The 140368-nt window shown below is 48.9% G+C and overlaps 7 protein-coding genes and 1 pseudogene across 14 annotated transcripts in view; 5 read left to right on the forward strand and 3 right to left on the reverse strand.

Annotated features, from left to right (window-relative positions):
- Window positions 1-2454: 2454 nt before the first annotated feature.
- LOC121165946 (vomeronasal type-1 receptor 90-like) lies at window positions 2455-3381 on the forward strand. Its single transcript, XM_040994966.1, has one exon. The coding sequence runs from the start codon at window positions 2455-2457 to the stop codon at window positions 3379-3381; it is 927 nt and encodes a 308-aa protein (XP_040850900.1).
- A 12969-nt stretch (window positions 3382-16350) lies between these two features.
- Window positions 16351-39829, forward strand: TCAIM (T cell activation inhibitor, mitochondrial). The gene is made up of 10 exons (XM_040995273.1): window positions 16351-16417; window positions 18119-18254; window positions 21969-22122; window positions 26282-26534; window positions 29500-29622; window positions 31584-31681; window positions 31905-31996; window positions 34443-34675; window positions 35104-35235; window positions 38785-39829. The coding sequence occupies exons 1-10, from the start codon at window positions 16389-16391 to the stop codon at window positions 39023-39025; spliced, it is 1491 nt and encodes a 496-aa protein (XP_040851207.1). The 5' UTR covers window positions 16351-16388; the 3' UTR covers window positions 39026-39829.
- A 4167-nt stretch (window positions 39830-43996) lies between these two features.
- Window positions 43997-49698, reverse strand: CUNH3orf86 (chromosome unknown C3orf86 homolog). The gene is made up of 3 exons (XM_040995274.1): window positions 49576-49698; window positions 47386-47547; window positions 43997-44893 (listed from the first exon to the last, which is right to left on the reverse strand). Exon 3 carries the CDS (start codon window positions 44677-44679, stop codon window positions 44149-44151), a length of 531 nt encoding a protein of 176 aa, XP_040851208.1. The 5' UTR covers window positions 44680-44893; window positions 47386-47547; window positions 49576-49698; the 3' UTR covers window positions 43997-44148.
- On the reverse strand, window positions 49187-50472 carry LOC121166141 (annotated as a pseudogene).
- A 2060-nt stretch (window positions 50473-52532) lies between these two features.
- ZNF445 (zinc finger protein 445) lies at window positions 52533-80389 on the reverse strand. 5 transcript variants are annotated; one of them, XM_040995275.1, is made up of 7 exons: window positions 80353-80389; window positions 63849-64434; window positions 61607-61775; window positions 61168-61262; window positions 60755-60881; window positions 60182-60292; window positions 52533-59365 (listed from the first exon to the last, which is right to left on the reverse strand). In XM_040995275.1, the coding sequence occupies exons 2-7, from the start codon at window positions 64275-64277 to the stop codon at window positions 57195-57197; spliced, it is 3102 nt and encodes a 1033-aa protein (XP_040851209.1). In that variant the 5' UTR covers window positions 64278-64434; window positions 80353-80389; the 3' UTR covers window positions 52533-57194. The 5 variants fall into 5 exon arrangements, with proteins under 5 accessions (XP_040851209.1, XP_040851210.1, XP_040851212.1 ...); XM_040995276.1 differs by lacking the exon at window positions 80353-80389 and adding an exon at window positions 67847-67872; XM_040995278.1 differs by lacking the exon at window positions 80353-80389 and having other exon boundaries at window positions 52533-58806; window positions 58879-59365; window positions 63849-64883.
- Window positions 80390-96305: 15916 nt separating this feature from the next.
- On the forward strand, window positions 96306-119971 carry KIF9 (kinesin family member 9). 3 transcript variants are annotated; one of them, XM_040994909.1, is made up of 21 exons: window positions 96306-96532; window positions 98777-98874; window positions 100026-100191; window positions 100972-101078; window positions 102485-102709; window positions 105827-105910; window positions 106013-106105; window positions 106765-106912; window positions 107421-107485; window positions 107736-107813; window positions 109796-109864; window positions 110300-110404; window positions 111396-111451; window positions 112033-112123; window positions 112564-112697; window positions 113596-113778; window positions 115020-115234; window positions 116828-117004; window positions 117269-117384; window positions 117663-117767; window positions 119653-119971. In XM_040994909.1, the coding sequence occupies exons 1-21, from the start codon at window positions 96343-96345 to the stop codon at window positions 119701-119703; spliced, it is 2556 nt and encodes an 851-aa protein (XP_040850843.1). In that variant the 5' UTR covers window positions 96306-96342; the 3' UTR covers window positions 119704-119971. The 3 variants fall into 3 exon arrangements, with proteins under 3 accessions (XP_040850843.1, XP_040850844.1, XP_040850846.1); XM_040994910.1 differs by lacking the exons at window positions 96306-96532; window positions 102485-102709 and having other exon boundaries at window positions 98782-98874; XM_040994912.1 differs by lacking the exons at window positions 96306-96532; window positions 102485-102709; window positions 113596-113778 and having other exon boundaries at window positions 98782-98874.
- Window positions 119972-124261: 4290 nt separating this feature from the next.
- ZNF660 (zinc finger protein 660) lies at window positions 124262-131682 on the forward strand. Of its 2 annotated transcripts, XM_040995283.1 has the most exons (3): window positions 124262-124303; window positions 129375-130541; window positions 130727-131682. In XM_040995283.1, exon 2 carries the CDS (start codon window positions 129541-129543, stop codon window positions 130534-130536), a length of 996 nt encoding a protein of 331 aa, XP_040851217.1. In that variant the 5' UTR covers window positions 124262-124303; window positions 129375-129540; the 3' UTR covers window positions 130537-130541; window positions 130727-131682. The 2 variants fall into 2 exon arrangements, with proteins under 2 accessions (XP_040851217.1, XP_040851216.1); XM_040995282.1 differs by lacking the exon at window positions 130727-131682 and having other exon boundaries at window positions 129375-130604.
- A 7403-nt stretch (window positions 131683-139085) lies between these two features.
- The window catches only part of ZNF197 (zinc finger protein 197), a 9055-nt gene continuing 7772 nt past the window's right edge, over window positions 139086-140368 (forward strand). Inside the window, exons 1-2 of the mRNA XM_040994968.1 lie at window positions 139086-139481; window positions 140366-140368. The exon at window positions 140366-140368 is cut by the window's right edge and continues 112 nt beyond it. Of these exons, the coding sequence (XP_040850902.1) occupies window positions 139086-139481; window positions 140366-140368 (399 nt within the window). The remainder of the gene's footprint in view (window positions 139482-140365) is intronic.

Consider the following 140368-nt stretch of genomic DNA (forward strand, 5'->3'; position numbering starts at 1 on the left):
GGGTCACCTACAAGGCTGGGCCCCTTCTGTAGCTCACCATCTGTGTCAGAGAACTCAGAGGAACGTTTTGAGCACAGCTGTCCCCCAGATTGGTATCACCTAGGAGACAATAAAGGAAATGAAGAGAAGGGTGACATGTTGCCCTGGGGACTCCACACTCTGCTGTTAATTGGCATCTTGTCTGCTTCTTGTAGACATTAAAATGAGGCCTGCAGAGAGATGAGCTAAGGAATGCTTTCCTTAAAGCTCTGCAGGCTCATTCTGGTGCACAGAATCCTCACGCCTGTCTGGTAAGTGATTATTTTTCTCCACATATGGTAAACTGGGGGACGAGGTAGTGGGGGACTTCAGGGCAGGGACCAGAAGTGGCATTTTGACCAAGAGTGAGGATTTTGGAAGACTGGGAGGCATCAGCTGCAACTGCCTTGTGAAGTTCAGAAATGTTTTCTGCAAAATGGAAAAGTGTCTCTTAATTATTAGACTTGTAAGTCAATTTGATCAAGGAAACAATTTAAGGATTCCATTTATTTTTCTGAGAAAAATGACACTGTTGACCTGCTCTATCAATACCCAAGTGTGTACTGTCATTCTTGCTAATGATTGCAAAATTGAAACAGAATAATTTTAAATGTATTCAGGGAAGTTCTGAGTTTTAATTTCAGTTATTTGCTTTTTAAAAATGCTGCTTGGATTCATCCTCACAAATCAAATAGACTTACCATTTGTATAACTGACTGATACGCTTAAAGCACCTAATAATTTCAGAGTCTTTGTGTATCAATGAACTTAGTCCTTCAAAAATTCCTGTCCTAAATGGAACTTAGCCTGTCTCTGTCTCTCTCAGTGTCTGTTTACCAAATAACTAGTCACTAAATGGTTGGCAAGCTTTTAGCACAACGGTTCAGATGCCAACTGAGTGCCCAAATCCCAGTATCAGAGTCTCTGGGTTCAAGCTCCTGGCTTCAGCTTCTGACTCAAGCTTCCTGCCAGAGCAGTGATGCTAGCAGCCATTGGTGTCCTATCATCCATGGATTAAAGCTATGGCCCAACATATCCTAGAAAGTAAATGACTCAATAAAGAAATAAATAAAATAATGAAAAATGATATTCCACCCATGGATTCACTCCCTGAGTGATTACAACAGCCAGTGCTGGACCAGGTTGAAGCCAGGAGTGTCTTCTGGGTTTCCTAGCTGGGTGGCAGGGGCCCAAACACGTGGCTCATCCTCCCCTGCCCTTCTAAGCACACCAACAGGGAGCCAGATCAGAAGTAAACCAGGCTGGGTAATGATGTATGGTTGAGTGGACGGAAATCACGCCATGTCCTCAGCATCTCCACCCTGCTGCAGCACAGGATGGCACTCAGGCCGCAGAGAAAAAGAAAGATGTGCTCTCTCTCCCCTCACCCACCCTGTCTCGGTCCAGCCTCAAGGTCATAGGTCATCTTATTTTTTAGTTTATACACTTTATTATTTTTATTTTATAATGCTTAATTTTTAAATTTAACTTGTCAGATAAACAAGCAGAGCATACCTATCAAATACTAGCAGAAATAGTTGGAGGTATTAATAAAAATAAAATTCCATCAGAGTTCTCTCTGTATAGTATTTAACTACTTTTGTAATTCTTTATCCTTTTTTAGGCAAGCATAAAGATGACACATTACTGGAAGATCTGCATTAAGTCAGGTTTGAGAACTGACTTAATTCAGATACTGACATTTCCCAGCAATTGTTACGAGCAAGAACCATTTCCATATCTGGTATACACTTCATCTTTTTTCATATGTAATATTCATGAAACCCTGGCTAAATGACTAACCATGTTTCATCAGTGAGCTGGTCAGACAGCCTCATAAGCTACTCATAGTCATACTAAATGGATATTGGAGACATAAATTCAAGTAGTCTGACATGAAAGTCCTCGTGTATGGATATTTGCTAACATATTAAGATTACTTGGCCTGACAATAAACAAATCACAATCAACAAATCAATGAAACAACATGATATCAAACACGGATAACACAGAGACTCGGCTTGAGAGGGTTTTATTACGTTTATGCCTCTTTCCAAATTCAGCATCATTAACACCTGCACGGCTCTCAGTCAATGGCTCTTGTTACTGAAAAGCTGAACACTGAGGCAACAAAAGGAACAATTTTCACAATGTGTGATGACTTCCACTATAGAGAAAAACAGATTATTCTTGGAGCACAGCAAGGATATGTATAATGCAAATGTGACTGGGAGTGGATGGAGATGGTTCCCAGAAGCTGGAGGAGGTGAGTCCTAAATGGGTAAAGGCATTTAGATCTGGTGACAGACCTATAAATTGTGAAGATGGTGATTGTGTTGGCAGAGACTAAGGAAGCTGTTGATTTTTCTAAGAAAGCACTGTTTTTGGTTTTCTTCTCTGATATATGCTACTTGCTGCATTTCTCCCCCCAATAATATGAAAAACAGCGAATTTTATAATATTGACCTAAGGAACATATTTTTCTGTGAAATTGGCATTGGAATTTCAACCAACGCATTCATACTTCTCTCCCACATCCCCTCATTCTTTTTCCAACACAAGCCCAAGCCCATCGACCTGACCATTGCTCTCTTGACTCTGACTCACTTACTGATGTTGATCACCATTAGTTTCATTGCTAGGGACACATTTGGGTCCCAAGATTTCTGGGATGATGTCATATGCAAATCAACTTTCTACATTTACCGGGTGCTGCGAGGTCTGTCCATGTGCACCACCTGCCTGCTGAGTGTCCAACAGGCCATCATCCTCAGCCACAATAACTCCTGTCTAGCAAAATTCAAACGGATACCCTCCCATCAGAGCCTGGGCTCCCTCCTTCTCCTGTGGGCTTGCTATTGCACTATCAGCACTCACCTGGTATTTACCATCATTGCCACCCCCAATTTGACATCAAGCAGCCTACTGTACATCACTGAATCCTGTTCCTTTTCGCCTTTGAGTTACTCCTTCAGTCAGCTGTTTCCCACACTGGTGACTTTCCGGGATGTCTCCCTTATAGGGCTCATGGCCCTCTCGAGTGGCTATATGGTGACCCTCCTGTGCAGGCACAAGAGGCAGTCCCAGCACCTTCATGACACTAGCCTTTCTCTACGAGCCTCCCCAGAGCTGAGGGCCACAAGGGTCATTCTGTTGTTTCTGTGGTCTTTTGTGGTATTGTTCAGTTTGGACTGCACTATCTCCTCTTTCAGATTTATGAGGAACAGTGACCCAAACATCTACTGCATCCAGATTCTTGTGGCCAATGGCTATGCCATCATCAGCCCTTTCGTTTTCCTCATTACCAAAAAACAAATAATTCTCTGTTGGAAGTCCTTGTGGCAGAGGGCAGTTAATGTTTAATTAATCAGTGATGGATAAATCAGCCAATGCCCTGGCCTCAGAACAATTAATGGTGGCACCCAATGTGGGCTCACTGAGTTATATGAGATGTAGAGTTATGCTGATCTCTCAAAACTGTTTTCTTTCACCGATGCGCATTAAAAATATGAGGCAGATCATTGAATTCACAGATCTTTGTAAGATCACACAAGGGTTTCATGTTTCTGGAAACTTTTGGAAGGGAAACCCATGAGGTATAGCCTGGGATTTCCTCCAAACACTTACTTGTATGCGATAGTTCACAAACTTCTCAGTGAGTTAATAATCTCAGAGGTATAATGTTTTGCCTAACCAGCTATGTAAGTTATTATTAACATAAGCTAAGTACCATTTGACCCAATATTCTACTCTGTGTGCATATCAAACATATTTAGATGGTTACCTTCTTAGAATTTTATCTATGAAATACATCAAATCTATTATTTTACATTAACACCTTTTAAAAAATTGAATGGGGAGAGAACTTCCAGCAGCCTGGCAGCTGCTGGGAGTACCCAAGTCAGGTCATACTCAATGCTTAGGGCCCTGGCCACAGTCACCGCTGCCATGTGGTGAGTAAGTCCTGGACTTGTCTGGGCAGCCCAAGAGGTTTCTCTCTTCATGGTGAGTACACTGGGAGCGGATCTCTTGGGAGCAAAGGCAGGCCCTGCTTCCACCTGCTGCCACCATAGTGCAGCAGGAAGGACCTAGGGGAATTTGACCTCTGGGCCTGGGTGGAGAGAACTTCCTGCAACCTGGCGGCTGCTTGGAATGCCCAAGCAAGGTTGGACTCAATGACCATTACCACACAATGAGCAAGTCCTATGTTTTGGGTGGCGAGCGCATTATTGGCGCCAGGCTCCATGCCTGGTGGCAAGCTCTGGGGTCTTGCGGGTGTGGAATTGCTGCCTAGGTACGTCCATGAATGAGGCTACTGTGCGTTGTCAGTGAAGAATCAATACGAGGGACTCCCAACAACAGGGTCACTTTACTTGAAGGTAAGCAAGGGCACTGAGACCTGGTGGTTTGGAGGGGAGAAGCCAGATGATTTGTATGGGTCAGACTGATACACCAGCCTATAGGTGAGTCCTGTGTAGGACTTACTACCACCAAGCAATGCTGACTTCAACACACCAGTCCATGTGAAAGCTAGGGCTGGGGGCCTGTCTAGCATGATTAGATCCTAGTACCTGACAGAATGCCAGAACAGGAGATGATTCACATTAACAGGGCCATGACACTAACCAGCATATGAGAGAACCAGGTCCAGGGATAGATTCTGTGCAGATTCTGTGAGGGATGTGTGGACCCAATCCTGTGGAAGTACAAGTCCCGCTGGTTAGCTCAAGAGTTGGGGTAGTGATGGGCTGAGTTAGGTGTGACCATGGAACCTGGGTACACACATGGGTACAGGGACTGATAACAGTCTAGGCAGATCCAAGCTGCAGCACCCAAATGTGCATTCTAAAATGGCAGGGGTGGGGGAGGAGGCCATGCTGCAACATTCACCAGCTCATACAAGGCCAAGATGGAAGGGCAGACTATGCTGGGTACTAACCTAACACCCACCAGCATGTTAGAAATCTGAGTCTGGGAATTGGTCAAGTGGGAGAACTTGGGAAACTGCCCTAGTGGGTCCTAACTCTCACTGATGAGCACATGGTCTAAGCCTGGGGGTTGGGCAAGCTGGGCAAAGTAGTTCAAATGGCTGGCTATTGTGTGGGTTGGTAATGGAAGGGGGCAGATTGGGCAGGGCTGAGCAAACCTTAGCTCATCAGCAAGAACAGAAATCAAGCTGGAGCATAGGTCATGATGAGCTAGGCTCTTACACCTACTGGTTTGCATGAGTCAGGGATGCCAGGCTATAGCATCTAAGGCCAAAGCCAAGACAGGTGAGGGGTTATGCCAACTGGGTCAGAGCATGCCCCGGCCCGCGGGGTCTTCAACGGAGACCTGGGGAGAGAACCGACGATTGGGGGGGACAGGAGACACGAAGAATGGGAGCAAGACAGGAGGTCTGATCAAGCTCCGAAAACTTTATTTTCTCAGGCAGTATTTAAGCAGCAGGTAAAGGCTGGGTGGGGGGAGTTTTACAGCGGAATGTGGGCCAGATAGGGCAGAGGTCACCAGGACAACCGTTATCTTGGGTGAACAATTACAGGTGAAAGATTACGAGGAATCCGGGTAAAAGATAACTGGATCTAGCATTCCAAGACCATTACAAAGTGAGGAAATAACAAAATGGAGTCACTCCTGCTGTTCGGCAGTTCTCTGGTCCCCGGCAAGAGCAACCACTTGGCACATGCATAATCAATGGCTGGGAACAGGCCTGGTTTGGGAGATAAGGAGACACCCTGCCTGGGTTAGATTTCCCACTGGTGAATGCGGGGGCTAGAGTGGGAGCTGCGGTCTGGTCTGGATAAGGGTGCAGTGTCCCTCACATAAGTGTGGACTAGGGCTGGGCACACCAAACTGGGCTAGACTCCAGCATCCACTAGTACTCTGGAGGATCAGGGTAAGTATAGGACAGCCTAGGGTAGGTTTAGGACAGGCTAGGCTAGGTCTCTGCCACCTACTGAGCCCTGTGTGAGCTGCATTCAGGTGTGGACCAGCCTTGGCTAGGTTGAAACGCCCAACGTAAGAACCAGAATGGGCTGAAGGCCAGTTAGGAAAGGCCACTGTTCCTGCTAGGATAGGAGGTGAACTAAGTAGGACTGGACCACTGGTGGACTCACCTGTGTGCTCAAGATCTGACACTGGGAGAGGTTTTGACAGAGGAACTTGGCAAACTCCTGTCAGAGCACAGTCCCTACAGGTGAGTGCAAGAACCATGATAGGAAGCATCCCAGACTAGGCCAGGGAACACTACCCACCAGCATACATTTGGCACAGGTCAGGGGAGGACCAGGCTGAACCAGTTCACATCTCACACTGGTGAATCTGAGCATCTGAATAGAGTGTGGGTCTGGCCGGGTTCAGTCGCAAAACATATCAGTACACATTATGGCTGGGACTGAGTGCAAATTGGACTAGGCTGTAACCCCCACCAGCATGAGCTGGAATTGGGAGTGGGCCAGGCCAGGCCAGGCCAGACTAAAACACCCACTGGCAAATGCTGAGGCGAGGCGGGTCATGCCAGACTGAGCCACAGCACCCAACCAGCACATGTGAGAACCAGGGGGCAGGGGACAAAGCTGGTAGGGGGAATGTGGAAGGCTCCTCTTGGACCACCACTCCCATTGGAGAGCGTAAATTGGGATGGGGCAGACTAGATCAGGCAGGGCTACAACAACTATGGCCCTCAAGTGAGCTAGATCAGGGAAAAGCTAGGCTGGGTTGACTGTTCCTACTGGTGTAAGCATAAATCAGAGTGGGTGAGGGTTGCTTGGGCTTTGCCGCAGCATCAGCTGGCAGAGGCTGGCATAGGGGCTAATTCTGTTAAGTTAAATTGCAGAGCCACCTTGAGAATGCAAAATCTGTGAGTGAGAGTGGGCCCATTAGGGAAATAGTGGGCACCTCCCTCTTGGGTTATCACACCCACTGGAGAGCATGAAAACCAGGACTAGTGGTGGCTAGACAGAGTGGCACCCACAAGCATGTGTGTGAGCTGGATGGGGTGGGCAATTGGGTTGAACTAGGCTTCAATGCCCACTGACATGCATGAGAGCTGAATGAGAATATGGAACAGACTGGACCAGTATGCCATATATTCTGGCAAGCACAGGAACCAGGGCAGAGGGAGGGCCTGGTGGGGGTTATTGCGGGTCATTCTGACTAGGCTGCAGACCCACTGGTTTGTGTGAAGGCCGAGTGAGTGGTGGGCAGGATCAGGCTGGACTGCAACATCCATTGGTTCACGTGGAAGACGAGGCTAGAAAAAGAACTGACCCAGCAAATGCAACCACCAGCATATGCATAAACTGATTGGGGCAAGGACTGTGCTGGACCCTGTACTGGCAAGCACACACAAGAATCAGGTCTGGGATTACCTCAGATGAAGTTTCTTTGGGGATCCCTCCAACTGAATTGCTGGACTCAGAACCTCAACCATGAAGAGAAGACAGAGACTCTAAGGTGGACTATGTTAGCCAGTGGATTCTGGAGAGATTTCATCATGCTTGGAATGGCGAGAATGGCAGCAATTCAAAACCACTTGAGCAGGACCGTCGGAGCATGCTCCACATTGGGGACCTGGGATGGTTGGGAGACTGGTGGGGCTTCTCCCTTCACCTGCCCTCTTACCCCAGACACAGAAAAAGAGAGAGAATATGGAAACAATGGTCTTACTCACTTTCCTATAGCCCTTGACTCTGTGCTCTGATCAACTACGTAAAGATTATCAAAATAAAATAATTAAAAGAAAAAAATTAGATGGAGGGACTCAAACTCTTTTTGTGTACCCCATTGTTTACAGTAGCATGATTTCCAACAGTTAATGGTAGAAGCAAGCCAGTGACGGTAGCCAAACAGTGTGTGAACAGAATATATCCATCCACATAGCAGATTCGTATTCAGCCTTTAACAGGAAGAGCATTGTGAGAACAGCAGTCCAGGTGCTCAGAAAAGGGTGGAAGAGGGAGATACTGGTTAACGGACATGGAAGATCCGTTCAGGAAGAAAAAGGCATTTTGGTTTGGGTGGTGTGATGGTTACACAACAGGGTGAATAAATTCAATGCCACTCATTATACAGTGAAAATTGCTGAATGGAAAATTTTGTGTTTGTACTTACCATCATGAAAGATGCATGAAATCTCCTTACAGGCAACTGTAACAATGATTCTCTCTGAAATTTAAAAAAAAAATGACAATTTTCTATATATGGCCACATAATTTACTATAGTTTAAAGTATCATAGAAAATTTCTGCCAGACAGTGATTTTAAGACTGCTTCCTAAAGTGCCCAATCCTGTATCTGTAAATTTCTCTAATGGCAAAAAATAAGCTGTTGGCAAAGATTCTGTTTAGGACCCACTGTGCTGTTTGGTCTCATAACTCCTATGACTGTAACGGTTCAGGAGAAGTCAACATACATATGTCAAATATTAGATAAATACAAGGAAATTTATGTAGGCTTTACATCAACTCAGGCCATGAATATCAGGGACTATCTTAGTATTTTTAAGTTAGGAATACAAACAGTCATAGAAAATATTGGGTATGTTTTTGTACATAAGCAATACTAGTACAATATTCACTATTTCCAAAATGCAATGCAAAAAGTTATAAAATTCAATGCCACTTATATTCTGTTATCTGGTCATATCATCATTTCTGCTTAGTTCAGACTGTTTTGCCTGTAGGATTATGACTTAAACAGTTGAAAATTGAGATGGAATCTAGTAACTTTTCTAAACATTATGTTATATACTTTTAAAATTTATTACAATATGTAATAGCATAAGTGATTTCTATCTATTATTTAACATGATAGATACTACAGCACTAATAAAAATTTTAATTGTGGGAGAAATGGAAATAAATTATCTAGTTGAAACTTTAGAGAACCCATACAGTTCCCCAAATCAGACCTCTAGAAGGCAAACAAACGCCTGGAGAGTGCTTAGCAGCTAACCTCTCCTCTCATGGCACCTTGCCACCCAAACCCAAGGTGAGAAGCTTGCCAGGGACAGGCACCCTCCCAGATGGAAAACAGCAACACCATGTGGCACAGCCGTTTGGGAAACATGGTGGCCTCTCCCGTCCTTTAAGAGAAACTTGCCATACAATCCAGTAATCTCACTGTTGACCATCTGAAAACCTAGGTCCACACAAACTTTGTATGCAAGTACTTAGCGCAGCTGTGTTCAGAATCGCTGCAGAATGGAAGGAATAAGTACATCCTTCAACCGGAGAATGGACAAGCCAAGACCAGCTTCCTTACCATGAAGATTGCCTGGCAATACCTGTGCTAGGATGGCAACGAAGACAAAGTTCCTTTTTAAAAGTCTTTGTTACATATTTTTACATGAAAGGCAGAGTTAGAGAGTAAAGGACAGACAGATAGAACTTTCATCCACTGGTTCAGTTCCCAAAAGGTTGCAATAGCCAGAGCTAACCCAATCTGAAACCCGGAGCTAAGTGCCTCCTCCAGCTCTCCCATGTGGGTGCAGGGTCCCGTGGCTTTGGGCTGTCCTCGACTGCTTTCCCAGGCCACAAGCAGGGAGCTGGAAGGGAAGTGGAGCAGTCAGGACAGGAACTGGTGCCCATATGGGTTCCCAGCAGATGCAAAGCAAGGATTTAGCCACTCCACTATCGCACCAGGTCCATAAGGTTTGTGTTTTTAAATGCTCGATGCAGTTTTAAAAATATGGATCAAAAATATGGATTAAAAAAATGTGGATATAGGCATTGTATCCACAACCAGCACCATCTCACTAAAGAGCAATATGAAACATAGAGGACACACAGGGAGTGACCTGAGACCCAAGGCTCCCAGAACAGGTGGCCTGCAGCATCCTATGAATGCTCATGGAAGGCGGACGGGAACACACTGGGGCTATAGGGACAGGCACTCATCCAGCCACTGTGTGTCCACAGTGTGTCTGCAAATTGGGCAACTGATGCTTGGGAACACGTAAGAGGGAGTTTATTCCTGTGTTCACATGAACAGCATGTAATCGAACCCGGAGCTGGATGGCTGGACTGGAGGCGTGACTCTCGGCAGACTGAAACACCAGCATTCCACAGCTTCACTGTGACCTCAACCCCCGCACTCCTGACTGTGCACTGGTGAGCAACACCTGACCTAGTCAGAGACCAAGAGGCAGCCACTGGCCCAACGATCTTCACTGCTTTCCTAAGCCATCAGTAAGAAGCTAGATTGGAAGTGAAGCAGCTGGGATTCTGGTGCTACAGCTGGCAGCTTACCCTGTGCCACAGCCCTGACCTCAAATAAACAAATCTTACAAAGAAAAAAAAAATCAGCTGCATTCTGAATGCAGTCATGGCTCCTGATATCTACCCTGGGATATAAATATCTATGCATTTATATACTTCTTTTTAAAACCTTTATGTGTTGTGTGTATGCTGTAAACTTTGGTAACATTTACATTAATATTTCCACTTACTTGAGATTTAAAACCAAACAAGTTGTCTACATTCAATCAACACTTTAGCGACTGCACGCATGTTTTCTTTTAGTACTAACCTTTGTTGGGTTTAGAAATGAGTACTTAAAACGTCTTTATCTTCGGTCCTTCCCAAAGATCTAAGGACCATATCTGGAGGAGAAATATGAGTTTACTGGATTCCGTCAAGAATATTGCTCAAAATACAATTAGCAGTCTAGCTTCTCTACTCTAAAATACTGGCAGAAGTGCATAAATATTGGATAAGAATGATACATATGGACCATTCTTTGCAAGCCAACTTGGGAAGTTTAAACTGCTTTTCTGAAGTCATCATCAGGAGCCTCAAGACGCTCTCCAAGCGGGTAAGCCTCACTCTTTTTCACGTTTTAGACACCACTCTGTGATTTTTAAGTCAGAATTCAAAAACACGAAGAAAAACAAACAAACAAACAAAATGTGGAGAAGAGTAACACCAAGCTGTGAGAACTCAAAACTATTTCTTAGCGTCTCCAAAATACAGGAACGGAACCCCGCTGGTCTCAGCCTGCAACCTCCCGAGGCGAGGAGAGCCGCTGTCGGACCCGGAGACCCCCGCCGCCCCGGTCTGAGGGAACGCCGGGGTGACGACCACCGCCAGGACCGGGCGCCCGGGGAAAGCCGACAGAGCAGAGCTAACCTAGTCGTCTCTCCAAGGGCGAGAACCTGAGGGAGACCTGAGGGACGGGACGCCCGAGAACCGACGAGGGCGCGGGTGCCACACGCCAGGCTTTCAGGAGAAGCGCGCGGGACGGCCTGGCTCTCCTCCCCGCAAGGGCGGCCACAGGCGGGCGGGCGGCCACAGGACACAGCGGCCCCGGGGCCCGGGCTTCGGGAACGCCGCGGCCTCGCCCCCTCCCGGGCCGGGGGCTGGGGGCCGGCCGGGGACGGCGCATGCGCACGTCCGCCAGGCTCCGGCGCCTGCTCGGTCGTCCTACGTCCCCGACCGTCCCGGCGACCCTCGGGCCGGGCCTCCCCATCAACTCGCCATTGCGCGTCTCTCGGAGCGCTCCTCCGCGCCTCCGCAAGCCTCAGCACGGAGCCTCTCCGGGCGGCCGGTGAGAGGGCGGAGGAGGCAGGGCGGTGGGGGAGCGGGGGGCGCCGACGCCTGCGCGGGGCCGGGTGTCGCGGGCGGTTGAACCCGCGCCTCGGCCCGCGCGCAGGCGCCCTGGGAGGAGGCCGGGCACGCGCCGACCAATGAGCGCGCGGCCTGCGGCCCGCCCCTTGTCCGGGCTGCCCTCGGGCGAACTCCGCGCGGGGTCCCGGGGCCGGTGGGCGCCGGCAGGTGCAACGAGGGGGTCCCCGGTGCGCACGCGCCTGCTCAGCCCAGCGGGGGCGGCCGGGGCAGCCGGGGCGGCCGGGACAGCCGAAGGGCAGCCGGGGTTGCCCGGGCAGCCCAGCAGCGTGGGCGGCGGAACTGGCTGGACGCCCCGCCGGCCCGGTCCGAAGCGGGCGGGGATGGCGGGAAGAGGGTCGGCGTGTGCCCGAGCCTGGGTGTCTGCGTGGCATCTGTTGTTAACTCGCTGCGGAGTGAAACTTATCATCTTTTTTTTTTTTCCTGAAACCTGTTAGGATTTCAATCTCAGAGTCAGAAAAGGGAGCGACAGCGTTGGCGCTGATGGGCCTCCTTTCGCGGGTCCTGCCCTTTTTCCGACCCTGAGAAGTACCTGATTACAAAAGAAGGGAAAGTCGCCTGCCGTGAGCCCACGTGGGCGGAGTGGACCCTTCAGAACCCCCTTGTGAGAGTGATTAGAGCAAGTGAGGCTAAGCCTGCACCAACTGTGCCAAGTGGCCAGAGCTCAGGCCCTGACCCCTCTGCTTGGCACGAGCTGTTGGTGGTGGTGGCCGTGTCTGTCTGGCCAGTAGCTGAAGCAAAACAAGCCGGCTTTCCTCGTTCGAGTCCCCGTTGTTCCGGTTTCTCCCTGTTGTCAATGGCTGTCTCAGTTTGGTTGCAAACTGTACGAAAGAAGAAATGCCTCTTCTAGCACTGAGTTTCAGGTGAAATGTTTTGCCTTCTGAGGCAGAAGCTGGTGTGGTATATGAAGTTATTTCCAGTGAGTTGTGAATTGTGCCCGCCGCCTGCCATCCCCACATTCCAGGTGTGCCATCTGGGAGTTTCCCATCATGCTCCTGTGTGTCTGTATCCTTTCCTCCATCGTTTGTAGTAATCCGTCCCGTCTCCATTTCCGCTTCTCCTTCCCTCTCCTGGACTGTCAGCTCTTGGAGGGCCGGGCTGATGGGGTTCGCTTGCCGGTGCTTTGAGCTGGAATCTGAAGGTGTCCTGATGAGTGAGTGGGTCAACCTGGGATGACCGCCTGCCCAGTTACTTGGTAGCAGGTTTGAGGCCTTTTCCACATGGCGGATGGACCCAGTGGGGTGAAGAAAGGAGCCACTCACCTGAGAATTTAAAGATGGGGTGTTGTGGATGCCCCAGGCCTTGGCAGCCCTTGGCAGCAGCAGGGGCGCTCCCGCTGGGAAGCTGTCTCGGTCTGTTCGTTGTGATACCCAGTCCTGAAAGAGGAACACAGAAGCTCTGAGTCTCTGTTCTTCATGACAGCTGTATTTCCCGCAGTAAATTAAAGAGTTGATAACATTGTTACAGCCAGGCCATTTCTGACTTAATTTCCCCAGAACCTGCTCCTCCTATGATAACATTGGTGATGAAAACTTGACCTTACACTGCTTGTTGGTGGAGAAGTGAGCATCTGAGTACAGGGAGCAGATTGCCCAGCCTCCTTCCCTAACTAGTGTAAAAATTGCCGACTCTGAGTTTCAGGTTATCTTAAAACCCAGCCTCCTTTGAGGCGGGCACAGTGGCATCCTAAAACTGTCACTTCCAATCCAGCGTCCTGCTAATGCTTCTAGGAGAGTCCTGGAGGATGGCCCAGCTCTTTGGGCCCCTGCACCTTAAAAAAAACAATTCTTTTCCTCACAAGTGTGTAAATTGCCAGCGCTGAGTGCCGTGTTAAAATCATTTTTTGTTTTGCATCAGTTTAAATTAGCAGAGTCAAGTAGAAATGTAAGCCTCCAACACAGTTTTAACTTTTATAATAATTGTAAAAGACAGTTAAAACTAGGTTGCTTTAATTTTGGAAAAAGTAAACGAAATTGCTTTTAATCAACTACTCAATAAGACCAATATAAAAAATGATTAACGTGCTTGTCTGGTCTGGTCTGGTTTGATCTGGTCTGGACTGGTTTGATGTGGTCTGTCCTGGTCTGATCTGGTTTAAATCACCTCTGAAGTGCAGTGCCTGATGCAGTGAGAATGCTCGGGAAGTGGTTGCTAAGTGCCTTGCTTGGGGATCCATGTGTTCAGGACAGTGTTCTCCTTGGACATTTTCAGTCCCCGGCTGGTCGAAGGTAGCACTCACAGATACAGAGGCGCGTGTGCTTGACATCTTTACGTGGTGTTAAATCACTAAACTCCAGCAAATCCTTGGCACAGTTGAGTCTGAACTAGCTACATTTCCCCACAGCAACCCCGTGCAGCTGGCACGTAGCTGCCTTTTTAGACAGCACAGACCTGGATGTCAGATTCTCTTACTCTACTGAAATGCAAAGCAGTCTACTCACACAGCCGGCGATTTCAGCCTGTTTGTGCTTGTTGTGGGGAAATGGGGTGTGGGGTGCTATGTGTGGAATGTTGTGATTAGAACATGACTTGGCTCCCAAACTCAGACAAGACTTTAGAACCCAAAGTCCTAAGTGAAGGTGCTAACTTCCTGACCCGCTCTGTGACCCACACACTCCTCCACTACCATCTGCCCACCTCTTAGGCCAGCCTGAGAGACTAGAACCTCCAGAATTATTCTAAGTTAAATAAACCTGCTTCTTTCATAAGTAGCCAAATCTAGAAGCCATGATTCAATGTTCAGAGTTGCATTTGAGGATCATGTGTAGGAAAATTTATTCTCACATTTCCAAATACTAATTTATTTATTTGTTTGTTTTTCAATGTATTTACTTATTTATTTGCAAATCAGAAAGAGAGGCCCGGCCTGGTACCCTAGTGGCTAAAGTCCTCACCTTGCTTGCACTGAGAATCCCATACAGGCACGGGTTGATATTCCCAGCTGCTCCACTTCCCTTCCAGCTCCCTGCTTGTGGCCTGGGAAAGCCATAGAAGACAACTCAAAGCCTTGGGACCCTACATCCACATGGGAGACCTGAAAGAGGCTCCTGGCTCCTGGCTTCAGATTGGCTCAGCCCTGGTTGTTGCAGCCACTTGGGGAGTGAACCAGCAGATGGAAGATCTTTCACTCTGTATCTGTTTCTCTATGTAAGTATGCCTTTCCAAAAAAAATTAATGTCTTAAAAAAAAGAAAATCAGAAAGCAAGACAGACCCTCCATCCAGTGGTTCCCTCCTCGGATGGCTGCAACGGCCGGGGGGTGGGGGAGGCCAGGCGGACGGCAGCAGTCAAAAGCTTCATATGGGTCTCTTGTGTCAGTGGCTGTGACCCAAACAGTAAATCATCTGCTTTTCCCAGGCCTTCAGCAAGGAGCAGGACCACAGGTGGAGCAGACAGGACTCAGACTCAGATTTAAATAAATACCTGTAAGCACGTGCAGAAACCAGGAAGCTCTTGCCATCCCAGTCAACCAGAAAATAAATTCAAGTATCCACTGTTGTTTGTTTGAAAATGCAGTTTTTAAAACTCTAAGCCTTGGTTTTTGTTTAAAATAGCATTTCTGTTGTTAATGACAGTAATGCTTCATCATATTCCTTTGGCTCAGATGTAGCCATCTCATATTGAAAACATCAGTTACTTATTATTTCATGGATGATGCCCTTGATTTTTAAAGCATGCCCAAAGACTCTAGATTTTCTCCTTTGTTATCTTTTATGAGTTTGCTATTTAAGTCTGTACCCCATTTTCAGTTGGTTTTCGTGAAGGGTGCAAGGGATGTGTTTAATTTATTTTGCATGTGGATGACCAGTGGGTCAATGTCATTGAGTGAATGCTTGTCTTTGCTCTATTATATTGCCTTTGTTCAGAAATCTATTAACTACATGTGTGCGGGCCTCTTTCTGGATTGTTAGTTCTGTATTATTGCCAATATCTTACTGTCTGGACTATGGTAGGTTTAGGATGACTTTAGGCAAATCTGGAAGTTGGGTAGGCTCAGTGTTCCAACCTTGTGTTCATGATTGAATCGGTTGATCTTGTTCTTTTGTCTCTGTATGTGAACTTTAAAACTTGTTTGTTACTGTCCACAAAATAATTTGCTGGGATTTTAATTGGGAAGAAAACCAAATTGGGAAGAACTGACATCTTTGTTGTTGCTTATTTGTTTGTTTGAAGATTTATTTTGAAAGACAGATGTGCAGAGGGAGAGAGGGAGGGAGAGCAAGAGCTCTCCCATCCACATCTTCATTCCTCAAATGGCCACATGGCCACAGTTGGGCAGGTCGGAAGCCAAGATCTGTGTCTTCATATCTCCATGTAGGTGTGGGACCCAAGTACTTGGTCCATCCTCCGCAGCTCCCAGCAAGAAGTTGGGTTGGAAGTGAAACAGCCTGGAGTAAAATCCATGCCCATATAGAAGGCTGGTGCCACAAATGGCAGCTTTACCTGCTGTGCCACACAACCAGCCCAGGACTGACATCTTGACAGTATTGGGTATTCTTAGTCATAAACATAGAATACCTCTTCTTTTATTCTGACCTTTGACTATTTCATTAGAGTTTCATGGTTTTTCCTATATGTTTTTATACATATTTTATGAGATTAATTCCCAGGCATTCCATTTTGGGAGGTGATACTATAAATGATAATGTGTTTGCAGTTTCAGAATCAGCTTGTTCACTTGTGGTATCTGCTTAACTTTTCAGCAATTAATGGGTGCCCAGAAGTTGGCCTACATACATATTCAGAAATGTTTCACCACCTGAGACCTTTGAAGAGGTGAGATTCATGGTCCTAAAGTATGATGGGGAACAAGAACAAACAAGGAAGGAAAGAAATAAGGAAATGTGCATGAACAGCCAGCTGGTTCTCCCAGAGTCCATTCTGAGCAGCTGGGAAAAGCAGCCTGATTTTTCCCAGAGTTCCATGTGGAAGACTTCAGAGAAAAAAAAGATCACGTTCCAAGTTACCCCTCAGCACAGTTCTGTTTATGATATGATGTCCCAGACGTGTAGGGCACACACAGTTAGGAAGATTCTTTGTAATGAGAACGCCTGAAGGAAGGTTCTTAGGGAAGAGGGTGCGTGCCCTTGGCACATCACGGGGTACAGTTGTTCAGTGAGTAAATGCAGTTTGGATCTTGGAAGAGAGAGGCAGGGAGGGAGTGTTAGGGCTCAGCAATCATGTAGAACAAAATGATTTTTATAACGTGTGATTGGCGGTCAAGTTGGTCCTCAGATATAAAGCGCATGTGGAATGGCAAGGGACAGACAGGAGAGCCAAGCAGGGAGGGGCTGTGCGGTGCAGGTTTGCCATGCTAATGGATGCCAACAGAGAACATGGAAGAAGGACAGATTTCTCCCAGGCCCTGGAGAGGGAGAAGTTGCAAGAAAACAGATAGAGCAGGGGAGCCAACTTGCGTTTTGAACTTAGCAGCACCAGGAAAAGTGGCTACACAGTGACCCAAGTAAGAAGGTGACCCTGAACCAACTGACTGAGCCTGTGAGCAGGCTGTGCCCTGTGACCAGGCTGAGTTTAGAAGGAAAATATTGGCCCCTGCAACTTTTCCAGATGTGTGAAATACAGGTGGCCAGGAACAGAGCTCGCTTACGTGTCACGCCTGGAGACATATCGGAAATTCAGACGGGGCTTGGCAGAGCCAGCGCTGCCATTCAGCTGGGCGAGCTCTGAATGTGGACTGACATGCTGCATCAGCCGCTTCCTCTGCCCTTCAGCTCCTGCGAACACTCTGCCCGCAGCAGCGCGCATCAAACACAGGCGAGTGGCCAGAAAAGCCTTGGCAGTAGATCTCCAGAAGTGATTATTATGGTCTGCACCATTTTAAAAATGTGAAGACTTGGCCAAAGTCTCCCACACCTGATGTAGGAGAATAAAAATGCCGTGTTTGGAGATTCCTTATGTGTCCAGTAGAAATGATCAACTATTAAAACAGCCAGAAGTCAAGATGACTCCGTTCAAGCTTGGAAACAGTGCTGCTTAAACATTCAGAGCGGGTCATGCCAGAATTAACGCACGTGTCAGGTTATCCCAACAAGCACAATGTTAGCATGCTTGCATGAGGAAATGAACTGGAAGACATCTCATCTCCTTTTAAATATAATTCTCAGTATTTTCCACTACAAATTAAAAGATGCTGTGAGACACTGTTTTTTTTTTCCTTAATATAAAGAAAATTGCCATCGTTTTCAGTGAGAACAGTTAATATTCCAAAGATCTTTGAGGTTCAATTTTGTTGTTTCCCGTTTCTCATAGAGGAGCAGCAGCCCAAGTCCCCATTTTAGAAACCATGTAGCATGTTCTGCCTGTTGAAAATGTTGTGTGTCACAAAACCACCCAGTGTCTGCCTTGTTTCCGTGGTACTTGCCCCGCCTGTCCCCGCGTCGCTGTCATACACAGGACAAGGCTGTGTCAGCGCGTGCGTGTGCCCCGGCCAGTAATCACACCGCGTCTCTCCAAAAGGTTGTGTCTCCGAAGAATGTGTCCGCACTCCTTCCTGTGCTCCAGAGCGCTGTCCGGGGCAGAAGCCCTCAACGCCCTCAGGCCGTTCTACTTCGCCGTGCACCCGGACTTCTTCGGGCGACACCCCAGGGAAAGGGTAAACACCAGCTCATTTTCCGACTTTTAGCCCGCGTTGCCGCTTGTTTCTTTAACCTTTGAGACGGTATAGTACAGTTGTAAAACTGCAATATTCTGTCACAGTGATATAAACAATGCTTTTAACTAGTGTGAAATATTAAAAAATACTTCCATAAAAATGAGTAGATCTTCAAATTAATACAGTTAGCAAAAAAAAAAAAAAAGAAATACTGAACATTGACAATGTATTGCTTTTTGTGAAAGCTGTGATCATTTGAACTTAGGATGGTTGATAGAGCAGTATATACTATGGGGTTATTTCATTGGCCCCTTTATCTTCATCAGCAATGACACATAATTTAATGTGAAAAGAAACTCTTGAAAATTAGGACACTGGGGCCTAATGCAATAGCCTAATGGCTAAAGTCCTCACTTTGCATGTGCCAGGACCCCATAAGAGCACCGGTTTGTGTCCGGATGCTCCACTTCCTTTCTGGCTCCCTGCTTGTGGCCTGGGAAAGCAGTCGAGGACAGCCCAAAGCCTTGGGACCTTGTACCCGCATGGGAGACCTGGAAGAGGATTCCTACTCCTGGCTTCAGCTCAGCTCAGCTCCAGCCATTGCGGCCACTGGAGTGAACCAGCAGGTGGCAAATATTTCTGTCTCTCCCTCTCTCTGTAAATCTGCCTTTCCAATAAAAATAAGTGAATCTTTTAAAAAGGGGAAAAGAAAATTGTAACAGTTATTTTATTTCCATTTGCAACAACAACAAAAAAATAGTTTTGCTTCTTTGCCCTGGGGAAATATTCTGATGATTATTTTGCTTTATACACGTTGGCTATTCAAAGTCAGAACCTTCCTAAGTAATCACTAAATTAAATAAACAATGCATTTCTTGGAAATGTATTGAGAATTTAAAGCTTTTATATTCACATGATTGGAAAAATCAGTCCAAGCAACAGTTACCTCTTTTTCTTCCTCTGCTAATTTTTATTTATTTATTTAAAGAGTAACAGAAAGACCTGCTTTCCATTGGTTCATCTCAACAGCAGGGACTGTGCCAGGCCAAAGCTGAGAGCCAAGAACTCCATCCTGGTGTCCCACGTGGGTAACAGGGACCCGAGAACTGGCCCATCGCCTGCCGCCCTCCAGGTGCATTCAATGCAGGAAGCTGGAACGGAGGCAGAGGTGCAGCTTGATGCAGGGCCCTCTGATGTGGGATGCGTGTGTCCCAAGCAGTGGCGTAGCACATTGCAGCACAAACTATCTTTAAATTGAAAGTTCTTGGGTTGGTGCAGTGACTCAACCCAAGTCCTCTACTAGTCTCTACTTGCAAGTGACTGCATCCCATCTGGGCACCAGTTCATGTCCCAGCTGCTCCACTTCCAGTCCAATCCCTGTTAATGGGCTCGGAAAGCAATAGAGGATGGCCCAAGGCCGTGGGACCAGGGGAGACCTCGAAGAGGCTCTTGGCCTCCTATCAGCTCAGCTGCGGCCCTTGTGGCCATTTGGGGAATGAACCAACAAATGGAAGATCGTTTTCTCTGTCTCTTCTTCTCTCTGTAAATCTGCCTTTTTAATAAGAATATATTTTTAAAAAATCTTTAAAAAGAAAAAAGAAAGTTCCTTGCACTAGGAAGGAGCAAGCTTGTCCTGTGTGTTCCCACAGCCTGACTTCAGTACTGGCCTGTGACAGGCTTCTAGGAGGTAAGTTCTCGGCCCTTGGGACATACTGCCCGATGAGAATGCTCCTGAGGGCCTGATGGTGTGTGCCGGGCATGTGACTTGGGACAGACACTCATTTTTGTTCACTGGGGCTGTATCGGTTTGACCTCGGACAGGACACTGTCTGTGGTCAGTGCACAGGCAGAGTGACTCCCAGCTGCAACCCGCACGTGCAGGTTTGGGTGAGCTTTCCTGCTTACACCACACTTCTCACATCCTGTCCCACCTCCTTGCCGGGGACACAGGTCTCCACTGGGAAGTGGCACCTGGTTTACCCTGGGGTCTCTGGGGACCTTTTCCCCTTGCTGAGTTCAGCCTGCAACCTTCTGCTATTCTAAGCCACACCATGAGTGTAACAATTTTCCAAATTCTATGGATCTTTCTAGCAAATCCTTAAACCTGAATGTGGCTCAACAGAGCGCCTAGAATTTCATTGGTCTGGGAAACCCACATATTTGTTTGCTCTTTCAACCTGGCACACTGGGTACCTCCTGTGTGCCAGCCTTTGCACCCACCTGATAGCCGACACATGGACTTTGTCATGGAAGTGGCATGTGCAGTGGGGCTCTCCCAGACTGCCCTATATAGATGCCAGTTAGTGTCCCAGCTGCTCTACTTGCCATCCAGCTCCCTGCTTGTTACCTAGGGAAGCAGTAGAGGACGGCCTAAAGCCGTGGGATCCTGCGCCTGCATGGGAGACCTGGAAGAAGCTCCTGGCTCCTGGCTTTGGACTAGCTCAGTTCTAGTTGTGGCCACCTAGAGAGTGAATCAGCAGATGGAAGATTTTTCTTTCTGTCTTCTCTCTGTGGATCTCATTTCCCTGTCCCTGTACCAACTTCAATGATTAGATTGATTGTTTCTTTGCTTCCCTCACTAAAATGCAGGTTCTGTGACTTCTTGTCGTCCCACTTAAAAGTCCTGTTCTGGACGCAGAATCAGGCTCACTGTCCAGGATCTCAGAACAGTATACAGTTTCGGGGTTTTTTTAATTTTCTTAAATTTAGTATTAATTTTAAAATTTGCAGAACATTTGGTAAGTTTAAAAACTCAATGCAAAGTTTACTGAGAAGTTTCTGCCAGCTCCCTGCTCCTTTGCCCTGTTCCTGTTCACTTCCTGTAAGTAATGGTGTTTATTAGTCCCTGGGTTGTCTTGCCTATGTGTCCTTCTGAACAAAACACAAACATATATCACAAAATAATTACAAAGAAATAGTCTTACTAGGTGAAAATGGCCCTCACTTGGTAACAGGTCTCTCTCATGGCCAAGAATATTACATTATAATAAATTCAGCCAGCAAAAATAAACGAGCATTTCTCATTTCAAATGATACTGCGTACTTGAGAAGAGATGGAGAAACAATTATTTAGTCCTTTCTGTAGAGCTGTTCCTGAACTCCCCCTGGAGAGCTGGAGACCGCGCTGCAGCAGCTTAGCTGCTCCACACACACCCATATCCCATATCAGAGTGCTGTCTGCCTCACATCTGTCCCTACTGCCTCCTCTTTCAGTCCAGCTTCCTGCTGACGTAGCTGGGAGGCTGCATATGATTACGGCCCAAGTCCTTGGGCCTCTGCTGCCCATACAGCACGATCAGATAAGAGCTCTTGGCTTCTGACTTTGGCTGTGCCTACCCCTGACTGGAGCAGCCACTGTATCCTATCTGTAAAGATGGGATGCCATTGGCTGTAATAAGCCTAGCTATGAAATTGAGTTCATCAGTCATGTGTTACCCTGGGATATTTCATCACTTATGCTTTCTCCATCATTGGATTATAAGGGTACCTAGTGGTGGTTCCTTCCAGCACTGAGGTGATGGGAACCCACACATCATCACCAGGGATCTCATCCTGTGACACATTGTAAGATATGGATCTAGTTTTCTCTTTTACCAAAGAGAATGCCAGCACTTCATAATACTAAATTACTTAATATTCTCAGTAATGTGTTAAAAAGGTCTTCTAATAACTTTCCTCTTTTCTGTGTGTAAATTCTCTTCTTTTTTATTCCAGGAAGTCAATGAAAATTCTCTTAAGAGATTAAGTGCCTACTTGGAAAACCTCCAGAAACCAGGCTTCAAGTCCTTGAAACCCACCCAGCTTACGTTTTATATAAGAGAAACAGACCAGAATCTCTCCGAGGGCCAGGAGCCCCTTAGTACTTCTGGTATGTGGTTCTACTCCCTGTGTGTCCCTTGAAAGTTTTGTGTTAAATGTACTTATTAATTTGGACACTGCTTGAGTATCTTTGGGTTGAAGCTTTGGGCAAAGAAAAAGTACATCAGTTAGTTGATAGTTTGGCCAAAGTTAGATGCTATTGCAGGCTCTGTGTTTAAACTTTTTTCTTTGAAAAACTGAAGTGTTCTTATATAAATGTAAGGGATCTGTCGCCCCGTGGATCACCAGGGTAAATAACCATTAATGGTGTGAGCCACTAGAGCCTCAGGAGTCGCTGAGACACGTTATTTGCTGGCTTAAGCCCAGGCTCCTGGAGATGCAGGCTCCTGCACACAGCGGCAGGGTTAGGAGTTAAGGACTTGTTCTTAGCCATTAGGATCTAAGTTTCCAGGTTTGATTGGTACACGACCAAAAGAAATTGATGTTTTTGTTTCTTTAACATTGTATTACTTATAAAATGTTTTGTAGTTTTTGTCTTCAACATTAATGCTCAGCCTTTCACTGATAATCAGGAAGGCAGTAAAATAGTTGCTCGTGATTATTTCAAATATTGATTTTTTTTAAAAGCTAAAGAAATCTAAAGAGAGAGAGATTTCCCACAAACTGCTCTTCAAATGCCTGCGACAGTCGGGCCAGGCTGAAGAGCCGAGAGTTCAACCCAGGTCTCCCTTTGGGGTAAGCACCAGGACTCTCCCCAGGTGTGCATTAGCAGGGAGCCAGGATGGAGAGTGGTCCCCGGGGGTCAGACCCAGCCCCCTCTCTGAGGATGGAGAGTGGTCCCTCTCCCCAAGGATGGAGAGTGGTCCCAGGGCTCAAACCCAGGCCCTCTCCCCAAGGAAGCAGACATCCCAAGCCACAGCCCAACCACCATCACGTGCCTTCCCCGGACTTTTTATTACCAGAATATGATGAGCAACATCTTTGGACTATTTATATTCAAGGCATAAGCTGTTAGCTCCACATCTTTTGGGTGATCCATAGAAAATAAGCCTTATTTTTAGAATATATTTTAAAACAAGGATTTACTAAGCATTCTTTGTGAATTAATAGTAAAAGAAATAGCTATAGCAAGCTCTGGCTAAATAAAGACAAATATCTTCTCATTTTAGTTGGTAATTAGTTTTTAAATCACTTACAAAGTAAAAACAGGTCACAGAAAAAAATGAAATTAGAAGGACCAACACCAGCATCATGGTATAGTAGAGTAAGCCTCTGTCTTCAGCACCAGCATCCTATATGGACACTGGTTGAAATCCAATTGCCCCGCTTCCAGTCCAGATCCCTGCTAACATGCTTCGGGAGGCAGCAGAGGACAGCCCATGTTCTTGGCCCTCTGTACTCACGTGGAAGACCTGGGAGAAGTTCCAGACTACTGGCTTTGGACCCAGCCAGCTGTGACCATTGCAGCCATTTGAGCAGTGAGCCAGCACATAGAAGATCTCTCTCTTTCTCTCTGTAACGTTACCATCCAAATAAAAATTTTAAAAATAAATTTTTAAATGAAATTACAAATAACAGGAAACATGCAACATGTATGACATGAAGATAATGTTAACATATGATAAGTTCTTAAAAACGAAAAAGAAAGTATAATCTCTGTTAGATGAAAATGAATAAGGGCAAAGAGCAGAAGCCAGAAAATAAGTAGCTACCAAGTGTGTTAGCCTCAGTATTACAACGCAAACTGGAATAATCAGGTACTTTTTTTCACGAGTTGATTTTTTTGAATTGATAATACATGTAGTGAGAGTGTATTTTTATTTGTTGTTGGTGCGGGTGTAAATTCTGTTAAACTTTCTAGAATGCAGTTAAAAGTTATCTCTGGTATTCCACAGAATTCCTCCTTTCCGAAGGTCTCTTAAGATTACGTGCAGGCAGCACGTATATATCCCGGTAGCTCAGACCCCTGCAGCGCACAGCTGAGCACCTGAGTTCAGCGCCTGGTTCCAGCTCCTGACTGCAGCTCCCTGCTGGGGCAGTCCCTGGGAGGCAGGAATGATGGCTCAGGGAACTGAGTTCTTTGCCACCTCTGTGGGAGACCTGAATTCCTACTTCTAGGCTCAGCCTGTACCCAGCAGTGGCCATTGCAGGCATTTGAAGTGAATCACAGATGGGAGCTCTCTCTCTCATCTTTAAAAAAAAAATTATATGTGTGTGTGTATATATATATAATTATTATATTATTATATAATCATATTATGTAATTATATATTTTATATATATATATTAGTTTAAGAATGAGGACATCCTTCAGTGTAGAGCCACATTCATATTACATTAATGGTTTCAATAAACTAAGCGGGGGCAGTGTTGTCACACAGCAGATTTAAACCATTGTTTACAATGTCAGCATCCACACTGGTGTGCTGGGTTGAGTCCTTTCCAGGAAGACAATAGAAAATGGCCCAGGTTCTTGCGGCCCTGTCATGCATGTTACATACACAGATGGCCCAGGTTCTTGGGGCCCTGTCATGCATGTTACACACACAGATGGCCCAGGTTCTTGCGGCCCTGTCATGCATGTTACACACAGATGGAATTTCTGGCTCCAGAATTTAGCTTGGCCCAGTCCTGGTTTTGGTGGCCACTTGGAAAGTGGACCAATAGAAGATTTCTTTCTTTCCCCTTCCCTTCCTTTCTGCCTCCCTCTTGCTCTTATTTTCTGTCCAGTAAATACATCTTTTTAAAAAATCACTTAAGTCTTTTTTGAAAACAAAATGGGATTTAAATTATACTACCATCAAAGACAAAAAAAAAAAAATCTCACCCTTGTGTGGGATGAGGAAAACCTGAAAATAGCTTATATGCCCAACACCATTGAAAATGTTGAATAAATAATACTATAGTTGTCACATGGACTAGACAATAGCTGCTAAAAACAATAAGGTGAATTTACCCGTCCAATGTTGAAAGTCACCAATATTGAGTTCCAAATAACTCATTCAAAATCTATACAAAATCGAGTTTAAAACAACCTGTTGAAACAGATCAGGTGTGTGACAGTGTGGATGTGCATGTATATAGTGCACATAGCATAGGTCCTCAGCAGTGCTGCCCAGGACAACTTAGCAGTGAAGATATATCCTCCGTCACTCCCATCCAGCACAGCAGGCACTAACCCCAGGGGGCTGTGCGCCACGTGACATGTGGCCAGGAAGTCCAAGGAACTGAAGCTGAGATTCTTTTTAATTTTAATAAATTCAATTTGAAATGGTCACTTATGTCTAGTCGCTACTGTTTTAGTGCAGGTCTGAAAACATATGTACCTGTTAATAGTGGTTGTATCTGGTAAAAGCTTAATGTTACAAGTAATGTATATACATATGTACATACTATATGTTACTATATGTCTCTAATTTGACAATAAGTATGTACTTACATAATGCTTATATACTTTTCAGAGCTAATTAGAATTACTTTTCAAAAAGAAAAAAAAAAGTCCATACTGTAGAGGAAAGAGATATTTGGTTTGATGTCAATTCTCACTGTTAGTGAGAATATTGCTTTAAAAAGATCTTGCCTAATACCACTTAAAGGGGGAAAAAATAAACCAGACCAGTGGGTTTCTTATCAGTGACTTCATTGAGATGATAAAATGTAACCCAACATCAAAATCAGATTGTGAAGCACTAAATTTCAAAAGGAATTTTTAAGCATTCTGAAGTGATTCCTGGATTGCTAGCTGGTTGGCGGGCCTCTGTGAGGAAGATCTCCTGTAATGAGAGGAAATTCAAGATGGGTGTCTGTGACCTCCGAGTCAGGTGGCGCAGCTGTCACATCTGACCTGTCACAGTCACTCCTCCGCCTCTCTCTCTGTGTGTGAGTACTTGAATGCTGTCTTCGCTGGACACTTGTTCCCGTCTCTCCGAGACCACCCTTATGGGCAGGACTGAAAATCCTCTGAATCCCCTCGAGCTGGGACGGGTTTGGGCCCTGACGCCAGACTGGGACAGGTTGATGACAAGGAAGAAATTAAGGAAGGTAGAAATCACACAGTATCATTTTAAAAAGAAAAGTAGTTCTCCACTGAATTTCAGTCAGTGATGGAATGTTCTGAATATTTTGATTTAATCAATGTATGAAAAATGTGTTTAAGGTAAGGTGAGTGATCATCTGTATTAATTGTTTGGGGGAATTATATTCTCTAGGATTTCGAGCAGTCAAATTTACTTTGCACACCAGAGATCTGCTAAGCACAGTATTGTATATTCTCAACTCCTGCAGTTTATCTGTTGAACATGTCCAAAGCTTGAACACTCATGTGCGCTCGCAGCCTCTCAAAGAAGCCAAGAGGACACCTGACAGGCCCATCAAGTGGGACAAGTCCTACTACTCCTTCACTGGATTCAAGGACCCTGAGCAAGACCTCGAGCAAGCCTCGAGAGTGGAAACAACCCTAACGTATGTGACAAAACAGGCTGTGTGGTCTTGTTTAAAACTAACGTCTGACTTTCCGCCATGTCTCTTATCTGCATAGCTAATCCAGTGACCTTTAGGGAAAAAATGGGTTCATGTCTGTTATTTAAAGTTGCCAGAATACTTCCAACCACCTTTTCTTGTTCAGTCATCTTCTACTACCAAAAAACAGACAAGAGAGATTATTTTAAGGTTTTAAAATGCTACTTTAAAAAATAAGTTTAAATTTTTTTACATGTTAGGGATTTCCCCTTTTTAGTGCAACTGTCCCTCAGTCATCCCCCTGCATTCTAGTTGCTGGAACTCAGGCATTCCTTGCCTCGTGCCCGGTAGGGCCCAGTCAGCACGGACAGCGTGGAGAGGTACAGGTCGTGGCATGTGTGACAGCCCGTCTGGGGTGCCATTCTGTGTGCACAGCTGACATGCACATCCCTGTCCTCACCCTGAGTCCAGGACTTAACTGTCCACTGTGAGCCAACACACCAACATGAAGACAGGTTTGGGAGCGTTTTCAAGAGACCAGAAATAATGAGCCGGTGTAAGAAATAAGAGTACAGGTGAACAATAATGACAATGGAATAGAAGTGGATAGCTTTAGGTTGTGGTTTAGGGAGGCAGAGATGCCTGAGCGTCAGCTGTGTGGAGGCTGCAGCAGGCACTGAGCTAGTCTGGTGAGCATAATCTGAGCACGGTGCTGAGCCTCACACCTGCTGGAACCCAGCATCACTTATGGTATTCCAGCCCCTGGGCCTGGGAGCACATGGCCTGGAGGTTACAGACAGAAAGTCCAGGCAGAAAAGAAAAAAGGAAAGTTGTCAGACCTTTGTTCAAGCTTAGGGGCTTAAGAATCAAGCCTTTAAGAGCCAAGAATCCTCTAGCCTGTGGCTCAGCGGAACAGTCCAGAAGTCACAGTTTGGGTCTGGAGCTGGTGCAGCTGAGGTGCAAAGTTTGTTCTGTGGACCCAGAAGTAAGAGCTGGCCGCTGGCAAAGTCACAGACGGTAGGAGAGGCCAGTTCAGCAAAGCTAAGTGCTGTCCAGCCAGGTCCCTTCTCTCAGCTAAGTATTTGTGATTTATTTATTTGTATGTGAATTATTTATTTGTAGTGATTTGTAGTGAATTCCCAGGTCTTTAATAAGACTTTCTTGCACTTTATTACACTATACTAGAGTTCTGATGAATAATCATCCTGTTGGTTAGTCTCCCTCCTAGATTCATTATTGACCTGAATTAAAGACCCGTGGGATGAGCGTGAATGTAACCCACTGCAGGCTCAGTTAGAACAGGCTTTACTCTGGAAGTGGGAAGTAGCTTAATACAGGTGCGGGCAGTAAGCATGACTCAGCACTGAACGTAGAAGCCAGTTTGTTCTTAGAATGCCTCTGTTCATTGCATTAGCATTTACTCAAAGATGTCGGCTGGCTTCAGCAAGGATGCATTTATCTCTTAAAAGAACTTTTCTGTTTAGCAGGGCTTTTTTTAGTCTTGATTTCTTGATTTACTTTAAGGTATGCTGCTTTAAATTTACATTCTCATGTGTGTGTGTGTGTGTGTGTATATATAATACATATATATTTATTTACTTTAAAGACAAAGTGATTGGAAAAGACAGGAGAGAGATCTTCCATCAGCTGGTTTACTCCCCAGATACAAAGTCGAGTCTAGGTTGAGCCAGGATTAAGCCACGAGCTGGGAATGGCAGCCAGATCTCCCACTTGGCGGCAGGAACCCCAGTACTTGGGCCATTACTGCCTTTCCAGGGGCAGGAGACTGACCTGGGAGCAGAGGCGCCGGGACCTGAAGCAGCACTGCAGTGTAGGACGCTGGCCTCCTTAGTAGCAGCTTCACCCTCCACACCCCTTCCCTCTCAAGCTCTCGTCTTGACAGGTACCAGGACAGGCTCAAAAAATGCTTGACTTTCCTCGCCGGCTTGGCCTCAGGCCTGCCTCACCATTCCATCTCAGACTCAGAGAGAATCCCCCCACAGCCAGAGTCACTTGGTGGTTCCATCCTGCCTGCTCCTGCAGTGGCTCATACGTCTTCAGGCCTGCAGCCAGGTCCCCAAGTTCTCCAGGCCTCCTGACAGTGGCCAGCACACCTCGAGTCATGGTGACCACAGCGCAGGTCAGGAGGTTTCCAGGGGCAGAGCTGCAGGCTAGGGGGCCGCATGGCTGCCTCTCGGCTCTTCCCCAAGAGCTGTTACTTCGCAATCCTTAAAGCTTCATTTTGTATTTATTTTCTCTAGTAAGGCTATTGAAACAAATATTTTGAGAAATGCAGTGTTAGCATCCTCCAGCAGAGTCTGTTACTCCGCAGTTGTTGACATAGGATCTGGTCATGTGGTTGGATGGGAAGGAATGAGTGTCCTGACAGGGTCTGACCGTGGGGGAGCTCGGGAAGCAAACATTACATACAAGAGTAAAACAAAGGGAGAGGCTGGAGTCTCCCCAGCCAGAATCCCACAAAATAATCTTTCTTGTCCCTTCACCAGCCGTGTTGCCCCTTCCTTGTCTCCAGTCCCCCAGGGGAATCTTTTAAGGTCGCCTTTTATACCTTGGCAGCTGGCACTTGCTGTATCGTTATCATGGGTTCTGACCTCCATGAACCTACTGAGAGTGGCAGCAAACATGAAAGGGCTTGAAGGCTCTATCCGTTGTCTTAAATTAGCCCATCTCTGAAAAGCTAATGACAGTGGTGGTGTTACTCAGTATGGGGAGGAAGTTGAGGTTAGGGCTAGGGTTAGGGGTTAGGGGTTAGGATTAGGGTGGGATTGGACTGGGGCTGGCTGTTGTCCCAGCAGCCAGTTGCGGGGTGTTTGTCTAGAAGGGCAGACGGGCCCAGCAGCTTATGATTGAAACCACGACACTAGGGATGCTTGAACACACTGCCTGTAGAAATGTTTACACTGTCACTGGTCTTTGCATAGTGTCCATCTCCATTTTTCCTTTCCAGGTCCTGGTTAGATAACAATGGCAAATACGCGGTTAAAAAGCTGAAGAAAAGTTTGCCTCTAAGGAAAGAACTGGATCGTCTCAAAGAGGAACTCTCTCACCAGTTACAACTCTCTGATATCAGGTACTGTGGCAGAGGGCGCTGAACTTACAGACCAAAAGATATCTCTTTATCTCTTATGATAACTAAATATTCTCTTCTCTTTCATGGATATAATCCAGCGTTCCTCTAAGTAAAAAATCAAAAACAAAAAAAAAAACCTTATTAACTCCTTATTTAACAATTTGGAAATTAGAGCTGGTATTATAGCACAGTGGGTTAAACTGCCACCTGGAACGCTAGCATCCCCTCTGGGCTTTGGTTTGAGCCCGGCTGCTCCACTTCTAGTCCGGCTCCCTGCTAGAGCACCTGGGCGAGCAGCGGAAGACGGCCCGCATGCTTGGGCCTCTGCACCTGCATGAACACCTAGAATAAACTCTGCTCCTGCTTCAGACGAGCCCAGCTCTGGCCACTGCAGCCATCTGAGGAGTGAACCAGCAGATGAAGATTTCTGTCTCTCCTCACTCTGTAAAATCTGCCTTTCAAATAAAAATAAATAAGTCTTTAAAAAATTCCAAAAATTGTAGTGTAGTTTCTCAGTTGTGGTTTAATGGAAGTTTTTTTTTTTTTTTTTTTTGTTAAGAAATGGTTTTCTTTTGATCTAGATATGGGCCTTTGAAGCACGGTTGGGAGGACACAGTGCAGAGAACCTGTTAGGGTGCCTCGTTCTGTCATACATGTCAGCTCATTAGCTGTACCCTGCCGGGAAGCAACAAGAGTACAGGGGTAACAGTGGCAGCCTGTTCCCCGCCATGGAGCCAGGATATTGCAGAGTCAGAACTCAGACGTGGGCTTCTGGATGCCACTCGGGACTGGGGAGTGCGTTCCACAGTGGTGCTCTGCGATGTCACAGCAGTGCTCTGCGACGTCACAGCAGGGTCAGCTTGCAGTCTTTCACCAGGATTAACTGTTGGCATGTAACACGGGCAGATGACATGTTGGCAAAAAGACTCAAATGCTCTTTTGTGAACTCTTTTTTTTTAAGATTTGTTTATTCTAACTGTAAAGGCAGATTTGCAGAGAAGAAAGACAGAAAAAGATCTTCCATCCACTGGTTCACTCCCCAAGTGGTTGCAGTAGCCAGAGCTGAGCCGACCCACAACCAGGAACCAGGAGCTTCTTCCTGGTCTCCCATGTGAGTTCAGGGTCCCGAGCACTTGAACCATTCTCCGGTGATTTCCAAGACCATATAAGCAGGGAGCTAGATGGGAAATAGAGCAGCAAGGACACAGACTGGCACCCATATGGGATGCTGCACTACAAAGTGGGGGATTAGCCAGTTGAGCCATTGTGCCAGCCCAAGAACTGGACACTTCTAACTAGAATGCCAAACTGGAAAACAAATCTGAAACAAAGTGTCCTCAGTATCCATTGTGAAGGAGAAAAAGATGTTTTCAAAGTTTTTCCCATTTCATCTTCAATTGTTAAAAAATATATATTCCATTGTATTTAAAAGATAGAAAAACAGGAAGAAATAGAAGAGAGTTTGTCTACTCACTGGTTCACTCTCCAAATGCCTGAAAAAGCCAGGGTCAGTCCTCCCCCTCCTCCTATTAAAATAGAAACAACAATTTAAAAAATAGATAATAGTGTGTTTCTTCTTATTTTAAATCTTTGTATTTTTAAATGTAATATATAAGGCATCTTCAGAAATTGCATGAAAAATGTGTATCATGAGAAAATTATGCATGGGTTTAAAAAAAAACTATGCATGGGTTTTACCAAAGTAAATTTTTCATTCCATTTTTCTTCAAACATTTTGAAGTTGCCCTGTATATAATTTCACCCTCTAGTGAACAGTTCATTTCCACTGGGTCGTGTTTCTGTTTTCGTAAAGTTGGCTGGTGTGGAACCTAAACTGTGTTAACACAGGCTGTGTACAGCTTGACAAAGGAGCACCATGGCTGCCTAGAGCCAGGCAGGTGGGGTGGGCCTGCAGGGTGCCAGTCATGGTCACTGACAAGCTCTGTGCTCTGTTGGCCCAGGTGGCAGAGGAGCTGGGGCATTGCCCACCGCTGTGGCCAACTGCACAGTCTGGGCCGCCTGGCACAGCAGAATTTGGAAACACTCAAAAAAGCAAAAGGTAAGTGTTTTGCACTTTTCTTTGACAGTATCACTTGGCTGCTGTGTAACCTGTAGTGGAAAAGCAGGTGAAGAGCTGGGTGGAACAGTGTTCCTTTAAGTAATGCCACAGCACCAGACTCCCACTGGCCCTAACCCTGAGTTGATCCACTGAGTGTAACTGCACAGTGCTAGAGGGTGAAGCGCCTTTGCACACGACCAAAGGGCTTGTGTTTCGTCGCCAGGCTGCACCGTCGTATTCACTGACCGCTCCGGCATGAGCGCAGTGGGCCACGTGATGCTAGGAACCATGGATGTCCACCACCACTGGACGAAGGTGAGCCAGCAGGCGGGACTTCCCTCCTTTACTGCCCTGTGCTTGCATTTCCGAGTGCTGCTATGAACAGTGAACTAAAAGTTAAATTATGGCTTCCACTGTTTTCACATAAGATGCTTAAGTGAAAATAGTTAAAAGATTGAATTTTTTAAGATTTTTTTTTTTTAATTTAACAGGCCCTGTGTGATGATTCGGTAGCTAAATCTTCCCTTTCATTCACCAGGATCCCATATTGGTCCCGATCCATATGCTGGCTGCTCCATTTCCCATCCAGCTCCCTGCTTGTGGCCTGGGAAAGCAGCTGAGAATGGCCCAAAGCCTTAGGAGCCTGCACCATGTGGGAGACCCAGAAGACACTCCTGGCTTCAGATCGGCTCAGCCCTGGCTGTTGCAGCCACTTGGGCAGTGAACCAGCAGATGGAAGATCTTTCTGTCTCTCCTTCTCCCTGTGAATTTGCCTTCCCAGTAATACTTAAAGATTTAAAGATTTATTTAAAGATTTATTTTTGTTTATTGGAAAGGCAGAGTGATATGGCGAGATGGGAAGAGAAAATCTTCCAACCTCTAATTCACTCTCCCATTACTTACAATGGTTGGGTTGGGGCTAGCGCTGAGCCAGGATAAAACACCTGGAGTCGAAAAACTCCACCCAGTCTCCATGTGAGCAGCAGGAGCCCAGGCTCTTAGGCCATCCTCCACTGCCTTCCCGCATGTGCAGGGACCTGGCTCGGAAGTCCAACAGCTGGCACTCCCGTGTTCCCTAGCCAGGAATGCATGTGGCTGCTTGACCCACTCCACCAGAAGTCCAGGCCAAGAAGAATGGTTTTTAAGGCTGTTTCCCTCTGGTCATGTTACAGTCTTTTCTGAAGCACAGCCTGCATTCTGCTGTGTTATATTATTTGTTTCTAACAATTTATTGAGAAATAGATGACATTAGTGTGTATCATGTTGATAAGTGTTACTGCATCAATACAAGTACTTCAGAATGTTCTGGGAAAGTGGTGTTAAAAGACGAGTCTATTTTGATGCAGAAGCTTCTTCATAATATGCATGTTTTTGAATTTTTTGAAAACCCCTTGTCTATACAGATTTCAATATTTGTGCCAAACTCCAATAGTCTCAGAAAACTCCACATGCACTTGCCATGTGGCCCAGCAATAAGAAGATGAAAATCAGGTTCTCTCTAAAGGATTATGCGTATCTAGTTCATAAATATGTATTGTAACAGCCCAAAACTAGAAGACAGGCCTCATGTCCTTCCCTGTGGAACTGGTTCACCAGCAGCGCATTCACACTGCAGCAGCCTCCCGAGCAGCGAGGACAGCGTGGACGGATGTCGTAGGCTTCGCTCTGCGTAACCAGAGCCAGCCTCATAGCACGCCCGCCGTGTGACTGCATTCACAGAACAGCTGGAACGCACCACAGTGTAGGAAGCGGGCACACACGGAGGCTGCCGAGGGTTGAGGACCAGGAGCAGAGCTGCACGTGGCTCTGCGCAGGCAGCAAGGGAACTGTGATGGGACACCTCCTGTCCTGCAGGTCGCCATGTGTGATAAAGTAGCAAAGTGTTAAATACACACCCCAGGAGTGCAGGCTGATGAGACCTGAGTGTACCAACCCCAACTTCCTGATTGTGACACAGCACTGTAGCTTTTGCAAGATGTTACTGTTGCGGAAACTGGGAGAGAGGAGTGTGAATCTGCAGTTAGCTCCAGATAAAAAGATGTTGAAATATGGTCACCCGATATACATAAGCAGTCCTCGCAAGAAAAAAATGGGGGGTAAAACTTTTTTTTTTTGGCCAGATATTAGGAATAGATTGTAAACAACCTATGTAGCTCGTCGTGTTACTGTTGCTTTTATTTTAGCAGAGTGTTTGCTCCACTTAAGGTTGTGCAGACCCCAGCATTGCATGGAAAAGCTCAGCCCCTACCTGCCCTAATGGACGCCCTTGCTTCTCTCTGCACCTACACCGCATGCAGGCTACACGCAGCCACGCCCAGCTGCTGGCCTCCCTTGCAGGCTATGCTCCTTTTATCTCCCCACCAACATCCCACCTGCATCCACCTGCATATGCCTACCCCTGTCTGCCTTGTAAAGATGGGTCCAACCTAGTGCCATCAGAACCCTCAGGGGAACACCCTTTCTGGGTCCACCATCCCCAATAGACATTTTGTGCTCTGGATTCAGGGCCACCTGAAACACAGGGACAGATTCGTCGTCTGTAACTCTACTGCCCAGTTCATTAGTCACAGTGGCTTATGTTAGATATCACTGTTTCCAGCATTACATTAAATCTTTTTTCTTTAACTTGAACTTTCTTCCTAGCAAAATGATTTTTTTTATTGTTGTTAAAAATTCTCAATATCATTTGTTGGCATGCTAAAATCAAATTACCCGCATAACATCGCACTTGGTATTTCTTTCCTTCTTTTTAACTTCACAGCTCTTTGAAAGACTGCCAAGCTATTTTGACCTTCAGAGGCGGCTGATGCTTCTAGAAGACCAAATAAGCTACCTTTTAGGTGGCATTCAAGTCGTCTGCACTGAAGAGCTTCAGCCGGTGCTGACACTGGAGGAATACTACTCCGTTCTCGACGTGTTCTATAACAGATTACTGAAAAGCAGAGTTCCCTTCCACCCGCGCAGCCTCCGAGGGCTGCAGATGATCCTCAGCAGGTGAGCGGTGTGGCTGCCTTCCTCTAGGGCATGGAGTGTGCGTGGGCGCGAGCTCACTCCACACGTCCCAGTGTGGCTCATAGAAACCACAGGAAGGAATGTCCCGGCCTGCGTCAGCGTGTGAGGAAAAATGCCAGCACGGAAAGCTAAAGGGCTGAACCTCAGCACACGCTCTGGAGAGACTGCCATTCACTGGGCCAAGTCGGCCCGTGAAATGCTGACATTAAATACACAGCCAGCATGCTGTTTGCCAGGCACCATGCGGGCCGCCTCGGGCCCTCCCGTCTGCGGGCTTGGCTCGCACGGCCTCCGCAGGAAGGAGCCTGGAGCCTGCTACCCGCAACGGGAGGCTCACGGCCGGGCAGCAGTCGTGCTGAGGCAACGTTGCTGTGCCTCTCAGGGGAATGCTCACGTGTGTTTCATTTCAGTGACAGATATGCTCCAAGCCTGCATGAACTTGGACATTTTAACATCCCGATACTCTGCGACCCAGCCAATCTCCAGTGGTTCATCCTCACCAAAGCCCAGCAGGCAAGAGAGAACATGAAAAGAAAGGAAGAGTAAGTACTGCGGGCCCTCTGGGAAGTCAGTGTTGAGCCGAGCTTTTCAGGACTCACAAGCATGGGACTTGAACTCTGTGTTAGGGCGGGCTGGGGGCCTAGCCCTTCAGGCACCAGGAGGGACACCCAGCTCCAAACAGGAATTTCTGAGTTCAAGTCTCACTTCTGCTGCCAATTTGATCTCTCTGCTAATGCTTGCCCTAGGGGTGGGGGGTCATCTGGTAATAGCTCAAGTAGTTGGGTCCCTGCCCCCCATTAGGGGCCCACATGGCGCTCACAGCCCTGGCTGTTGTGGCCATCTAGGCACAAGGGGGGGAAGTTACTTCTTTCTTTCTCTACCTTTCAAATAAATATCTTAGTTTTTTTTATTATTTTTTATAAAGTTGGGAAACTAATTTGTACATATTCTGTATTTATTTATTCCCCACCTAGAAAAAAACTTGATGTGGCTATTTTTTAAGTCTAAGTTTTACCAAACTAAATTGTATCTCTGCCATCTACCTCCATTTGAGAAGTAGGATTTGTTCATAACAAAATTCAAACCCAGGAATAGAATGAAAATGAAATACCAGAAAGAAATCCTCTGGGTGAAAAACAGTAGCAACAACAACAAAAATCAGTTAGTACTTGATGAATAATAATCTATCATGTAATGTTTTACACCCATGATTAAGAAAAACTTCCATCTGGGCTTTAATTAAATGGAGAAGAAATCTTAAAGCACGACACTGTCTCTGGCACTTTGCTGTTTGCATCGTCGAGGCAGTCACGGCCATCCGCAGTGCCCCGTGCGGGCCATGGGATGCTGCGTGTGCACCTGCTACAGAGAAGGGGCCACGTCAGTGTCAAAGCACTGTCGCTCACTCGCTCTCTTTTTTTTTTTTTTAAGATTTATTTTTAGGGCCCGGCACGATGGCGCAGTGGTTGGGGTCCTCGCCTTGCACACCCGGGATCCCATATGGGCACCGGTTCTGGTCCCAGCGGCCCTGCTTCCCATCCAGCTCCCTGTCTGTGGCCCAGGAAGGCAGTGGAGGATGGCCCAAAGCTATGGGACCCTGCATCCGCGTGGGAGACCGGGAAGAGGCTCCTGGCTTTGGATCGGCATAGCATTGGCCGTTGTGCTCACTTGGGGAGTGAATCATCAGACAGAGGATCTTCCTCTCTGTCTCTCCTCTCTGTATATCTGCCTTTCAATAAAAATAAAATAAATCTTTAAAAAAAAAAAAGATTTATTTTTATTGGAAAGACAGATTCACAGACCGGACAGACAGAAGGATCTTCCATCTGCTGGCTCACTCCCCAATTGGCCACAGTGGCTGCAGCTGAGCCAGAAACCAGGCGCTTCTTTCTGGGTCTCCCACATGGGCATGGCATGAACCAGCGCCCATATGGGATCCTGGCTCACACAAAATGAGGATTTAGCCACTAGGCTATTGTGCCTTGACCAGGACTGTTGTTCTAAAGAAATTTCCCAAGGAGGCTTGCTCATCCCACACTGATTGTTTCATTTTTTAATAATCTGTCAGGCCCAACATGGTGGCCTAGTGGCTAAAATCCTCACCTTGCATGCACTGGGATCTCATATGAGTACCAGTACGTGTCCCAGCTACTCCAGTTCCCTTCTAGCTCCTTGCCTGTGGCTTGGGAAAGCACGGGAGGACACCCCAAAGCCGTGGGACCCTGCACTTTGCATAGGTGACCTGGAATAAGCTCCTAGCCGGCTCCTGGATTCAGATCGGCTCAGCTCTGGCCATTGCAGCCACTTGGGGAGTGAACCAGCAGAAAGAAAATATTTCAGTTTGTTTCTGCTTCTCTCTGCAAATCTAACTTTCTAAAAAAAATAAATAAATCTTTAAAAACAATAAAAAATTTTAAAAGAAGCTGTCATTTCCTGTGACTGAGGTGTGCCCAGGGCTGTGACAGGAGCCATTGGTAGAAAAGGGAAGGCCTGGTCCCTGACCTCTGACCCCTGGCCCCAGGGACATGTCTGCTAAAGCAGTGAGTGTCAGAGGGAGCCAGGCCACAGAGGTGGGTTGCACAGGAGTCAAGGGAAGGCTGTGGCTGGGGGGCTGGGACCGAGCTACGGACAGGACAAGAGGATCTGTGATGGCTGCCAGTAGGGATCTGGGGGAAGCAGTTTCCTGTCTCCGTGCCATTCCCCACTCACCCGTGGAGCTCACTCACTGGAGGGCCAGGGAGGGCAGGCTTTGGCCTAGTGGTCAAGATACCTGCAACCCACGTAAGTCTGCCTGAGCCTGAGCCTCAGCTCAGATCCTGACTCCAGCTTCCCACCTGGCTCCTGGCCCAGTCCCAGCCACCGTGAGTGAACCAGCAGATGGACGTCTGCCCAGGCCTGCTTGCTCTTCTCAGATTAGCGAAGGCAAGGCCAGGGATAGGAAACAGAGAGAGGAGGGAGGGTGATTAAGAACCAGGGAGACTGGCGGCACTGAAGGAACTGCATCGTTCTGTCCTGCCTGTGGAACAGGTGAACACTGCTGGCCAGTCTCACTGTATCCTACTTCCTGATTGGTTGCAGAGCATTTCAGTTTATACTACCAGTTTTCTTAAAAAAGACACTTGAAAAAGTTCACAGGAAAATAAAAAGTGAAGTTTGGATAGATACAAAAGATTTTGGGGGTTGGTGTCGTGGCACAGTGGAGTAAGCTGTCACAACTCCAGCATCCCCTCTTCTGCTTGCCGCTCTTCTGATCAGCTCCCTGCTCAAGCCCTGGGCATTGTGGCCAACTGTGGACTGAACCAGCAGATGGAACATCTCTCTAGCTCTGCCTTTTTTTTTTAAGATTTATTTATTTTTATTAGAAAGTCAGATATACAGAGAGGAGGAGAGACAGAGAGCAAGATCGTCCATCTGATGATTCACTCCCCAAGTGACTGCAACAGCTGGAGCTGAGCCAATCCGAAGCCAGGGGTCAGGAGCTCTTCTGGGTCTCCCATGCATGTGTGCAGGGTCCCAAAACTTTGGGCCCTTCTCTACTGCTTTCCCAGGCCACAAGCAGGGAGCTGGATGGGATTAGAACCTGCACCCATATGGGATCCCGGGCATGCAAGGCGAGTACCTTAACCACTACGCTATTTGGGGGTGTGGGAAGTGGACCATCAGACAGAAGATCTTCCTCTGCTTCTCCTCTTCTCTGTATATCTGCCTTTCCAATAAAAATAAATCTTTAAAAAAATACGTTTTTTTTAAATAACATTTTTTTTATAAAATTGGCAGTGCCCAAGGGCTTGGCTTGAGGTGGCACCTAGAATTCTGCTTGTTTCAGTCGCTGCCAGCTGCTAGTGAGGCAGGACAGGAGTTTGTGGAATTAGGTACTGATGACATTTGCCCATTACTGCTACAAAGATCGAACCACATGGAAACCCCTCCTGGGAAGCTGCGTGGCTGACTCAGCAGGTCTGCTGAGCCTCTCAGCCGGCCCAGTGAAGGCCACTGTTCTGCAGGGCTCTGTGTGGGGAGCTGCAGCCCCAGGACCTAAGATGACAGCGGTATCCCTGGCTGACAGCCGTGTGTGTGTTCTGACGTGACAGGCTGAAGAGCGCTGAACGTGAGCTGGTGGAGGCTTTGACCAGGAAGTTTGCCCTGGAGAAGGTGTACAAGGAGCCCAGCATCTCGAGCGCGCAGATGGTGGACTGCTGCAGGAGGCTGCTGCGCCAGTCGCTGCCTGGCCTGCACGGGATGCACCTGTGCGTCTCTCACTTCTACTCGGTCATGCAAGACGGAGACCTCTGTATCCCTTGGAACTGGAAGGACGGAGAAGCCATTGAGTAACACAGGAGGCTGTTTTGTTATTTTTTTTTTTAAGCCATAAGAAACTGTACCATCAAGCCTATTTAAATCCAGTTTGATACAGCAGTATTATTGACGTATTACAAAAATGAAGTTTCTAGCTGCTGCTTTGAAGATAGACCTTTTTTTTTAAATTAATTTCTGCTAAAAAAAAGCCTGTTTTGAAAAGATTTTATCTTGTAGTTTTATAAGGATTGACAAAACCTGTGTGAAAAGAGGGTAGGAGTGGAAGAGCATATTTTTAGAGATATGTAAATGAAGAGTCCTACAATAGTCTATTTTTATAAGTGAGGCTGGACGTGTGTGTGTGAGAGAGAGCGAGCATGGAAGAACGACTCTTACCCAGCTCTGAAGCAGGGGCCGCCTTCGCTGTGTGTGCGAGTCAGCACTCCCCTCTGGAGGCACATCTCAGCTGCAGGTGCACGCACGTGCTTCACGGCCAGCGGGGGGCAGCGCATGTCCAGAAACAGTGGTCCTAAGTTCCAAAACTCAGACAGCCGGATTCTGCCTCAGAGAAAAAGGAAAGCGGTCAGTGGAGTATCTGGTACCGACATTGCAGTGTGATGCCAGTGTGTTCAGTGACCTTGGGGGCTGGGACTGTAGTTTCCCAGGGCAGGCAGAGCCAAGGGTGCAGCGGTTGGCACTGGTCAGGGTTTATGTTACCCTCCCAGTCTTCCTGTCCCTCCCTCCATTTGAGGTCCCTCGTTGGCTACAGCCCCCTCACGTCTCCCCTCACCCCATCACTGGCTTGCGGTGTCCACAGCAGAGCTGTGAGGCCAGATGTCTGTCCAGGGTGACTCTACAGTTCCGGCCACATCCAAGTCGTTTCTCAAGGGGACAAGACGAAGCCCTGTGCAGGCTCTGGCTGCTCAAGCAGTCAGGGTGCTTTTCTTCCTCAGTGCATTAGAAAGTCAAGTTGATGAAGTCAGCCCTGAGGTGTGTTTTCATCTGAACTCCTGGCTGGTGAAGTCATTCGAGCCCACATGTGTGCTCAGACGTGTTGACTGATCCCAGTTTGTGCCTCGGCGTCCCCAGTCTGAAACGTCCCGGGATCCAAGGCTCCTGGGGCATCGACACGATGCCACAGTGGAAAACCCCTCAACATGAACTTTGTGTACAATTCCCTTCAGTCTGTGTGTGTGAAGGAGTATAAAAGGTGTATCTGAAACAAATGAATTCCATGTTTAGATACTGGCCCCATCCCCCAACGTAGTTCCAATCATCCAAAACCCTTCTGGGCCCAAGCATTTTGGACAAGGGAATATTCTGTCTGTACTTAAATTCTTAAAATTTGTTTTCTAGTGTAACAAACGTTGCCTGTAAAGACTTTTCCACAACTCAATAATGTGAAAAATTAAAAGGTTACATAAGTATCAGAAAATGAAATTTGATTTGTGCCATTGTTAAAATCAACTAAAGTAGATGTCTCTGAAATGTTTTGAATTGGGTTTTTGTCTCACAACTAATTGTTACATAATAAATAATTCCTGTATCCTCCAGCTAACTGTCCTGTCCTGGCGCCTGACTACTCCAGAGCCGCAGGAAGCTACATGTCGGGGTGACCTGCAGGTGCCTGTCCAGCCTCCCCCCCAGGGTGAACACGGAAAGGAAGTTTCTCCCCTGCCACCTCTCCTTGTTTCTACAAAGCCCCAGGGAGCACCAGAACCTGGCTAGGGCTCTCCCCACAGAGAGCCAGGCCCTGGGCTGCTAGGCACCAGCTGCCCAGCCAGGAAGGTGTGTGGCCAGAGCCTCATCCGTGCCCAGGACGCATCTGCCGGGGCCCTACTTTCTCCTTGCTCCTCCAGAGGCCTCTACCTCCTGAGAGGGTACTGGGTTTCGAGGAGTTGGCAGGGTAAGAGGGCCGATTCAGGAGTGGGTGCACAGCTCAGGCACGAGTCCCTGAAGCAAGTGGTTCTCCTCTCCCATGCTGAGTAGGCCCCTTTCACAGAGGCCTCTGCCTAGGCCCCTGTTACCCTGGAGGGAAGGTTCTGTCCAGGCCTCCCTGAGCATGTCCACTTGACCACAGCAGTCCCATGGAGACAACAGACCTGGTGCTCCACACTCCTGTGGGGCAAGTTGCAGTCCTGGCCCCTCCCAGCCACAGAGCAGGGTTCCAAAGCCTGGTTCCCCTTGCTGGTTTACTCCCCACATGACTGCAACATCCAGGGTTGGACCAGGCTGTGAAGCTAGCAACCATGTCTCACATGGGTGACAGGGGCCCAGGTTCTTGGGCCATCTTCTGCTTTGCCCGGCACCTTAGCAGCACCGGACTGGAAGCAGGGCAGCCAGGACTTGAACTGGATTCGATATTGCAGAAGGCAGCTTAACCTACTGACCTTCCATGCTGCCCCTCTCCCTGCCCCCAGCTTGGTTTTCATTCTGTCTTGCCAGCTGTGGGCATCATGCAAGTTCCCCTGGGACCCTGGCAGGGCACCCATTCTTGACTTGGTATTTCTGCACATCTGCCTACATCCCAATCTCAAAGGTTCCATCCTCCACTTGGCCTATTTGTTGGGTGGCTGCCTCTTGCTCTCCTGAGTAGCCAGCTGTGAACTCTCCTGGACACAGTGCTCTTTGGAGCCTGGCCTCTGGGTTTCAGAACACGGTAGTGTTGCAGGCCTTGTATGCCAGCTGATCCACCCTCCAGTTCCTGCCCTGCCAGAACCCTTCAGGTTTGTGCACCTGAGTGTGCAATGGTGAGCTTTGTCGGTAGAGGGCGAAGGAGGCACATGGCAGAAGGGGCTAGCCAATGCATCCTGGGCTCCCCACCTTCTGACCCACCCCACCCCAGCTTCCCTTCCTCCCCCCTCCTCCTTGGCCTACTAAGATCAGGCAGCCCTGGAACAAGTAGAAGTCCTTCCTGAATGGAGCCAAAGCTGCTCCTGGGACTGCAGGACAGCTCCTGGCAACCCAGTGGGCTTCCTCCAGGCACCTCAGGGCATGACCCGCAGACAGCCCAGCCCTCCCCCAGGCCTGCCCCAGACAGGCCACACACACACACACAGTGAAGTTGGTGGAGCGGTTGGCTGGCTTTCCAGACAGAAGACCCTGAGAGCTCAAAGTGACCGCTGTCTTACAATAGGCAATCGGCGCAACCTTGAAAGGAAATTTCTGCCCGGCTTTTATTATACCATTGGCAGCAGAAATGAATGTGCTGGGTGCCAAGGTAGAGCGCTGAGGCGTGCTGACTCAAAAGGACTTGGCTTGTTCACATGTTTGTCTGAGGCCCTTGCTGCCCTGGGACTTCCACTGATGTCACTAAACACTGGTCCCCATGCCACCCTGAACCCCGATCCCCGTTGAAGGCTGAGCTTCTATCTCTCTGAGAGTCTCTGACACCCTTGTTGGGACATTGGCAGGCTAACAGCCCATGTCAGTCAGGGTGTGTGCTGGGGAGAAGGGCCTACAGACTCAGCACCATTCCCTGCCCAGAGGTCCTGAGACCCCTCCCAGGCCTCTCTGCCTTCCAGCCTCACCTGTTCACCCTCATCTGAAGACCCTGGGTGTCCCGGAGCAGCTCAGGGCTGCTCACCAGCAATGGCACCAGGCAGACACCCTGCCAAGGTCCCAGGAACAGCGCACCTGTCCACCCATCGTTCCCTGAATCAGGAAGCCCCTCCCCTTAACCACACTCAGAAGCAGCCAGGCCCCGAGATCTGCTGGCCCCATCCCAGCATTTCACCCAGCCCATTCCCAGAACATGGCCACAGCCCAGGAGGTTAGGCCAGTCCGGTGGACAGGCCTCCTCCCTTGCACGCTGTGCACAGAGGAAAACTGAGGCCTAAGGAGAAGGGTCCTGCCTGGGTCACAGCACATGCTGGCCTGCACTTCCCCAGGTTCACAGGGTCCTCAACCCTGGCCAGCTTGCTGCAGAGCCCACCGGCTGCCCCATCACCTGTGGGCTGGCAGGAGGCAGGCAGAATTATCCAGAGAGCCGCAATCCTCCACGGGCTCACTTCCTGTGCTACTCCGGAAGCTCCAGTCAGGAAGGAGGGGAAGCCAAGCTTACCTTGGACCTCTGAGCTGCCACACCCAGACACAGGGCCTTGGACAAGAACCAGAAGAGAGCAGGTGGCTGCCTGTGTGGGATGACTCCAGCCAAGGGGGAAGGCAAGGGTGGGGATCCCCGCTTGAGTAGGCATGCATGAGCAGGAGGCACCAGGGCCTCCCCACTGCAGAACCCTCCTCTTTCCCGCCCCAAAGTCAGCTTCCTCAATATGCATAGCAAGTCCAGTTCCAAGTGGCCCAATGCCAGGGCAGGGGCGAGGCACCCCAGGGCTAAGGTGACAGCAGGGACGGCATGGGTACAGCTAAGCTCCCTGTAGTGTTCCTGACACACTGAGCACCCCACCGCCCAGCAGACAATCCGAGTGGGAGTCACGGAGTCTGTGCAGGGATGCCAGTGGCTTCTCCACTAGCTCCTCCCCAAAGCAACCGCTCCGGGTGTCCAGGCCAAGTCACAGCTGCCCTCCTCCCGCCACCCACTCCTGTTCCCCAGGGCTTCCCACAGTCCTGGGTCAGCCTGCCAAAGGGGCTAGGGTGGAGGGGAACAGCAAAGCTGTCATGAGTGTCGCTTCCCACTGCCTGCCACTCCATTTCTGGGGGGCTGAGAGAAGCAGCCAGGGGCAGAGCACAAGTTGCCCATTTTTCTCATCCGAGCCTGTTCCACCAGCAGCTCAGGGAGAGCACAGAGCTGGGGACGAGGGTCACTTTGCCCAAAAGGCCATGTCTGACCCCCTCCAGCTTTGGCTGCACCCCCTCACTGCCCTGAGCCTCAGGGATGCTGGGCCTGTGGGTTCCCCTCTGCCTTCTTCTCCCCACTCACTGCAGTCTCCTTTGCCTTGGCTGGGACATCAGCGTCAGAACTAGGGCTTACTGAATTCCACAGAGCTAATGCTGAAAACCAAAGACAGCTTCTCCTGGGCGGCAAAGGAAGTTCTAGAAAGATGGTTGTTTTAATCTAGGCAAGATTTATATCGGTGTTGCAAGCATTTGGCAAGGTCTTCCGCAAAGCATAAATGTGGCTGGGGGTCAGTGTGGCTGCTCCAGCCCTGATGGCTCAGAAGGGCACCTAAGGACACAGCCACCCGAGTACCTCCCAGACCTCAAAAAGAAAATGGGTCATTTCTGTTAGCATTTTTCACCTCGCAGGTGAAGGCCCAGGGGGCAGAAGGATGGGGAGAAGAGGTGGCCTGATGGCCCAGGCACAGAGGGCTGAGTGTTGGCGGAGCGCCCTCTGGTGGTGGCATGGTGATAGCGAACTCTGGGTACCGCGAGGTGCTCCTGGCCCCAGGGGTGGCCTGGCCCTGGGTGGGTGCCCAGGGTGAGGGGTATCTTGAGCTCTTGTCTTTCAGTGAGGCCTTGGGAGAAGGCACAGGGGTAGGCCTCTGCGCAGGAGTGGCGGGTGGGCGCTGGGGAAGGGGAGGAGTCCCCTGCATGTCCTCATGCTGAGGGCGGGACTCCTCAGGCACGCCTTCCATGGGGGCCTCCCATGGGCAGTAGGTGATTTCTCCAGTTATCTCGTTTTCCCAGAAAATCGTATCTAGAGGCTTCTTCCCCGGTGCCAACTGACTTCCGGACATCTCTGAGAAGGAGAAAAGCAAGTCAACAGGCCTATCCTGCAGGCTCCCTCCCATGGGGCAGGGTCTTGAAGGTCAGTCCACACAGTATCACCAACCCCCTTCTCCCCCGCCCCCAGCACTAATCTTTGGAACCTGGAAACACACAGACGTGTCTGGCCACAGAGACGTTGTGCGATCTACGGCCCTTAAACGAGGGGTGTCATCCTGGGGGTCCGGGTCTCGCTGTCCGGTCACTTGAGTTTTTCTCAGACAGGGACCAGGGAAGATGCTGCGGGGGAGAAGTGAGGTTCAATGTGTGAGAAGAACTGTCCCGCCAGCACTGCCTTGATGTTGGAAGTGGCTGAGGAAGAGCCAAGAGAAAGAAATCCTCGGGTGGCTGTCAGCTTGAGTGGCAAGAAAGCCAGCGTCTTTTGGGACCCGAGTTGTGCACAACGGGTGAAGGTAAGCCAGCATCCCACGAGTGCTGCTCCTTCCTGCCCCAGCTGACTGTTCCCTAATGCGTCGGGAAGCAGACCAGAGGGCCCCTGCCGCTCATGTGGGAGATTGAGAGCTGGCCCAACCCAGTCAGTGGGTAAACCAGCAGGTGAAGGCTCCCTTCCCCTGCAACACACTCCCTCCTAAATAAAGGGATGGGAGGAGCAAACTCAACAGAGCGAGTGAGGTTCTCCAAAGGCCCCTGTAAAAACACTGAGTACTAACTTCCCAACTCTGAGGGGCACTGCTCCTAGCAGTGACATCTGTGGCTCTTAGGTGGCAACAGGACACATACATACCATGTGGGCACTGACCCACGTGGGTCAGCACAGAACAGGTGCTGCAAGTCTGGGCAACTCTGCCTCCAGCTTGCTCCCCTGCTTCACCCTCCTGAGAATGGACGCAGTGACGCTGCCCCTGAGGAAGGCCAAGGTCGGCCACATGAGACGCCAGACAGCAGGAGTCAGCATCCTGCGGGAGACTCTGGTTTGCTCTCTGGCTAGAGGCCGTTTCACCACCACCACACCCCACCCGGGTGTGTAAGGCGATGGGGATCCGCAAGGCCTTGGGGGGGGGGGGTGGTCAGCACAGCCTACAGGGATTCCCTACACCACAGCGGATGGAGTGCTGGCCAGGAACTATGGGGCTACACAGGTCTGAGCAGTTCAAAGCTCACCTTCTGGAAGCTTCTGGCTGGGGTGGAGGAGTCTGTGGAGAGTTCTGGAGGGCAAGAGGAGTGATGGAAGCCTTGAGGAGGCTCCTAGCAACCTGGGCATTGTTGTGTAAGGCCCCTCCCACCCTCCCCCAAAGGCTGGACTCCGCCTGGACAGGTCAGAACTCTCCAGAGCGGCAGCACATCTCCCTGCTTCAACACTCTAAGTCACAGTGCCCAAACCCACAACCCAGGGCCATTTCCGGCATCCCTGTGCCTTCCCTTCCCACTGGTATGGCCGCTGAAATAGCTCAACACCTAACACTGTTATCAGTTCCCATTCATGTATCTATAATCCTTTCTAGTAATTTTTTTTTTTTAATCTAGAATTGGATGTTGTGGTACACTGCTTGGGATTCTTGCATCTGTATCAGAGGTTGGAGGGTTGGGGTCCCTACTCATTCAGGCAAGGGTGATGATGGCTCGGGTCCAGAGGTCCCTGGCTCCCACACCTGCCTGCGGCAGCCAACTGGAGAGTGAACCAGCAAACTGAACGTGTGTCTCCGCATCCACCTACCTACTGCTATCCCTGTCTTCTCTCAGGACTGCTTTTTAAAATAAATACATCTTTTATATTTAAAAAAAGAGATGTATTTATTTTAATTGGAAAGGCAGATATACAGAGAGAAATAGAAAGATCTTCTATCCGCTGATTCACTCCCCAAGAAGCCACAATAGCTGCAGCTGAGCCAATCCAAAACCAGGAGCCAGGAGCCTCTTCCAGGTCTCCCACGCGGTGCAGGGTCCCAAGGCTTTGGGCCGTCCTCAACTGCTTTCCCAGGCCACAAGCAGAGCTGGATGGGAAGTGGTCATGTGGGACACGAACTGACACCCATATGAGATCCCGGCACATTCAATGAGAGGATTTAGCCACTAGGCTGTTGTGCCAAGCCCACAAATACAGGCATCTTAAAAAACCTTAAAAAAACAACTGGGCAGGGCAGACATTTGGCCCTGACACTGGTGAGGATGCTCACAGCCGACACCTGAGCTCTGGGTTCAAGTCCCGCTCCTACCTCCAGCCCGCTGCGGATGAAGCCTCTGGCGAGCAGCAGTGGGATGACTCATGCAGCTGGATCCCTGTCACTAACGGGAAGACCTGGATGGAGTTCCCAGCTCCTTAGTCGTTGCAGTCATTTCAGGAATACATAAAAGCTCTTTCTCATGAGGCCGGCATGGTGGTATAGCACGCAAATCCTCCACCTGTGGTGCTGGCATCTCTGGCCCTGGCTGCTCCATGTACACTGCAATGCCCTACTTACAACCTGGCTAAAGCAGCAGCAGATGGCCCGAGTCCTTAGGTCCCTACACCCATATGGGAGAGCCGGAAGAAGCTCCTGGCCCCTGGCTTTGGATTCTCCCAGCTCCAGCTGTTGCAGGGGAGTGAACATTAGATGGAAGATCTGTCTCTTTCTCTCACTGAAACTGCCTTTCAAATAATTTTTTTTTAAGTCCTCTGTTTCTATTTGCCTGTAGAATTTAAAATCTTAACAAGAAAGTAGGGGAAAAGGAATGGACACTTGGCTTAGTGTTTAAGACGCCGGTGAAGATGTCCGATTCTTGTTTCATAGTACCTGACTCTAGCTCCAGCTGCAGACTCTGGCTTCCTGCTTGAAGTGAACTCTGGGAGGTAAGAGGTGCTGGTTCAAGCAGCTGAGTCCCCCGCTGCAGGAGAGCTGCACTGAGTCCCTGGCTCCAGTGCAGGCCTGGTGGTTGTGGGCTTTTGGTCTTAGAGTCTAAAATCCAAAAAGATGAACATGTCAAAAATATAATCTAGGAAAAAGAAGTTTAAAAAATTTGTAAAGGCATTTAGTTGTATTTTTAAAGGGGATTTATTTGAGAAATGTCCAAAGAACAGGACGTTTCATAGGCTACTTTATACAATAAAATAAGTAATAATGACACACATTTTTCCAAGTATGACAATCACACAGGTACAACAATTATGAGCAAACAGCATCCATAAATATTCTGAGATCAAAATAGCTAAGGACGTGTTGCTGTGGTTGGTAGCTGTGCGAGCCCAGTCTTCCAAAGGATCCGAACTTGCCCTGAGTGGCCAGCCTCCAAGAGCCAGCGTCGTGAGAAACCTGTCCTTTCACAAACACAGATGCACAAACAGGAACATCTCTCTGTTTATTAGAGAAGAGCCAACACTTGCACACATATACACAGCGTTCCCATACAAATGGGCCTTGTAATAATCTACTTTCGCAGATTTGAAAAAAAAAAAAAAACATAAAACAAACAAATTCCCAGAAAGGCTTTATACAGTTTCCACCTCTAGGATCAGAAATAAGACAAAGATGAAATACATGAAATGGCCACTTGTAAAAAAGAAAAGAAAAACACTAGCAACTTAAAACACTGAGAAAAAAGATGGAAAATGGAATTAGTGAGTATATATGAAGACTGTTTAAAATAAACCTCAACATCCCTACATTAATTGCAACATATCTACATGCATGCATGTCTGTGTGTGTGTACAGATTTCGTATAAGGAGCTTTTCGTGTGATCACTGGATCCAGAAGTGCAGAGTAATGCCTGGCACGATGGCTCAGAGGTTAACGCCTCCCTTGCACGCTCTGGGATCCCATACGGGCAGCAGTTCACGTCACAGCAGCTCTCTGCTTATGGCCTGGGAAAGCAATGATTAGGGACCTGCATAAAATAGACCCAACAATATCATAGGGTGTCAGCCTGACTCAGTCCATCAACTTCAATGTTAACTTTACCCCAAAACACTTTTGTCTGAATCACTATTATGAGCTGAAAATTAGCTAAAACTGCAGGGCAGTCCATCTGAAAACCAGCTTGGTGGGAGGAGACTCTACAGAATTTACTATAAAATTCAAAATTTGAAATAAAAATTAAAAAAAAAATACAGCTCGGATCTTGTACAACGGCTCAGTGACTAAATCCTTCCCTTGCACGCATGTGGATCCCAGTGGGCACCAGTTTGTGTCCCAGCTGCTCCACTTCCCTTCCAGCTGCCTGCTTGTGGCCTGGGAAAGCAGTAGAAGATGGCCCAAAGCTATGGGACCCTGAACCGCGTGGGACACACAGAGGAAGCTCCTGGATCCTAATCAGCCCAATTCCAACCATCGCAGCCACTTGAGGAGTGAACCTGTGGATGGAAGGTCTTTGTCTCTGTATCTTTTCTATGTAAATTATATCTCTTCTCTGTAAATCTGCCCTTCAAATAAAAAGAAATGAGAAGGAGAGAGAGAGAAGGGGGAAGGGAAGAAGGAAAGAAGGAAGGGAGGGAGGGAGGGAGTGAGAGAAAGAAAAAGAAAACAGCTTAACAAGCTTCCAAAATGTAAAACATTTAGCATATGACCCGGAGAAAGTTGTGTGAAATTGTTCCTTGTAACCTCTTTAAAAATAGACCTATTTTATTTTATTTTTTGAAGCATCAACAGATCTTTTATTGCATTAATATAATAATGCGACAAACAATCCAGGGTCCTTACTTCAACAGCTGGACAACTTTAGATCTTACTCACCAACCTGCTCAACTTTCTTGTTCAGAGACAGAGATACCGTCCAAAACTTTCCTGATATTCTTAACTGTGGTTGCCTGTGAATCAAAGCAGCTGAATTTGAAACAAGTTTGATATCATTTCCTTCAAGGACTAACTCATCTTTTGGGGCTTGAGAGCCTGAAGAAGCGACACCTGGCCTCATCTGAACCCCTTGGATGTACTTCTCACCCAGGTTTCCACCAGTTACCACGTTGATGAGGAAGTGAGCATACACCGACCTCGTCTCATACCGGAAGCCCAGTGTAAGATCATAGTCTGGACATGACTACAGATGATGCGAGCAGCGGCCAGGTCCTTGTGATTTCCCCACCATTTGTCAATTTGGAGTCTCTTCTTTCGCAGGAGGCTGAGTTCCACACTGATGTGATTGAAGTCCCTTTGCAGGGCTCGTCTGGGCCCCTTCACAATCGCTGTGCGCCCCTTCAGACTGACGTCCACATTTTCTGGAAGATCGACAGTCTGGTCGCTGAGAATGGTCTTCATTCTCACAGCAGATGCAGCAAAAAAGACATAGAGCTATTTTAAAAAGGAAAGGGGGCAAATGGATTTTGGAAAACGTTGTTCACCCTGTCCAAGTCAGGCAAGCTTATTTCTTACTCTTCAGCAGGTTGTCTCACCTGAGTTGTTCCTTCCTGCACAATGGACAGAAGGATCACAGTCGCAGCAGGATGGGCCAGCCTGGAGTCCTGAGGGTGGAAAGGCGACTGAAGGGAAGCTGATGCAGATTCGGGGTAGAGTGCACAGCTGACGTGGCCTTGAGGTAGGGTGATGAAGTCACATTCTGCAAACACAAATTGCTCCTGGCGGTCCCCTCTAACAGGCATTGAGCGGGAAAAGCACTCACCAGCTCAGGGATCACAAATGTGCCAGACATCGTGTGCTCAGCACTAAGTGTGCGGTAAGTCACATGTCCTTCTCTGAGATTCACGTCTTCTCTCCAGACCAGGCAGGCCAGTCAGGAACATGGCTTCAGCTCTTTGGCAAAAGTGGAAATCTTAGCAGTCTGTACAAAAACAAAGCATTCCTTTGTTTTTTGGAAAATAACGAAGTCCACTGGTTTCCATGCAGGCTAACAGCTTTTTCAAGATTTTTTTTAATTTACTGGAAAGGCATATATATATATATATATATATAGAGAGAGAGAGAGAGAGAGAGAGAGAGAGAGAGATTGAGAGAAATATCTTCACTCAGCTGGTTCACTCTCCAAGTGGCCACTGAGCTCCACCCAAAGTCAAGAGCTAGGAACTTCTTCCAGGTCTTACATGCAGGTACAGGGTCCCAAGGCTTTGGGCCGTCCTCAACTGCTTTCCCAGGCCACAAGCAGGGAGCTGGATGAGAAGTAGAGCACCCAGGATATGAATCGGCACCCATGTGGGATCCCGGAAGATGTAAGGTGAGGATTTAACCACTAGGCTGTTGCACCAGGCCAAGCTAACAGCTTTTACCCCATAGGTAAAGAAACTAATATGAGACACATGACAGTTGCTGCATAACATTGTTTCAATTATGCCAGAACTGGGAGAATAGCTACAGAATGGATTCAGGAACCTGTTTGGCCTACTAAGATGGATGTTAAAACTCCATTAAAATACCCAACTTCCACAGGCACACACTCTGGGGAACCACAGCAGCATTTTGAGTCTTCTGTCATTAGACCCAGGGTCTAATCCCAGGAAATCCTGATTATTTGCTCTTCCCAATGCACTGTCATTGCTGTAATTAGCCTCTGATGCCTCTAGGGACAGTTATGAAGGTTAAACACAATACTCAGTCTAATCGAGTCTCGCCTCAAGAGACCTCACATATCCTTTATTGAAGAAGCCCTATGCTTTGCATGTTGACCCAACCAGCTGATCCTCCATCTCCAGTGCCAGCATCCCTAATGGGTGCTGGATTATATCCCGGTTGCTCCACTTGCCATCCAGCTCCCTGCTTATGGCTTGGGAGAGCAGTGCATACATAGTCCAATGCCTTGGGATCCTGCACCGGCGAAGATCTGCTCAGCTTCAGTCGTCGCAACCATGTGGTAAGTGAACCAGCAGATGAAAGATCTTTCTATCTCTCCATCTCTCTATAAATATGCCTTTTCAATAAAAACAAAATCTTGGGGGAAAAAAAGCAGTCTATGAACCAGCTCACATCTAGGAACAGCGTGAGTCTAACTTGGTGATTCGAGTCAGTAAGCCTCCTAATCACCTGATCTGTGATTTCACTAGGTCAGGCTGTCTCAGGCTGCTCATCCATCTGAGTTCTAGGAACACCAAAGGTCTCTGGGTCAGACTGTCCAATTCAATGTTCTGGCTGCACTGTCCATTACTCTCACCACACCCCTCTTTCCTCTGATGACTCGGGGTTACCACATGTCCCCCTCTTCAGGATCTTCTCTCCTCCACAGCTCTTGGGGATCACAGGACAATACATGTGCCCTGTGCCAAACACAGGGGAGCTTTAGCATAAATTTATTTTTCACCATCTTGATGAGAGCATCCAGATCCCCTTTGGGTAAAGAAGCAGGTGTTACATGATACACTCAAGCATTTCAACTTCCTAAATCAATTTTCTTTTATAGTACACCACGGAAGTTCCAGCATTTCAATTCATGTAGTATAGGCTCTAGGTGTGTCTATATTTCAATCAACAGGCAGATTGTTACAGGTATTCTCAGCTTCCCAAGTTAAAAATTTACCTCAAATCTCTGTTGAATGAGTATCAATAAAATTGGCTTAATCATTTCTTCCGTCATCCCAGACCCTTAAGTCACCTTCTCATACATTTCCCATAACCAGCAAAATTCCACATTTCAAGGGGCGCTGCCACTTCCATCTCTGAGTCTGCCCCACAAGTAGATGGTGGGTTAAGTCCTCACAAACACCAACCCTCAGAACATGACATGATGTCAGAAATCCAGTGAGTCTCCTTGTGACTTCCTCTTCTCTCCCTCAACCCAGATACTCACATGAGCAGGGAGACCCTTCCTCTGAGCTGGGACATGCACATCAACAACAGACTCTGCATAAAGGCTGGAGGTCAGCTGCAGGTTCATCTGTCATCTCCTGCCTTTAACTTTTCTCGGTTCCTCATTTGTAGCTGGCCCCTGGAATGCAGGATCAACACACTACCATCTTCCCCAAAAAGTACTCAAGTGTTGAGACCAATGACATTGCACACGTACTAGATTGCTCTGGTTTTTATTGTCCAGAGGGCTCAGCACACTGGTAAACGCCAGGGCTTGCATAATTTGAACTGCCCTTGCCTGGCACTATGATGGTGTGCCTCTGCTTTGTCAGTTTACTCACTTGTGGGGCAAAATAAGGCGCAGAGTTTGAAAGCTGTCAACAGCCAAATATTAAATGGAGGAGACTTAGCTTCCTCAGCCCAGATTGTCCTGCAGGATGCTACCTCCCTCATATCTCTCCAGTTTCTCAACGTTATCTGAATAACTCTTCCAATTCATTGTTAAAATCAGCACAGTTTCCATCTCCAATGCCCAGGCTGATATAGACCTTGTTGTTCTCAATATTAACTTAGCAGGTGTGGCAGAAAGTAGCATGGCTGAGAATCATCTCTGTCCTCCTCAGGATCCCAAATCCTCACCAAAATTACATATTGTAATTTCCGGATTTGGCTGCTCTTCCTTGCCAATGAAAAGTCAAAGGAAATGGAGCTTGCAATTTCTTATAAGCTGCATGCCATGTGTCAATGCGTGGAGATCATGTGTCAATACACAGAGAACATCATTTGCAGTATTCCATCACAAAGGCCCCGTGATGTTCAACCTCCCCTTGTGTTGACACCGAAGCCCTGAGAGCCAACAGCTCTCTCTGAGCAACATCATGTAGATGGCAGAACTAGGACTCCTATGCAGGCACAAGATGCCAGAGACCGTGCTTAAAAATACTTTTATTTTGAAATATCTTAAGCTGATAGTTAAAAAGAACCCATTACATTATCTTGTTAAAGGCTTAACATTCTGATGCAACTGTATCAATTTCTAAAAAGAAACAGTAAGGTTACTTCCATGGCCCCTCCCCAGGCTCACCCGCCTCTCCTGCCCTGGAGGAAGGCAGAGCAGCAACTTGTACAGATCATTCCAACATGTGACTTTACACTCATATTTTATCATTTGATTCCACGGAAACTACTGTGCAGAACAGTAACGCCACTGTCTGTTACATGCCAACGCACACATGCCAGACACTATCCTAAGTGCTTTACATGCATTACTTCTTTAACGGCCCCCCACCCCTAATCACTGTGTGGCTGATACTACTATTTAACAGAACGTGAAACACAATTTCATGTACTTAGAAACACAGAACATTTAATTTTACAGAAGTAGTATATTGCAGTTTACTTTCTCTGCATGGTTTGGACTTGTTTCTGCAAACACATAGCTCTCTTTCTAAAGTATCAGAAAACATTTACTGGTTCTTCTGTGATAAAATGTAGGTTTTTCCCAATCTTGCTACCTAAATAATACTGCAATAAGCCATCTTAGTCACTTCTTTCTTCACATGGGGTTGCTGTAGGATACATCCAGGAGTGCAGCTGCTGGCGAGCAGAAAGCTCACGTCTTCACAAGATTTCACACACTCCGTGGCATAATCATTGTCATAATTTCCACTCTCGATGCAGTGTGAATTTCTATTGTTCAACACACTTATTCATACTTAAGTTTTCAAGAATATGTCAATTTCATAACAATGAGGTTTTTTTGTTGTTTCTTTCTTTGTTTAAATTTCCACTGTTCTTGGCACATGCCTCCCTCTGGTCTAACAGTCTGTCACTAACAGTAGGGCTGAATTCACCTAACAAGTGATCAAAAGATCTGATATCCACTCTTCTTCGTGACTTCCCTGGTCCAATTCTCCCAAACCCCAACTTCAGTTCCTCCAAGGTTGCAGAGAAATGGGCAGGGCTAGAAACAGCATGCATGCTCTCCAGGTTAGGCTGGGACGATCAAAACTCAGAGCCATCAACACCTTGACTCCTAACCAGCAGCTGTGTGCTCTTGGGTGGCACACATCAACATTATACTCAAGGGCTCCTTCCAAAAACTCCAAACTTGACTTAAATTCAGTTCTAGATTTAACATAGGCAATCTTGTGCAGAAGCTCCACTGTGTGGCCACGGATCATTTCTCGGCTTTCTGGCTAAGATCAAGTATGTGGCCATGAATTAAGTCCCAAACCCAGGACTCCACAGTTAAATCGGTTTGGCTGTGGTGATGGGTGTAACTGGGAAATCAGACAATACCTAAGTGAGCAAGACAGGCTCCAGACATGAGGGGTTAGAGGAAAAGGTTTAGACGGATCCGACTCAACAGGGGCAGAGTTGTGGCACTCCAAGTGAAAGACACAGCATGAGGCAAGAGTCAGAGGTGTGCGTGGAGGAACAATCAAGGCAAATCTGACGCTGATTACATCAAAATGCCTAGCAGTTCACTCCCAGTAGTCAGACTTTTGCTTCTACGTTTTCACTCTGCATTTACCCATTTTTCTAGAATAGGTTGCATATAAAAAGAACTATTAGAAAATTCAGATTATAGATTGCATTAGTAAAATTCAAAAATACTGACAGCTTATTTCTACATGGAATGATTTCTGCTGATCTTGACTTAAAACCTATTTTAAATGTGCAAGCCCATCTTATTCTATAAAAATGACAGTAAAAACATCTCTGCTGGGGCAGCAACTTTACAAAGTACCAGATAACAGAAGGAGTAGTAAAATGATGGACTAAAGTATATTTCTATGGTTGTAACATCAACCAACATGAGGGCATGGGGGCTGGGGTGTGGCAGGGAGGCTGGACCTCTGTGAGGACTCTGTTGTAAGAGATATAATCCACAGCCCTCATCAACCGGAGTCGGGCAGTGTAGTGAGGTAAACTGAGGAAGATTGGCACAGGAATCTGATAACCAACACCGCTGTGCCAGGAAGACACGAGGAGCTCGGCACCCAGATCTGACTCCAAGCTCTTCCCATAATCCTGGGGCCAGAACACAGGTGTCTGGCTTCTGCTCTGTCATTTCTAGAGCCAGTCTGGGGCAGCTCTGTTAGGCAAAGAAGCACCTGATTCCAGGTCATGGTTAGTCACTGCTTTATAAAGGCAAGGGGATGGCAAAGCCAGGACACCGACAGGGGATGCCTGTTCCACCCACTCCTCACACTGTGACTCCACTCTGCAGCAGCATGTTCACCTGCCACGGCAAACCACAGGACACTGTGACTATTACTCTACCAACAGACTGTCCAAGATGGTTTCTTCTCATACAAGAAATGGCCTGCACTGTGAAAAGGTGACTTTCTTATAGCAGAGAGATGTAGTCACATTTATAATCTGTGCTCTTCAACACATTTATACATATCCCAGAAGTGTTGCTCCTTCACATTTGTCACAGATGATGATTCTTGCTTTTTGCTTCAATGCCAGTAGGTAGACAAGGGAGAAGGGGCCCCTTTCCCACCAGGTCATCCTCTTCCAGGGGCAACACGCATGTGACAGTGGTACCTTTGGGTTGAACCTGATGCCAGCACCAGATCTCACACACCAAAAGGGCAATAGAGGTGAAAGTGTACCTGCAGAGTTCTGAGACTAGGTAGAGAGATACAAAAGTAAGTCTTGCTGGTGAGTGCTCAAGATCTTCCAGAAAACTCACAAACTGGGTTAAAAAGTGCCAATCGTGGACACTGGTAGAAATAATTTCATAAGTCTTAGAGCCATGCTCTCTTACTGAGACATGAATCTCTTGAGTAACCCTTGCAGAATGCTTCAGATTCAAATCGCATCACTCAGTCAAGAACTATCCCTAAGACCCCTCCCTCCTGCCCTCTCTGAGGGAGTCCAAGCCCTACAGTGATCCACGACGCCCACTCAGGCCAGCCCATCGAGTCCACAGCCTCTGCCTCCCCTTCCGCTCGGTAAACTCCATTCTACACCAGGGTTCCTTTCTATCAGAAAAGACCCCAGGTCCTCTGCCTGGAATCCTCTCCCTAGACAGCCACGTGGTTTACTTCTTCGCCTCTTGGAAGACTGGACTGAAAAGTGACCTTCTCAGTAGTGACTCCTCCTGATCAGCCCACTGACGCAGCACGCCTCACTCCTCTCTGGCTCACTTCACCCACCATACAACACCACTCTCCAGAATAATGTATCCCTCATTTGTTTCCTGTCTGTGAAGACCCAGGACAGGACACACCACTCACATGCGTGCCTGTGTCAGGGAGGAGTTCAGCACATTTCTGCTGCTGCCTGTGTAGACCTGCATGGTGGAGATGGCGGTGAGGCACCAATATAGCTCCATTCTCCAAGCATTTGAGCCTGGCACCTTGCTTGCCTCTTCCTGATGAGACACACTAAGCCAATCGTGAAGTTGAAGGTCCAGCCAGAAAAGTCCCAGGAGGCATCTAGAGAGATCAATTCTTGCTGCTGCTGCTACTTCTGGTATCAACAGGACAGGAACTGTCACAGGTCAAGCTCAAAGAGAAACGCAGAATCCAACTAGCCTCAGCAGCTACAGCCCACCAGGCTGCAAATATTTTGTACAACCATAAAGGGTCTCTCTTTCTTTAGAGCTGTGGTGTGGGCTGTTGTGCACAGGCCATTCCTGGAGCTGGAGGAGCCCCAGGGAACTTGTTGCTCTGTCCCAGCACCTCTTTCTAGCAGGTGGGCTGGGACCTCAGCAAGCTTGTAAATCCTCAGAACTCTGCCACTAGCTTCCAAAATACAGAGGGCTGGGTCCTTTGCGAGGCATTCTCCACTACGAAAGACTCTCTAGCAGGGTAGCTAGGAGGGATTCCCCATCCCATCGTCATTGTCACTGTCAGGCCCTGCGCTAATCTCTGACGTGATTTTTCATGTGCCGGGCCAGGTTGGAAGACCACCTGAAAGTCTTGCCACACTCTCTGCATTTGAAGGGCCTCTCTCGAGTATGAAACCTCTTATGACTAATGAGCAGCGAATGCTTGTCAAAAATTTTCCCACATATGTTACATTTGTGGCACTTGCCCTCCATGGGCAAATTCTGCAGTTTGGGGTGCCTGGAGCTCTGGTCACCAACCTCCTTACGATCTTTCAGGGACATTTCTCCACTGGGTTTTAATTCCTGCATACTCAGTCCTGTGTCCTGAGCGGAAGATAACCCAGGCAAGCTGCACCCAGACTGCGTTGCTCTGCTGTGTTTTCTCTGATGAAGAGAAAGGGTGTGTCTCCCAACAAAATCCTTCCCACACCACTGACACTTGAACGGCCTCTCGGCAGAGTGGACTCTCTGATGGTTAATGAGGCGGTAATTTCTATCATAAGATTTCCCACACAAATTACATTTATAGCGCTTTTCTCCGCTGTGTATCCCCTTATGATCTAAAAGACTTCTTTTACGTGTGAAGGTTTTCCCACATTCTTGACAGTAAAAAGGTTTCTTTTCCGTGACGATGTCTGCCTTCAGAGTTGGAGTCTTCTGCCCTTCGTGACACTCATATGGTTTCTTCAAGGAGTGACGCCTCTGATGGCGGTAGAGGTTGGAGCTCCACCTGAAGGCTTTCCCACACTCCCTGCACTTGTAAGGCTTCTCTCTGGTGTGGACTCTCTGATGGGCGAGAAGGAAGGAATGATTGCGGAAGGCTTTCCCACACTGGCTACATTTGTAGGGCTCCTCCTTAGTGTGGCTGTCCTGGGGAACTTGGAGCACACTGTCCTGACTAGAAGATGGAGCACTCTCAGCTTTTCTTTTCATGTTATGCTTCTTCTTCTTATGAACAATGAAGGCCGACCTGTAGGCAAAGGCTTTCCCACAGTCGCCACACTGGTAGGGTTTCTCCCCGGTGTGAACTCTCTGGTGATCTATAAGGGTTGTCTTTCGAGTAAAAGTTTTCCCACACTGCTGACAGGGGAAAGTTTTCTCCCCAGTGGCTGCGTCCTGAGGTTCCCTGTAGTTCTCCTGCCTTAAGTCTTCCTGACATTCCTGTTGTTTAAATAACTGTTCCTCTCTGTGCGACCGCACATGACGAGTGAAGTTGGACCTCCACCGAAAAGTCTTCCTACATGTGGTGCATTTATAAGGTTTCTCCTGGGTGTGAATCCTTTGGTGTTCCACAACGTACGATTTACAATGGAAGGATTTTCTGCACTGGTTGCAGTCAAAGGGTCTCCCACCATCTTGGTCTTGCAAATGATAAGCAAACTCTGTACTGCAGTTGAGAACTTCTTCATACGGATTCGTTTTTGACTCCAGAAACTTGCGTTTTGCATGGGTTTTCTGATGCAGACGGTAGGCTGACAGACGCTGGAAAGCTTTCTCACATAAACTACACTTGTAAGGTTTCATCCCAGTGTGAATCTTCTCGTGCCGCACACAATTTGAGCTCCATCCAAAAGCTTTCCCACACACCCTGCATTTAAACGGTTTCTCTTGAGTGTGGTGCCTCTGGTGATACGCCAGATGGGAGCTCCGGCTGAAAGTCTTCCCGCAGTCACCACACTTGAACAGCATCCTTGCCAAGTGAAGACTCTGCCCGTGCTGGGAGTGAGAGCTGAGGCTGAAGCCTTTTCCACACAGATCCTTCTCGTTGCCTTTGAGCCCAGTATGCATTCTCTGATGTAGGCTGAAGCTCCCGAGCATGCGTCTGTGCGCTTTCCCATGCTTCTTGTAGTCATAATGGTGTGAACTCGTTCTGAAGTATCTGCCACAGCCATGTTTAAGGGACTGCTTTCTTTTGGAAACTGGCATATAGGTAACATGTTTCACTTCACTACTATTCCCTCCTCCTGGTATTTGTGGTTCCTTTTTATATCCGTCACTGCAATCAGTCTCCTCTTTTTTATCTCCCACTTGTACATTTCCACACTGTTCATTTGACCTGTTCTTTGGCTCAGAAGATTCTTGCAGTTCCGTTCCCTCAGAAACACTGATTACAGGACACACGGCTAACACAGCACAGGTTTCTGCTTCTTCCAAAGGCTCCTGTTTTAAGATGAACTTGTCTGTCTGAATCTGGAGCTCACTTCCTGACAAAAATAAAACAAGAGAAGGAACTCTTATTAAATGAAAAAAAAAAAAACAATTCTATTTGCTTGAGACAGAGAGGAAGATAGAGACACAGAGATAGACAGAGAACCCCCATCCACCTGTTCACTGCACAATGTCCACAATATCTTTATTTTGTGAAGATCCTGGCAGTCAGGCAAAAATCATGCCCTGTAGGGTCACGGCATTGAGTTCTGGTCTAGCACTTTAGAGGACAGTCAAGAGGCCCATATCCTATATCAAACAGCCTGGATTGAATTCCTGGCTCCAGCTGCCCATCTCTTCAGTGTCTGGGAGGCAGCATTCATGGCTCAAGTAACTCAGTTCCTGCCACCTACACAACAGATCTGGACTGAGTTCTTCACTCCTGGCTTCAGCCTAACCCAGCTCTGGCTGTTGAAGCACTTGGGAAGTGAACCAGCAGGCAACCTCCCTACACTATCTTGGACCATTTCTCTGCTACTATGCCTTTCAAATAACAGTGTTGAAAAACAAAAAGATCTTCCTTCCTTCCCGTGAACAATGGAGGAAGTCCCCAGTGACAAGACTTGATCTTTAGAAAGGGAAGAGCATGTGTGGCATTTGGCACAGGGATCACATTGCCCACATCCTATAGTGGATCTCAGTTCTGCTTCCCATTCCAGCTTTCTGCTACTGTGCACCCTGGAAGGCAGCAGGTGAAGGCTCAAATAGTTCTGCCACCCAAATGTGAGACTCGTGCTGAGGACCTGGCTCCTTTAAAAACTAAAAGAATAGATAACAAGACAGGCAGGACCTGGTAAGGGTCTTGAACTCACCAGTGGGAGCATCAGCTGGCCCTCTCTTAGCTTGGGGTTCCTGGACATTTGGGCCCCATGGTTCTCTTGCTTCCAACCAGGAGATCAGAGCAGGTTTGGAGAATGGTCCCACTGCAGTAAAGGGAATGAGATGGATCACATGGGACCTTCCAGACTGATAAGGTAGGGAGATGGGAAGGCCAGGAAGGCAAGTGGAAAGGAGGTCAGGCAGGGGACCCCACAGCCATTTTTGGTAGCCCTGGGCAGAGACAAGGAAGACTAAGAGAAGTCAAAGGCAAAAAGACTGTTAGGAACCACACAACCACTTAATTTGTTCAACCAGCCAATATTTTCTTTGAAGATCTTACACGGGCTAATAACTGGAAACACAGTCCATTTAATCTTTATAATAACTCAGTGTAAAGCGTTAATAATTCCAGTTTCCAAAACAGGACAATGAGATGCTAGACTAAATGACCAGGCTAGTAGTCACAGAACTAGGAAGAAACCAGGTCAGGCCCTTTCTACAGTGCACACTAAAAGCCAACAAGATAGAGTGAAGGAGATGTGCACACGGGGAGATGGATGACTTACTCAGAGAAGCCACGTTCCCGTAATTCTCTAGCATCACATCCCTGTACAGGTTCCGCTGAGCCGAGTCCAGCAGTGCCCACTCATCCTGGGAGAAGATCACCTCCACGTCCTTGAAAGTCAAAATTGCCTGAAAAAACACTGTGGCCTAGAGCTGGGCCATAGCTCCCAGCTTTTGGGGAGTTAGGGGCCGGGGTCTGGGGCTGGTGCTGAGCGAGCACAGAATAGATATGGCAAAGGGAAAAGAAAAGATCTCTCTGCAAAGGCGTTCTGGGTCGGGGGGATAAGCTGTTCTCTGGAACATGGGCTTCTGCTGTGAGGTCACTGGGCAGAGAAAACATAAGACAAGGGAGTGGCAGCACACCTTCAGGCAACAGTGTGGAGACCCAGGGAAGGAGGGAAGCCCCGCAGCTTACCTGGGGCTGGGCTGGTGGGGAGCTTGTTGCCTTCGCTTGGTCCCCAGGGCTCCCCTCTCTCTGGGAAAGGGAAGGCACCTGGGCAGCATGGGGATCTGAAGGAAAACAAAGAACTGTGAGAGAGCCACCTGGCTCCAGATGTCCCACTGAGAAGCCCACTCTTCCCACAGACAGAGGACTCCTAGACCCACGAGCAGGGAGGTACAGACTGTTGGTAAACACCCGTCTCACAGTTCTCAGTGTCTGTCAGGGGCTGGGCAGGGAGAGTAGGGGGTGCAGCAGGAGAAACTGGCCAGACGTGGCTCACAGAAGAGACAGAAAGGACGAAGGGCTAAGAGCCAGGCCATAGTTTCATGGAGGACAAATGGTGAGGACAACATTAAAGGAAATCCGAGAGACGTGGCATGAGGCTGGGGTCTTGGAGCCAGGCAGCAAGTACCGGATTGCCCAGCCAGGAAGTCACGCACTCCTATTTCATAGGGAGGCTCCAGCTGGTCCCCCGGAGCAGGACCACTCCTGAGAGGTGAAGCAGGGGGCCATAGCTTTGTGGCTCGCAGGGCTCCTGTACCCATCCAATGCACATCTTGGCTCTGGACAGGGCCTGGGTCCTGGCAAGAAGAAAATGTTGTGAGAGGATTCCCCATGGGAATCAGAAAGCAAACTCTAGGCTCTAACAGGGCTCCCAGCCTATCACTAAAGGGCAGAGGCTAAGGGTGGGACCAGCCAGGTAGAGCCCAGGGCGGCCCCTCCCACCTCTCAGCCTCCCTGGGCTCTAAGTAGGGCCCTGGGGGAGTAGAACACTAGCTCAACAGAAGCCCTTGACAAGTCACTGTGGCACTGCCCTCCGTCCTCAGCTGTCAGGGGCACCTCACCCACTCTCAGGCCTGCAGAGTTGACCTGATGATGGTTCTCTCTACAGGTCCAAGCCGAGCATCGCTCTAGGCACTACCACATACAATGACCTCACAGAACACGGAGAGCTCCCGCACTGCAAACTTGACTGAAAAGCCGTGTCTCCAAAGGCTCTGGGAACTATGAGGATTAGCCCTGGAACCAGAAGTCTCAGGCACAGAAATAGGCCGTGTCCATTCAAGCAGAGACCAGGATGTGGGACCTTTGCCCCGGGAGTGTAAAGTGCCCTGGTCTGACGCAAAGTGGTCTTTTACAGAGATGTGAGGGCAGAAGGTAACGCCACTGAACGTCGTCCTGACCCTGTGGCCAAATATATGCTGCCCTGATATGGACAAGCCTCAGCCTCTGGTCATTAAACACCTGGTGGGGAGATACAAACTAGAGACCCTGAACTGACCACAGCAACCACCTCCTATTCCACTCAGGCCCCTCCAAAGGGAGAACAAGAGAAAAACAGAAGCACAGCCAAACAAGCTAATGACAAGCTTTCTTAATGCCTGGTTTTCATACTGTAGTATTCCTGATGAATCACAGGATGAGTCTGTGGCCATAAATGCACTATAAACATTTCTGTTCCTTTTTTAGGATTTTGGAGGTTTTCTCTCATCTCCCGCAGTCTTCTGATGTTGAACCAGCTTTCAACCAATTTGGCCCTTTCTGTTCAATGTTTTCACGGATTTTAAAACCTTACTTGTAACTCTACATTAACTGAATACAACCAAAGCACAAATTAGGTCCTTCTGAACATCTCATTATTTTGGTAATAATTGTAAATGCTCTTTCAGATTTTTAAAAAATAATACTCAATGTTGAACAAAAATATAAATTTTTAATGGCTATGGCTTGATATATTTCTATTTACTGATGGTAGACCATGCTCAGAGGTACTATTTGGGCTCATTTTTGTAGTAAATTTTGGAGAAATATCAAATTTATTTCAGAAATCATAGCAGCAATTTTCAATTATATGGGAAATACACATGAAAAATTAAATACTTTTCTATAAGTAAAATTTGAGAGTCCTAAAAAATCGCCCCATTTAGAAAACTCAGAAGTTACAGGCGGCATCAGCTTCCTCACGCACAGCGGGGGCAGACGGATGCACCAGCCTCACACTCTCCATCACCAGGTTGGGGGCGTCAATGCCACTCAGCGCCAAGGGCACAGCCAGCTCACAGGTGAGGCATTCAAACCCAGACTGGACAAGTCCTCTGGGTAAGATCCTTTCTGCACGTTCTTCTCAATAAACCTAGGCTCTGAAAGGCACAGCAAGGTGACCAAGGACATTGGAGGCTATGGAACAAAGTTTAAGATTGAGGTTTCCCAATGTCCCAGCCCAGGGCTGCCCCATGGCACTTATGTGGAACCCAGTCCCACACTCACACACACTCCATGCAGACTGCTCCCTGGACGTGAATGGATACTCTCCCACTCAAAGGCCAAGACTCCTGTCCTTAACATCATCCCCTTCCTGTCCCATCACTTTTTGGGTTACAGGCAGTATGTAGAGCTGGACTCTGCAGCATAAGCCAAGGTGTGGGTTCTGCCATTGGCAGACAATCGCTGACTTGATCCTGGAGCTGAGGTTCCTCTGGCAAGGGGGAAGGGCCACCCAAAGGCCACGGCTCAGGTCCAGGTGACCTGGGCATAGGAAAGGAAGATTTCCCTTGTACTCCTCAACACTGACAGTTTGGAGGGCCACCCCAACCCAGACAAGGTAGTTTACCAGCAGGCAGAGCTGCCTGGGCACCACACCTGCTCATACTCACCCTCCACAAAGTCCCATCAGAATCCTTCTGCAGTTCCTCCAGCAGGGCCACAGCCTCGTCACCGCTCTCGGGGCGATGCAGCTGCACCCAGGTCCGCAGCTCCGCAGGCAGGATGCTCAGGAACTGCTCCAGCACCAGCAGCTCCAGCATCTGGGCCTTGGAGAGAACATCAGGCCGCAGCCACCAGCGGCAGAGCTCCCGCAGCCGGCTCAGTGTTTCTAGGGGTCCAGAAGACTCATGGTACTGAAGCTGCCTGAAGAGCTGTCGGAACAGCTCCTGGCCAGGACGGTTGAGTGTCTGTGGCCTGGCAGGCTGTACTGACACGTAGCCTTCATCCTCATACTCTTTCTTGACCACCTGAAAGCGCCCACGCTCCCTTGAGGCATGGGCCTGAGCAGGATGGACCGTGTACCACCTGCCTGGAGGCATCACTCCTGACTAGGGTCTGTCCAGCAGAGCTCAAAACAGGTCCGCTTTCACTGTGCTGCTGCAGTGTCCTCGGGAGCGTCCTCTCAGCACGGCAGGAGACAACGCCATGTACCGCGACACCCGAAGTCACTAGCAAGAAACTGAAAAACCGACATTCCTGTTCAGGAGAGGACAGAGGAATGACATCCGTTACACATGGTGCTGTTAGATCCGATCGCTGGGATACTTGGACTCCAGGGGAGGGAACATGCGCCTGAGCCTCGCGCAGATTTGCTGGCTGGTGTGAAGCAGCCCAGGGCAAGACTGTCTCTGAACTCTAGATTTAGTCTGGGTGTTTCCCAAAAGTCCATGGGCTAAAGGCTTTGTCAGGGTGATGCCAGCGGGAGGCAGTGAATCTTTAGAAGATGGGGCTGGCAGAGTTTCTAGGCAATTTTCACAACCCCACTCTCTGTTTCAAGGCTGCCCTGTGATTCCTCTCTGCATACACTCCATGCCCCACCACCGCCCCTATTGCAGGCTTCACCAACGGGGCTGCCTGATCTATCTTGGACCTCCAAAGCCTGAGCCAAAATAAGCCTCCTTCCTTCTTTTTTTTTTTTTTAAGATTTATTTATTTATTTTTATTACAAAGTCAGATATACAGAGAGGAGGAGAGACAGAGAGGAAGATCTTCCGTCCAATGATTCACTCCCCAAGTGAGTGCAACAGCCAATGCTATGCCGATCCGAAGCCAGGAGCCAGGAACTTCTTCCAGGTCTCCCACACGCGGGTGCAGGGTCCCAAGACTTAGGGCCAACTTTGACTGCTTTCTCAGGCCACAAGCAGGGGGCTGGATGGGAAGTGGAGCTGCCGGGATTAGAACCGGCGCCCATATGGGATCCCGGTGCATTCAAGGCGAGGACTTTAGCCACTAGGCTATGCCGCCAGACCCCAAGCCTCCTTTCTTCTTACAGCAACGAAAAGCTGCTACTGAGGAGTAGGTCATTCCTAAAACTAAACCTAAAAACACGGAGGCAGTCATGGAACTGGTCAACTAACGGGCTGGGGAAGCATGGGGAAATGCCTACAGTGCTGGGAACAGAGCATCCCAAGTGACTAGCAGAGGCTCTGAAGGCCTGAATGCTGACGGAAACGTGGCAGGAAGGCTACACTGGTCCAGGATCTGCTGGAACTGGACTAAGGGGTATCCTGGGGGACCGACTGGATGTGACTGCATTGCAACAGGGACATGATTGTCTGGAGGCCGTGGCTAGAATACCAGGGTTTTAACAGCAGTTTGTTTGCCCACCAATAGCCCAGTTATGAAAGGGTTGGTCCTCAGAGTGGTGCTCCTGGAGGATGGTGGCACCTTCACGAGGCAGGACCTAGAGACGGTCATCAGGTCACTGAGAGCAAGCCCTCACAGTGTTTATTTCCACAGACGCTGCCTGTAACCAGCTGCGCCAAGCCCAGGAATCATCTCTGTTTCCTAGCTGGCCATGTTGCGTACTCTACCACTGCCACCTTCCTTAGAGGCCAATCCAACAAGGCTGCCTGATACTGAACCTTAAACTCCAAAACTATGAGCCAAAACAAACTTTTTGACTTCATAAATATCCCAGGACATGTATTTCATTATAATAACAGGAAGTTAACTAACACAACTGTCACCTATAAACTAAGAATATATCCTACAATATAGCAAAATAAGTATTGGCATATAACTACAAGCTATATAAGCTGGGTGTTGTGGGTGATGCAACTCCACTTTTGATCCAGTTTCCTGCTAATATGTCCCTGGGCGACAGTAGTTGATGCACACAAAAATTCTCACACTGGGCCCGGCGTGTTAGCCTAGTGCCTAAAGTCCTCACCTTACATGAACTGGGATCCCATATGGGTGCCAGTTTGTATCCTGGCTGCTCCACTTCCCATCCAGCTTCCTGCCTGAGGCCTGGAAAAACAGCTAAATATGGCCCAAACCTTTGGGATCCTGCATCCATGTGGAGACCTGGAAGGAAATTCCTGGTTCCTGGCTCCTGCCTTCAAACTGGCTCAGCTCTGATCGTTGCTGCTACTTGGGGAGGAACCAGTGGATGGAAGATCTTTCTCTCTGTTTCTCCTTCTCTCTGTAAACCTGAGTTTCCAATAAAAATAAACACATCTTTTTAAAAAATTCTCACTCTATCTCTATTCCTAGTTATAGTAAAAGCTAAAGCCAGTCACCTCTCCTCAATCTTCCTAAATCATTTTTAGGTCGGCCTCAAGGATTGCTTTGCCTTCCTCAGAAAGCATCATGAAGTGAATATGGACATGAATCAAATGGCTATTCCTCTGCACTGCTTCCCATCCAGCTCCTTCTTATGGCCTGGAAAAATAGTGGAGGATGGCCCAAGTCCTTGGGACCCTGCACCTAACTGGGAGACCCGGAAGAGGCTCCTGGCTTTGGAACAGTTCAACTCTGGCCATAGTAGCCACTTGGGGAATGAACCAAGGGTGGAAGATACCTCTCTCTCTCCTTCTCTATGTAAATCTGCCTCTCAAACGAAAAATTAAATAAATTTTTAAAAGAAAATAAAGTAATAAAGCCAATGCTACTCATGAGATAAATACTATTAAAAAATTCAAAAGAAACAACTTAAAAACTGTTAGAATAAGAGGTCTTTAAGGACGCTGAATTTGCAAACAATATATAATCAATAATTTTCCAATATCACAGCAAGAACCCATCATGAACCAGATCAACACATGCAGTAACCCCTCAAAAAAAAAAAAAAAAACAAGGGTAATAAAGTACATTTAGGAACTTACTAAAGAAGCAGAAAACTTTGTCAAAAGACCTAATCTATCTGAATAAATTTTGCTTAATTATGGGAAGACAAACTTCCAAGATATCAATCATCCTAAATTAACATGCAAAGTCAATAAACTCTCAAGTTCCAGTAAAACTTTAAATTTTACATGGTGTAAAATTCAAACAAATTAGTAAATTTCCAGAACAGCCAAGACAACTTTCTAGAGGAAGAATGATTCAGCCTCCCAACAACCAGGCTTTATTTATTCATTTATTTTAAAAGGCTGATTTATTTGTATTGGAAAGGCAGATATGTAGAGAGGAGAGACAAAAAGATCTTCCATCCACTGGTTTACTCCCCAAGCACTACATGGCCAAAGCTGAGCTGATCTGAAGCCACAAGCCTCTTCCAGGTCTCCCATGCAGGTGCAGGGTCCCAAGGCTTTGGGCCGTCCTCTACTGCTTTTCCAGGCCACAAGTAGGAAGCTGGATGGCCAGTGGAACAGCCAGGATTAGAACCAGCTGCCCATATGGGATCCCAATATGTACAAAGCTAGGACTTTAGTCACTAGGCTACCGTACCAGGCAACATTAAAGCTTTATAAAGCTAACTTAAAGGAAATACCACATATTATTGAAGGATTATGCAAGCAGCACACAAAAGAGACAATACAGATTCCTAGCACAGGCTTAGGAGAGGCTTCAAGAAGTTCCTAGAAGAACTGAATTACTAGATAATGCCATTTTTTAGAAATTTTGGGGGCACGACATGATAGCAGAGTGGCTAAATCCTCACCTTGTATTTGCCAGGATCTCATATGGGCTTCGGTTCATATCCCAGCTGCTCCACTTCCCATTCAGCTCTCTGCTTATGGCCTGGGAAAGCAGTCTAGGATGGCCCAAAACCTTGGGAACCTGCACCTAGGTGGGAGACATGGCCACATGGGAGATCCAGAATAGCTCCTGGCTCCAGTCAGCCCAGCTCCGGCCAGTGCAGCCACTTGGAGAGTGAATCAGTGGACGGACGATCTCACTCTCTGTACATGTAACTTTCCTATATAAATAAATAAATAAATCTTTTTTTAAAGAAATTTGTAAAGCCACTCATATATACACAAATATTTGGTGCTAAAAGTCAGAGGAAAAGAATAATCTATCCAATGTTTGGGCCAAATGTCAAGGGAAATTAAAAATTTGAAAATCACACAGAAGTTAACTCATCTGAAAGACCAAAATTTCAAAAGCAAAAATGAAAGAAAAAAAGTAATAAGAACCCTGGGTTACGTGTGGGCTGGATAGTAGGGTTGGTTGGGTTGAACTAGGCTTCCATGCCCATTGACATGTACGAGAGCTAAATGGGATGTGGGACCGATTGAACAAGCCTGCGGTATATACTGGCATGCATGGGAATCAGGATAGGGGCAGGCCTGGTAGGGGTTATGGAGAGTCGCCCCAACTAGGCTGCAGCTCCCACTGGTTTGCGTAAGCACCGAGTATGAAGTGGGCAGGATTGGGCTGGACTGCAACACCCATCAGTTCGCGTGGAAGACAGGGCTGGAAACAGAACTGACCCAGCAACTGCAACCACTAGCATGTGGATAAGCTGACTGAGGTGATGGACTGTGCCAGACACTGTACTGGCAAGCACACACAAGAATCAGGTCTGGAGCACTTCAGACAGTTTCTTTGGAGAACCCTCCAACTGAACTGCTGATCGCAGAACTTAACCATGAAGAAACTATGTTAGCCAGTGGATTCTGAATAGATTTCATTGCGACTGGAACAGTGAAACTGGCAGCAATTAGAACTGTTGAAGTATCAAAACTGCATGAGCAGGACCCTCGGAGCATGCCTCACATCAGGGACCTTGGATGGGTGGGAGGCTGGGTGGGGTTTTTCCCTTTGTTTCTCCCCTGATCCTGGATACAGGGGAAAAAATGATGATATTAGTGTGGAAACAATGGTATTACCCATATTCCTGTAGCCCTTGACCCTATGTACCCTAATCAACTAAGTACGATTATAAAAAGAATCTTGAGTTTAAAAATGACTTTAAGATTGTAATACACCATAAGACACATTGTGGCTATAACTTTAAGGCTGCCCTAAGGTCTGATTAAGTATCCCACAAGGCCCAATTAGCCTAACCCACATCAGCTAGCTGCATGATGCAACCTGCCCGAGGTCTCCAGGAGACAAGGCCACTTCAGCAGCAAGGCAACTTTAAATCCTTAAAACAAGGCTGAACCTGACAAAAACAACTTAAACTCCCTTTATGAAACATCTTAGAACTGATCCACATGGAATAAGGGATAAGATCAGGAAGGATTATGCAAACTTTATCTGCAAAGACCATGTTGGAATTCATGGCCAGCATAGCCAAAGGGAGCAAACTCAACCCCGCCCCGCCCCCAGCCCTTTGTAACAAAGCTGCCTACCCTCAGCACCCTGTGCCTGTAACCAGCAGCCACAGGTCGCCTGCAACATTCTTCTGCTGGACGAGTCTCAACAGTTACTCTCTCAAACCCCTCTGGCCTGGCCAAGCGTGATCTTCACCTCTTGCCTCAGACTGACAAACGCCACCTCCACTGACACCCCCAGACCTATTCTTCAACAAGCCTGTTCTAGCTTCACCCTTTCCCCACAGTCAGAGTCAGCAGGTCATCCAGCACCGTCACTGTGTTTGCTCCCTGGTGTCACTACAGCCTCAGAGCAGTGCTGCTGAAAGAATACCGAAAAGCAGGCACTCAGCCCTGTGCTGGATGAGTCCCAGCCGAGAAATTGGCCAGCGAAAATCATCTACAATCCCTGCAAGCAACCGCAATACACTGAACTGCCTGAACACAAACAACAGTCCAACAAAACAACACACTACTGACAGAAGTGTACACAGCCACCAGGAAGGGCAGAAAAAACTAAAGTGGAACAGTCCTCATGGATTAGGAATTCCGCTTCTTTTTAAATTTTATTTATTTGAAATACAGAGATGTCCCACCTGCTGGTTCACTCCCCAAATACCTCCCAAGGTTGGCATTAGCAGGTCGCTGGAACTGAAAGCAGTGCTGAGAGCTGAACTCAACTACTTCAGGAAGGGACAAAGGTTCTGAGACTGCAGTCAGGGCCCTGGAGGCAGGGAGTGAGGGAGCATCGCTCATTCCTGAACCCATTTCTCAGTTCTCCCTCTGCATGTGGTGAGCTGGCTGCGCAAAGCAAAGCCTTACGGTAGCCTAGGTAATGAAGGTGAAGGGCACTACCCTTTTGCTTCTCTGTCCAAACAAAAGGGGGAGGAGGTCACGTTCCCAGGCTACAGCACCACTTTGTCACGCAAGGCACATCTTTATCAACCCAGACACCTGGCAGTTCCTATGCCACTCCCTATGTTCATGATTGTGAGAAAAGAGGGGGGAAAAAAACTTTTTAAAAGCCTAAATCATTTCTCCTGAAACCAGTGTCCAGTAGGACACTCCAATTCCCTACAGCCTCCTGGGAGATGCTTTCCTACTGCTCTGCTTCGAATTCAGCTCCTGTTACTGGCCTTGCTTCCAGGCCTTTTATCCCTATACTGAGGAGCTTCACCAGTAACAGGCATCCCGAGCAGCATCTTCACTGCTGAGACAAATGCTCACCCCAGGAATTTCACACCTAAGGGTCCACCCCAGAAAACTGCACACACAACTATATGAACATCTGCACAGTATTCACTAAAGTATTCTCTGTAATAATAGAATAACCTACTTGTCTACCAACAGGCCTAAATAAAAATAGCAGCCTATGCTGCTGAATTGTTGGCTTTTTTTATAACCAGCAAACTGATTAAATAAATAGTAGCTCCTAGAACTGCAGATGGTGGCACCTAGAAGGGTCAACACATCCCTAGTAGGCATTAGATGCAAATGGGAGGCTGCAGCTCAAACAACCACAAAGGAAAAAGACATACAGATGACCTTGGCTCTGTTCTGGCCAATCTCCACCACACCAGAAAAGGATGGCTGAACATTGAGGTGAGACAAAGAGTGACCAGTGAGGTTGAGAAGAGAAAAATGCTGCCCAAACACAACGAACAAAACCCAGAGTCCACAAAAACAGCATCCAGCAGCAATATAAGCAGAATTTCCCTGGTGTGGGAATAGTAGGGCCTAGAAGAGCCACAGAAGGCGAGCGTCTTGGGCATTCTGTGATGCCACATTCTGCCTACAAACCTGCCAAGGTTCTAATTGCACAGCTTGGGCTACCGTTATGCACATCATGTGAACTCTGCACAACTGCTCTCATACAACTCTTAGTTATTCAGGGAGGCCCCTCACTGGTCAAATACCCACCCTGTAAGCTTCTTGTTGAGGGGCAAGTGTTCACACATTGTCAGTAAAGCAGTTCATCAACTTACTAAAATAACCATTGGTGATCACTGAGCTCAGAGGCTGAAGACACACAATGTTGCGAAGCAAGAGATGGACATGAGGCCCTGCACCTGCTGCCAGCTGTCCCACTCCTCCCTGCTCCAGATGAGCACTGTAGCGCCTGCAAACAGCAGCAGCCCCACCATTTCCCATCACCACGAAACAAATTTCAAGAATTACTCCCTGTGTGACTGTAGAGTCTGCAGAGCCCACGAAGAGGAAGCAGGTAGCTCCAAGCCTGAAACCAGCCACGACTCAGACAGGACAACTGAGCATGAGTAAGTTCACACTACATACCGTGAAGCACGGTGGGCTGTTTCTAAACTGGACCCATGTGGGCTTGTCCCAGCCCCTAATTGGATGACAAGAGCATGCTCTCTTACATGTTCACTTTCCCTCTCTAGAGGAGCCACAGCTGTAGCTTTGGAAGTGACATCTCACATCTCGTTATCTGCTGCAAATAAAAAGGTGCAGCTGCATGATAACTCCTTTGGTGCAGCCCTTGATCATGTTCACCAAGAAGTGGACTCACCACTTGAGAGGGAACACACACACACAACCACTTTCTCCTCCTTTAGACTAGAAACCAATACTTACTCAATGTCTTCAGCTTCAAGTGCTGCAAATACAAAAAGACATCACTGTCAACCGAGATGTGAAGAAGACATATCACAAGACAAGCCTCACGCAGGAAGCTACAGCTCCAGGACCAAGGAGAGGCGAAGACAGAGCTCCACGAGGTGTCAGCTCGGGAGGCTGCTAAGTGCTGGCAGAGAAGCGAGGGGAAGGGCCCAAGGTTAGAAGAAGCATTCAAACGAAACAAGGAAAACAAATGAAATGCTACATGAAAGGAGACTGGAAGACACAGAGCAAGAGTGGGACAGGCAGCAGCACCAATAGGAAGCAGAAACACCTGCTGATGAGCAAGGGGAAAGAGGGAGACTTGCAGAACAATCTAAAGAAACACTATGAAAAGAACTAGACTGCCGCTAAAAGTGAGGAGAACCTGGCAGGGCGACCCAGAGGACTGCTGGGGCCAGAGAGGACTATTCTGAAGAAGTTCACCTGGTAAGAAATACAAGTAACACTGATTTATCTCAGGAACTTGAGGCTCAAAATGAAAATAAGTCCCCAGGCTGGTCTGCTTTGAAGTGGTTGATGCAGAAATGTCCGAGGGGACATGCTGTGGTGTGATGGGCTAAGCCAACACATGGGCATAAATGGGTGACAACTGGAGTCCCGGCCATTCCATTTTCCATCCAGCTCTCAGTTAATGAGTCTGGGAAAGCAAAGGAAGATGGTCCAAGTGCCTGGGCCCTGCACCTACATGGAGGACCTGGATGATGCTTCTGACTACAGCTTAGTCTAGCCCCAGTCATTGCTGCCACTGGGGAGTAAAGTTAAGAGATGCAAAATCAATTTCTCTCCCTCTCTCTCCTCTGCCACACCCCACTGTCTATGTATAACTCTGCCTTTCAAATAAATAAAAAGTATATCTTTTTAAAAAATGTTCAGAGAAGTCAGTGAAATATCTGTGAAGTGCCTACAAGGAAGACAACTAGCCCTTTTTTGCTTTTGAAACCTATTCTATTTCTTTGCTCTTTGGGGTGGCTGCTGACACAGAGATCAAGATGTTCCTTGGGATGCCCCATCCCATACCTGAGTGACTAAGTGCAAGTCCCAGCTCCATTCCAGATTCCAGCTTCCTGCTAACATGCCTCCTGGGAGCCACCAGGGAAGGGCCTGAGTAGGTAAATCCCTCATGCCCAAATGGGGAGACTGGACTGAGTTTGTGGCTTCATTGTGGGCATCTGGTACATGAACAAGCATATAGGAACTCTTTCTCCAAATAAATTAATTAGTGAAATTACTTGTTTACACTGCACTTCACAGTGCATATGAATTGGAAGGCAGAACTGGGAGCAGGCAGGACTAGAACTCAGGCAATCTGAAAAGACATTCAGGTGTCCCACTAGAAACCTTTACTACTCGGTCAATTGTCTGCCCACCAATCAGCTTTTTTACCCATTTTCTTCTTTTCATTGAAACAAAGTTCAGAAAATGTCAAATAACAAAAGGCACAAACAAATCAACACAGATACACTACATGAAAACATAAAACAATCTAAAACTAAAAATGCCACTGGCTATTTTAATTGGTTAAGAATACAAAATGTAACAGGGAGATCTACTTTAAACAAATTAAAAAGCCATATTTTTCTTTTCAAATTCTCCCCAAATCTTAAGATATACACACCCAGAACCGGTGTGGTAGCCTTGCATGCACTGGAATCCCATATGGGTGCTGGTGGTGTCCCAGCTCTTGTATTTCCCATCCAGCTCCCTGCTTGTGGCCTGGGAAAGCAGCACAGGACAGCCCAAAGCTTTGAGACTCTGCACCCGTGTGGAGAACCAGAAGAAGCTCCTGGCTTCAGATCAACTCAGCTTTGGCCGTTGAAGCCACTTAGGGAATAAACCAGTGAAGGAAGATCTTCCTCTCTGTCTCTCCTCTCCGTATATCTTATCTTATTTTTATTGGAAAATCAATCTTTTTTTTTTTAAAGATACATACACCCACAAAAATAGTGTGAGAAGGAAATTTGTCATACTCAAATTGTAACCTGAATTCTCAGGCAAACTACCAATGAAACAGAAAATAACACAAAGTCACCAAAAAGGTTAATGATTAAAAAAAAAAGTCTTTAAATGGTGCATAGCAGCACAGAGCTACAGGAGAAGTCTGTACAGCTTTAGCAAACATACTTGTCCCAAAAAGCAAATGAAACAACACCATCAGTAAATCAAAGGGGATATAACTAAACATCAGAGCTACAATTTCTCATACCTAGGCTAGAAACTCTATTTGTCCAGAATGGACTAGAGCCTCAGGACACAGCAGGAACATTTTAACGTTCATACTAAATGTATTTTGTTTCTTCCCCTACCCACTCAGTAATTCAGCATGAGCCAGTAGTAACTGGGCCACTTTCAGAGTTGGTTATTTCTTTTTCTTGTTTTTCTTTAAAGATTTACTTGTTTTTATTGGAAAGGCAGATCAGATTTACAGAAAAAAAGAGACAAAAAAAGACCTTTTCATCCGTTGGTTTGCTCTACAAATGGCCACAACAGCTGCAGCTGAGCCAATCTGAACCAGGAGCCAGGAGCTCCTTGAGTCTTCCACGTGGGTGCAGGGTCCCAAGGCTTTGGGCCATCCTCCACTGCTTTCCCAGGCCACAAGCAAGCAGCTGGATGGGAAGTGGAACAGCCAGGACACAATCAACACCCATATGGGATTCCAGCACTTGGAAGGTGAGGAGTTAGCCATTGAAAACATAGTGCCAGGCCCAGGTTATTGATTTTTCTTCCTGCCATGGATATTTCAGGTTCATATGCATCCTCCACCAGTGTTCCACTGTGGTCAAAAAACTTCACAATGGACTTGGCAAACAGCTTTCTTTGCCACTTCAGTCTCCTCACTACAGTCAGGAACCGTTACTACAAAGATCTTTCCTATGACCACGAGAAAAATGCTACTCCCTTATATGAGGCATAAATGGTCCAAGTTCCCACAGACACAAAACAGGGTGTATTGGGCCCGGCGCGGTGGCGCAAGTGGTTAAAGGTCCTCGCCTTGCACGCCCGGGATCCCATATGGGCGCCCCGCTTCCCTTCCAGCTCCCTGCCTGTGGCCTGGGAAAGCAGTTGAGAACGGCCCAAAGCTTTGGGAACCTGCACCCGCGTGGGAGACCCGGAAGAGGCTCCTGGCTTCAGATCGGGATAGTATCGGCCCATTGCGCTCACTTGGGGAGTGAATCATCGGATGGAAGATCTTCCTCTCTGTCTCTCCTCTCTGTATATCTGCCTTTCCAATGAAAAAATAATAAAAAAATAAATCTTAACAAAACAGGGTGTGTTGCACAACACCAAAATGGGCTTGAACGCTGCAAAGGGGTAAGTATAAGCCCAAACCAAAGCCATTATCCACAGAAGCAGGAGACGGTGTTGAGGAGACCATCAGTCCCACCACAATTCTCCAAATACTTGTGCTTTTGCAGGGGGAACTTTTTGGCAGACTCACCCAGAGAATTTCTCACAACAGATCCATGTCAATTTTTACAGGCTTATCATCAGTCTTCCACTTACCCACAGTATTTCACTGCCTGTTGGGCCACAAATTCTACCACCCACTCCACTACCACAATTTCTGACAGCCGTCCTGACTTCCCAATCAGCTTTTGTGGACAGAAGAAAGGCTTCATTACTCATCTTCCTGAGATTTTTGTCACAGCTGTGAACAAGCAGACGCAGGCTGGGGGAGCGACCACGGGTGGCGCTTCCTCTCCAACTTCTTCTTTTTTTTTTTAAAGATTTATTTATTTTTATTACAAAGTCAGATATACAGAAAGGAGAGACAGAGAGGAAGATCTTCTGTCCGTTGATTCACTCCCCAAGTGAGCACAATGGCTGATGCTATGCGAATCCAAAGCCAGGATCCAGGAAACTCTTCCAGGTATCCCACACGCGGGTACAGGGTCCCAAAGCCTTGGGCCGTCCTCAAGTGCTTTCCCAGGCCACAAGCAGGGAGCTGGATGGGAAGTGGAGCTGCCAGGACTAGAACCGACACCCACATGGGATCCCAGCGCGTTCAAGGCGAGGACTTTAGCCACTAGGCCACGCCGCCGGGCCCTTCCTCTCCAACTTCTGCTCCCACACCTGCACATCTCACCCACAACGGAAACTGCTACAAACAGGAGAGGCAGGTGTTGTGGCATCGCAGGCCTGAACGCCCACATCCCACATGCACTCCAGTTACTGTCCAGATGCTCCAGTTCCCAGGAAAAGGGCTGGAAAACAGTCCAAGTGATTGGGCCCCTGCCACTCAGGTGGGAGACCAGATGAAGCTCCTAGCTACACGCTGACCCAGGGCAGGCCACTGTGGCCATCTGGGAGAGTACCAGTGGATGGAAGCCAACTAGCTCTCTCTTTCAAAATAAATAAATACTTTTTTAAAAACAAAACAAACAAATAAACAAAAAAAAACAGAAATTTTCAACCAAGATATGGTGGTTTGGTTTTGTTTTTTTAAGTTTTCCTTTTAAATTTATTTGAAAGGCAGAGAAACTGAGGGAGAGAGAGAATGTTCCCTCCACAAATTCACTCCCTGTAGCTACAATGGCCAGAGCTAAGCTGATCTGAAGCCAGGAGGTAAGAGCTTCTTCTGCTCTCCCAAGCGGGTGCAGGCATCCAAGCACTTGAGCCAGGTTCTGCTGCTCTCCCAGGTGCATTAGGACAGAGGTCAATACAAAGTATAGCATCCAGGACTCTAACCAGCATCCATACCAGATGCCAATATCAAAGCACGAGCCTCAATCTCGGCATTATTTTTTCAGAGATTTTCTTCTTGTTATTTCCTTCCTTCACTCCATGGGCAATATGATCTGTTTTCCTTTTAAAATCCCCGTTCGTTTCTTATTCTTGTATTTTCCTACCAGCGTGAACACAACATAAGGGACAGTCTGTAAATTTACAACATGCAAACAAGTTTCTAAGATAATCACCACTAGAGAAAGACTGTTTGGGGTACACATTTAAAATCTTAACATAGGAGCCAGTGCCGTAGGTCAATGGGCTGAACCTCCATTGCAAGCACTGGCATACCATATGAGTGCTGATTCCTGCTCCACTTCCCACCCAGCTCCTTGCTTGTAGCCTGGGAGAAAGCAGTGGAGGACGCCCCTAAGCCTTGGGACCCTGCACCCATGTGGGAAACCCAGAAGAAGTTCCTCGCTCCTGGCTTCAGATCAGCTTCAGCTCTAGCCTTTGAGGCCATCTGGAGAGTGTACCTGCAGGTGGAAGATCTTTCTTTCGGTCTTTCCTTCTCTCTGTAAATCTGATCTGCCTTCCTAATAAAAATAATTTTTTTAAAAAATTTAAGTAATATTTACATTAATTTATCAATTAAGAAATAAGTTCATACATACAGTGTGCAATACCAGTCCCATTCTCCAAGAAAAAGAACCAGGTGTTTCTGGAGCAGTAGCTGATGTGAGGTTAGGGTAGGAGAAACAACATCTGCAGGGCCAGAAAACCAGGGAAACATTTCTGAAAAGGATGAGGCGTAGGGCCATGGACAGCAACCTACGGCACTCCTCCCAACAGTCAACGAAAGGCAGCATTGTGGAAGCAACATAATAAATAAGGACAGCACTGTGCTGTAGCCCAAACAACAAAACACACATATACCAACACACAAGGCCATAACTGACGCATTAACAGATGGAAAAAGAAGCCACAACTCTGCCTCCCAAACAGCACAAGGAATAAGCCGGAAAGGCTAGCTGCTCACCGCCCTAGGCAAGAGCCGCCAATGGAAGCTAATCAGTAGGTGAGAGTTAAGAAGAAGCTCAATATTTGCATGCAAAGCATCTACTGAGCTTCCCCTAATTAAGACACAAAGGGAAAGTAGTGAAGCTGGCCGGTACCACAGGACTGAGTGAGGTGAGACCAGGACCTCATCCTCATTCCAAAGACACAGAAAACACCAGACACCAACTACGGACATTGTAAATACACAAACACACAGCACTTCAAGGAGATCAAGGACCATGCTAACTAGGAAAGACCTGAAGAACCGTCACAGGGCCCAGCAGAGGAAGCACAGGCAGTAACTGTACTGGAGAAATTTAGGCTGGATCCCAGAACAAAAGCAGCACAAATAGCACTGACTTTTTTTTTCATAAACCCAATAGCTTAATTAATAGCACTGTGTCAGTGTTTTTTTTTTAAGATTTGAGTACCATTTTATGATCTTGTTTTCATTTTATTTTTATTCTATTTGAAAGAGAAACACAAAGTGAGAGAGATTATCTTCCTTCCCCAAACGCTCTGGACAGCCAGGGTTGGGCCACGCAATCGCCAGGAGCTGGGAACTCACGCGTGGTCTCCCACAAGGAGGTAGGGACCCTAAGCAGCAGAACCACAGAGGCGGAGAACAGGCCAGAAGTCACAAACAGATCACAAAGTTCAGGGAACCAGTGGCTTACCACCATAACTCAGCAAAAATGAACCACAACATCAAACGGCAACAACTCATTTCACAAAATGAAACTGTAACAGCTCCTCCAGCTACCTCCAGAGAAATACCAGTTTTCCTGTTCTGGCTCTTTTGCCCAACACCTTCACCTGCTACCTGCTACCTCCCGCAGTGAGTATGAACACAAAGCTGAAACCAGAAGTTTAGCTGAGACACAAACCCCAGCTCCACTGCTTGCCAAATACCCATTCCCACAGTGTAAATGTCTTGTTTTTGTTGAGTACTTTGGTTACGCAAGACAGTCACTTGAAGCACACTGGATAAAAGAAGTGAACTGTGACCTCAGCACATTTTCTTTTTTTTGCATCCCTCCGTAAATCTCCAATTATTTTTTAAAAACTGCAAATAGAGAAGTTTGAGACATTTTCGCTCTGTGAAAAACATGGCTCTCCACTATTTTTAAAAGCTGAGGATATTAAAAACTGTCACTTCTCATCTGCTAAGCTGTGTTCACTACTCCACTAATTTCACACTCCTGCGCGGCACCTGCAAGGCCCTTCACACTAAGTCACGGAAATGAAGCCCGAGTCGAGACAGCACTGCCGTTGTGCCGTGGCACAGTGACTGGTGCTGTGGAACAGCGCACACACCCAGAGAGGACGGGAAAGAACCTGGAAGGACGCCTAAGGGTGACAGGAAACACAAATCCTCCTTCAGAACATTGTTACTAAAAAAAAATAAAGCAAAACATCACGCAGTAGGTTTCACTGCACTTGCTGCACTTTCACTCTTAGAACATGTGATGTCCTAAAACTTCCCAGAAACCCTAATGCAACAAAGCATTTCTCCTGCTTCTCTTCCTTTACTGTCTAAATTCACTCTGATGTTGATCTTCAAGATATTCCTAACCTCAGTTTGAGCTGGGGATTTTTCTTTTTTTTTCAAATCAACATTTGTCTGCTGTTTCCTGGCACGAAGGCAGCCAGGGCAGCCCGATCCCTCTCAGCGTGCTAAGCCACCTGGGCACTGCTCACTAGGCACGATCGAGGCTGGCGCAGCAGGCGTGGCCCCCACAGGAGCTGGACCACTCCCGGTCCCTTCGGCTCAGAGGGCCCGCGGTCAGCCCTTTGGTGGGAACACTGCACTGTCCTGCGTCCCGATCTGGAAGCGGGCCACTCCCACGGGCAGTCAGTGACTCGTTGACCACTTGCAGCTAGGTGGAAAGGCAGACCCTGGGACACCAACTGCAAGCACCACGCCTTCAGCGCACTGTAATAACCATAATAAGAATGTCAGCACCCATTTTAACCAGACTGGGAGTGCAGTGCAGGCATTCCACACGCCCAAAGGATTGTAATTTAAAAGTAGCATGATTACACTTCACATCACCGAATCCTGTAGTTTTACATGGTAAAGGCATGAGGTGGTGTAGGATGGAGTCCCGCGTACTTTATCGCCATTCTGCTGGCTCACCATCGTGCTAAGTCTGGACAGGGCTGCACAGAACGCTCGGCTCTGGTGCAGGGGTGTGTACTCTCCAGGTCAGGAGGCCTGGACATAAAGACTTCCGGATCCAGGCCACTTTTACTTTCTTCCTTTTACCTTTATGATCTCCTGATCTCCGACGAACACGCTTTATAAAGGCCTAACCGGATGAGAACAGAAAGCCTGGAGAAACCAGGACCCAGGCGCAGCCGTCCACCCCAAGACGCCCAGCCCAGGTGGTCGTGAAGACGACCCCCACCCCCTTCCCCAAACCCTCTCGGCCCGTGGGGAACACGGCCCGACTGCCGGGGACGGGGACGCAGCCTCCGGGCCAGGTCGGCCCGCCCCGGGAGCTCCCGCCGCGCCCACGCCCCTCCGGGCACTCACCGGCTCGCGCCGCCGCCCCACACTCGGTGCTCGAGCCGGCCGCGCCTCGCTTCCTCCCGGCGGCGGAGATCGCGCATGCGCGCCGCGCCCCGCCCCCGCGGTCTCTCTAGGAAGCTGGGAGGCCCGGCGTCTCGGCTTCTCCCCGGCCCCGGCCCGGCGCTGGGCAGGTCGGTGACCGGCGCCTGCTGCCCCGGGGCCTAGGGACTCGGAGGACCCGGCCCTTGGGCCACGCCGAGCCGCATTCCCACCCTCGGACCCACCCCGCGGCTTGCACTGTTTATCTCTGAGAACAGGATGCCCTCGGGGGCCCAAGTGCCCCCTCAGGCTAACTGGCCAGCGCCAGCAAGTCTCCAGGATGACTTGCCTCGGTCAGCTCCGGCCACCTCAGACTTCACTGTCATTTTCTTGGGAAATTACACACGTAACTGGCCGCCATGACAGAAAATGCCGGACCGTAACGGGAAGAAAAGGAGGTGGCATCCTAGACCCGAGAAATCCTCCCTCCCCTCGCCCCCCGTGTATCCCAAGGAGAAGCTCCTGGACGCCCCAGCCGCCGGCGCCCAGAGACGCCCCCGTGACCATGAGGCTCCTGCTGGGGAACACGGGACCACTTGCACGCAACGACAGTAGGTACTTCGGAGATGTCTTTCACCAGAACTCTTCACATGTGGCCGACCTGGGCTTCACCGGTACCCCCACCCTGAGGATGCCTGCCGCCCCCTGGCCGCTGCACACAACACCACAACACCACCGGTGGCTTGAGCTCCTGCAGCCAGAAACTACAGAGTGTGGGATCGTGTCCTGCTCCACACCCTCTTAGATACACAGTTTCCTGAGGCACAGTCCTCCCTCAGAAAAGTAAAACTCTGCAAGTCGGCCAGCCATTCTTGCCTATCCCTATGGGCTCCCGGTTCCCCATTCTTTGGCCGTTTAGTTCAATAAATGGGTCATGTTGAGGCTCAGCCTTCAGTCCTGCTGTTGGCTTTGGGACACCACTGGCCTCTCCTAGGGTCCACAGGGCTACCCTGGATACCTCTCTGCACCCAGAGAAGAAAAGCTATTCAAACTCAGAGATCAGAATAGAAGCAGCAACACGCAGCTGACAGGAGGAGCGCTTACGGAGGCCACTCATTCCTCCCCCGACGTCCCTGAATGCAGAGAGCCCACGAGGACCACCTCATGCCAGTCCACCACCAGCCCCCGGAACAAAACCTTCACACTGCCATGGGCTGACGTCTGACTGCACTCACTGGTAGGTGGGCAATGCTGCAGCTGACCAAAGCTGCTGGATGGAGAGATGTCTGCAGAAGAGCATCACGAAAAAAAACATCCTCTATTGCTAGTACCAGGGAACCTTATCGGGGCACAGCCAGTGAGCCAACAGAGAGCCAACTGCAAGCAGTCACACCCAGTGCCCAGAGAGCCCGGCAGACCTCAGCACGTGCCACTTGACCTTTCAGATGCTGTCCACCTGTGCCCTAGGCTTTGCTCCACTTGTTACTGAGTCCAAGCTTGTTTGCCCACCCTACCCACCCACCCACCCCCCACACACACAGTCATTAACTTGAGGGCAGGGTATTAAGAAAGAAGTCAAGTTTATTCAGAGTGCTGGCAAACCAAGAGACTACTGACAAGTGTTACAAAGAATCATTTTTGCACTAGAGTTGTGACATAATGAGTAAAGCCACTGCTGAGCTATGGCAAGGCAACCAACCTAAGCCTCTGCTTGCAGAGCCAGCCTCCAAATGGGCACCAGTTTGAGGTCCAGCAGCTCCCACTTCTGAGCCAACTCCCTGCTCGTGGCCTGGGAAAGCAACTAAGAATGACCCAAGACATTGCGCCCCTGTACTCATGTGGGGGACCCAGAAGAAGCTCCTAGCTGCTGGCTTTGGATTGGATTAGCTCTGGCTGTTGCAGCTATTTGAGGAGTGAACCAGCAGATGGAAGATCTTTCTGTTTCTCCTTCTCTCTGTAGATGTGCCTTTTAAATATAAATGGAAAATATTTAATAGGATTCTTTATTTAAAAAAAAAAAAGAGAAAATGCTCCCACTAAGACATGGGCATCCCATGTGGGCACCAGTTCGTGTCACAGCTATTCCACTTCTGATCCAGCTCCCTGCTACTGATTTGGGAAACATGCAGAAGCTGGCCCACACCCAAACGGTAAATGTGGAGGAAGTTCCTGCCTCAGATGGCCCGTCCCTGTTTGCTGTGACCATCTGGATAGTGAGATAGCATGTGGAAGACTCTCTGTCTCTCTCTCCCCACCCCTTCTCCCTCTCACTGTCTCTTCCCTCTCTTCCACTCTTTCTGTAATTCTTTTTGTTTTCAAGCATTTATCTTATTTTTATTGGAAAGACAGATTTATAGAAAGGAGGAAAAGATCTTCCATCTTTTCCCCCAAGTGGTCGCAACAACCGCAGCTGAGCTGATCCAAAGTCAGGAGCCAGGAGCTTCCTCCAGGTCTCCCACATGGGTGCAAGGTCCCAAGGCTTTGGGCCATCCTCCACTGCTTTCCCAGGCCACAAGCAGGGAGCTGGATGGGAAGTGACGCAGCCAGGACATGAACCAGCACCCATATTGGATCCTGGCATATGCAAGGCAAGGATTTAGCTGCTAGGCCATTGCACCAGGCCCCCCCTCTCTAATTTTTTCAAAAGCCCATCTTACCCATGCTCTTCAACAGGCAGTTTTTAAGTAGGTAGTAGGAAAGTTCGGGGGGATGGGATTGCAAGGTTAAGAGGTAATGAAGATGCAGACACCTGGGTACTAGAAAGGGTCCAAGAAGAAGAACCAAGAAACTCCTCATCCTTGAACAGCTAATGATGTGAGTCTGGACAAACTGATGCTATAAATCCTTTTAAAAAATCTTTCATTTGGAGTATAACTTCTGATGTCCTCAGGAGAGGTAAGTGTCAAACAGAATTCCTCTAGAGACAACATGTCTACACACACAGGGTTAGGCAGCAATGGGATGGGATGGGAAGTGACACAGCCAGGACATGAACCAGCACCCATATTGGATCCTGGCATATGCAATGGTCTGAATAGAAGGTTAAGTTAGCAAGGTGGGGGAAAACACAATATGAAGATGGTGATAAGACAGGAGGGAAACAGATGGCACAAGCTGAGTTCACCTAGGAGAGATCAGAATGATTAATAAAAGGTGGCCTTAGTGAAGCAACTGCAACCTGAGGTGGCACAGAATCCCACGACTATAAATATTTTGAATGTGTCACCGGCCTTGGGAGTAGGCCATCTGACAGGAACTGTGGTTCTCGGGTGAGCCACATCGCCAGCACGTGGTCCAGCATGAAGGAAGAAGATGAAGTAAGTAGCCTGCGTCTCTCTTCTGAGCTCCAACCAGGCCTTCCCACTGCCCCAGCGCAACAGGACGCCAAGGGGCTAGGAAGGGCAGATATGAAGGAGCAAGAAAAAACTACACACAACATGAGCAAAAAGGAAAGGTGAAAACTCATAGTCAACGTTAAACTTTCACTAATTCTTCTTGAAAATAACATTCTGGGCCCGATGGTGTGGCCTAGCGAGTAAGGTCTTCACCTTGAACGCCCCGGGATCCCACATGGGCGCCAGTTCTAATCCCTGTGCTCCACTTCCCATCCAGCTCCCTGCTTGTGGAACTGGGAAAGCAGTCGAGAACGACCCAAAACTTTGGGACCCTGCACCCGTGTGGGAGACTGGGAAGAGTTTCCTGGATCCTGGCTTCAGATCGGCATAGCATTGGCCGTTTCGGTCACTTGGGGAATGAATCATCAGACGGAATATCTTCCTCTCTGTCTCTCCTCCTCTCTGTATATCTGACTTTCCAATAAATAAATCTTAAAAAAAAAAAAAAAAGAACATTCTTAGGTAACTCACTGCAGGCAGAGGAGTTGAATACTTAGAACCACTCATGATAAAGGGATTGAGAGTTTTGTCTGGGAAATTTTCTCAGGTTTGGCACAATGGCTCAATGGCTAAATCTTAACCTTACAAGTGCCAGGATCCCCTAGGGCCACTGCTTCATGTCCTGGCTGCTCCACTATGCGTTCAGCTCCCTGTTTATAGTCTGAGAAAACAGTAGAGCATGACCCAAAGCATTGGGAGGGACCCTGCATCCATGTGGGAGAACTGGAAGAATCTTCTGGCTTCTGGCTTTGGGTCAGCTTCGTTCTGGTCATTGAGGTCATTTGGGGAGTGAACCAGCGGATACAAAATCTCTCTTTCTTTCTGTAAATCTGATCTGCCTTTCCAATAAAAATAAATAAATCTCTTTTTTTGTTTTTATTTTTTGTTGTTGTTTGTTCTTTATTGTTATTTTGTTTTATTTGTATTTTTTAATTTCTTCTTTTTTCATAATTTTTTTCTTTTCATTTTCATTAAAATAAATAAATCTTTAAGAAAAAAATTTTTTTTCTCATAGATCTTGAACAGTCTCAGTGGGATGTGTTTGCTGATAACACGCACTCATATTGGGTGTAATCAAAAACATGAGCTATGGTCTACATTGCAGCACGGCAGGTAAAACCACTGTGTGCAATGCCAGCATCCCATGTGGGCTCTGTTTGAGTTCTAGATGCTCCACTTTCTATCCAGCTCCTACCAATGGCCTGGGAAAGCAGTGGCGAACAGTTCAAGTACCTGGGTCACCTATCACCCACACGCTTGACCCAGAAGCAGCTCCTAGCTTCAGCCTAGCCCAAGCTGGCTCTTGCAATCATTTGGCAAGTGAACCAGCAAATGGAAAATCTTTCTAATAACTCTGCCTTTCAAATAAACAACAGTAACAAAAACCAGGTGGTGTTAGAGCTTGCAAATTTCTATAATAGCTTACTGAGTCTGTAAGCTGTTACTTTTAAAAAGACTCAGACCAAGAGATAAGAAATTCATTTTACAGTACACCTCACTCTATGGTTTACAAAGCAGAGCCAGTATTCTGACCTTTTTCAAGAACTGACTGTTAAGACATTCAGATTCTTCTTGAATAAATTATAGCTGAAGCTTATCTAGCTGAGTGGTTTGATTTCACTGAATCATGCTGACAAGGAAACAAAGCTTTCATTTTGTGTCTACTTACAATCAGAGATAGTGTTTCAGGGAAAGCACAATGGTTGAGGGGTGGGTAGCCTTGGGATCTATCTAAAACCTGTGGCCTCCACTCTAAGTTTCCTTTAACAGTATCTACAAAAAGATAAGCAGCTTAAGTACTAAAACCACCCTGAAGGCTACAATAACCTGGCATTCCATTTCCATTGGAGCCCAGCAGTAGGCTACAAGTTGGTGAGCAAAGGCAGCGTAACTGGTGACCAGAGTAATTTATATATCCCAATCCTGAAATGCCTACATAGTTTCTTGTTGCCACTAGCTTCAACGGGCATGGATGAGAGTCAGCGAGATCTCTAATTACATAGACCTACAACTCCTTTGGCCCTAATGGCAGACTCCTGCTAATGCATACTTGCATACTTCTGCTCAGTTATTACTGGGGCCCTGTTGAGAAATGGCTGCCTTGCAGGTAACTTTGAACAACAGAGGTAAAATAATATCCAGCTGCAGTACATGTTGACTCCGACAGTCAAACATGCCTACCATTGCTGAACTTTTTGGTGGACAGGAGCAGTCAAGAACAACTTTTGATTTTATCAGAAATATTCCTGATGACTGGCTCAGAGGCTCCAGAGACTAACGGCCTGCATGTGTCAGAATGTCCTTAACTTTATGTAGTAACTGGTTAACTTATTGCTTAGGTTGGCAATGAGAAAGTCACCAACATAGTGGATAACAAGTTCTTTTAGCTGTAACTGGACATGTGCAGATCAGAAGAACTGAAGTTTTGCTATGACTGAATTATGTTTCCCAGAACTCAAACATTGAAGCCTTAGCCCCACTGGAATGCATGTGAAGCCAGGAAAAGAGAAGCCTAGAAACACGTACTGTTTAACACGAGCAAAGAACAACCCTTCTCTTGGCTATCCAGAGACCATCAGAGACACTCTGAGTAGATGAGAAGGCCTGCAAAACCAAGGCCAAGGGAATGACCTCTACCTGATAGACTGATAGGATTAGTCCATCAACCCAAAGATCCTGGAGGGACAGCCCCAAACCAAAGAGAATTATTTCTAAGTCTTAAGATCTCATAGCATTTGCCTTGTTAAGTTTTGAACATGGATGGGATCCATCACCCCTTACTTCCTTCCAAGTTCTCCCTTTTGGAATTCAAATGTCTGTAATCCATTCCTATCTCACCACATCTGTTAGCTTCACAGTTTCACAGCTGGGGAGGAATTCTGAGTCAGAGAAACATGTAGTTTCACCTCTCTATGACTTGGAAAAGTAGGTGAGACAGTAAGCTTTACCTGACACTAGAACGAGTTCAAACTTCTGAGGTTTGGAGGATGGAATGAATATATTTTACATGCAAGAACATGAATGGAATGTTAATCAAAGTAGAATTGTTAGGGAATGAATGTCTCATGCTCAAGTCCTAATCCTAAAAGTGATGGTACTGGGAGGTGTTTTTTTGACAGGCACTTTAGGAGAAAATTAGGGTTAGATTTGGTCATGAGCCTGGGGACAAACACAATGAGATTAACGTCTTTAAAAGAAGGGTGAGGGGCACCAGTGATCTTGGTTTCCTGCTAATGAGTCTAGGAGGCCACAGATGATGGGTCAAGTACTTGGTTCCTTGCCACTCGTGCTGGAGATCTGGATGGGCTCCAGCAAGAACGACTGCAGCCATTTGGGAGTAAAAACGCAGATGGAAGCGCATTCCTTCCCTCTCTGTGCCACCCCCTTACCACCATCACCACTGCTTTCTGTAATTTTGCCTTTTAAATAAACAAATATGAACAAAAAAATACAATTATGAAAGGAATACTAAGAAATGACAGATTCCAAAATAAGAAAGAAATGGAGATAAAAAGATCTAAAAGTAAAGAAAATAAAATGTGAGGTCTCTTTTCGTGTGAGTAGGGAAGAGTTGTACTGAGATAACCCTAGTCTCTAGTGATGTAACACAGAGCAGTTCAGAAAATGGTCCACTTTGCTGAGTGGTTCCAAGAGAAACAGTGCGGGCATCCTTCTTACAAAGAAAGCTGAAGACAACGTTTTTTGTTCCCTTTCTCAAAGAACCATGGCTTAGGAAACTGACCTAGCCAGACCTGAGGGCTTTTCTCCACTGTAAGTTCGCTGGTGGTAATTGAAAGTGGAATACTTAATAAAAGCTTTGGCACACTCCGCACGTTCATAGGGTTTCTCTCCAGTGTGAAGTCTCTGGTGAACAATAAGCTCTGAGTTGTCACTAAATGCCTTCCCACAATCGGTGCATTTATAGGGCTTCCCCCAGTGCGAGTTCTCTGATGTAACTGTAAGCTCTGACGTAGCTGGAACTGAAACTGAAGACCTTCCCACACTCATTGCATGCACATGGCTTCCCACTGGTGTGAATTCTCTGCTGTATGATGAGATGAGAGTTCTGATTAAAGGATTTTCCACACTCCTTGCACTTACAGGGCTTTTCCCCTGAATGAAGTCTTTGGTACCAAATAAGTCATTTATTCAGACTGAATGCCTTACCACACTCACCACATTCAAATGGTTTTTCTCCAGTATGAATCCATTCATGGTCAACAAGTTGAGAGATCTGACTGAAGGCTTAGCCACATTCACTATATTTGTATGGTTTATCCCCAGTGTGGAGGCTCTAATGGCGAATAAGATATTTACTCTGGCTGAAGGTCTTGCCACACTTGTTACATGCATAAGGCTTCTCCCCACTGTGGATTATTTGATGGTCAGTAAGATTTCTATTGGAACAAAAAGCCTTCCCACACTTATTGCTCTTATAAGGTTTCTTACCAGTCTGAAGGACCTGATGTCTCACAAGACTTTTACTACGACCAAAAGCTGCTCCACACTCCTTGCATTCATAAGGTTTCTCCCCCTGTATGGGTCCTCTGATGATCCAAGAGTTTGGAACTCTGCTTTAAAGTTTTTCCACATTCATTACATTTATACGGTTTCTCCCCACTGCGGAGTCTACAGTGTTGAACGAGATGAGAGCTGCGCCGTTAGGTCTTCCCACACTCCTGCATTCCTAAGGCTTTTCCCCTGTGTGGCTTCTGAGGTGAACAGTGAGCTGAGAGGTCTGCTGGAAGGTCTTCCCACACGCATTACACTCACAGGGCTTCTCTCCTGTGTGGATTCTGTGGTGGCCAAGGAGGTGGGAATACCAACTGAAAACTTTGCCACATTCACCACATGGACTCCTTGATGTTCAACCAAACTAGAAGACAGACTTGCACATTTCTCGACTTCTTCATATTCCTCACGTGTGTCTCTGAATTTCTCCTTCTCCTTGTCCATTTCCAAGAAATCACTTTGCAGTCTGCTCCCTTCTTCACTTGAAGGCTGCCCTTCCAGCTTCAAAAACATCTCCAGGGTCTGGTCTCCCAGGAACTACCCCAAATAGTCCCCCTGACATGCTACCAGATGACTCCGATCTTTTAGGGATGTCCTGCTCTGGAGTCAATTCTGAACTCTCTACCATGTTCCTACCTGCTGAAAAGAGAGAGAGAGAGAGAGAGAAGAAAACAGCTTTTACTCATTTCTTATGCTGTTGAGGGATTAGAAAGCTTCATGATGAGACCGTGGAGCTGAATAAAAGTCACCAAAGGTTCCACCAGGTTAGAGAATAAAAATGAAATACTAAGAACAGGAGAGGCTATAATAGAAATTCGCCCAACTTTTAATTCAGGAACATAAAAATAGGACAAAGATGGTCAAAGAAGGAGTGTTTAAAAAAATGATGCTGGGACAGAGGTTGAGTTATCAGAGCGGAATGGCAGCAGCACGCAGACAGCAGCAGCCCAGACTGCAAAACATGAAGGGATCTTACAGAATTCATTCAGCTGTTGTCTCCATGGTAACTGAATATCTCTAAATTCATTTGTAACCACAACATTACATGGTTCCACGCTTGTCAGAAAACATGTTGAAACAAGGCTGGCAAATACCTCAATCAAATACAAGAAAAGAGAAGACAAAAATAGAAGTAAGCTGTTAGGAAATGTAGAAAAAGGAGAGGCCTCTGTGACAGAACAGTGACAAGATGTGGAGAAGCTAAAGGTTCTGAAATACTGGGGAACAGTGTTGAAAGCAATAGCAGAGCTCCCAGTGTGAGAATGTCACTGGTTTCTAGGCACCAGACTGGTAGGAGCCTGTTCTATATTTGCACAAAAATGAAAAAGCACATCAATAACTTGAAATACGAATTAAATTGTATTAGTGGGGTCTTGATTCCCTAGAATAAAAATAAATTGAAAAGTTGAATATTTGCCTGAAATATGGATTTTTTTTTCAATACAAAATCTGAAAAATGACAGAGCAATCGTGGTCACAGCCGCACAGCAGTATGCTGGCTCCTCGCAGTCATGTCTTAGCTAGTGCCATGGCTATCCTATCATTTACCACATAGAACATCAACGATGTTGAGGCAATGGCTCCTGCGTCCACTCTTTCCTACTCTCTGCCAAGCTGTCTACTGTACAAAGCATGTCATTCACAGAACTTCACTTGTCCTAGCCTTTGCAAAAACAAACAAACAAACAAAACAAATGGGTAGCCTACCTGGTACGGTAGCCTAGCAGCTAAAGTTCTCGCCTTGCACATGTCAGGATCTCATATGGGTGCTGGCTTTCCACCTCCCTGCTTGTAGCCTGGGAAAGCAGTCGAGGACGGCCCAGAGCCTTGGGACCCTGCACCTGCTTGGGAGACCTGGAGTGGAGCTCCTGGCTCCAGGCTTGAGATTGGCACAGCTCCAGCTGTTGAGGCCACTTAGGGAGTGAATCATCAGACTGAAGATCTTTCTCTCTGTCTCTCCTTCTCTCTGTATATATGACTTTCTAAGAAAAATCAAAAAATAAGGCTTTTTTATAAATTCAAGTAGCCACACTTTGTAACCCTGCGCATCTCAGGAGGGAACACATATGATTCAGCAAGGTCTAGGCTCCAACCCCAAGAGTAGCTTATACAAAGGCTGCAATTAGCCTCTGGCCTGGACCAAACACTGTCGGAATAGATAAATTTCTTGAGCCTATCAATGAGGATTCCTCCCTGAGTAAATTATGAAGTGGGGAACAGTGTGCAATTATAACAAATCAGAGAAGAAAAATGAAATGTTGCATGCAGCCAATTCAACACAGTGGCAAACAGTACGAGAAACAGAAAATAGATTTAAGCAAGAGTTATGATTGTTTCACAAAAGATTCTGAACGAAGAAATAGGGACAATAAGGGGACACACACACACACACACACACACACACACACACACAGAAGCTACACCAGAACACTGGGATACAAATTCACTTGTTTCTGCTGCTTTGGGTCAGGGCCTAGTTTTTATGTGGCCCTGCTTCCCAGTCTGTTCTAGCCTGTCAGACTGGGCTTGCATTCCTTCAAGTCACGAGCACAGAGCTCCTCACCACATTTCCACAATGTGAATGCTTCCTACTGCTTAGAAGCAAAAACAAACAAAAACCCACAACTACCCTGTACCAATCATTAAGACAATGTGAGGGGGCCCGGCGCGATAGCGTAGTGGTTAAAGTCCTCGCCTTGCACGCACCGGAATCCCATATGGATGCTGGTTCTAATCCCGGCGGCCCTGCTTCCCATCCAGCTCCCTGCTTGTGGCCTGGGAAAGCAGTTGAGGATGGGCCAAAGTCTTGGGACCCTGCACCCGCGTGGGAGACCCAGAAGAAGTTCATCTACCCCAGCCATGTGTTGGCAGTGAAAACCTGGGCAGACAGAGACTCTAAGGTGGACTGTGTCAGCCAGTGGATTCTGAGAGATTTCATCGTGCTTTGAATGGCGAGATTGGCAGCAATTCAGAACTGTTGAACTATCAAAAGCACTTGAGCAGTGCCTCGGAGTATGCCCCACGTTGGGGACCTGGGGACCTGGAATGGGTGAGAGCCTGGGTGGGCTTCTCCCTTTATCTCTCCCCTTCCCCCAAATATAGAAAATAATAATAATAATAATAACGTGGAAATAATGGTCTTACCCACTTTCCTGTAGCCCTTGACCCTTTGTGCCCTAATCAACTATGTGAAGATTATCAAAATAAAATACAAAAAAAAAAAAAAGGAAACAAAGCAGGCGTTCAGGTAGGCTTTCATATTTAATGGCATGAAGCTATTTACTGGACTGGCATTCTCTTAAAATTAAAGTTATAATTATATCTTCTTTTTGGGAACACTTGGCAATTTTAGAAATATAAACTACTAACACTGACACTAGGAACAGCCAAAAGAAACCCACAGCAAACATGATACTACATGTGGTAAAGACAGAAAGAACAAGAAAAAGTAACCACCACTGGACTCGGGAAGAACCAGGCAACGTCAACCTTGCCCATTGGATTAAGGCAAGAAAAATGAAAAATGCAGAAAGTTTCAGGAAAGAACAGCTAATATCGCTGTTAACATTTATGGAAAAAAAATTATGAAAAAAAAAAGTTACAATCAGCTCGTAGATGGTTAGACCCGGCGCAGCAAAGCAGGCTGAAGGTACAACCAGCCACGTTCCAACAAAGCTAATCAGAAACCAACGTACTCAATACCTCGGGATCGATCACACAGTTTTCAGCAGAACGGTGGATTTTTGCACGTATTATCATGAAAGTCATGTGTATTTCATCATAAGTCGCTTCCTTGCAACAGGATGGTTAAAGAGCAACAGCCAAATGCGCCCCTGCACGTGCCGTCCGTGCCGCCTTAGGCGCCAATGGTGTCACTGCCACGAAGCCCGGGGACAGGCTGGCGACCGGAGGATGCTTTCCGTTGTTTCCACTTACCCCGGGATCCTAAGGGTCTCGGACCGACACGCTTCATTTGCGTTGCTGACAGGAATCGCCTCAGCGAGCCACGAGGCTGGCGGCTTCCCGGCCCGACCACCCTCCCCTGGGCGCAGCCTCCAGCAGGTCGGCCCGCAGAGTCGGCCACCACCGAGGGTCTCCCCGGCGTGCGGCCCCAGCGCCCTGTGCCCGGCGAGGAAGCTCCCTCAGGCGCACCCCGAAGGGCTCCCTCAGGCGCACCCCGAAGGGCTCCCTCACGCGCGCGCCCCAGCCCGCTCCCTCACGCGCGCCCCCGCCGCACGGCCAATCGGGGGCGCGCATGCGCGTCGCCGCCCGGCCCTCACGGGCTCTCTAGGACTGTGGGCGGGCCAACGTCTCGGTTTCTCCCGTTTGGCTTCGCGTGTTCTCCCCATTGTCCTCCCCCTGTGCTTTCAGGGACTGTCCAGCAGGGCTTCCATGGGGAGGATAGGAATCCAAAAGGGTCAATATAAAAATGGGAAGCCAGAAAACATCAAACTCTGGAACAGGAAGAGCTATTCCTCAGCAAAGCCATGACCCCATGCCAGGCAGTGAGGATGGGGAATCCCTTTGTAATGAAATGTTCCAGGCAGAGGCACGCATTTGCCAAGTGTTCGCCGGGGTGCCGGACCCCACACAACAGCCTTTCCCAAAACCCATACCTGGTTACCCACTCCAGTGGATGGAGCCACGGCTTTCTGGGGGGAACAAATGCAGAAGAATTGACACAAACTTCTAATGATGACAAAGTTAAAACAATCATTTGAATGGGGACAGCTCACAAGCCTGGGTGTTCTCTGGGCCACCCCACACCTGCCACACATTGGCATGGGCTGCCCAATGGAATACCCATAGCGTAAAGAATGACTCATTCAGTGACCCCCAAGACTGACCCCACCTTCCTAGTCTCAGTGCTGTAAATGCCTGCGTTTCCAGGACTGTCTCACACCTCCTAGCTCTCAACCCCCTTGAAGCCCACCTGCCTAATCGAGCTTAGTGACCCCAGGTTTAAACTGCATTGCTCCGGTCCCTTGAGGCACCCACAGCCGCATCTGCCAATCCCTGACCCCCACCTTCCCTAGCTCCCTACTCCAAGGCCATAAAAGATGCCTCTTCCATCTGTTCTCTTTTTTCCTCCTGTCTCTCTCTGTCTCTCTCTGCTCTCTGTCTCTCTCCCCATGCTGTCTGTCTCTGCTCCTGCTTCCTTTCTGCTCTCTGCTCTGCTCTCACCTTCTCCCCACGCTGCCACCCTCGCTGAAGTAAAGGCTTCTTGTGTGTGTCCGGCGTCTTGGGTTTCCAGAAAAAAAAAAAGCTAGCGAGTGGAGCTTTGAACAATGAACAGCCATGTCTAAAACAGCCACTACTTCCTCACCCTCCTTCTTGCTTGCTTCACAAGCCAAACCGGTTTGCACAAGTGCCTGCAGTGGCACGGCCAGTCAGCTCCACCTCCACATGCCTGTGGCGCTTGTGAGCACAGGTAAATCAAATCCAAACCAAGCACACGCTCTGGCCCAGGGCCCTCGTCCAACCCAAGCTGCCTCACGGTCTGCATGTCACCTCCTCAGAGGTGTGAGCCGGCCCAGAAGTCAAAGTGCCTCCAAAAGAACCAGGGTTCCACTTCCCCCAACAGACTCCGGGCTCTGGGCTCTGCACTCCTGCTCTGTGAGTCACACAGCTTTGGTGCTCCTTATTTGCTCAACAGACTCACTGTGTGCTTTCACCTCAGATCCCTTCTGTATTCCTATGCTGAAGGAAGCCAAAAACCAGGTGACACTCTCCCCACATGACTCAGCCACCGAGGCCAAGCCCTTCGGTCTGGCCACTGTTTCCCTGCATTAAATCTCTCCTGTCCCGCCTCCCTGCAGAGGAAGAGTGGGAATGCCCTGGCTCCAAGCTGGAATTCCGGATGCTGTGGGATGCGAGGTCAGATGGGCTCAAGGACAAGGTCTCAGGCAAACTAAAATCCGTGTCCACACCGGGAAGTGGGGGTTCTTCAGCTCCCTGAAGACGAGTGCTGCCAGTTACTGCTTCAAATCTCGGCGCTGAGGGGAAGATGCTAAATTTGTTCCATCTGTCAGCTGGAGGGAAGTCCTGAAGAGGCTGACTTCCCTTCCTTCCTGCCATTCCTCCTCCCAGGTAGAATGAGACCAGGTGGGAGAAGAGCTCCTGCAGCCCCCTAGCCGCGCCCCAAATTATTCCCATAGTGAGTCATGCAAATGATTCCCAGTTGGCCTCGCTGTAGAGCAAGGAAAAAGGAAAGAGTCCAGTTGGTATCAAAGGACCTCATGCTCACAAGGTCACACATAGCCTCGCCAAGGAGAGCGAGATAAAAGAAACATAAGCAAATCAAATGACAACTATGACTAAACTGAAGCACAGCCTCAGGACGGGTGTTTCAAATAGTGTGTGTGGATGCATGGATGTTGTGGTGTAGCGTATTGTCAGTGCTTGGGGCATGCACACCACGTACTGGAGTACCTGTTCAAGTCCCTGCTGCTCTGCTTCCAGGCCAGCCTCCTGCTAACGCCCCTGGCAGGCAGTGGATGACATTTCAAGTGCTTAGATCCCTGTCACCAATTTGCAAGAGCTCTAGCCCCAGCCTGGTAGCCCTGGGCATCGTGGGCATCTGAAGTGAAGTAACAGGTGAATGCACACACTCAAACCCCTATCCTGATGGCCTGTTCTCAGGATCTTACACAATGCCTGCTGGTGCCAGCCAAAGGTGAGCTCGGCAACCGCCCATAGACGGACGGCACATACGTCTCTTCTTTGCTCTCTGTGACTGCCCAGCCAGTAGTCTCAAAGACTGAAAGGCTGCCCCTCTTCCTCGTGCCCTCTCACCCGCCGTCACCCTCCTATCCGAGTTCCCTGCCCTTCTGCTTCCCTGCCCCTCAGCGCTCAGCTCGTCCAGCCGCCACAGTCGCAGTTCAGCAACTCGGACGCTGAAGTGTGCGCCGGATGCTCGGGCGGCTCCGCGCCGGCCTCGGTTTGGGACAAGCAGCTGCTGTGGGATTCAGAGATTAGTCGGCTCCATCTCCGGTTTCCTCCTGGCCCAGACGCAGCGCTCCCCGGAGTTCCCGGAAGCAGCTGGTTGCCATGGTGACTGTGTACGCAGCTAGGCCGCCGCACCTGCAGACTCCCGGTCTTTTGCCGGGCTTCGGTCGCTGCCGAAGCTGCCGTGCGAGCTGTGCGCGGGCGGTGGAAGGGAGTGGAAGGGAGAAGGTTGGACGATGTCGACCGGGCGGCGGCAACGGCTGGGGTTCGAAAACCGCTCTCTCAGGGAAACCTCTACTGGATCGCTCACTTGCAAAACCTGGCACAGAAGCGCGCGGTCTCACAGGGGGCTACTCCCTCCTTGACGGCGACTAGAAGTCTTCGGGGTTAATATTCTCCGGGCCCACGAGGGGGGTCCCCTTAGCCCCAGAGGCTGTGAGGTGGAGATCACCTTCTCTGCACTGGCGACTTCTCCAACTGGACGGGGCTTCGGGATTGAAGCTCCAAGCTTTTCGCCCTTACAGGTGAGACAAACCCTGCAGAGAGGAGACAGGAAGAGTGGCTTACAAGACCCTAGGCACTCTGGCTTCATACAAGGGTCCTGCACGTTGGGTAGGCAAAAACAAGCTAGATGGTTGTGGATCCCAGGCTGGGTGAGGTTCGGTCCTGAGTTTTGGACTCGGGCAGTGAAGCTGCTTGTCACTATACGGGCTGTCACTATGGGGCTGCTGTCCCCATGGGAGCCCCTGGTCCAGTCAGGAGCGCTGACCCTAATGCCTATTGTTTCTATGAGTCAGGGATGCAGAGCGACACATCTGTTCATTTTCATCAAAGGAGAAACCCACGGGGCTCTCAATACGCAGGGGTCCCTTATGGCCACTCAGATTCACTTTGCTGTACCAGAAAAAAACAAAAAACCCTAAGGATGGGATCCAGAAAGAGGGAGCGCACCTCACAAGGCTTTAGGACGAGCAACTTCTCGCAGCTGATAGGACTGTGAGCTCAGGGCTGGAAATGGCATGGAGGGAGGGAGTGACATCATATACCCCTTGGGACTCTCTCAGTAGTGACCAAAGTTGGACACATACGTGGAAATTCAACCGTGCTCCGACTTCCAGCCATGCCCATCATCACCACCAACCACCACTGCTTAAGCACCTGCTCTGGGCTGGACACTGTCCTGGACCTTGTGGGGGGACTCAAAAAAGAGAAAAGACATGGCCCTTGCCCTCCAGCACCTTGTAATTTATTTCGGGAGCTGAAACCCACTCACATGAAGCGGCGTAAGAACACTAAACAGAAGTACTTCAGTAAGTGCAGGTGCCCGGGTAGTGAGGGGCCTCGGAGCAGCAGGCTGGTGGGAGGGTGCGGTTCATGTAGAAAGCTTCCCTCCTGTGGTGTGTGTGGCTCCTGGCATGCGCATGCAGAGGGCTGTGGGGAGCACAGTGCATATGCATGTCTGTGAATGGCATGGGGAAAGGCGGCCCGGGGAGCTGCTGGAAGCCAGCCCGTGCTATGGTCCTGCTGTGTGTTGTCTGAGGCCTGGAAACCCGCTCTCAGAGCTCCCCAGCTTCTTCCTGGTTCCAGTCAAAGGACGACCTGAGGATGCTGTCTCATCTCTCCCGGGCAGCAGGCTGGGCCCCCGGGAATGACACGGCAGTGTCCCTCAGAGCTTTCCAAACAGAACAGCTGAGTCAAAACTTACCTCCCATCAGCCAAGATCAAGTGAATGTAGGGTTGAGATGTTCCCCATTTGGAATTTGTGGCAGAACTAATTGTAGCATTTTATTTCCACAGTTGAACTTAACAGACAAAAATATTGGGACTTAAGGTAGACTCGCCGTTTCCTTGCTCATCCCAGTACCTTCCAGGTGTATTCGCTGAAACCCGGATGGCTGAGGAATCTCATTGTAGCCAGGGGAAGACTTGCAAATGGCCTAAGACGTGTAGGAAGGATATACACACACTCTAGGACCGGGAAACAGCTGAAGGAGGAACTCAATTGTCGCCCTACGTTGCATCTGGAGACATAGGAAGATATTTTTAAAATCTGAAATAACTTTTGCTAGGTAATACTCAGTGAACTCCTCTTAAATAGTAAACATGAAAGATGTTAACAACCTTTAGTGTATTTTTTTAAAAGCAAAATATTAGCTAACTAAAGGGCAAAATCTGTTTTCTATGATTTTTTTTTTCATTTACACTATAGGTCTTTTTTTTTTAAGATGTATTTATTTTAATTGGAAAGGCAAATTGTACAGAGAGAAGGAGAGACAGAAAGATCTTCCATCTGCTGGTTCACTCCCCAAGTGGCTGCAACAGCCAGAACTGAACTGATCTGAAGCCAGGAGCCAGGAACCTCCTCCAGGTCTCCCACACAGGTGCAAGGTCCCAAGACTTTGGGCTGTCCTCCAGTGCTTTCCCAGGCCACAGGCAAGGATGGTGGATGTGGAGTGGAGCAGCTGTGATACATACTGGCACCTATGTGAGATTCTGGTGCATGCAAGGAAAGGATTTAGCCACTAGGCTATTGTGCCAGGCCCTAAGCTATAGATCTTAAAATTACTTTAAAAAATATTAAGCATCTTATCAATTTACTTGCTAAGCTTTTTTCACCCAATTTGAAGCTAGAAATTGTCAGCTACTTAAGCCTCATGTAACTTTTCACAAATGCAGCCATTTTTAAAAATCTTTATGGAAGTTTTCTATCTTTTAAAAAATTCATTTTTATCAGAAAGGCAGGTATACAAAGAGAAGGACCGAGAAAAAGATATTACACCTGCTGATTCATTCCCCAAATGGCTGCAACGGCCAGAAATGAGCTGATCCAAAGCCAGGAGCCTCCCCTGGGTCTCTCCTAATGCTTTGGGCCATCCTCCACTGCTTTCCCAGTTCACAGACAGGAAGCTGGATGGGAAGTAGAGTAGCCAGGATTAGAACTATCATCCTTATGGGATGCCAGTGCTACCAGGTGAAGGATTAGCTTGCTATGCCACCAATCCTAAGAGAGCAAAAATTTAATTTAACCAAGACTGGGAACGGGGTATGTGGGTATAGGTTAGCATAAAATGAGGTCCCCGTGATTGAATCCAGGCGGCTTTATGAAAAACCACACACACACACTTGCTATGTGATGCTCTGGACCTCCTTGAAATCTACCAACAAGAAAGTCATCATCGCTGGAGCCTGCCTGATGTGTTCCTGGTGTTGAACAGTGAACCTCCAGAACTGCAAGCCAAAAACAAACAGGCAAAAAAAACACACCCACTTTTCCTTTATAAAGTTAAGCTGCCTTGGGTATTTCCTTATAGCAATGAAAAACAAATACAGAAAGAGGTTTTTTCGCCTTGTAGCTTGGTCTCATGCAGCCACTGGTGGCACACTGCTTTGCACAGTGTCTTAGGCAGAGCGCTGATGTAGTGAGGGGCAGAAAAGGAAGACAGGCCCTCCGGGGGCTCTTCCTGATCTCCTTAACGAATGATTCTCCCCGTCCCCCACCCCTTCGCCAGCCGTTATCTTATGATGGCTACTGACAGTCTCTTTGTTCTCTCTAGCTAGAATGGACACCAGGAAAAAAGTTCACGCATTTGTGCGTGTCAAGCCCACTGATGACTTTGCTCATGAGATGATCACATATGGAGATGACAACAAAGTAAGTGCCGTGTGTTTGCCTTCGCCCGTGACGAGCATCTCATCTGCCGCCTGGCAGGTGCACTGCCCAGGAGTTGCATGAGAAGCGAAGGAGTTGGGACTTGAACCAGCACTCTGATTTGTTATGCGAGCAGCCCAAGCATCCACTTCACCTGCACCACAAGCACCAATATCTTGAGTTGATTCAGGTTAAACTTACCCAATAATGGGACAAACTGACATAAGAACTGGAAAAGTTTATCAGCCCCTGTAGCCTCAGCACTTCCCTGGGAACCCTCTTGACGCCCCAGGCAGGTGTTGGTCAGCAAGAGAACGTGAGATATTTTCATTTAGCAAACACTTATGACATGAGACATTGCTTAAAGGAAGAACTTCAGGGCAAAGTGAGGGGACACAGACACACAGGCAATCTAAGGAGTAAATGGACCACACTTGTCTTTCTCAGTCTTTGTGTATCCGAGTCTCAGCTCCTAGATTAGAGCAGCCAGTGCAACACCTCGGTGAGAGCTTGTTTACATCAAAGTCTCTTCCTAGATGCTTGGAATCTGATGGATATTGACTTCACCCAGTTGTGTTGCTAAGCCAGCTGCTGCCACAGCTGCCCAGCTGCCAGGGAACACGTGTGTATGGAGCTGCTGGTCATCATTTACTCTGATGCCAGGCAGACAGTGTCTCTGATTGCTGTGGCTCACACCGGGCACAGCGTGCGAGGCAGGAGCCTAAACAATGCAGAGCTGAAGGTGGCTCACACCGGTGAGCAGAGGCATGGGCCTCTCCCCCAGACCTGCCGCCAAGCTCACAGCTCCCCATGGCCTAATTCAGGACAGCCAATGTGCTTGTCTAATTTAACTCTTGCTTAGTAAGAACATGGCACGTTTGCTCAACCTCATACCCTAGATGGGGGAACCAAGACACAGCATATTCTAAACTGTGCTGAGGAGTGCTGAAACCAGTGAGTGTCTGGGCTCTTGGCCTGTCCACTATTGAAGATCGTGAGGCCTCCGTGCCTGAACTCCCCTTTCCAATCCAAGATAATTTAGCCCAATCATCAGTCCATGTGAGGGACTCAAGTTCACTGTTATCTTTTTGGAGGGCAGTAATTTTTTTTTGCACAAATTTCACAACACAAATAACCTTCTCTGTTTTTCCTAGAGTATTGACATTCACTTTAAGAAAGACACACGGAGAGGGATTGTCAATAACCAACAGACAGACTGGTCATTCAAGCTGGACGGAGTTCTCCATGATGCCTCCCAGGACTTGGTTTATGAAACAGTTGCACAGGATGTGGTCTCTCAGGCCCTCGATGGCTACAATGGTAACTTGGTTAACTTAACTGTTGCCTTGCCAGGACTCTTTCCCGGAGGAAGAGAGGCAAGGACTTTATGGTCAAACCCACTTCATGTCAAACCCACTACCAATCCCAGGAACGAGAGCCCATGTGACTTCCACAGCCCACGGTGGCCACAGCTGGTCTGCTGTGAGAATGCAGCTTTGGGGGTGGGATCTGGCTCAGACCAGTCAAACCAGGAGGAAGAAGAGGAAGACCCCCGGGTGACTGAATGATTCCTGAGCCTGGTGGAGACATTGCAAGTGCAAAAGGAAGCCTTCGAGGGTGGGCAGTGGGACCAGACCATGGCCTGACCGTAATGGTCCATTTCTGGACCAGGAGTCCTCTTTGCTTGATTGCAGGGAATTCTCCTGGAGGACAGGAAACATCATTCCTGCTCCATCTCTCCCTAATAAGCCTTTGCCTCTGGGGACAAGGTGATGTCTCTCGCCAACATTGAGACCCTGGCAGTTGATGGCCTTGATAAAAAAGCAGCTCCTTCCTCATCCCTTTAGGACTCATTCCAGTTCCTCTGTTCCCTGAGAATCCACAGTGAAGGGGGCAGTCAAATCCTCCATGGCCAGACTTGGGGCAGATTCTGTGTCTGGTTGCTAATGTCCCAGCTCTCCTGTCCACCCACCACCTTCCATAGAAGCACTCCTGTTATATTGGACCCTTGCTGACCTCAGACTTGCTAGGGAAAAAGAGAACTGTCTTTGGAGCTATTTTCCTGCATGTCACTAAAACATGTTTTTGCAATGTTTGCAGGCACCATCATCTGTTATGGGCAGACGGGAGCTGGCAAGACATACACCATGACGGGGGCAACTGAGAATTACAAGCACCGGGGGATCCTTCCTCGTGCCCTGCAGCAGGTGGGGATGGGGCCCGTGGGAGGGATGCCTTACAGATGTCCCGTTTCTGCCGCAGATGCTGCTAAAGCAGTGACATCCGGTCCTCAGCAGGATTGCTGCGAAGCTGGTCCCAGAGTTGGGAGACGTAGGACCAGAGGTGGGGTTAAAGGCATCAGCAGGCAGGGTTTCACACTCTACCACACCCACCCTGAGCCTGTCTCCTGTCCTGCTGGTTTGTGATCCTGTAATTAAGGATGGGACGATCGAATTTTGCCTCTGAGCTTTTTAAAGGTTTTTTTAAAGTTATTTATTTTTATTAACTTGAAAGTCAAAATGAGAACAAGAGAGAGAAAGAAATGGTTGCCTTCCATCTGCTATTTACCGACTCCCCAAATGCCCATAACTGCTGGTACTGGGGCAGGTCAAAGCCAGGAAGAGCCTGTAACTCCATGTAGATCTGCTGCGTGGTGGCGTGTAATTGATCTGTCATCTGTTGCCTCCCAGGGTGCACTCTGAGTAGGAAGCCAGAACGCGAAAGGTTCAGTACAGGACTCAGGTGTCCTAAGCAGTGGCTCAGCAACTGTGCCAAAGGTCTGCCGTGCTGTTCCTGGTTCCAACAAAAGGAATATGAACCCTGGCCTATTGTTATGACTGGCCTGCTCTGGTTTCTTTCACCATCCCAGCCCCTGAAAGAACCAAGACAAGAAGCAGGGAGGGACTGGTCCATTCAGGACTGTGTCAGCCTTGGGGTTCTAAAGGTACAACTCGCGGTAAGGTAGAAGGGCCTGACTTTGGCGCCACCTAGCGTGGGTTCTGAGAGGACCTTGTGGTTGGTTGTAGGAGACCAAGCATCCTGGATTTTGCAGCCCTGTCCTGTAAGAACAGGCCTGTATGCCATCAGGCTCTGATTTTTGACGCTTTGTCCTTCACACGGCGCTGTCAAAGCTTGCTTGCTAAGTACTGGGGAGAGGATGAGGAGTCAAGAAACAGAGCTCCTGTGTGTGCTCCTGCCCATCCCAGCAGAATGGCCATAAAGAGATGGTTGACGAAGCCTTCTGCAAATGGAGACGGCCCTGCCGTGCTGCAACCACAGGGGAATTAGGAAGGATAGATTAAAAGATGTGAAAGGGGCACGTCGATGGTGAGATCTCATGAATCTAGAGACTTTTACACTCCTCGTGTCTGTACTGCTTGGGATTTCACAAATGTTAGCCCGTGTGTAAAACGAGGCTTCCGAAGGCTACATGATGAAAATGAATGCCGACAATAACACTGATAACACTGATCATAACAATGGTAACAGCTGCAACGCCACCTAGGCTGCGGAGGCCGTTAGGGGAACAACTCCCTTACGCTTCCCGAATTGCCCTCCCCATCCCTGGTCCATTTGCCTGGTCCGTCCTGACTGCCGTCCAATCTTCGTCTAGGTGTTCAGGATGATCAAAGAGCGCCCCACACATGCTATCACTGTGCGTGTCTCCTACTTGGAAATCTATAATGAGAGCCTGTTTGACCTCCTGTCCACCCTGCCCTACGTGGGCCCTTCCGACACACCCATGACCATCGTGGAAAATCCTCAGGGAGTCTTTGTGAAGGGCTTGTCCGTGCACCTCACCAGTCAGGAGGAGGATGCCTTCAGTCTGCTTTTTGAGGTGAGATCACCGAGCTTACGGGGCCCTCCCCTTCCTGTCCCTCCCTCCTGCCCTCTTAGCTTTTTCACTTTCTTCGATAATCAGAATGTAAATGCTAATAGATGCTCATCGGGCACGTTTAGCTGGTACTGAGAAAAAAGTAGGACCAAAGAAGAATTCAATATCTCTCTATCTCTCTCTCTTCACATAAGATAGCACCAATGTATATTTTAGTTGATTTTCTTCCAATCCTTTCATGTGCATTTTTCCCATATAGGATTGAAATGGTTCTTTTGCTCCCATCTGCAGTTCACATTACATCATGAGAACTTGTAATATAGAAAAAATAAGGGTGAACAGCCACAGTACATAAAGTATATGCTATTTTCTTCAAAACCGTTATATCCTGGAATTCACACATGGCTGGTGGAAATGTAAGCTAATGTCAACACTTTCTTAAAACATTACAAGTAAATTTTGTCAGCACCTAGCGATGGTTCTGGTTATCCACCCAGGAGGCGTCATGAAGGACAGCAGTGTGCACAAAGCCCTGACTGCGCCGTTCTGAATAGCCAAAGACAGGAGAACATCCATAACACCTGTCAGCTACCGCGTGGGTGAACACAGTACGCTCCATCCAGATGATGTAAGGGCGTCAGGTACCGATACCTGCTCCTAGGCGAATAACCCTGAAAACTCACAAATGAGCAAATGCGGTCCCAGAAGTACACGTAGTGGATGATTCTCCTGCGTGGAGAACCTGAGCAGATCAGTTGCCTGGGGAAGGGAGCCGGCAGGGGGCTGGACCGGGAGATGCAGCACTTCTGAAACAAGGACATGCTGGTGAGGGCACCGTTCTGTAAGGCGATTAGAAATCATTGAACTGTGCACTGAAAGATTTAAGGTGTTTGGATTATACATTAATAAAACAGTATCATTTAAAGTCACACATAAGAGGACTTCAGAAGTGCCCGGAAAATAGAATTAAAGTTTATTGCGGTGTAGAAAATCTTGAAAACCATGCAAAGTTTGGGCATGATATATGCATTCCACGAACATTTTTAAAGAAACTGGTATGGGTGTCCTCAGAGGTGATTTTTGCCTGATCCTTGTATTTATAGTGAAAAACAGACTCCTTCACCCCCACCAATGGCCACAGGGGAGCATTCTTGTCTTGTTACTCCTCATGGCTCACCGTGGATAGTGGTGCTTGCTGTAGGTTTTCTGTGACTTAAGGATGGTTAAAGACCAAGTGTGCCTGGCGCAATAACCTAGCAGCTGAGGTCTTCGCCTTGAGTGCGCCAGGATCCCATATAGGTGCCAGTTCATGTCCTGGCAGCCCTGCTTCCTATCCAGCTCGCTGCCTGTGGCCTGGGAAAGCCGTCGAGGACGGCCCAAAGCCTTGGGACCCTGCACCCGCCTGGGAGACCTGGAAGAGCTCCAGGCTCCGGGCTTCGGATCGCACAGTTCCAGTCATAGAGGCTGCTTGGGGAGTGAATCAGTGGATGAAGATCTTCCTCTGTGTTTTGCTTCCTCTCTGTATATCTGACTTTCAATAAAAGTAAAATAAATCTTTAAAAAAAAGGACATCCAAACCTGTGATGAGCTTTTACTCTAAATACTCGTATTAATTCTATCAGAATTAGTCACTCTCCTGGCTTGGTTTTTTCAGGTTTACCACCTATTTACCTGAATTTTTGAAATTCTTTTTTTTTTGAAGATTTCTCTTAAATAAAAATAACTTGAAGCTTCTTAATTAGATTTTTTTTAAAATGGGCATACATACATGGAAATGCCTGAGACAGAATTGAGAGCTTTCCTACAGCAACAGTGCCCCTTAGAGTATGAAACACAGAAGGAGGCTTCCTCTGTAATACGTCACCACCCAGAACACGAGGGGACATCTGGAGAGAGCTGCTCCACCACAGCTGGGCGCAGGTGCCCTCAGGGTACCAAGGGCCTTGGTTCTGGCCTTACAGTCCTGGGTTCCTGCTTCCATCCCTCAGCTGGTCCTAGTCTTCCAATTTGGCCATTGCCTTTAGGTGCCTTGCAGTGGCAGGGCTTCTGGGTACTTAGCTCATGCCACTGGCGTGAGTGAAGATGAAAGACTGCCCCCTGTTCTGGATGCAGACACAGGACAGACTAAAGACTTAGCATATGGAATGGGGGCTCGTGAGGGCTCAAGTTCAGCCCTGAGCTTTAAGTCCAGGAAGCTTTAGTTCCGAGCAGATCACGTCTCTTGGCTCAGTCCCCGTGTGCACACGTGTAAAAGTGAAGACACAGAATGCGTGTCCTAAAAGGCAGTTCTGAGAATGGTGCGGGGGCAGGCATTTTGAATCCCCTGCCTAGGGCTTAGCACGTGTGAACTCTTGCTGCTGTTCAGGAGTGTGGCTGCTGTTGCCTGAGAACTCGGGGATGAGAACTGATGTGGAAAGAATGCATCAACCCCGAGGCCTCCCAGCACTGCGTGCTTGCTGAGCTCTGCGTGGGGAGAGGACACAGCTGGTCCAAGGACGCTGCTGCTGTGGTACTGAGCTGGCTGCTGGCATCCACAGAGGGGCCAGTTTGAGTCCCAGATGCTCCCATCCAGTTTCCCTGCTGGTATAGCCAGCAGAGGTTGTCCCAAGAGCTTGGGTCCCCTCACCCATGAGGGAGACTTGGACAAAGCTCTTGGCTTCTGGGATCTGGCCTCAGCCTGCTTCAATGCAAAACTGCCAATCCAGAAATGACTGTCAATAAGATTTTGGCAGCTGCATTCTGCCTGTCTCTCCTACGGTTGCTTTCATCTCTCTTAAATGCTGCTCCAAAAAGATGTTGGACTCTTCCTCTATCGTCGAAGACTACCTGTCTAATATTCTACTGCACGGACGGATTACGATTGTTGGGTGTGGAGCTAGAATCCAATGCACTATTCATGAATGTTTTCTTGAGTCCTATAATCACGCTGCTTTTCCAGGAGCTGTACCTCTTCACACCTGTCCCCCAGCAGGTGGCAGCAGAGAGCCAGCCTCCCCAAGGTGTCTGCTATGCTGGTTTCTAACCGGGTCTTGCCTGGAAGCCCAGCTGCTGGCAGCGATACAAGGTCCCTCGTCGTTTTGGTTTTTCAAACTGTTGTCTACGTTTCCCTTCCTCTTTCAGGGAGAGACCAACAGGATCATAGCCTCGCACTCGATGAACAAACACTCGTCCAGGTCACACTGCATTTTCACCATCTACGTGGAGGTGCGCGTGAGCTTTCTGGTGAGACGGGAAGAGGCAGTCGACCGACTCCCATGGGGCCTGGAAACCATGATGGTCAAACTTCCGCTCTGGTTGTTTTTGTAGGCCCATTCTCGGACCTTATCGAACGAAAAGTACATCACTTCCAAAATCAACCTGGTGGACCTGGCGGGCTCGGAGAGGCTGGGCAAGTCTGGGGTAAGACAAGGGAGCCAGGGGAACCGCCTCACCAAGTTCTGAGACTGTTTCCAGTCGTGTCCATGGTGCCTGTGCCTATCCCTGCTCAGCCATCTGTGAGCACAGCCCTGAGCAAGGTCAGGTGGAATCTGGGGAACTTGCCAGGAGGCCAGAGTCAGCACCGATGCAACGGCTGCCGCCTCGCGGCATGCAATGGCATGTCCTGCCCCGCCGGCTTCCGTGACCGTGGGTGAAATGATGCCCCCTGTATCTTCAGCAAGGTGTGCTCTGTGCCAGTCAGGATTGTCTCTGGGTGTGAGCATGAGCTCTGCACTTGCAAGAGCAATTCATGTGCCTGCGCTGCTGCAGGCAGCCCCAGGAGTGTGTGCGCTGGCACAAGCACATTGGCGTGTTTGCAGGGTGATACGCCCAGATGCTCACCCATGTCTGCTGACACATATTCACTCTCATGGGACAGTGATTCATATTCCCACAAGCGTTCACATGAGCATTCCCTGTGTGTTCCTCCGAGTTTGAGCAGAGCCCATGGTTGCCCACACTGGAATGCAATTGCCAACGGGGAGGGAAGACGCTGCGACATGGTGGGAAGTAGGAGGGAAGCTGCCCTGCCTGCCTGCCAGGGCAGTTTGGAGTAAGTAGTGCTGGCCTCTGGTTTCTAGTCTGACGGCCGAGTCCTGAAGGAAGCCACCTACATCAACAAGTCACTGTCCTTCCTGGAACAGGCGATCATCGCCCTAGGGGACCAGAAACGGGACCACATCCCCTTCCGGCAGTGCAAGCTCACCCACGCCCTGAAGGACTCCTTAGGTGATGATGTGGCCAGTGCCAGGGAGGGGACTGGCTTCCAGGGAGGGAGTCTTCTAGGGGCACCTGGTGGCCCTTCCCGTTCTCTGCCAAGCCTTCACACTCTTGGCTGTTCCTGCTGACCTGTGTTAGAGCTGATGCTATGCACAGCAGACACTTCTTTCTGGTCGTGGGCAGTCCAAGGCAGAGGAGCCAACAGGTTCGGTTCCTGGTGAGGACCCCCCTTCCTGATCGGCAGATGTCCGTCTTCTCACTGTGGCCTCACATGGAACCAGAGAGGACTCCCATCATGGGGTCCACCCTCATGACCTCATGTAGTCCTCGTCACTTCCCAAAGCCCTGCCCCCTCACGTGTTTTTGCACTGGGGAGCAGGGCTTCGGTGAGTGGAGTTTGTGGGGATGAATATTCAGATCCCATCAGCCCCTCACCCTGCAATCCACCCCCTGCCCCGGGAGCCACCTATGAGAAAACCCACATGAATCATGGCTCTCTGTGTCTTACTTCCCATAGGGGGAAACTGCAACATGGTCCTGGTGACAAACATCCATGGAGAAGCCGCCCAGTTGGAAGAAACGGTGCGAGGGGGTCACCGTGGTGGCTGGGCCAGGATCCCACAACCCCATGCACCAGGGCAGCCGATACCGGCTGCAGCTGGCTGAGCTGAACACCAGCCTGGGACACTGTCAGGGATGGAGGAACCCAGAGGATAAGAACTTCCTGCTTTCCTTGCTCCATCCACCAGAGGACTGCCATGAGCCAAGCTGTGGGCCCTGGGGTCTCACTGCTGTGGGGAGCCATCTGATGGGGGCCTGTTCTGTGTTTCAGCTGTCCTCGCTGCGGTTTGCCAGCAGGATGAAGCTGGTCACCACAGAGCCTGCCATCAACGAGAAGTATGACGCAGAGGTAGGAGGGGCTGTGGGCAGGCGTATGTGGGTTTGTCACTTGGGTTCATGGGTCCATTCCTCCAAGTGCCCACAACAGCTGGAACTGGGCCAGGCTGAATTCAAGAGGCAAGAACTAGGAATTCCATCTGGGTCTCCCATGTGGGTGGCCAGAACTCAGTTTCATGGGCTGCTGGCTGCTGGCTGTCAGGTGCATCAGCAGGAGGTTGGACTGGAGGTCAAGTAGCTGGGCCCTGACCAGTGCTCCCGAGCAAGGTACAGCCAAAAGCAAAGATAGCAAATTCAAATCCAGGCACGCTCCAGGCTCCAGGGTCCAGGACCAGGATCACTCCCCACACGAGGTTTGACTTGCAGTTCACTCCCTCAGCCATGCCGACCACATCTCAAGGATTCTGAAGGTGCACAGGTGGCCCTCTGTGTCCATGGGCTCCAAGTCTGAGACTTCAACCCGTCCTTCATGGGAAACACAAGGGCACTTGAAAAATGTTCATGGAAAATAGAAAGGTTTTTTTTTTTTTAAGCAAATGGAAATTTTTTTTTTTTTTTGGTGCCAGAAATGTTGAAATCCACTCAAAGATTTTGATTTTTCATAGCATCATCTTTTTGAAAATGCCTTGTATTTGGAAAATAAAAACAAGCAAAAGTAATGATGCCACCGAATGTTAGAATACTACTTGCATAGCATCTCTGTGGTACTGGCTTTACAGGTGACCTGGAGATCACTTAACGTACATGGGAAGTTGCATATAGGTTCCATGCAAATACTAAGTCACTTTGTTACAGCCTTGGTTGTATGGTCTTTGGTATCCACAGAGGACCCAGTCCTCCATTGACCGAGGAACAACTGCACGTGGCTTGTGGCTGCGGTCACTGGACAGTATACATGTCCATCACTGCAGAAAGTTCTGGTAGACAACATGGGGTTGGAGTGTGTTAGGACAGGATGCATGGAACCAGCGCTGTGGTGTAGTGAGTAAAGCAGCCACCTACTGCACTGGCATCCCATATAGGCACCGGTTCAAGTTCTGGATGTTCCACTTTCGATCCAGCTCCCTACTAATGCACCTGGGAAAGCAGCAGAGAATGGCCCTTGCAAACCCCGTGGGAGACCTGGAGGAAACTCCTGGATCCTGGCGTTGACCTGAGCTAGCACTGTTGTGGTCTTCTGGGGAGTGAGCCAGTAAATGGGACCTTTCTCTTTCTCTCTCTCTCTCCCCTAACTAAATAAATATTTAAAAAGAAAATGATATACACTCTGGGAAAGATGAGAAACAAGATTTTTAGAGGAGTGCTGGGTGGTGCCAGGCGGTGGGACAAGACTACATCTAATTTAGCAGTTTTTGAACAAAAATTTGAGGCAGTTTGGGTGTGAGCTCTGGGAGCACCTGGAAGAAGATCCCTCGAGCCCAGGGGGCTGTGGGTAGAGGTGGGGACATCCCAGCCTGGTGGGAGATGGGCATCAGGGGTGGGCCCCTCGTAGGTCATCCTGCTGCTTCCTTTACACACATCGTGAGGATGCCAAATTCCGAATGTAGGGTTGTGCCCACCACAGTGCAGGCAACCACAAACATCAGCAGGACCATCAGGATGCTCTTGAGGGACCAACCGTCTACACCATGGCTGTGCACAAACAGCACCCTAGAACCCAAGAGCCACCCAGGAGTGGTCACTGTCCTGGCAGAAGGGGAGGACCCTAGAGCCCTGGGCATCAGGGGTCAGTGTGGCCCAGGGGCCAGTGTTCCCTCCACTCGCAGTCTCCCTGAAGGAGGCCCCAGGGGGTGCAGTGGCCCCTCTCAGATCCTACACTCACCCCATCTGGAGAAGTGTGGAGGGAATGGGCCAGAAGCCAAGGGCACAGCCTTTGAGGTACCGAGATTTCAGGGTACAGAATGAGCAGTTGTGCCCTTAACATGGAAGGGGCAGGTGGCATCTCTGACAACCCTTCCTGTCACCTCCGGCTCCCTCCCCACTGCTTCTGGGCAGCGGATGATCAAGAACCTGGAGAAGGAAGTGGCGCTGCTGAAGCAAGAGCTGGCCATCCATGACAGCTTGGTAAGATGCCCGGGTCAGGGGAGACTGGACAGCATGGGCCCGGGGTCAGGCTGCATGATGGCTCAAGGTCAGGGGCAGTAGGACAAGCTGAGTAGCTGGCAAGGGTGGAGGTGTTTGGTGGCCTGCTTGGCCTCATATTCACTATGCGAGGGACTTCAAGGCAGAGGCAGCAGTGTCCCCCCACACCCCGCAAGCACACACCCAGCCTTACCCTGCAGTCTGCCAAGACAGGGCCAATGGGCACCCCTCATCAGCCAACACCATGTCCGTTGGCTTCCCTCACTGTCCCATTGTCCTCTCTGACCCAAGCGCCTGGCCTGGAGGTCAGGCCCTCTCCCCCAGTATGAGGATGATAAAGTTGCAGAGCCACTTAGGCCTGGACCCAGTCTCCAGAAGGGCCACTGCTCATCCACGTGTTCTCTGTCCTCATTCAAGGCCAACCGCACCCTCGTGACCTATGACCCCATGGATGAAATTCAGATTGCCGAGATCAACTCCCAGGTGCGGAGGTACCTGGAGGGGACGCTGGACGAGATCGACGTAAGGACCACTATGCTGGCTTGCCCCCCTCCCCTCACCGTCCTGGACACAATTCCTGTTTGCATGCACCACGGGTGGGGAATGACACTGGTCCCCTGGGGTCAGGGCCCTTGAGCCCATCACAGCCTCAACTTACAAGACTGGGCTGCACAGAGCGGCCGGTGGCCTTAAACACATAAGCTACAAGAGGCGGTCTAGCCTTGGAGCCAGGCTGCCCAGGGTCAAGTACACACCGACCCCAGCTACCTCCCAGCCAAGTGACTCCAGAACTTGGGTGGCATGGGGACAATGAGCCCCCATGAGGTACATGAGGTACCAAGCTGAGCCCAAAAGGAAGCCACTGAAGTATGGTGGTGGCCCTGGCTGTCTACCTGGCAGGTCCCAGGAGCGGACCAAGGTGGGAAAGTACAGCCTTGTCAGAGAGACACCCCTTGTTTCTGTGGGGCAGGCTGTGTGGGCTACCCTGTGCACAGCTGCGTGAGATGGGCCTGAGATTCCTGAGGGGATGGGGCAGTCCCCAAACAACCCTTGATCAAGGGTGAGCCCCAGGGCTTAGGACCTTAGGGCCGACGAGCCCCCAGCCATAGCTGTACTCACAGATATGGATGAGTCCGCATACACTCAGGCCCGGTCAGAAACGGGCTGTGTGTGAAGACGGGCAGCTGGATGTCCAAGCAAAGAGGTTGTGTTTGAAGCTGTGTCCTTCGAATGTGTTTCCAAACCTTAGAGCCGCTTCTCTAGGGCAGAGACCTTCCCTTCCGGAAGGTGGCCGTCACAGCCTTGGTGGACACTGGGAACCTGCCCCTGAGCAGGGCCGGGCTGCCCTTCACTGAGAAGCCAGCCCCAGGTGCCCCGTCCTTGAGATGGCTCTTGCTCAAGGGGTCAGCGGGGCGGTCAGGGGAGGTCAGGGAAGGGCCTACTTTGCTCACTGACCCAGATGCAGCCTGGTCGCTGGTGCCTACGCTCTGACCACCACCTGCTCCCTCCCCAGATCATCAACCTCAGACAGATCCAGGAGGTCTTCAACCAGTTCCGGGTGGTTCTGAGGTGAGGACACCTGCGCATCCCTCCCCACTCCCCACACCGCACTGCCAACCTCCCTGCCAGCGGCCTGGGCTTTCTATCCCAAGGCACCTCTTCTTTGCAGAACAAGAGTTGAATCCTCAGGGTTTGCAGAACCCTGGTTTGGGCGGAGGTTGGGGAAGGAGGCCACCGAGTTCCCTAATTGAACAGTGTGCTCAAAGCAGGTCACACGAGCAACCTCTGACCCTTGGCCTTGGTCTTAGATGAGGTCACGGAGGCGGGTGGGAGTCACGTGGTTCGGTGGGGCCTGCTAGAGATAGAACCTAAGCAGGTGCACATGATTTCAAGTCAGGCTGACAGTTCCTGTTGAATGTCATCTTGGAGCAGGTGCATCTGGCACAGAAGAGTGGTCCTGGCAGGTGGTGGGACTGGGCAGTGGGTTCATGCCCTGGGGTGGGTGAGCCCTGTCCTTGGCTTTCCCTGGTCTACCTCATGGATACATCTCAGGGATCCTTCCCCAAACAACTTTAACTCCAGGGTGCGGTTTTTGCCCCAGCAATTCAGTGCAACCCCAGGAACAAGGCATTCTCTTGCTCTCTCCCAAGCCAACAGGAACAGGAAGTAGAGTCCACCCTGCTCAGGAAGTTCACCATCACCGACAAGAGTGATTTCACGACCATCTCTGCTGTCCAGAAGGTAGACATGGTCGCCCCTCCTTGCTCCTTAGAGCCTCTGCTCCAAGGCCAGCAGAAGGAGCAGTGTTAAGTGTTAAAGGCAACAGGCAGAGGAGCATGTGTCACTGTACAAGAAAGAACTGCTTCTGCAGAGAAAATGATTTGAAGACTAAGCTAATAGTAAGACCTGAGTACTCTACCAAAGTTAGCTTGGTGCCAAACCTTCCAGTCCTTAGTGTGTGAAGTAAGGGACCAGAGGACAAGGGAGTTGATGTGGAAGGTGCACATTGGTAGGCAGACCCAGCACGGAGCTATTGGGGACAGTCTGCAGCAGCAGCCAGCATGTATATGGGGGGAGTATGCTGGCCTGAAGGTTTGTGTAGGTGCAGGGTCATGTCGGCTTGTTCCTCGAGGGACCCAATGCCTTAATGTAACCCCCAGCCCTCCGGCTGGCCTCCCCAGACAGGACTTGTGGATGTCGACGGCAGCCAAGCAAGTGAGCCTGACGAGCAAGCCTTTGGACTCGGTGCTGCCCCTTCCTCCAGCAAGCCCGGGAAGAAGTCCAAGCCCAAGAAGACATTCAAAGTGCCGCCCAGGTGAGAGGGACCACGCAGCTTGGCAGCTGGCTCTCCTCAGGGAGGGAAGGAGAAATCCTGAACCATTGTCCCTCTCCCATCGGCGTCTCTGCTCCTGGGTGGCCATGACAGACATCAGTAACTGCTCACCTGAGCCAATCTGTAGGGCCGAGGCTGGGGTCACCTCTGCCACCTCTCTTCACACAGCAGGTTGAGAGGGGACAGCCACTCCCTAAAGTCACCCCACAGCTGAGCATTCAAGCTGCAGTGAGAGGCCAGCTAGCACTGCAGAGCCCATGGCCCCCTGGTCCTCCAAAGGTTACCAAAACCCCCAGTGCACTGTCAGACTAGACTTGAGCCTCAGTCACAGATGGGTGACAGCCTGGTCCTCCAAGCTACACTCTTGCAAACGGAAGAGGGGAGAGGATGGTGGGAAGAGCTGGGGACATCTTCCTTTAGGTCAGTCTCACCTGGGGGCGCCTTCTTGCAAGGAAAACCCTCAAGGTGAGGGAGCTGAGAGGGAGCAGGGTGGGGCCTGGTCAGAGCTGCTGGGCACACCTGTCCCATTTGCTGTCAGAGTCCTTGTAGGATCACTCTGGGAGGGGACCCTGCCATGCCTTCCCAGGGATGCCCGTGTGCCCAACCCTCAGCAGCTTTCAGTCTGTGGGGGGCTGTGCCCATTCTTCCCACGGTTCTCCTGCTAAGACTGCTGAAACCCCCATGTTATGATTAAAGGAAGGAAAGTGCTCCCCTCTTCCTCCCTGGCCACATGGCTCAGGTTCACACTCTGTCCCCTGCCACCACCCCACCTTGATCTAGGTACATGAAAAGGACAGGGGAGCAGGGTAGGATGGGTGCCTGTGTCACCTATAACCACTGCCCACGAGCAAGCCCCTCGGATCTGCCTGCCTCCTCTCAGGTCTTCAGCAAAAAAGAAAGGTGCCAGCAGCCCCGTGAGCAGCCGGGACCTGGATCTGCCTTCCTCCTCCAAGACCCAGCTGGTCCCGGGGGAAGTCAAAGACATACTTATGCAAGACCATGAGATGTCCAGCATGGAGCGCCTTCCCTCAGACTCCCCGAAGGAGGAGTTACGCCCACCCAGGTAACCGTCATTAGCTCCCATGCTGCTCAGCTCACAGTGCAGGGTGAGTCTCGATGTGTGGCTGCGAATGGAAGACAAATAAAAGAGGATGGTGGTGAGCAGTGATGAGGAGCAGAGCCCAACAGGAAGACGGGGCAACTCGTGCGCATGCCCATGACCCGGCCCTCACACCCCTGCACGGAGCCCCCTCTCGGTTCCACAGGTTTTCTTCTGCGTTGTTTCCACACCTGCTGTACCCTGCATCTGTCCCACCGTCTCACTCTTTTGATGTGTCTCAGTGTAACGTACAGCATCGAACCACTTTCCCTTCACCAAGGCTTCATCTCATGTCTCAGTAACTAGCATTCGCAGAGATTTGTGTTCATTTTTCAAGATTTATTTTATTCTTCTGAAAGGGCTACAGAGAGAGAGAGAGAGAGGGAGAATGCTCGTTCACGCCCCCAAATGGCTGCAACAGCCAGGGCTGGGCCGGCTAGAAGGCAGGACCCTGCAACTTCTTCCAAGTCTCCCATATGGATGCAGGAGCCCAGGCTCTCAGTACATCTTGCTCTGCTTTCCCAGGCCATAAGCAACATAACCAGGGAGCTGGATCGGAAATAGAGCAGCCAGCACGTGAACTGGTGCCCGTATGGGATGCCAGCACCACGGGCGGAGGAATAGCTTAGCATACCACTGCGCTCGGCCCATTATTTTTTTTTTAAGATTTATTTATTTTTATTGGAAAGGCAGATTTACAGAGAGGAGAGACAGAGAGAAAGATCTTCCATCTGTTGATTGACTCCCCAATTGGCCCAACGACTGGGCTGAGTCGATCTGGAGTCAGGATCCAGGAGCTTCCCCTGGGTCTCCCACATGGGTGCAGGGTCCCAAGGCTTTGGGCTGTCCTCTTCTGCTTTCCCAGGCCACAAGCAGGGAGCTGGATGGGAAGTGGAATAGCCGGGACATGAACTGGTGCCCATATGAGATCCTGGTGCATGCAAGGCGAGGATTTTAGCCTTTAGGCCACTGTGTCAGCCCCCCACCCCCATTGCTTTCTATTTCTCATCCGCTCTCTTGCCCTTGTTTGCTGAGAAACACACAAGCGTGAAGTAACGAGGCCCTCACAATCTGTCTCCTATGGGGGCAGGTGGCACTGAGGGCTTCTGCCTCCTGCACACAAAGACCCAGGGAAGGAGGACTGAGGGCCTGGCAGCTTCCAAGTTCTCTCTCTTCCCTGGCCCCTTCTCCGACTCCGCCTCCAGACCCAGTACCCCACCCTCCAAGGCCATGGCCTTCGAAGAATTTAAGAAGGAGCAAGGGAGCATGATCAACTGCATCTTTAAAGAGAACAAGGCCATCCTGAACGAACGGAGCAGGAAAGCCAGCGAGGTCACACAGCGCATCAACGCCATCAAGCGGGAAATTGACGAGACCAAGGAGGCTCTGGAGTTCCAGAAGTCGCTAGGGGAGAAGCAAGGTATGTGGGGCGGGGAGGTGTGGCCGGGACCTGGTGTGTGTGTTGCGGGGCGGGGTCTCAGGTCCTCCTGCTCCATATGGGGCAAGCCCCGGGCCCTGGAGGTCTGAGAAGGCAGCAGGGAGGGGGCTGTGGGGAGTCTCTGGGACGCTGGTCCTTTCACTGGACACCTGAGAACTTCACTGTTAGCAGCCCTCCAGAGTGGGGCCCAGTTACTGCCTGTATGCAAATCCCCAGTATGTGCTGCTGCCTATGGAGAGCAAGGCTCTCGGTCCTGCAGAGATGTCCCCAGGAGAACGGAAACTGGCGATCCATACAAGGTCCCCTGAGTCCTGCTACAGTCTCCGCACAGCCCAGCGTGGTCAGACTTGGGCAGGGGCGGGGAGGACGTGCTAGGAGGGACCATGGGAAATGAGAATATGGATACTAGAAGGCTGAGGGTCTCACTGTTGTCAGCCCATGCCCCACACCAGACCCCTGGCACCTGTGCAGGTGTGCTGGGCAGAGGGGCCCCTGGCTTGCGTGTACAGAAGATGCTCACCTGGTTGGCATGGCTTGTGAGCCACGGCCTGTCAGGCTGCAGCGTGCAGAGGGTGCACCTGGCAGGGCTGCTCGGGGCAGATGCCAGGCCCCAGCTGTGGTTCTGCTCAGGAGCAGGACATGGAGAACCAGGGGCCGCAGTGCTAGCTCCACCCCGGCTCACTCCCACTTCCTCCTTACCCCGACCCCTGCCCCGTGCAGGGCCCCTGCAGACCATGGGGCTGTCCCGGCGAACAGGCCAGAGGTGGCATGAGTCCCTTGGTCTCTCCTACTCAGCTCCCTCGCGGGGGCATTGCCCTCCTTTACCCCTCAGAGGGCCAGCTTTATTGCCAGATCCTCGGGACCCTTCTGATCCCAAGATGTGTGAGACCAGGCGTGACTCTGCTTGTGAGTGAACGGAATGTCAGTGTTTCTCCCTGTTGTAAATCAGGGAGTGTGACATTCATTCATACCTGACAGACTATGGCGCTGTGCTCACACACAACAAACTGACAAACTGACCGTGACATACACTCATACGTCGTGACACTGCTCACACGCCACAGTCTGTGACAGCCTCTTCCAGACACTGCCCTCCGAGGGCCTGGGAAGCCAGAGAGGTCGGTGCTGTGGCTCCAGGCATCACTGCAGGGAGGGGACGCAATGACCAGCGAGCTCATCTTTGACCCTTTCTGCACCTTGGTCCGTCATTACATGTTCACATACTTAAAACTGGATGCGTGCCTGGGACAGGCTACATTGAAGCTGAAGGACCTGGCAAGGGAACTCTGGTTCCCTCAACTCCCCCTGCCCACCAGATGTTTTGCACCAGCATCGGAGACCTTTGCCCACCACTTCTGTTTGTCCCAAATTGCCAGTGTCGCTCCACCAAACAGTCCCTACCCACGGGACATGCCCTAGAGACCTTGGCTTGGCTGCCCTTTATCCACCTCCTCTCCCATCTCCCATCCTCCTGATGCGTCAGCACTGGGCCCTCTTTCTGGAACACCTTTCCTCTCCCCACCCTCACCCCTGTGGATATCGCCTCCTCTCCAGCCTCTTCTGCTTCTCCCACAGGTCAGTATGAGTCCAAGGGAATGCTGGTGGTGGACGAGGAGGAGTTCCAGCTGATCCTGAAACTCAAAGACCTCAAGAAGCAGTACCGCAGCGAGTACAAGGACCTGCTCGACCTCCGAGCCGAGATCCAGTACTGCCGGCGCCTGGTGGACCAGTGTCGCCACCGCCTGCTCACGGGTGCGCCCGCTGTGAAGCTTGAGGCAGGAAACCTGGGTTCAGGGGTGGGTGTGCCCTCAGAGCTTCTCCTTGGCACAAGTAGAGGCTGGGCAAGGGTTTCAGCTGTGTGGTTTCCACAACTGTGGGGGCCGAGGCCGGGCCCAGGGGCGGAGCCTGGAGCTGAAAGTGCTCAGGGTTCCTGGACAGCTGTGGTCTTGCAGCGCCTTCTCTTGTGCCCTCAGGGCTCCTCACTCCTCACAGGGCTGTCCCCCTGCCCCTTTGCAGAATTTGACATCTGGTACAACGAGTCCTTTGTCATCCCTGCGGACGTGCAGATGGCATTGAAGCCAGGTGGCAGCATTCGGCCGGGCATGGTGCCCTCCAGCAAGATCACATCCCTGGTGAGCAGCACGGGTGGTGGACGATGCCACCCTCCCCTGCAGGGGCCTCTGTTCCTTCCATGAGCAGGGCCTCGTGTGGAACACTCCCAGCTCCTCCCACAGCTGCCCGCGCAGGTGTCTCTTCTCAGTGGTCCATAACGGCCACTCAGGTGACAGCTCCAGGAGGAAATGAGGGTCCGGAGGCTGGGAGATGTCCCAGAAGGAGCTTTGCAGTCCCAGGAAGGGACTGTTGTGATAGCCAGCACAGGCCCTGACCCTGTGCTGGGTGGCTCTCACAGGGAGAAGATGATCTGGACAAGTTCACCCAACTGCAGCAGACGGTGCTGCCTGAGGGTCCCGATTCTGTTTCCTTCTACAATGCCAAAATCAAGACAGAACAGAAGGTAAGTTGGGGGCAGAAGGCAGCGCCTGCACCCAGAGACCTTCTCAAACAGCAGGTATGGGTGTCTGTGGGGTAACTACTCAGCAAGCTCATCCTTTTAAAATTATATATATGTTTATATAATAATTATCTATGTAGTGTTTTTGAATAGGTGATGCACTTGAATGTTGTAAACATTAAGCAGAGTATGGAAAGGAAGTGGGTGTTCAGTCTGGTGGTGACGATGCTGGATCAGATACTCCTGGGCTCTACAGGAGCGTGCCTGGCTCCAGCGCCTGAATGCAGCTTCCTGCTAATGAGACCCTGCTAATACAGAATCCCATCTCATCCTGTGGGAGACTGTCCTGGCTCCTGGCTTCTTATCCAGTCCAGTCTCGGTCACTGTGGACATTTGGGGAATGAACCAACAGGTGGGAGCAACTCCCCTAACTATGTCCCCCAAAGAAGTAAAGAGTTTGAAACATACAAGCACAAAGCCTCTGTCCCTCCTCAACGGGAGCCCCGTCACTTGTTGCCAGTGTTCCCCTGCAGGTGTTTCTGCTTTACCCCCGTGGCAGTGTTCCCTGAGCAGGAACGAAGTCAACCTCCATGCACTGCTTGTTCTTTCTTACACCTGCCCCGTAGTACTTGATTGTGAGGATGTAGCTAACCTGTCTTATCCTAATAGACATCCGGGAGCTTCCCTTTTTCACTAATACAAATATTGCTGTGGTAACTAACCTTGTGCATAGGTGAACCTGTGCTTAATATGCCAGTTCGTGGAGAGTCATTTCATAGAAGTGAATGTTCTGGTTAAAAGGATATTTGTCTCTTTGTGGGTGCTACCTGCCTAAAGCTGAACCCATCTGCACCCCCGTAGCAGTGGATGGGATGTTACATTCCTCCAGCATTGCCTGCAAAAATGTTAACTCATTTTTAAATCCTTTTCCAGCCCAATATGGGAAAAATGGTACCTCGACTATAGCTTTCAGTTGAATTTCTTTTGTTATAAGTGAAATTGAGCCTCTTTATACTTTTAAGACCCATTTTAATTTACTTTCCCATAAACTATTTGTAATTTTTAATTGCTTGATTTTTATTTGCAGTAACTCTATATGGGAGAATATTCAAAAAGTTCAATAGAAAACGCTTATTATGAAAAAGCATTTTTGCACCAAAATAAGCCCGTCTTTTAATTCCATTTTCCACAAACTTTTTGAATTACCCTTGTATTAAGGAAAGTAATGGGGAAATTATGTATTTATTTGTTTGAGAGGCAGAGCGACAGAGAGGGGGGAAAAACAGAGGCAGGGGGAGAGACAGAAAGAAAAAGAGGTCTTCAGTCTGCTGGTTCACTCCCCAAATGGCCACAACAGCAGGAGCTGGACCAGGCAGAAGCCAGGAGCCTGGAACTCCATCACCGACTTCCAAGCAGGTGGCCACCTACTTGTAGTACTTGGACCATCTTCCACTACCTTAGCAGGTGCCTTAGCAGGGAGCTGGATCAGACATGGAGCAGCTGGAACTCCAACCAGAGTACATCTAGCAACAGATGAAACGAGGAGGTGCCAGGGTGAGGTAGACCCGCTCTGGGCTCCACAATCTGGGAGCCTTTATGAGTTCTGTTCCCAGCCCTGTCCTCTGGTAGTTTTGTAGATGTGTCACTGCATACACAGGGCTGCTGCTATACGTGTGAAGCAGCCCCGCAGGGCCTGTCTAGATTCCCCAGCAGTCCTCCCTCAAAGGTGTGGACCAAGCAGCATCTCAGACCCCACTAAGTTTGTCTGGCCTGCCTGGGTGAGGGAGTGATAAACCAGGAGCTGCACACAAACACCAGAATCCAGCATAGCAGCACCCTTAATCCCACCCCTCCTAATTCCCCTTCTCTCCCCCTTTCCTGTGTCCAGCACAATTATTTGAAAACTATGACAGGCCTGCAGCGGACACACAGAAAATAGTCTCGCTACCAGCACCTGGAAGGAGAGGACCAGCAACTCACTCCAACCTGCTCTTGCTTCGGCCTGGCGTTGCCACCAAGCTGCCTGCTCAGAGCGCCAGCCACTCTACTCCAAGACTGGCCGCGGCCCGAGAACACACAATGGCCTGCCTTCTCCAAAGAGACACCATCGCTTCTCTGCACAGAACACCGGCTACTTTGATTTTCTGTCTTATGTGCCAGGACAGAATCAAAAAAAAGACTTTCTTGTCTAGCATTCATCAAGAACTTTTTCTCCTGTTTGTGTGGACATTTGCCCTCTGCTGGAGGCGGGGTTGAAGCTGAGCTCTTGAACAGGGAAAGAGAACCTGCAGTGGAGCCAAGCTCCTGTGGCAGCCTTCATCCCGCTGGTCAGCCTCTTCCTTTGCAGGATGGATGCCCTGGGGCGGGCTCAGGGGAGCTGTGTCTGAGCAGCCCTGCTTCTCTCAGCCCTCTCAGACCCCAGGTTCTTGTGGGGTTGCTCCCTCCAAGTTTCAGTGAAGGCAGCAGGAAGCGACCAGGACACAAGCAGATCCAGCCACTAAACCCAGGAAGGGGTGAGCAGAGCTGGGTCTCTACATCAGGGAAGGAGGGAGCAGTTTCCAGAGCCTTCCCACCCACCACAAACGTGGGCTTGGTGTCCCTCCTCCCTTTTGCTTTCCCCAGTGGAGCCCAGGATCACACAGGGAACTAAACAGGTTGCCTACACCAGCAGCCAGGACCACACATTCAGCATTGAGCAGAGAAGAAATTTGCTCTCAAATTGTGTTCTTGGTGATGCTATCAAGGGGAAAGAGTTCACATATTGGCTCTGAGAACAAATTCGGGCTCTCTGGGGCTTCTAGACTGGTTAATCTTTCCCTAGGGTGGGAAAAGTAGCTTTCATTGCATGAAGGTTCATAGCTTCCTGGCGATCTTCCTTCTTGTCTGTGAGCACACACTCCATATGACGTCTCCAGCAAGCCCTTGGTGTTGCTGTGAGATTGGGGCCAACGGTGGTAGAGGGGACCCTAGTCACCCTGTCGTATGAAGTTCTGTGAGAAAAAGCATCCATACCGAGGGAATGATGTCCACCTTTGGAGTCATTTTATAGGAAAACAGATGTGAGAAGCCAAGTCTTCTTATCTCACGAGGAAGAAAAGATAACAGGGCCCCGGGTGGAGTGGCCAGGTAAAAGAAAAGTAAGGGAGGATGTGTGTGTGTGTGTGATTCCCAAATTGGGCTAGATAAGTAGGAGTAGACATTTTCCCAAAAGATAGAAATGAACCGAGGGTGCACCTGGCAAGAACCCCATGGCAGCAGGCTAGGAGGGAGCTCACACCCAGGAGACAGCACAGTGTCCCTCCAGGCAAATATCTCATGTTCTGTTTTCCATCCCAGAGGTGAGCAGGTGCCTTTGGGTTTTGGTGAAAGGAGGAAGTGGAAAGGTTTCCCTTGAGGTCTCTGCCTTCTCCCCTGTCCAGCGCCTTTTGCTCAAACTGAATCAGCTCTCCAACATTCCCATGCCAGGCCTGAGATGGGGAATTCTGATTCCTTCCCTTCTTGGCTGCTGCTACTCTTTTTAGAACGTGTTTGGAGTTTTTAAGCCTTTGGGGCTTTCTTAGGAACTAGGGCACAGCACAGAGCAGATACATCTATGTGTTGGGACCACAGTAAGCAGCTATATATGGCACCCCAAAGCCCTCCCCCATCACTGGCTCCCATCATGGGCTGGAATGGCATAGCCCTGAGGGATGTTGTGACCACAGGAACTCAGCCAGCCAGTCTGAGGCTGGACTGGCCAAGACAAACCAGCCTCCAGAATGGCAGCCACTCAAGGGTGCTGCCACACTCCTCTCTGGTTCAGGCTTCTTTGGTCTGTGCAGGTACAGACTGAAACAGGTGCCTCTAAGGATGGGTAGAGGAGGAAAGGGGGCTGGAATTCAGGCACTTTTCTTCCACATAAGCTCCTCCAGGAGCAAGTGTTTCAACACACAGGGCGGAGGGGCCTGGCGCCCACCCAAGTGGGCCTATCATCCCAGCCAACGGTTCTGCCAAGTTCACCTGACCATCCACATCGCCTTAAGGGACTTCCACTCCTATGGAACAGATGAAGTCATGTGGAATCATTCCCCCTTCAAGCAGGGATGCTGGCTCAGTGTATCATCATACATCACCACCATCATCATACATGCCAAGTTAATCTTCAGAAAAGGAAAGGAACCGCCAAGAACTAGAGACAAAGGAAGAAGTGAAAACCAGAATTAACAGTATATCAAAGGGTTGTAATTTCCAGGGACTGTGAGAAGGTGTTGGAGTAACTGTTTTTCTTTGAGTGCTGACGTCCACACCCACACAAGTAGGAGAGCTAGGATTTTGGCGCAGATCAGATAGGAAGTTGGGACTCTTACAAAGATGGTGCCATGAAGGCCAGCCTTGTGGGTGGCACCACCTGAACCACCAACATACATTATGGGAACTGGCTCAGCTGCTCCACTTCTGACCCAGCTCCCTGCTAATGTGCCTGGAAAAGCACATTAGCTTGGGCCCTGCACCTATGTGGGAGACCCACATGAAGTTCCTGGCTTCTCATTGTGGCCATTTAGAGGGCTGAAACAGTGAATGGAAGATCTCTCTGCCTTTCAAATAAGTTAATAAATCCTAGGAAAGTTGGCACGACGACCTCTCCACTCCACGGTCCCAGTCGGGTACAAGACTACAAAGCGTGTCCACCAGAGAAAGACGGCCCAGCCGCGACACCTCACGGCTCCCTCAGCCAGAGCCGGCCACGCCTTTTGGTCAGGCTCCACCCCTTCCAGGGCCCTCCTCCTCACATTGGCTGAACGTCCCAAGCCCTCCTGTCCCCCCAGCCAATGGTAAGGCACAGGCTGGGCGGGAGGCGGGACCAGAGCGCACGCGGCTCCGGCTGGGGATTTCCACCGGTGCTGGCGGACTCCGGCCTCGGGGGGCACAGAGATGCGGAAACCTCCGGGTGCCTAGAAGGGCCGGAGGGTCACGAAGGGAGCCCGCGGGGACTCGCTGACGCAGTTCCTCCTGCGCTTTGTTCTGAGATGGGGGTCTGGCGCTTTCGGTGAGGGGTGCGCCGTAGCGTGGCGTGGGGGCTCGGGCGGGCTGAGGGGTCACAGGCCGGGTAGCCGGCCTCCTCCACGGCTGCCCACTGCTAAGGCGGGCGCGACAGGCGGGGACCTTCGTGGGTCGGCTCTTTTTCTAGTTCCTCCATCTCCCCTCCTTTGTCTGGGCACCTGTCGCTCGGACCAGGCTGCTGGTCATGACCGATCCGGGGCGTCCCTGCCCGGGGCCGGGGGAACGGGCGGCCGACCTCTCACGGCCTCTCAGCTGGACGCGACGCCCACCCATCCCCGGCTGTGCTGCCAGAGGGGACCCCAGGACCCCAGAAGGGAACGGACTCGCCCAGGATTGCCTCCTTCGTTTTCTTCAGTCAGTCAGTGCGCGCCAGCTCCCGGGGTTATGCTTGTGTGCGATGGGCAGACGCAACACATCGTGCTTAGGCGGCAACGCTGAGAAATGGGTCCCCAGAGTAAAAGATTCTCCCGGGGGCCCTTCACTTCTAAAGACTGCTGACACAGCGAGTGTCCCATTCCCCCTCTCCCCACCCCCACTTGGGTGAAGTCTTAAAGCATCGAACTCTCCAGTAGGAGACCCTGAAACCTCACAGATGTCCACCCAGCAGGTGAAAGGGACGGGCATGGGCCGACCCCGGGCCTTGGGGTAGTCACTGCATCCCTTGGGAGGTCTTGAACGCAGGCACAGTGGTCCTCCAGGAAGGGGGATTCTCGGGGACGGTCCCCGCCCTGAGGGTCTCCTGGGGCTGGGCTCTCAGACAAGGCTGTCCTTTACGTCCCTTTGCAGTGATCGGAGACCCGTTAGGATGAGATGATGCACGCCCCTCGGGTGCGAAGCCGCTGTTCACGCAGGTGAGGGTGAGTCTCAGGAAAATTAGCCTCTTGGTCGGCTGCATTGAGACAGGGCTGCTGGGAATGCGCATGTGCTGCCAGGGGTTTGTCAAATCAAAGAAAATGGGGTACAAACGGGAGGAAGGGAAGTGGTGGCGGTGCCAGACAATGGATTTCCCAGCCCCGGGATCCTGTTGTGAGGCGGTTGCTGGGCCGGCTTTGTGCCGGCCACTCGTGGTGTCCCCAAGCAGGGATCCCGGGCCCTGGTGCTGGAGGCTTAGCGCCTAGTGTGTCGTTCAAGGGAAAAGGATGCAGCAATCCTAGTGTGGGCCAACTCTGGCTTATGGGTTTGCTCTGTAATTTTTTTTCAAGTGAAGAGACGATAGTACAGTCACTCGAGTCAGCTTTTCTCCTTTTTTCTCCTTTGTTTCATGCTGTAGGCTTGGAACTTTTCCTAAGAGAGAGGGTCAGTCCCTTGCCATTTTCTTATGTTTCTTTTTTTTCCTCCCTTCACTTCCTACATCTCACTCATTTCTCCGATTGACCTTCAGGTTTGCTCTTACTCCTCACTCCCCGGCAGCTCATGGATCAGCAGGAACCGAGTGATGATTCCTCAGAGGGTCCTGCTCAAGCAGCTGTGATGCTGGCAAGAGAACGCAGCCTCGCTGGGTAAAGCATCGCTTGCACTTCTCACCCCAATCTGGTTCTCTCCCTCCCACCACCACTCTTTCTGGGAAAGGCCTCTCTGCTCTTTGTTCCTCACTGCCTGAAAGGGATGGTCCTGGGATCAAAACAGCCTGTGAGACTTATGGGTTGGAGATGTGCGGGGGCCTCATTCATCCGCATTCATCTGCCCGTCAGCTGAGCGCAGGCCTTTGTTCTCAGTTGCCTGGAAACCGAGTGTCCTGCAGGAGGTTACTTCATGTCCCCTCACTCTCCTATAGCCCCAACCCCAACTCTCTGTGCCCCCCAGGATATCAGGGTGTTTTCTACAGCAAACAGCTGGGCTTTCGCATCGCTGAGCCTTTCTTTAGCCCGGCCCTGCCCGCTCTCCAGTCCGGGCTGCTTCGTCCTCAGGCCTTGCAGCTCCAGCGTGGGCTTCCTCACAGCAGGTGACCCGGGTGCTGCTGACCCTGTCCCCCTCTCAGAACACTCATGCATTTTGTGACCTCTTCTGTCATCTGTCTCGCTGTCCTCATATTTCATTGCTCACAGTCCCTCCCTTGTCCCACGTGCCTCCTGTGCCCCCACCCTGCTCAGTTGTACCACCATTCTTGATGCCCAAGTGTGCATCTGGTGGCCGTGCATTGTTTTCCGTCAGTCGTATATCCTGTCTGATAGACATGAATGCTTTCTTGGAAGAAGCTGAATTTCACTGTCCTCTCTCATCATCATCTTGGATGAGGGTCTTGCAAGCTCTGTCATTGTTTCAACAGCCGCTTACCGGACACCTAGGAAGTGCCAGGCTGTCCAGTGCTCCCCCATACTGCGTTCCTGAAATTGTCTTCTTGTCATTTCCCTGCCTCTGTTGTCTTCCACATTCCACCCTAAAACATCTGGGATAGTCCTTCTAAAGCACTGCTTTCCTAATTGTACTTTTGGGTAGAGTGTTGCAAAATGTATAAACGGGGATACTTTTGTAAGTTAAAGGGTACGATATCAAGTCTGATACTAGGATATAAGCTGGCACCATTATGGGAAAAGAATAGGGTATGTGATTGTAGTGTTCCTAGGTGATGTCTCTGAGATGCTTCCTTTTTTTTTTTTTTTAAAGATTTATATTTCCCGAAGAGTTAGAGAGAAGGGGAGAGACAGAGATTTTCCATCTGCTGTCACCCTCAAAATGGTTGCAAAAACCAGAGTTGGGACAAGCCAAAACCGGAACCAGGGGCTTCATCCCGCCTCTCTCATGAGCGCAGGGCCCCAGCACTTGGACCCTCTCGGCTGCCTTCCCAAACGCATTAGCAGGCAGCTGGATTGGAAGTGGAGCAGCTGAGACTTGAACTGGCACCTATATGGAATGCTGGCGTTGCAACCTTAACCTGTTGTAACAATGCCAGCCTCTACTGTTTCCTTTTATTTTCCTCAGTTTATTCCTGATGGGTACTGGCTCCCTACTCTGCTTTCCACTTCATGAAGCTAAGAAACACATAAATGTTCTGAGAGATAACTTGGAGCAGGATGTTTGGGAATTAGGGGAAGTGAATAAGATTTGAAAAACTATATTGTAGGGCCAGTTGAACTACTGCTTGCAATGCTGGCATCCCAAATCGGCTACTCTGCTTCTGGCCAGGCTTCTTACCAATACACCTGCAAAGGCAGTAGAGGTTGGCCCAGCTGCGTAGGTCCCTGCCATCTGTTAGGAAACTGCGATAGAATTCCTAGCTCCTTGCTTTTGTGGCGTGAACCAGCAGCTGGAAGTATCATTCTGTTTGTCTCCCCTCTGTCACTGGCTGCCAGATAAGTAAATCTTTGTTTTTAATTGTTTTTAAAGATGTATTTATTTTTATTGGAAAGCCAGCGCTACACAAGAGAGGAGAGATAGAAAGATCTTCTGAGATGGCTACAGTAGCTGGAGCTGAGCTGATCCAAAGCCAGGAGCCAGGAGCTTCTTCTGGGTCTCCCATATGGGTGCAGGGTCCCAAGGCCTTGGGCCATCCTTTACTGCTTTCCCAGGCTACAAGCAGGGAACTGGATAGGAAGTGGAGCAGCTGGAACAAAAACCAACACCCATATGGGATGCTGGTGCTTGGAGGTAGAAGATTAGCCAATTGAGCCATCGCACCAGCCCCCAAAAATCGTAAGACAGCCTATATTGACAAATAAGGAAGAGAAGGAAAGTAACAGAAAGTATCAAGGTAGAAAAAAGAACATAGAATGGGGAAAGAAAAACTAAGGCGAGATTTCATTCTTAGGAACTTGTTTTCTGTTGATCATCAAGTTATGTCTGTATTTTTTGCCTTATAATTTCAGCATTCTGGCTGGGATAATTTCAGGTAGCTTGATTCTTTCATTTATTTATTTTTTTACTACAATGATGAAAAATATCTGGATATTTACTCCATGTGTGGTTCGTGTTGGGTGCTGGGAATAGAGTGTGGGACAACAGAATGAACAGAGTTTCTGCCAGTGTGGCGCTTGTACTGTAGTCTCCCGCTTCTTATAGACAGCCTCCTTTGTAATTTTCACTTTATTTGAAAGGCAGATTGACAAAGGGGTATGGTAGAGAAAAGTGGAGAGAAATCTTCCATCTATGCATTCACTCCCCAAATGCCCACCACAGCAGGGCTAGTCTTCCAAAGGGATGACAGGGACCCGAGTACTTGGGGTCCTCAGTGGTGTACGTTACCAGGAAGCTGGAGGAGAAGTGGGACAGCCAGAACCCAAACCAAGCACCCCTGCGGGGTACACCCGCCCTTCCCGTTTGTCTTCAGGTATGCCGACCCTGTGCCTCCTTCCTGCTTTGTAAAATCCTTTTCCCAGGCCTTGCAAGCCCCATCATTAATTGCTTTTCCCTTCCTTAGCACCTTGTACTTCATCTCCTGCTAGGGTGGTTTGTGGGCTTGTGATTTCTCATCTTGATTGTTTTGTCATACTGCTGCACTGTACCCTCCTTAAAGGTGGGTGTGCCATCTCAAGCTTGTACAAATCTGCTCAGGCTGACAAAACACTGTACACTGGGTGACTTAAACTACAGAAACTTGTTTTCTCACACTTTTGGAGGCTACAGTTATGAGTTTGGGGTGACCAGCCAATTCCTGTGGAGACCCCTCCCTTGGCTTGTGGCTGCCCACCTTGCTGTGTATTCACACCACCTTTGCATGCGGACCTGCAAGGAGAGTGAGAGCCCTGTGTGTCGTCATGCAAGGGACGTCGCCTTGTGGGCTCAGCGCTCATCCTTCTGACCTCAGTTGTGTCTCCAAGTACAAGCACATTGGACCTTAGGACTTCAGCACAGGGATTCTAAAGAGACAATAGTCTGTAACAATGTTTCTTTACATATTCCCTCTTATTAAGCCCCTACCAGATAATTTTTAGTCTAAGAAATATATGAAGAAAAGAGAGGTCTCAGTAGTATAAATGAAAAGGAATATCAGCGAGAACCCTCAGCTTTCTCACAGAAATCTAGAAGTGAGTTCACTCTGCCCTTCCGTCCTACACACACACAATTTCCCACAGAGCTTCCCCCACCGACTTCATCCTGTGAGTTGGGAGAGGTAGCTGCGGTGACTGCTGCTTGGCAAGAACCCATCCATCCTGCTGTCCTCTCTGCCAGTGCTTTGGACACCGGTCTGTGTGTGGCTGATGTGGAACCAGTGGTACCTGCCCTTCTGAGGTGTGAGTTCCAGCCTTCGCAGTTCCCTTCTTGCTAGTCTTCTGCTCTGTCGCTGGAGATGTCCCTCCTTCAGTGAGTGCGGCTTAGTTTATCAGAAAGCTGTGAGACATTGGAAAATAGTATCAAACTTCCGGAAACAGCAGAAATGGCTCCTACTAGCAAAATAGCCGGTAAATTAAAATTAATTCAATTAGTGGTATGTTGTGTAGCTTAAAATGATCATATGAAGATTAAGTAGAGATATGGGAAAATACAAAAAATTAAGTGGGAAAGGGATTGGGGAAGAAGGTGGTCAGAATAGAAAAGTTTAGATAGAAAAAAAAGTTCAGTTAGGAGAAAAATGTTCAGGAAATCTGTGTACAACAAGATGATTATATTTTACAATAGTGTATCATAATACTTGAAATTTTTAGTATTCTCACACCCCCAAAAAAGGAAAATGTCTATCAGTAATAGCATGTTGAAAACAGGCAGATGAAACTATCACATAAAGCTGTGGCCAGCCACAGACAAGCCCCTACACAATAGCTGTAGGGTACCCGGACTTGTGTCACCCTCATCAAGGAAGGGCTTAAAAACAGATGTTGGGCCCAGCACGGTGGCCTAGTGGCTGAAGTCCTCACCTTAAATGCGCCGGAATCCCATACAGGCACCAGTTCTAATGCCAGCATCCCCACTTCTCATCCAGCTCCCGGCTTGTGGCCTGGGAAAGTAGTCGAGGACGGCCCAAAGCCTTGGGACTTTGCACCCACATGGGGGATGTGGAGGAGGCTCCTGGCTCCTGGCTTCGGATCAACACAGCACCAACTATTGGGGCCAGTTGGGGAGTGAATCATTGGATGGAAGATCTTCCTGTCTCTCCTTCTCTGTATATCTGACTCTCCAATTTAAAAAAAAAGCAAAACAAAACAAAACACAGAGATGCTTGGGACCTGGCACCTGGGCCTGGAGCACCCTAACAGAGAATACCTGTTTCTATTCTATAAAATAAGTTTTGAACACCTATTCCATGCCAGCCATTGTATCACTCATTAGCAGCAAAGCAAGAACCAGCAACCAACCAAATTAGTCATTTCAGCTGCTGAACGAAGGACCTTCTGGTTCACTTTTTCTAGGAACCAGATTATAGTGTTGCCTGCCATGGGGTTAGAGCACGGGCGGCAGGAAACAAGGGCAGATGTTCTACTGTTCATTGCTGATTCTGCCGCTGGACGTCTGGGGCGCCGCGGCACCTCTGCTTCTCCTTCAGCTTTCACCCTTGTCCTCTGTCCGCTTCACTTCCCTCCTCGTCTGTCATCCATTGCCTTGTCCTGAAGCACCTGCCCACGGTCGGCCATAGCTTGTCCTTAAGTAATTCGTGTACTACAGAGAAGGGGTGACGTGCACTTTCTGTTTCTCTGTCAGATGGCGAAAGTGGGACTGAAGAAGGTTGATTCCAAAGCAGCGTTCCTCAAAACTCAGCATCACACACTGTCAGCATATCCCATAGGGGTGTTGCCAAAGCAGCGAACATTTGGAAAGTTCCTTGAAAAGGCTCGAGAAGCCACTGGAATGCTTCAAGCAGGAGAAGATGAGAAGAAAGACTAGAAACTTCAAACTGAAGACAGTTAAAGACAGTAAAACCCTCTCAGACCTGACTGACCAAGACTCTGAAAAAAACGACAGCCAGCACTGTGACTCTCCAACATATGAGAGGGTTCGGGCTAGAAAGAAACAGTATGTATGTGCCGAGTGTGGCAAAGCCTTTAGTCAGAACGCAAACCTCACAGTACACGAGCGAATCCACACGGGGGAGAAACCATACAAGTGTAAGGATTGTGGAAAAGCCTTCAGTCACAGCTCCAACCTCGTTGTTCACCGGAGAATTCACACTGGCTTGAAGCCCTACACGTGCAGTGAGTGTGGGAAATGTTTCAGCGGGAAGTCACACCTCATTCGGCACCAGGGGATCCACAGTGGGGAGAAGACATACGAGTGTAAGGAGTGCGGGAAGGCCTTTAGTCGGAGCTCAGGACTGATTTCACATCACAGAGTTCACACTGGAGAGAAGCCTTACACCTGCCTTGAGTGTGGGAAAGCCTTTAGCCGGAGTTCAAACCTTACTCAACATCAGAGAATGCACAAAGGAAAAAAAGTTTACAAATGTAAGGAGTGTGGGAAAACCTGTGGTTCTAATACAAAGATTATGGACCACCAGAGAATTCACACTGGGGAAAAGCCTTATGAATGCGATGAGTGTGGCAAAGCTTTCATCCTAAAGAAAACCCTCAGTGAACACCAGAGACTACATCGTAGAGAGAAACCCTATAAATGTAGTGAGTGTGGGAAAGCTTTCACGTCTAACCGAAACCTGATTGATCACCAGCGAGTCCACACTGGAGAGAAACCTTACAAGTGTAACGAATGCGGGAAGACCTTCAGGCAGACATCTCAGGTTATCCTGCATCTGAGAACCCACACTAAGGAGAAACCGTACAAATGCAGTGAGTGTGGGAAAGCCTATCGTTACAGCTCACAGCTTATTCAACACCAGAGGAAGCACAGTGAAGAGAAAGAGGCCTCCTAACTGTGGTCACGCAGCACTAGATGGCAAGAAGAGGTTGCGGGGAATTCAGTGTTGGGTGGTCTCGTGGAAACCCCACAGTGTCTGGAGCAGAAACTAAGGCGATCACGCTGTCACTGGGGAGATAATCCGTGGGAGGCACTGTGTTACTTGTCTGTCATTGAAAGGTCACTGCGCAGTGCTTGATTGAGAGAAATCTTGTGGCTAGCAGGGCTCATTACTACTTTTTGAAAAAGCTTTCAGTTCCATTAGCCTTACAGGAATTCATACAGGGAAAAGTAGACTAAGATTGAAAAAAGGAGTATTCATGCCAGCATCACCTAAAACCGAAAGAAGAAAACCACATCTTCTGTGGTGCAAGGTTTAAATGCTTAGTGATTCATCTGTTTAAACAGTCTTCAAGAATGTTCAATATCACAGGGAAATGATCCCCAAGAAGAAGCAATGACACGTCATGTAGATTTTTTTAAATGTGTGTGCATAGAAAGAAAAGGGAAGGAAGTAAACCCAAAGTAAAAATGTTAACAGTGGTTACCTCTGGGTAATGGGATCACAGATGACTCCTATTTTCATGTGTATACTTTTCTATGCTTTGTAGGTTTTCTAAAATGAGAGGGCTCTACTTTTATAGTCAGGAAAAGTGTATTTTTTCAATGCCTGAGTACCTATTCATTTTCACTCAGCATTGTTAGGAAAGATATATTAGTCAGCGTCAAGCTCCAAGATTGCAAATCAATACAAGGGGGTGCATGGGATGCTAAATGGAAACATAAGCTTATCTTGGTATAAAACCACTCCATACATAGCTTTTCCTTCGTGTGCACATTCCGTACACTTTTTCAACAGTATGTGGCCTTTAAAACGTTTTTGCACTTCCATCTTGCATGAACTTTTCCAAGTGTCCTTGTGCTGGCACTTGGCACTAGAGGAACCCTGAGCAGATCGCTGGCTATTACCACGAGCAATCGCACGTGCCGATCCTTCTCTTTTAAGATGAGCTGACTTCGCAGTTGTCAACAAAATAGGTTAAGACACATCACCATCGGTTAAAACACATCACCATCCTTTCCCTGGTGTGAGATGATACACAGCTACTTGGGCATCCCTAAAAACTAGATAAAAGAAATGTGGCCTCACAAAATGGAAGCAGTTATGTGGTCAAAAAAAAATTTTTTTAAAGATTTATTTTTATTATTTTTTCATTGGAAAGGCAGATATACAGAGAGGAGAGACAGAGAGGAAGATCTTCCGTCCGATGATTCACTCCCCAAGTGAGCGCAACGGGCCGATACTATGCCAATCCGAAGCCAGGAGCCTCTTCCGGGTCTCCCACGCGGGTGCAGGTTCCCAAAGCTTTGGGCCGTCCTCGACTGCTTTCCCAGGCCACAGGCAGGGAGCTGGAAGGGAAGCGGGGCTGCCGGGATTAGAACCGGCGCCCATATGGGATCCCGAGCGTGCAAGGCGAGGACCTTTAACCACTTGCGCCACCGCGCTGGGCCCAGTTATGTGGTCAAAATTTTTAAAGAGAATTACTTACCATCATGTAAAGCTAGTGGAAGACCCGTGTGTTCTGTAGAGCTCAGCTGAGCGTGCTCTTTTAGAGTTGGAGATCCGTGTTCTAACTCCCCGTCTCCCACGTACTGGCTTGTTTATTTCTGACGAGTCACTTAACTGCTGTGAGCCTCGGCCTTCTCTCTGAGAAGGAAATGGCTCACGGGGTCATTGTAAGGAGTCAGTGAAATTATGCATGTCACGTAAAACAAGCCTGATGTCTGAGATAGCCTCGATGTAGGACATTGGCACAGTGTTTTTGAACACTTTAGTGAGAGTTGAAGCAAAGTTTTGCCAAAAGTGTAATGAACAGTGGCAGGAAGTAGCGATGTGGACCTTAATAGCATCTGACTATTTACTTAAGGGGAAGTACAGAAGTGAGCACTTCAGATTTTGTTTGATGACTTAGCAATTCATCAAGCATCCATCTTAACCCCATAATTATCAGTGCATTGCCTTTCATTTTTTTAAGGTTTATTATTTGATTGGAAATGTAGATATATAGAGAGAAGGAGAGACAGAGAAAAAGATCTTCCACCTTCAGGTTCACTCCCCAGAGGGCCACAGCAACCGGAGCTGAACAGATCCGAAGGCAGAAGCCCTCCTCCTGCCGTGGGCTGTGGGACTAAGCCGTGACAACAGCCCCCACATGGTCTCAGGTCAGTGTTTTGCTGTATAGCTTGATCTGAAAGTCTCACTTCATGATGGAGTCTGCCAAGACTGGCAGCAGTTAGAGCTGAAGCGTGCAAGCTTTGCCATCTAAGCCCTCTCATAAATAACCTCTGTGCTCTGACACTTGTCCTGCTGGGGTCCTGGCCGCTCCCTAAGGGCAGTGTCCCCTCTGCAGCCCCCAGTTGTTTTGTCTCCTTTAAAACCCCAGATGTTTTGTCGTGAAATTGACAACTATAACATCCCTGTGCTTGTTGGGTGCTAGCATTTATTCACTTATTTTTATTTTTTTAATCCTGGATGTTCCTAGCCACGAAGATCCTGGTATTGAAGAAGTGCTTTTATGTTAATAAAATATATATATATCCCATTTTTAGTTGAGAAGGTGAAAAATAAAATCTCATTTTTTACAGCTTGATTCAAGGGAAGTCTGTAAGGCAAGGATTCTGCTGAGAGAGGCAGGTGGCTCCTTGGACCTGAAGACCTTATGTCCTGTTTTAGGTCATGACGGGATTAAGTTAAAATTTGAAACAGATCTTTGAAAATCCTCAAATATTTAAAGGTAAAATAAACAATTAATCAAAGATGAAATTAAAAAGCCCGTTGGGAATTATTTTCCATTGATTCAGAGTGAAAAGAGAAAATTACAGAATGCTGTTAAAATAATAGAGGGCAACCGCAACAGAAAATGCCTGTGTTGTAGGAGAATTTAATGAAAAACAAAACCAAAATCAGCAAAAGAAATGATTCCATTATTCCAAAGACGTAATAAAGATTAGAATAGAATGCCTAAACTACGAAATAGGAAAATCATAGAATAAATAAAACCACAAACGTCTTTTAGAAAACCAGTGAGAATAAGTAAACCTCTAGCAAGACTTTAGCAAGAGAAAAAAAAAAAAAAGAAGGCATAAAACTGCCCTGAAGGACATAGATCAATGGAGGGAAAGATAATTTATGGGATCGCTTGTCGATCATATTAAATAGTCAATATGCACAAAACAATCTAACAGCAAAAAATGCTGGGATGTGAAAACGAGCCAAAAAGCAACGAATTAGCCGTTTTTCCAGAAAAACATCTGCAAATAGACAACAGGCTATGAGAAATGCCAGTCAAAACCAAATGAGCTCCTCACCTTACACCTTTAGAACAGGTCACTACTGCTGGGGTCCGTGTGGTGGGCGTGGGAGACAGGAAGGTGTGAAGAGTATTGTTCCATTGCAGGCAGGGCCCGGCGGATGGCTCTACGACCACCTGAATGAGCTCCGCCTCCCTTTGCGTGGACACCGGACCACCCTGCTGGGGTTTCTGTAATCTATTCAGGCATTGTCTGCCTCACAGAGTTCATGTTTACTACTGATGTGAGCTTGGAAGTTGATGTTGCTGATACCGGTTTAGCCAAAGGGCCTTTTATTATTGCTGCCCCCACTGACCATATGCTAACCAAGGGTGTTCTGGCCCCAGGTGTAGTGGGAATCTATTCTTTCCCTCTTTCCTTGATCTTCAGGTCCTTCCTTCTGTAATGCATTTCCTCCCTTAACCGATTTAAGACTAAGTTGTACAGTGAGGATTGCAGTAGGAATGTGTTACTGATTGATATGCACCATCCACTGAGAGCTTCCTGACCGCAGGGTCGGAATGGATAACATCCTGCTTAGGTGAAACAAACGGCAGAATTATCCTTAGAAACACCCACTTGGCCATGATGTAAAAAGTCGAGCCAGAGTTTGACTGCTTCTGTATAAATAAAGCGGACAGCTTTCCCTGCGTTGTCCATTATGATCATGAAATCGTAGTGGTCCATTTCGTTCTTTACGCCTCATCCACGCACCCTTCTCATTCCGAACTCAGCTGGAGCTGGACTCCGGCATACTACTGAACAAGTAACAAAAGGAAAACAGTCAGTACTGCTACCAATGTGCAGTTATTAAAACCAGTATGTTGGGCCCAGCACAGTAGCCTAGTGGCTGAAGTCATTCCCTTGAATGCACCAGGATTCCATTCGTCACTGCATCAATGCAGCTCCAGCCATGGCAGCCACTTGAGCAGTGAATCATCAGCTGGAAGATCTTTCTCTTTGTTTCTCCTTTCTGACTTTCCAATAAAAATAAAATTAAAAACAAACACCAGTATGTCTCTTATAAGACGTACTTAAAGAAGTGAAATTCATAGGAACAGTAGAGAAAGCAGTTCCCACGGTGCGGGGACACGGAACTGTCTTCAAAGTGTATGCTTTCAGTGGTTTGCAGTACGGAAAAGTTTTTCAGACCATACACCAACACGAATGTACTTACTGAACCATAGACTTCGAAGGCGGTTGAGACGATAAACTATTTTGCATTTGTCTAAAACATGTTTAAAGTTTTTCAGGATGAAAAAGCGAAACAAACTGGTGTGGACATTCGACCTAGCAGATAAGACACGAGGCAGAATACCCACAATGCACTTGGAGCACTTGGCTCTCCAGCGCAGCTTCCTGTCCAGTGGACCTGGCGGGCAGCATGTATGTAGCGACAGATGCCGTGTGGCTTTATTTACACGGGCGTCCAATGTTGCCGGCAGCATCTACCTGCAGAGTTGTCATTTCTCCGGAGTGTGTCCCTGGCACCTGTTTTTGCAGAAGGCCCCTAGTAAGTGACATTTCTTCTGGTATTTCCTGTGTACTTGCTAATGCCCCTCAGGTTGAAGACCCCCACTTGGTGAGTCCTGTGGAAGGTCGGGCGGTGATGGACGTTCTAAGCTTTTTGCTTGGGAATGTCTTCATCTCACATCAATTCCCATCTCACGTGATTGACATGGGTTTTTTTTTCTTCCCTTCAGGGCTAGGAAATTCTCTTGACCTGTTAGCTTTCTGCTGAGAAGTCTACAGTCTAGCAACTTGAGACGCCTTCAGGCTCGCCTTGCTTCTTTCCTCCTGCAGCTTCGCACATCTTTAACGTCAGGGGACTCGATTGTGACGTGTCTTGGATGGGCTGGTCAAGTTTAGATCTGCCCAGCGGCCTCCGATCTCTAGGTGTCGGAAGTTTTCTATGCGCCCCTTGAATATCCTTCTTCACCCTCTGGCCTCTCAGGTCCCCTGGTGTTGAACAGGATTGTCTGCCCGCAAAACTCACATGGGAGGAAGCCCCTCTTGGCTCCTGGCCACTGCCTGGTTCAGCCCTGGTCCTTGCTGCCCTTTGGGGAAGAGCTCTCTCTAATCTCTGTCATCCTGCCTTTCAGATGAATAAATGGAATCTTACAAAAGCGAAAAACAAGAAACCCAGAACGCTCCCAGACTTAGTACGCAACAAGCTTGCTGAGGTCCCCGGGCCCTGTCTCTCCTGCGTGCCTCTTTCCCATCGGGAATCGTGCAGCCACTCCCACCCAGGAGTCCCATCCCTGCCGGCCACCTGCAAGGAAAGCGAAGCAACCATAGAGCTGTGGCTTCCTAGAGAGCCAGAGATGGGGGCGGCGGGAGCCACCGGAAGTCGCGGGGTTTGCGGTTGGACCGTTATCTGGGGCCCGGCGGCGTCCGGCCCCCCGCGTCCTGGTGGCCCGGTGCCCAGGGCAGGCGGAGGTACCCGAGGGCGGAGCCGCGGCTCGAGGCCCCGGTGAGCGGGGTGGGCCCGGGGGCGGCCAGGGAGGACTGGGCGCCGGGGCCGGGGAGCTCGGGGGGCGCTGGGCGAGTCGCCGGTGCAGGCGAGGCCGTGACCGTCCGCGGACAGCTCCATCCCTGGCCGGCGGGGACTAAACGGGGGCGGCTTTGGTTGAAGGGGCTGGCCAGCCGTCCTCTTTTAATTTTGTAATAGAACGAGTTTTTTTTTTTTTTTTCTTTTTAAAGCCACCGATACCATCCTAACTTGAAGGAACACGTTTTGACACCACAGCACTAATAACATAAATTTGGCATCTTTTGCAAAGTGGTAGCCATGTCGTTGCCAACCTGTCAACCACTCACTGTTAGGGTCCCTGGGCAGTGTGAAGCCAGCTTTGGGGTTAGCCTGGGCTAGTCTCAGAGCTCTGTCCTTTGGGGTTTTGGCTCCTCCTGGAGTGATTTTAGACTTTGGGGAGTAAAATCCCTGCGTTGGGAATTCACCTCCCTGGCTTGACTTTCTAGTGAATCTTGCAGCGTTTATGTGTAGGGGTTTATTTTTACTTGCAAAGTAAGTGTTGAATTCTGGCCATTTACTGTGGAAACATACTTTAAAGTCTCCTCCCCTCCCCCCAGCCAAAAAAATTTATTTACTTGAAAGGCAGAGTGATAAGAGCTTTTTCATCTGTAGGTTCAAGTTGCAACAGCGAAGGCTGGACCAGGCCAAAGCCAGAGCCTGGAGCTCTCTGTGCTCCTGCAGGTGAGGGGCTGGAACCGTCATCTGCTGTCCCCAGCGCAGCGGTAGGAAGTTTGATCAGAAGCGCAGTAACTATCACTAGCTCAGGCACATTGATGTGGTCTGCAGGTGACCCAAGAGGTGATGTGACCCACTGTGCAAACACCCGCCCCGAGAATGTTTCTCCACCTCCAGAGGAAGTACCAACAACTGACGGTTCCTGGGGGTCTTATCCCAAAGCACTGCTTCATTTAGAACTTGCTTTGTTTTAGACGACTGCAAAAAGCCAACTGACCCCTCTGTGTGCAGTCTGCCTGTCTCAGCCTTCCTTCTTTGGAGAGTCCCGACCCGACTAGACCCTGTTCATGCTCAAAGTAGGACAGGAGCCATAAAAGGGAAGACGGGCTGCATGGCAGACATGACTGTGAGCCAAGTGTCTCGACGTGTGTGACTGAGTCCCCAGGACTGGAGGCAAGCTGAGGACAGGTTGCAGTTCCTGTGTCAACAAGTGACTGTGTGCACATTAGTGAGACCCAAAGCCTGCCTGGTGTGGAAAGTTAGTGCAGTGACTCACTGTACTCGTCCACTGGGAATGCCCAGCACGATGGCTCAGTGGCTAAATCCTCACCTTGCAAGCACCTGGGATCCCATATGGGTGCTGGTTTGTGTCCTGGCTGCTCCACTTCCCATCCAGCTCCCTGCTTGTGGCCTGGGAAAGCAGTCAAGGACGGCCCAAAGCCTTGGGACCCTGCACCTGTGTGGGAGACCCAGAGGAAGCTCCTGGCTCCTGGCTTCGGATCAGCTCAGCTCTGGCCATTGCGGCCAGTTGGGGAGTAAACCAGCTGGTGGAAGATCTTTGTCTCTTTCCATAAATCTGATCTGCCCTTTCAACTAAAAAGAAATCTTAAAAAAACAAAAAAAACCAAAACAACCTTGGTGAGGGACCAGGCCTGTGACGTAGTAGGGAGTATGGTCTGCCTCCACCTCCAGTACCAACTTCTCATATGGGTGCTGGTTCAGGTCCTGGCTAGCTCCTGGCTCCTGGCTCCAGACTGGCCCAGCTGCAGCCACTGGGGCCATTTGGGAAGTGACCAGCAGATGAAAGACCCCTACTCCTTTTCTCTCTCTGTAACTCTGTCTGTCAAATGCAAGTAAACAAATGTTTAAAAATTTTTTAAAAAGGCTTGGTGAGAGACTGCAGGCCATGGGTGCTTCCCAGAGAGCTTGTGCTGACGGATGCTGAAGTTGTAAATCGGTGCAATCCCAAGGATCACAGGTGTAAATGACACTAGTTCGACTTCAAGAGCATCAATTTCTAGAAAGCAATCATCCTAAGTTCTGTATAATAAAGTCATATGCAAATCTATCCATGTATTTCATTAACAAAATGGGTTGTTTTAAGAGAAAAACAATATTCTCTTGCATGCAGCAAAGCTACACAGGATGTAACTGTGCCTTTCTCTGCAAAGCAGACGTCACGATTGGATACGATGGGTTTGGGATTGAGAAAGTGATTGCCTGTTGACTCTACTGACTACAGGAAGGAAGGGGTGCGAGTCACGGGGGGCAGGGAGCGGGTACCAGGCACTGCTCAAGACCCTGGCAGGTACATAGGCATCCAGTTCTCAGACAGCTCTGGAAGGTAGGAACTGTTGGCACGTCTGTGATACAGGTAGAGCAGCTAAGACTCAGAGATGGGGGAGTTGGTAGAGAACGCTGGAGCAGCCAGCACGCCCCCGATGGGCAGCTGGGCTCCTGTAATTAGAAGGCAGGTCATGTTCTTGATGGCAGCCGTGTCCGTGTCCCCAGGACTGCCAGGACCTCAGGAAGCCCTGCAGAGTCTAGAATCCTCCCCTGCTGGGTTCTCTGTGTTTGTGGGAGCTGGTTGGGTCTGGAGAGCTTGCCTGTTCCCCTGAACTAACTGTACCCCTGATCTCTTGAAGTTATAGATGATGTGCTCTGAGCGCTGAGAAGCCCAGCCAGGACTCAGGGCCCTGGAGAGGAACGTTTCCCAGAAGATGGTCATGACCAGGGAAGGCTGGACTCACAGTGCACTGAGACAGGAAGGTCTCCTGAGAGGAAAGGGTGAAACCTGGAAATGGGGGACCAGCTTCCAAGGGAGCAACACCTCCACCTCCGTTTGGGAAACCTCCCACCTGCACTTCAGACAGCTGCGCTACCAGGAGACTTCTGGGCCCCAGGAGGCACTGAGCCGGCTACGGGAGCTCTGCCGCGGGTGGCTGCGGCCAGAAGCACGCACCAAGGCCCAGATCTTGGAGCTGCTGGTGTTGGAGCAGTTCCTGAGCATCCTGCCTGTGGAACTGCGCACGTGGGTGCAGCTGCATCACCCCGGGAGCGGGGAGGAGGCCGTGGCCCTGGTGGAGGAGCTGCAGAGGGACCTCGATGGACCAGCACTCAAAGTGAGAGCAACTCGGGGAGGGGAGGGGAAGATGGAAGGAAGAAAAAGAATTGAGGCTGGGCTAGAGGGGACCCAGGGGTTGTCGTTAATGGTCGGTGGTCACTAGCAAGCCAGTGTTCACTAAAGCCAGTCCATAAGCGGTTCAGACCACGGAGTGTCTGCAGAGAAATGCTCACTGGGCTGAGGCATTTGGGCACAACTCAGAGTGAGCCCAAGGCAGCGACTGCGTGATGCTGGCAGTGCTGAGCTCGGCCCAGGGCAGTGAAGAATCGTGGCTGAGATGTGTCCTGAGCAGAAGCACCAGGCATATGTGCTACATCCCTTGTTTCTGGAATGGAGAGGAGTGGAAAAGGCAATGACAGAATGAGGCTTTCTAAGACCTCCCTGTGTGCTCCTGAGGCCTTTCTACAACACGGGGTTGGCATGAGTTAGCAGTCTCTTAGGTGTGTGAAATTTCTCTTAAATATGTAGCCAGCTGGAACCTCCTGTGTAAGTCTGAGCTGGGATTCAAACTTGGGAGTGGCATCAAAGACAGGCTTGCTTGTTTTAACCATAAAAATGAGGACTTTCAGAGCCATAGGTGTCATTTAAGAATTTCTAACCTATCCTCAATTGAGAGATTAGAAAACTGAGGCAGTGTAAAATTGAGTGAGTCACCAAGCTTGGACACCTGCCCAGCAATGGAGCAGAGGGTCTTAATGCCTACCCCGGTGTGACTTGCTTCCGCACGGGGATGGGTGGAGGGGTCAGGCAGTGGAAGAGGTGTCATTGCTGAACCTCTGTCTGATCTAGAACTAGGTCTGCGGCTATAATCCGTGCCTTTAATTGTTGACTGTGACTTTCCATTGCCTCCTAATCCATGCCCAGGTCTGGCTTCTGCTCCAGCGT

This window comes from Ochotona curzoniae, unplaced genomic scaffold, assembly GCF_017591425.1.
Source record: "Ochotona curzoniae isolate NIBS_2020 unplaced genomic scaffold, NIBS_Ocur_1.0 contig_908, whole genome shotgun sequence".
Classification (NCBI taxonomy): Eukaryota; Metazoa; Chordata; class Mammalia; order Lagomorpha; family Ochotonidae; genus Ochotona; species Ochotona curzoniae.

Excerpts from the sequence above, each read along its gene's own strand:
- CUNH3orf86 (XM_040995274.1), bottom strand. The coding sequence starts at position 44,679 with ATGGGAGGGAGCCTGCAGGATAGGCCTGTTGACTTGCTTTTCTCCTTC.
- ZNF660 (XM_040995283.1), top strand. The coding sequence starts at position 129,541 with ATGAGAAGAAAGACTAGAAACTTCAAACTGAAGACAGTTAAAGACAGT.
- KIF9 (XM_040994909.1), top strand. The coding sequence starts at position 96,343 with ATGCCCATCATCACCACCAACCACCACTGCTTAAGCACCTGCTCTGGG. Across the intron at positions 105,911-106,012 it reads TTTTCACCATCTACGTGGAG|GCCCATTCTCGGACCTTATC; the intron begins GTGCGCGTGAGC and ends TTGTTTTTGTAG. Across the intron at positions 117,005-117,268 it reads TCGCCACCGCCTGCTCACGG|AATTTGACATCTGGTACAAC; the intron begins GTGCGCCCGCTG and ends GCCCCTTTGCAG.
- TCAIM (XM_040995273.1), top strand. The coding sequence starts at position 16,389 with ATGTTTCACCACCTGAGACCTTTGAAGAG. Across the intron at positions 29,623-31,583 it reads TTACAACTCTCTGATATCAG|GTGGCAGAGGAGCTGGGGCA; the intron begins GTACTGTGGCAG and ends CTGTTGGCCCAG. Across the intron at positions 31,682-31,904 it reads AACACTCAAAAAAGCAAAAG|GCTGCACCGTCGTATTCACT; the intron begins GTAAGTGTTTTG and ends TTTCGTCGCCAG.
- LOC121165946 (XM_040994966.1), top strand. The coding sequence starts at position 2,455 with ATGAAAAACAGCGAATTTTATAATATTGACCTAAGGAACATATTTTTC.
- ZNF445 (XM_040995275.1), bottom strand. The coding sequence starts at position 64,277 with ATGCCTCCAGGCAGGTGGTACACGGTCCATCCTGCTCAGGCCCATGCC. Across the intron at positions 60,882-61,167 it reads CCCCACCAGCCCAGCCCCAG|GCAATTTTGACTTTCAAGGA; the intron begins GTAAGCTGCGGG and ends GTGTTTTTTCAG. Across the intron at positions 59,366-60,181 it reads GCCAGCTGATGCTCCCACTG|GAAGTGAGCTCCAGATTCAG; the intron begins GTGAGTTCAAGA and ends TATTTTTGTCAG.